This window comes from Acinonyx jubatus, chromosome E1 (assembly GCF_027475565.1).
Source record: "Acinonyx jubatus isolate Ajub_Pintada_27869175 chromosome E1, VMU_Ajub_asm_v1.0, whole genome shotgun sequence".
Lineage (NCBI taxonomy): Eukaryota > Metazoa > Chordata > Mammalia > Carnivora > Felidae > Acinonyx > Acinonyx jubatus.
This window is the reverse complement of record NC_069397.1, coordinates 39662547-39779039: the sequence shown is the minus strand read 5'-3', so window position 1 is coordinate 39779039 and position 116493 is coordinate 39662547. Positions and strand designations below refer to the sequence as shown.

The following is a 116493-nucleotide window of genomic DNA, read 5'->3' as shown; positions in this document are numbered from 1 at the left end:
GGCTCTGAGCTGCCAGCACAGAGCCCGACCTGGGGCTCGAACTCAACGGACCATAAGATCATGACCTGAGCCGAAGTTGGTTGCCCAACCAACTGAGCCATCTAGGTGCCCCTATTGCAATATCCTTTTAACTAGATCTCTCTTTTTTTTTTTTTTTTAACCCTTGCCCCCTTCCTTCTCAGCACAGCAGTTAGGATATTCCTTTAAGAGGCACCTGGCTGGCTCAGTGGGTAGAGTAAATGACTCTTGATGTTGGGGTCATGAGTCCAAGCTCCACGTTAGGCATAAGCCTTACTTTAAAAAAGGGGGGGGGGATGTAAAAAAAATAAAGTTGTCCTATTAAAAAATATATGTATTCCTTTTATTTTTTTAATATTTATTTTATTTTTGAGAGTACAAACAGGGGAGGAGCAGAGAGAGAGAGAGAGAGAGACATAGAATCCAAAGCAGATGCCAGGCTCTGAGCTGCCTAGTGCAGAGCCCAACACGGGGCTTGCACCCATGAACTGTGAGATCATGACCTGAGCAGAAGTTGGATGCTTAACTGACTGAGCCACCCAGGGACACTTATATACAGATATTCCTTGTAAAATACAAGTCAGATCCTGTCACTCTCTGTTCAAACCCTACAATGGTCCCCCATTTCATTCTGAATAAAAGCTACTCTGTCCATCACTCCCTGTGCCACGTGGTCTCTTTACAGTTCCTTGAACAGGAAAATAGCAGACATGCTCCTTCACAGGGCTCTGGGTGTTCTCTCAGCTTCAAATGCCTTGGAATTGATCTGGAATGCTCCCTCCTAGCTACTTAACTGACCCCTTCCCCTCCTTCATGTATTTGTTCAAATTTCTCCTTTGTAATGAGGCTTCCCCCTACCACCCTATTTAAAACTGCAACCTACTTGCCCTGTTCATTGCTGTTTCCCCTGATGAAATGTGAACTACACAAGGCTTAGCATCTTTGCTTATTTCATTCATTGGTGCCCCAGTGTCTAGAATAGTACCCGGTACACTGCAGGCATTCAGTAAATATGTATTGAATAAAAGAACTAGAACACAGTTTTTGGTGATAATCATTTCCTTGCTTTTCTTGGTAGTTTTTCCACCTTTGTGTATCCATTCTAAATAATATAATTTAGGGTTGTCTCTTTTTTTTCTTTAAATGTAAGGAAAGTGCTTTGACTTTATATATGATGCATCGGGTTTTTTTAAACGTTTATTTATTATTGAGAGACAGAGCGTGAACAGGGGAGGGGCAGAGAGAGAGGGAGACACGGAATCGGAAGCAGGCTCCAGGCTCTGAGCTGTCAGCACAGAGCCCAATGCGGGGCTCGAACTCACAAACCACAGGATCGTGACCTGAGCAGAAGTCAGATGCTTAACCCACTGAGCCACCCAGGCGCCCCAAGGTTTGTCTCTTTTTAACTCTATGTAAATTGAAGCATCCTATATACACACCTTTTATGTTCCACTCTTTTGCTCAACATTATGTTTTTGAGATTCATTCGTGTCGTCACGTGTGGCTGCAATTCATTCATTTCCCTCAGCTGTCAAGTTTTTCCTTGTATGAGCATATCACAACCCATCCAACCATTCAGCTGTTGAAGGAAATTTGGACAATCTCCCATGTATCTCCTGACACGTATGAGATTCTCCTGGGTACATACCTAGGAGTGGAGCTGTATGGCCTTCATGTATGTGACTCTTCAGTTTTATGGGATAATGCCAATGGTTTCCAAGGTAATTGAATCCATCTGCCCTCCTATCTACAGTATGGTTATCTCTTTGGGCCTCAGTTTCCCCTGCACCTCCTTTGTAAAATAAGAGGATTGGACTAGGGTATTTCTGAGGCCTCTTTTGGTTCTGATGTTCTGTGGTTCTGTGATCAAGGAGGCCTAAGTAAGCAGCACTCATGGCTTCACAACCTCAAGGCAGGACCTAAGTTATTAGGGAGAGAGGCAGACACAACCTGTGCTCGGGATGAGGCCTTCAAAGCCCCCTAGGGTGAGGCACAGTCTAAACTCTTAAGACTGGCGTCAAGGTAGAGACAGCTTCATGGAGGCTGACAATTCTCATTCATATACCATGACTCCTGTTTCTTTCTTTCTTTCTTTCTTTCTTTCTTTCTTTCTTTCTTTCTTTCTTTCTTTCTTTCTTTCTTTCCTTTCTTCCTTTCTTTTTCAGGCAGGGAGGGGCAGAGAAAGAGGGACAGAGGATCCTAGGACCTGAAGCAGGCTCTGTGCTGACAGCAGGGAGCCTGATGCGGGGTTGGAACTCACAATCCGATCTGTGAGATCACAACCGGAGTTGAAGTCAGACACTTAACTGACTGAGGCACCCAGGCGTCCCCATACCATGACTCCTGCTTCTGCCTGCCCTTGAGAGAATTTCCAAACACAGAGCGTGGCAAAGAGAGACAAGCAACAAAAATAATGAGTTCATTTAGAGAGAAGGCTAAAGACGTCAAGTGAAAGTCAAGGTTAAGTAATGGGGGGGGAGGGGCTGTGTAGGTTCTGTTTTAGGATAAGAAGTGATAAAGTGGAGGAGTGCCTCCTGAAAGAGGAGGCAATTAAAGAGGAACACACCTGGTGAGCACGAGGCAGTGACAGTTTTTAAGACAGGGTGAGGGCAAAGTTGGGGGGGTGACTCTGGAAAGACGCTGGACAGGAGCTGGTTGGGCTGGCTGGAGAATGTTTCCTGAACACAGAAGCTGGCTCTGGCTCTGGCCATACCTCCTTGGGGAGCTTACCCCAGGATACACGGGCTCTTGGCCCTTGGCTCCAATTAGAGACTGCTCAGTGCTGGGCAAAAAGTGAATGCTGCAGGAGTGAGAACTTCCCTGGTTCCTCACAGGGTGGGTCATGATGGGCCTCTGCTGTAAGCCCTTGTCTCTGGTTGTCGCAAGGGGACAGGTGGGTTTAGAAGCGCACACTCAGGTAGACCCCCATCTTGGCTGCATCTTCTCCCTCTTCCCCTGACTTCTACAATTTCCTTCCTTCCTTCACATGTTCTTTCCAGCATTTATTCAGTCATGTATACAGTGAGTGCCTAACGTGTGCCTAGCACCATGCTAGGCCCTGGGGATGCCAAAAGGAACAAGGCATGGTCCTGGGTCTTGAGGAGCTTCTAGCCAAGTTGGGGAGACTCACTGGATACGATTTCCTTTTCTTCCTTCTCACCTGCAGCAGGTGGTAGTGGACAGGGCAAGGGACCTGGCAGCAGAGGGCCAGTTGCCCATCTGCAAAATGATGACACTTAGCTCAAGCGGTTGTTGTGAGGAGTATGCATTAGCACCCATGACTTTGACATAGTAGGTGCTCAATGAATATTAGCTAAAGTGGATTAAAATCCAGGAGGGAGGGAGCCACTGGATAGTCTAAGGCCACTGAAACTGTTGTGGTGTGCCTGAAATCCAGGCACGGAGATGGTGTCCATATCCTATGTCGGGGGGCATGGACTAGTCTTCCAGCTCAATCTAGAAGAGGAGAGAGGTGATTCAAATGGCAAAAACAGAGGCACCTGGGTGGCTTAGTCGGTTAAGGGTCCGACTCTTGATTTCGCCTCGGGTCATGATCTCACCGTTTGTGAATTGACCAATTCAGAGCAGAAGAGCCTCTGTGGGAACATGGTGGAGTAATGAGAGAGTATTTCCTGGGGAGGTTGAAGGCTGTGGGGAAGGACCTAGCACTGAACCACTCAGAGAACTGAAAAATCCCAGTGCTTGGCTGGCTCACGGCCCCTTGGGCCAGCACCTCTCCTCCCCTCACTCCCTGGACAGTTCCTTTCTTGTTGCCCCCACCTGGGGCTAGTCACATTTGGGCCCAGCAATACCTATATGGGGGACTTAATCACTCAGCAAATATTTATTGAGTGTTTATTATGTACCAGGCCCTATTCAATGTGCTGGAGACACAGCAGTGAACAAAGCAAAGAGCCTCATCTTCGTGCACATATCCAGGTATATGTGAAGGATAAATTGTTCGTAATGAAATTGCTGGGGCAAAAGAATGTGCATTTAAAATTTTTATCGATATTGCCAAATTGATGAACATTTCTTACAGTTTATGTTCTACCTGGGTGACTGTTTCTGGATGAGTTGTATCTTTCTAGCCAGAGGGATAATCAGGGCACCTGACTACAATCTTCCTGCTAGCCCCTGAAGACCTGGAATTTCTGTCCCCCAAGGCTAGGAGATGTTTTCTTTCTTTCTTTCCTTTTTTAAAAAATGTTTTAAATGTTTATTTATTTTTGAGAGAGAGACAGAGACAGAGTGTGAGCGGGAGAAGGGCAGAGAGAGAGAGAGAGAGAGAGAGGGAGACACAGAATCTGAAGCAGGCTCCAGGCTCTGAGCTGTCAGCACAGAGCCCATTGTGGGGCTTGAACCCCTGAACCACGGGATCATGACCTGAGCAGAAGCTGGATGCTTAACCGACTAAGCCACCCAGGGGCCCCTCATAAGAGATGTTTTCTTTACCTACTGAGAGGTGACACTTCCCTGAGATTTGTGATCTTTGGGGAGATTCTTGATAGGGTTGGAGCTCAGTCCATAGATTGATTGTTGGTCAGTCTCCAGGACCAACAACCAGAAAGTGACATCTTCAGGGATCACTTAGTTCAGGCATGGGCAGTGAGTGACTTTAGCTGACCCACTCCTGGCTACAGCTGAATTGGAGGAAGGAGGGCTTCCAAAAGTTCTTGTCCACAAGAATGTCGCAACATTGTTGCAGTGTGTCAGTGGGACCGGAGTGCTTGGCAGTGGCTCAGGCATGGTGATTCTCTGCATACTGGGCTGACCCCTTCACCTGAGTTGATCAGTGCTCCATTGATTCTCCTTCCTGGAGCTAGTTAGGCAGCTGTTAGGGTCCTGGAGCAGCTCCCGAGACCTTCAGGACTGGGGTGAAAGCTCTAGAATGTCAGAGCAGTAAATATATGTCCTGGTTTCCAGGACTGCTTGATTTCAAATATTCTGCTCCACCTAATTCACCTGTCAGACCGGGTGTCCCAGTTTTTGGTTTGGAAAATAGCCTGTCTCACAGGTAATGGAGAAGGAGGAGGCAACCGTTCATTCATTCCAGTGTGGAAGCTTGCGATGGTGGGTAAGGGAAAGGAGACCTGCAGAGATGACCCCAGCCTTGTGCTAGAACCTCTCCGTTGAATTCTCAGCTCCGCCTGGAGGTGAGGCGAGTGGGACGCAAAGCGATGTGACTGGCACCCACCTAGCCCCACCCGCTCACCTCATCCCCTGCCCTATCCCACATTGGCAGGTTTACCTGATCTCTCAGTCTAGCCCCACCGGCTCAATAGAGAGAGCCCACGTTCAAATGCAAAAGCAGTCTGCCATCGCTACGTAAAAAGCGGGTTTAAGCAACTGTGTTCAGTGTCACCAATTTTAGGAGGCTGGGATGCGGAGGTTAGTTTCTCCCAGGGGAAGAGAAGGAGACTCCAGGTCTCTAAAACTGTGCAACAGCCTGTTCTGCCAACCCTCCCCCTCACCCCCCCACCACCGCTTCCTTCGGAGTGGCGGTCGGCCCAGCCCCTAAGTGATCAGGCCACGGCCCCCCGCCCCGTCCGTTCTCCTCCCGGCATAGCCCGGCCCATCTCCCCACCCGAGGCCCCGCCTCCGGCCCCGCCCCCGGCCCCGCCCCGGCCCTACCGGATCCGGAGAGGCGGCGCCCACCAGCCCTCCGGACGGACACGCCAGCTGGACTTCAAGTCCCAGCAGCCCCTCAGTCCCGCCTCCGGGGGCAGAGCTATCCCGGGCAGCAAATTCGGAGGAGCCTTGGCGCTCAGGCTAGGGAACGCGTGTGACCAATCGCGGGGCTGCTCGCGCCGTGTGCCGATGGGGGCGGGGAGAAGCCCGCAGGGGCCCGGACAAAAGCCGGCTGCCGGGCGACTGCTGGAGGCTGGAGCGCTCCGGGCACTGGGCGGCGAGGCGGGGCCTGCGGAGGGAGCGCTGCGCACGGGCTTTCGCAGAAAGGTGAGTGGCGGGCGGCTGCTTTCGCGCGGGGTACTCCACCTGCCCGAGGAGCTTCCCGCCTCCCTCCCCCAACCCGGAACCGCTTTCCCCGGCGCCGTCTTAGTGCTCACGCGTCCTCCCTGCTTCTGCTTGGAAGTTGTTGTTTTTTTTTTTTTTTTTTTTTTTTTTTTGGTGGGGGGGACTTCGCTTTAGGTTAGCCTTCGCTCGGAACCCCGACTGGTGGCAGCGTGTCGACCACCCCACCCCCACTCTCCCACATTCCAGTTTCAGGGAGTTTGCATAGGGTGTGCCGCCGCCCTGGCTTCTTTTCCCTCCGCTAAATTGCATTTGCACCAACCAGGCCCCTCTCACCCCAACCGGGGCCAGTCCTTGAGCCTCTTCGGGCTTTAGCGGGCCTCCCTCTTGTCCCCATCGGGGTCACCGGTGGCCACTCGCCCCACTCGTATCCGGGTTCGGGCGCTTCCTCTCTTTTTTTTTGTGAAGAAGCGACTGAGTCCCGCGCCGAAAGTGGAGGGAGCGAGCCCGGCGCGTAGCCTTGGCGGGCCACGCGGCGCCGGGCTGTCCCAGGGTGCCCGAGGCCTGGCCTCGCCCGCAAGGACCGGGCCGTGGAGCACAGGCGCGGGAAGGACCCTCCTCGCTCAGGAGGTGCCGTCGGGCCCAGCCTCTAAGCGACAGATGGCCGGGGTGCCCGTCTCCCTCCCACCCCTGGCGCTGACGCCTGTGCCGAGCCTGGCCAAGGCAAGGTCCCGGAGAGGGCTGAGGATGCTGCCGCCGCCCTCCTGTAGGGCCTGGCAGAGGGCCAGACCCAGCGCCTGCTGCCCTCTCCAACCTTGGCAGATACTGTGCAGTAGCGAGGAGTTCTGCCATTGGGTGGTCCCCAGGGTCGGCCTGGCAGGAGGATTTTGGAGAGGGGAGGAGCAGTGCATGGCACCAGTTTGGCCAACCAGCCCACGCCTTCCACCCACTAACTTTGCTCTGAGGTCTTTCAGCCAGCTCAGATCTTGGATTTCTGAAATACTGCTTGAGGAAAAGCTGGTAGACCCCAGCTACCCAGGGCGGGGGTGGTAATTTTTATCTCTTAGAGAACTTCAGAAGCTTGGGCCAGACGACAGGAAGAGCCCTTGGAAACCAGGCAGCTGGTGTCTCCATCCCATTCTGACATGCTTGCTGCACTAGGGGGACCCTCACAGAATTCTGCCTCTTGCCTTTATTCCAGGAATTGCTTGTCCTCTTAAAAACAACCCCCCTCCCCCCCCCCCCAAAAAAAAGAAAGAAAGAAAAAGAAAAAACAAAACACAAAAACCAGTCCTATGGATACTGACCTATAAAGGAGTGCTCTTTGTCTTTCCCAGGGGGAGACCCTAAGTAGCGTCTCCAGTGGTTCCTCTGCACTGGCTATGTCCCAGGGATACATTCCTGGGAAACAGTCTGCTTTCATTCAGCCTTCCCTGTGGGCTGCTTCAGTTCTCAGTGGCTGCTGTGGATGAACTCAATCCTGGGTCACTCACCCTGTCTGCAGAAAAGACCCCATTCAGCTCATAAAGTCCTTCCCTTGAGGGGAGAGAGAGGATATGTGTGATGTGTGTGTGTGTGTGTGTGTGTGTGTGCGTGTGTGTGTCAGTTTCCTTGGCATGATATCCCCCAAATGGTTTACACTTTACTTGTTATTAGGTGACAGTTCCTAGGGCCCCAGAGCGGACCCCTGGGGTCTTAGCTTTGTCCTAAAATCACCTATCACCAGTTCGAGAGCATATTCAGTTCCTGAGGAGGCAGCCTAGGACTCTGGGGGAGTGGATCCCCAGATCCAGATTGGTATACACTTTCAGCCGCACTGTCTGTCACTACAGTAGATGCTCTTAACTGGTGGTCTGTGGTCATAATCGTAAGCATCTTGAAATGAGGCACACATTTTTCGGGGCTTTTCTTCATGCGCTCAGGAATCTGAGACCTCAAGTAGGTTAAGAGCCACTGCCCTAGAGAGACTTCCAAGACCCTTCTGAATGATTAATTTTGTGAATTTTCTCCACCGAGACCCTTCCCTGGGTTTGTGAGCCTTCTTTCCTGCATTTGATGAACATGCAGAGGCCAGATTCTTTCCCCACTTTTATTCCATCATATAAATCCTATCTTGGCCTTGAAAGGGCCTGCCCAGCCATCTACGCCAAAGTGCTCTGGTGGCATATCTTATTTTGGTAAGCTGGCGAATCTGTATCATCCCCTTCTTGTGTCCACCCCCTGCCCCCCTCCAACCATCCTGTGGAAATGAACTCTTGTCTTGCCTGGGACTCAAGAAAGTTGTGATTTTGCAGCTGCAGAACAGCCCTTTCCTTACCCCTTTGTCTGCTTTGGGAGGTGCCAGCTTTGAGGGGGTTGTTGTTCTGGTAGTGTCAGACTGTTCTCTGCTTGGGGAGGCTTAGCAAACTCCTGGAGTTTGTGATCACAGGTGCTTGATGTTTCTGAACCACGGAGCATGACCAGCAGCTGCCGCCTCCTTTCCCTGCTTCATCTGCCCTAGGTTGCGCTCTGTTTGGGAAGGGGGTGGGGGCAGGTGTACCCATCTGATTTCAGGACCAGTTTTTCTGGTCTGAAGTCAAGAAGGTTGGGAAATGGAGCTGGAGTGGGTGGGGGGTGGGTGGAGGGCTGCAGGACCCAGGGGCTGGTTGAAGCATCACCTTTGGAAACTCTTGCTGAGGAGGAGCCGGAAGTCATCCCAGGGGAAGGCCAGAAAAGGGAACATCTCTTTTGAGCCCCTTCCCAGCTACCCCACTTTGGGCCAGACACCAGACTGAAAGCACCCATTGTGCTGAGTTGGAGACTAGCTGGGAGGCCGAGGGGGCCGGCCAAGCCGGTTGGGAGGGAGGTGGAGAGTAGCCTCTGAAACTTTGGCCTTCCCTGAGCTGGGGATGGAGACCCACCTTCCTGTGTGTATAAACCAGCTAGTCCCCCGGGTCTGCCTTCTTTTATTTGAACTTGACTTTTCTTCTCAGCAAATTCAGCAACTTCAGTTCTGGATCTCTGTGGAAGAGATTGGAGTGACTTTTCCTGATGAGGCCAAGTTCTTAGTCTGAATGACTTGGTTTCCTTTCCCTCCCCCTTCCCCTGATCCTCTCCCCAACTTGCTACCATGGGAGAATGGGTGTGTCAGGACAACGCGGTGGGGACGGAAAATGAAGAAATTGTCATCACAGACCCTTCTGTGAGGTGAAGGGGGGGACATGGCCTGGTCCTGGGAGAAATGGTCTTTTCTCTCGGGCTGATGAGTGTGGGGTTTTCTGGGGAGCAGGAATAAGAGTATTTGGGTTCAAGTCCTGGGTCCCCTGCTTGTTTGTTTGGCTTTTTGGGCAAGGTATGGTAGCTCCTCTGAGCTGCTGTTCCTCATCTAAGAAATAGGATTATGAATCTCCGTGTACCTCACAGGGTTCGTATGAGATGACTTCTATATCCATGTGACCTGGGATGACTGCTGCCTCCTCCCCCAGCTTCGGCTTTGCTAGAAGTGACCAGTACAGGGTGGTCCCCAGAGAGGCCTCTGTTTTGCTCTAAATTAGCAAGCTGAGTGACTCAGTGGGGCGGGTGGGATGTACTGAAGGTCACAGTTTCCCTGCCCAGTGCCTGCTCTGAACTCGGGGGTGGGAGTCTAGTGTCCTGGGAGAAATGGACTCTGAGGTGACTCTCTGCTCCTCGAGGGTTTGATCCTGCCTGGGGTTAAGTAAACTCACCTGCCTGGCCTACAGCCTGATGGTGAGTGTAAGTGCGTGAAATGGGGGAGTCTGGATGTGGGGGAGATGAAACCTGTAGGGGGAGGGGAGTAAGGGCAAGATTGCACAATTCTGGCTGTGCGCCCCGTAGGTCACAGAACCAAAGGGTGTGTTTCAGTGTCTGTGTGGGACCTCGGGTGGGACCAGCACATGGGTTTGGGTCATACTACTGGTATTCCTGTCTCCCCAGCCAGCTGCCTTTTGCTCCAAGATGAATGTGAGCTGGTTTGTTGAGAGGAAGTAGAGACAAGGTTGAGGCCAAGAGACTTGGGGAACATGCCACCTTTGTTTATCTCCACCTTCTCTCTCCCTTCACTTCCTGATCCTCCTTCCCTGATGTCAAAAGTGCTCATTGAGTGGGAATGCAAACTGGTGCAGCCACTCTGGAAAACAGTGTGGAGGCTCCTCAAAAAATTAAAAATAGATCTACCCTATGACCCAGCAATAGCACTGCTAGGAATGTGCCCAAGGGATACAGGAGTGCTGATGCACAGGGGCACTTGTACCCCAATGTTTATAGCAGCACTTTCAACAATAGCCAAATTATGGAAAGAGCCTAAATGTCCATCAACTGATGAGTGGATAAAGAAGATGTGGTTTATATACACAATGGAATACTACTTGGTAATGAGAAAGAATGAAATCTGGCCTTTTGTAGCAACGTGGATGGAACTGGAGAGTGTTATGCTAAGTGAAATAAGTCAGGCAGAGAAAGACAGATACCATATGCTTTCACTCATATGTGGATCGTGAGAAACTCAACAAAAGACCAGGGGGAGGGGAAGAGGGAAAAGTTACAGAGAGGGAAGAAGGCAAGCCATAAGCGACTCTTAAATACTGAGAACAAACCGAAGGTTGATGGGGGGTGGCGGGGAGGGGAAAGTGGGTGATGGGCATTGAGGAGGGCACCTGTTGGGATGAGCACTGGATATTGTTTGGAAACCAATTTGACAATAAATTTCGTATTAAAAAAAAAAAAAGAAATGCTCATTGAGATCTCGCTTCCTTCCCTCCTGCTGGGCCAGTCCTCCTTCCGCCTCCTGAGAAGTGCTGAGATCTGGTCTTACTGTCTGGGGGCAGCTGGACACGGGTCTCTTCCCCTGGCCACCAGCTCCTGTTCCTCCCAACAGGTAGAGCAGGTCCCTTTGCGGCCATGTCGGCCAAGGCGATTTCGGAGCAGACGGGCAAAGAACTCCTTTACAAGTTCATCTGCACCACCTCAGCCATCCAGAACCGGTTCAAGTATGCCCGGGTCACCCCTGACACAGACTGGGCCCGCCTGCTGCAGGACCACCCTTGGCTGCTCAGCCAGGTGAGCCCACCCTCCCCAGGCCTTTCTTCCGGGCCCAGGGTCAGAGGAATACAGACAGTCGGTTTGGTGGAGATGTCCCACCGGGTCACACGATGGCAGACTGCCCACATCAGTGGGCAGTGTGCAGTGGGCTGAGCGAGATTTTGTGTTCGGCTCCGGGCCCCACGTGTTGAGGCGCCCCAGCAGGAAACACAGCGCAAGGGCTTGGAGCTTGACTGACTGGAGTCCAGACCAAAGCTCTCTGTCGATTAACCGTGTGGCCTGGAGCAAGCCGTTTTACCTCTCTTGAGTGGCAGATTCCCCATCTGTCAGATGGGCGGAACACTCACCCTGTGAGCTATAAAGATTAGCAGTAATGTCTGGAAAGCATTTGGTGTGCCACCTGGCACTTGTAGGTGCTCAGTAAAAGTGGGTGTGGGCTCCACTTGCCCCAAGTGCAGCATGTTAGGAATGTGTTTGGGCCGTGAGGAAGCGTGCTGCGGACTTTGTGTGGCAGCCAGCCCAGAGTAGAGGCTCCTTTGTCCGGGTCCCTGTGGGACCATTGTTGGGAGGCAGACACTTCTTGGGCAGGGCCAGGAGAGCGGGTTCTGGGGGTGCATGTTCCCTCCCAGCGCAAGGTAGCCCACCCATGAAAGGAGCTGCCTCGGGAGATGGCGCATTTCCTGGCTGGCAGCATGTGAGCAGTGCTTAGGGGCTGCTTGCTGGGCCTGTAGACGGGGTCAGGCCCAGGAATGGGATTGACCAGACCTCTAAGGTCCTTGGTCACCACAAGGCTCTGTCCACCTGTTCTTCCTTTTGGAACACAGGTGCTGGTCCATATTCTGAGGGCTTCATGGTTTAGTGGAGCTAAGATGTCGCATAGGGAGGGTAGGGAATCACTCATGCGGCAGGTATGTGGTAAGTATCTATACTGTGCCAGGCCCCATTCGGGGCACGGATGGCTCCAGATTCCTGGTTGTCAAAAGAAAGGTATAGGCTTGGATAGGTGAGAAAAGCTTCCAGGAGTTGACACGGAAGAATGGATGGGTAGATAGGAAGCCATGCAGGCTGTCCTGTGCTTCGGGTCCCCAGACTGTAATCTCTTACTCTCCCGTTTCTTTCCTTTTCCTCTTGTTCCAGAACTTGGTGGTCAAGCCAGACCAGCTGATCAAACGGCGTGGAAAGCTGGGCCTCGTTGGGGTCAACCTCACTCTGGAAGGCATTAAGTCCTGGCTGAAACCACGGCTGGGACAGGAGGCCACCGTGAGTACGGCTATAGGTTGGGGTGGAGGTGCTGTGGGAACAGAAGTGGATGTGGTCATCTCCAGATGAGCAGCCCTGTAGGCTCACTGCCTACTCGGCCACACTGCGGCCTGGGGAAGGCCACACTGCAGCCTTGGGTCCCGCAGAGCTGCCTGGTAGCAGGGCCAGTCTTGGTGCTCGCTCCCAGCTCTGCCATCAGCGAATGGCAAGATGGGCTGCAAAAGTAACCCCAGTCCAGTTCATGGCCAGGTAGAAATGGTCTGTTATTGGTTTGTTTGTTTGTTTGTTTATTTAGAGAAGGGAGAGCAGGCGCGCAGGTGGGGGAGGGGCAGAGGAGAATCCCAAGCAGGGTCCACGCTGTTGGTGTGGAGCCCGACGTGGGGCCCCAACCTGAGCTGAGGTTGGACACTTAACTGACTGAGCCACCCAGGCGCCCCGGAAATGGTTTGTTTCTTTAACAGACCCATCACGGAGATGAGACTCTGAGGCTCATTCTGGGAAGTCCTTTCTTTTCCGTTTCCAGAAAGGGCATAGCAGCTTGTCGTGATGTGTATGCCTAAGAGGGCCGGCAAGAAAAAGTTGCAGAAGGCAGGTGCAGAATCTTTTAGGCAGAGACGTTATTAGACCAAGAGCCGAGGATGAGACTGGTAACACTGAAGAGGAAATTCAGTTCTTGGCTTCCCCCAGCTTGGTGATTAATGTCAACTCTGTAGATGAGAGAGCTGAAGTGAAATGTGGTTTAGGGAGGCTAGGAGAGGCTCAGAAATAAAATTACACTTCTTTTCCTTTTTACTCTTGGACGGGGCTGGAGAACAGGCGAGGGGGGGCGGGCTGAGGCAGGCCTGAGGCCGGGAAGGGTGTGCTGTCCATGCACAGCTTTGCCCCATCTTGGGTGACTGTCACCAGGGCTGAGCTGTTCTCTTCTTTGGCCGTTCTGGATGCAGGGTGAGGATGACAACGAAGCTGTCTTCCTCTCTTCCTGGGCTCTCTCCAATCAGCTCTTTGTGGTAATTTCCCAGTTTTTGGCTCTTGAACTAAAGAGGGCCTCTTAAACTCGTATGTGGACCTGGGGCTGGAGGGATCTCTACTGGCCTTTTTGCTTGCAGGCCTTTGGCGAGAGGACGGCAGGACTAGGGGCTGAGTGGTGTCCCCAGAGAGGTCCTTGTGTTCTTTCTCCTCAGCTGCTGTTGGGAGGGGGCTGTCAGCCGTGTCGGGGCCGGCAACAGTGTCCGCCTCGGCAGGAGCGGCTCATTACCTCTGAGGGATCACTGTCTGGTCCCTGACTCAGCAGTGACACATGCGGGTCGGGGGGGGGGGGGGAGGCTTTGAGACACTCTGGGATGAGGGCTGTCTCGCCTCGGCAGCCGCCAGGGACCCACTCAAACTGATTAGCTCTGCAGGCCTGTTGTCCTCAGCCAGGAAAGTGTGCGTGAAGTTTTCCCCGTCAAGCTCTCCCTCCCCCCGCTCCCCCCATCCCTGCTGTTCCCAGGCCCAGACTTCTGTCCTTGGGCTGGGTCTCTCTGCTTGAGCTCAGGGATGGAGAGCCTTGATTTGTCTGTGCTCTTTAACTTGTGCTACTGATGGCAGGAGGGAGAGGAGTCCTGATGTCTGTGCTGTGGGGGCGGGGGCAACATTTGTTAGCCTAGCTCATTTGTCACCCTCCAGAGGAGGCAGAGAAAGAACGTGTGAGGTCAGTACACTGCAGTGTGGCTGGCAGTGGGTGAAAGAGTATCTCGTGAAGACTTCTTCAGCTTAGGGTCTGTGACCCCATTGCCCTGGTTTCTGGAAAATCTCTCTCTGCCAGATGTCGTGGCAGTAGTACCTGAGCCCCGGCTCCGGTGGGACAGCCAAGTAGAGGGAGCAGAGGGCAGTCCTCCTGCCCTGGGGGACAAGACCCGCTGGTCCATCTAAGCTTTATTTTTCTCAATCTCCATAGGTTGGCAAGGCCAAAGGCTTCCTCAAGAACTTTCTGATCGAACCCTTTGTTCCCCACAGTCAGGTATGTGTGACGTGGCTCCAGGCCGGGTCTTCTCCCCCACTTTGTGTTTGTCGACTCTAAAATGATGAAAGGAGAACTCAAGCTGCTGGAGAAAAGTGAAAAGGACCAGACTCTCTGAGGGTCTGAGGGTGCCACGGAGCAGGGAGTCCAGAGATGAAGGGAAAGGCTTAGTTTGTAGCAGGGAGGAATCAGGGCTGGTAACAGGGGACTTCTCGGTGCTGGGATGAGAAAGACTTGAAGGCAGGCACCCTCCCCCAGATCGGGTCACAGTGGCTGAGTCTGGACTGTCAGCTAGGCAATGGCCTCTGCTCTCCTCTTGTCCCTGAGGGGAAGACAGTAACTTTTACATTTATTTATTTTGAGAGAGAAAGGGAGACAGAATCCCAAGCAGGCTTCCCACCGTCAACGCAGAGCCTGCCTCAGGGCTCAAACTCACGAACTGGCTCATGACCTGAGCCGAAACCAAGAGTCAGATGCTTCACTGAGTGAGCCACCCAGGTGCCCCTTTACTAGGGTTTTAGAAACGCACCCAAAGGGGTTGGGCTCGCCAGTTCAGTGCCCCTCCCCCACGTGGTACTGTCTTCCCCTGCAAGGCGGAGGAGTTCTACGTCTGCATCTATGCTACCCGAGAAGGGGACTATGTCCTGTTCCACCATGAAGGTGGGGTGGACGTGGGCGACGTGGACACCAAAGCCCAGAAACTGCTCGTTGGCGTGGACAAGAAACTGAATGCTGAGGACATCAAGAAACACCTCTTAGTCCACGCTCCTGAAGAGAAGAAAGAGTTGAGTGAGAGGGAGGGCAGGCAGGTGGCAGCGGGGGAGCGGGGAAGGTCGAGAGCTCCGGACACAGGGCGGGGAAAGCAAGGTGGTCTTCCCTGTGTGGGCATCCGCTGCCCTGCCCCAGCGTCTGGGTGAGAGGGAAGGCACAGCGCCTCCCTGTCCCAAGGAGGGGAGCAGGGAGCAGACAGGAGGCTGGCTCAGACTGAAATATGCCGTAAGCATCCCTCACCCCACTGGCCCTGTCTGTCTGGTACCAACACCTCCGGCTGCATGCCTGACAGCTCCTTTCCGCCTCAGTGGCTAAAGAGTGATGCCCAGGGAGCAGGGCTTACAGAGGGAAGCATGAGGTTGGCAGGGCAGGCTTTGGGAAGAGGAGCTGTCAGTAAGAGATGGCTGAGGGCAGAGGGAGGTTTGGGACGTGCTGCCGAGCCTGTTCCCCCTCCCTGAAGATTGACCGTCCCTCTCTCCCTCCCCGCTCTAGGATTCTGGCCAGCTTTATCTCTGGTCTCTTCAATTTCTATGAGGATCTGTACTTCACCTACCTCGAGATCAACCCCCTTGGTAACTGGCTCTGCTGGCGTGGGCCTGGGCAAAGGACAGTTATAACAGGGTCTCAGTGCCTGTGGTAACCCTGGCCTTGACGTTCGACACACCAGACCCCCCCCACTCGTAGAGGGCACTACCGGGTGTGTGGTGTGTAGAGGGATGCCTGGGCTCGAGTGCAGTCTCTCATTTCCGAGCTCTCAGAAGACAACGATAATTCCTGTTTAACCACCTCCGGCTTTCTTTGCTCTTATTTTGTTCTGTGATGGGGAAGTCCTGATTTTGATCTGACTCTGCTTAGTGGCTATTCCTGGCAGGGGTTAGGCTGTTCTCCCAGGACCTGGGCTGCGCCTTCACTGGTCTGACCGTTCAGGCCCTTCTTTCCTCTTCAGGCCCTTGGAGCACTCCCCAGGAGTTGGTCAATCATTGATCCCCAAGCTGGGAAGATCTTGGTCCAGGCCCCTCAGGCTGTGAGGAAGGCAGGTGGCGTGAGCTGGCTCTGGCCAGGGCTGCTCAGGGCAAAGTCCAGATTCCAGATTCCAGATTCCAGCTGGGGATGCAGCCCCTCTAATGGACCAGATGGCTGTTTGTTGACTTCATTAGTTAAACGACCCAGGGGTAAAGGGAAGATGGATGTCCAGTTAATGGGCAGTAAATGAATCCTGCTGGCTGGGGGCTCAGTGTACCCAGTGGTTTCCCACTCCCCCAGGCAACTAAGGCTTCTCCTGGCCAACCTCGAGAAACCCAGATATATACACCTAAGGGTTGGGGTGGTGGTGGGGGCCTCCCAACAGCAGCTCGTACCTTAACACTTTATGTTTTAGTGGTAGGGCTGTGGATGGGTGAATGGTTAGATATTTAAGGCATAGAGTGTAGCTTTTCAAAAAATGTTAAAAAACTGCCATGGCAACTAAACACGACATCCCTGTCACATTACCTGTAAGTCAGGGAGGGAGGGGAGTGGTCTTAATTAATTTATTTCTCTTTTAACGGGGGAAAAGCTGTGTGGAAGGGCCGTCCGGTTTCTTGCAGAGCTGGGCAGTTGTTAGGTCTGGGTGGGACCCCGGGAGGTGGTGGTGGGGAATCCTGTGGAGGGGTTTGGAGGTTGGTGGTAGACGCCTTTGCCGGGGGGCTGGCATCTGAGTACCTCTGCTTTTCTCACAGTTGTGACCAAAGATGGCGTCTATGTCCTTGACCTGGCGGCCAAGGTAGATGCCACAGCCGACTACATCTGCAAAGTGAAGTGGGGTGATATAGAGTTCCCTCCTCCCTTCGGGCGGGAAGCTTATCCAGAGGTAAGGCTGGCTGCTCTGGGGAGGAGATGGAACGTGATGGGGACCTGGGGGAAGGTGACTAATCTCAGAGGAGCATCAGGCCCCCCTTGTGCACTGTTTATTTGGCAGGAAGGGAAGGTCGAGAGCCATTTAATTTTCTTAAAACCCCCAAAGGAGGTGGGGGTGGGAGTCAGCCAAGCCTCTGAATCCCGGCCAGAAATCCTTTTAGACTTCTCTCTCAATCAACCTCCCTGGGCTCTTAACTTGATTTGTTGATAATTCCGAGTGGATCTTGCTCATCCTGCCGGGGAAAGGTAGTTCTCTTGGCCACTTGCTGAGAATTTTAATTGCTCTTTCCCACCACATCATCTGAGAGGTCTTCACAGCAGGATTAGGCCTGTGAGTCATAACCCAGGCCAGGGCAAGAGGCTGGGCCGGAAGAAGGGGCGTGTGGTGAACCAGGCAGGCAGACATTGGGATTGGGGACTGTTTAGAAGCAGGGTGACCTAGTGAGACTTGGGACTTGGGCAGAGGGTCAGGGACTTGAGGACAGAGAGAAAGGAGTTGGGAAGTTTGTCCCCAGGCAGCGACTGTGGCTATGGGTGGTTCTGGTCCTTGAGGACATCATCGTGTTTTGTCCCAGGTACTTAGGACCCTGCACAACCCCTCTCCCTGACCCTCTTGAGACAATGGAGGACCTCTTCATGTGTCTTCAGGGAAAGGGACAGGGTCCCAGGTGCTGGGACCTGGTGAAGGGGGTATCCTTAGGACCCACCTGTTGCTGTCTGGTCCCTAGGAAGCTTACATTGCAGACCTGGATGCCAAAAGTGGGGCGAGCCTGAAGCTGACCTTGCTGAACCCCAGGGGGAGGATCTGGACCATGGTCGCCGGAGGTGGTGCCTCTGTCGTGTACAGGTGACTGAGGGGCTACTGAAAGGATGGCAGCTGGGCCTACCCCGAGTCCATGTGTGCACAGCCTGGATCAGATTGCCTTACCTTGAAGTGGGGATGGGGGGGTCTTCATCTTCTCCCCTTGGCGTAAAGCAGGGCTCTGGTAAAAGCCTGCCCTGTACACTGTTCCCTGCAACTTTCTTACTTAAAAAAAATTTTTTTTAATGTTTATTTTTGAGAGAGAGAGGCAGAGCACGAGCGGAGGAGGGGCAGAGAGAGGGAGACATAGAATCCAAAGCAGGCTCCAGGCTCTGAGCTGTCAGCACAGAGCCCGACGTGGGGCTTGAACTCATGGACTGTGAGATTATGACCTGAGCCGAAGTCGGACACTTAACCGACTGAACAACCCAGGTGCCCCTCTTATTTTTTAAGTTTATTTATTTGTTCTGAGAGAGAGAGAGAGGGAGAGAGTGGGGGAAGGGCAGAGAGAGAGAAGGAGAGCTAGAATCCCAAGCAGGCTCTGTGCTGTCAGCAGAGTCCAACGATCCCATGAACCGTGATATTCCGACCTGAGCTGAAGTCAAGAGTCAGACATATAAGCGACTGAGCCACCCAGAAGCCCCTTGTTTATTTTTATTTTTTAAAATCTTTATAGTTAGTGCTATGGGCTTCCTGCAGAGATACAATAAATGCAGAAAAGAACCCAATAGTAAACATCGCTTGGCTGTTTCCCCATCTCTCCTGCTAGTAGGTCACCACAATGAACACGTTGCTGTGTGTCCTTCCAGCTGTTTTAATGCCTGTATAAGTATTCATACTTTAACAGTTTATAAGAATATTGGGATCATATTCCACAGTCTTTGCAGTAATTGGTTTTTCACTTAAACCACAGTAGACATCTGTTCGTCTCTAGGCAGTAATCTGCCACGTTCCCTTCCACGCCTGGCTGAGCTCTCCTCTAGTTGCAACCATTTTACTTCTCCGTTGGGCAGCCAAGCAGGGACTCCTGGAATATGTGATTCTTCTTTGTGTCGGGAGGTGCTCCTTGTTCCTTTTACTTAATGTTGTCAATCCAGGACCCCACTGTGGCTGGGGGCTGGCAGAGAGTGCTGCCCGGGAGAGCCTGATGCGACTTCAAGTGTGACTTCTGTGGACCTTGAGGGTCTGAGGCCCGAGAGGTCGGTTTTATAAGCTGACTATGGGGCTTTCGGGGCATCTGTGTGTCCTCATCGGCACCAGGCTGCCACCTTCAGCCACTAGAGTCAGAATCAGCACTGACTTCCGTGTCTCCCTGACAGTGATACCATCTGCGACCTAGGGGGTGTCAATGAGCTGGCAAACTACGGGGAATACTCAGGCGCCCCCAGCGAGCAGCAGACCTATGACTATGCCAAGACGATCCTCTCCCTCATGACCCGGGAGAAGCACCCAGATGGTGAGACACACACGCTCCTTCCCCAGGATGGCCCATTGTGCCACAGTGGGAATAGCTTTGGGCGAGGAGGCCCTGGGGTTGTGGTCCTGCTCCTTTGCGGCCTGGGGCTATTTAGCTTCTGGACCTCTGTTTCTCCAACTGTACAGTGGGCAATGTGGCCTCTGTCAGTTGGAGGCTGCGGGGAGGCAAGGAAGCGATATGTACATAAAGTCCTGTAGGCAGGTGCAAGGGAGGAGGTAGCAATGTGCTCTTACTGACTTGTAGAAACTCAGTTCTTAGCGGCCCACTTCTACACTTACTGTTTGGGCTGTGGGATTCCCAGCTTCACTTTACCGCCTGTCTAGTGTTTGGGGGCTACACATACCAGTTCCCTTTCCTTTGAGCCAATAGAGATTCCTACCAGGAGTATCCAGAAATTAAACCGGATTTCTCAGTGGCAGCCAGGAATGACGTAGAGGTTCTGTGGGTTTGGATTAACCACCTGCTCAGTGGCATGGGTAATGGAGAGCTGAGTTGGTTAAGACTGAACGGATGTCAAGGGAGGTCAGCCTGCTCCCCACCCCACCCAGCCTCTGCACTGACACCTCCTAACAGTTGAGGGATCCATGCTTAGAGAAGAGAGAACTCCCTCGGTTGGATTTCTGGTAGGATGTTCTACTTTTCTAACCCTTTTTTGACCTCTCTTACTCCCAACACAGGCAAGATCCTCATCATTGGAGGCAGCATTGCAAACTTCACCAATGTGGCTGCCACATTCAAGGTAACCAGCCACCGGGGACCGTGTAGTCTGGGGAATGTGGGTTTGGGAAAAGCCAGGAAGGGAGGTTTTGGCAAGCAAAGTTTGAGGCAGAAGCAGGTTTCCATGACTTACCCAGCTGAGTAGGGGCTCTTGTCCCGGGGGCCCTTGTTGGGGATGCAGAAGACGCTGGGATAGATTTGGGTCTTCTCCAAAAGGTCAGAATGAGGAAAATGGATCGATGATCTGAGCTCTTGCTCATCCAGCTGAGGCCTGTCAGCCCGGTCCCTGTGCACAGGTCAGGGGCGAGGGCACACAGTTCTGAGTGTGACTGCTAGTCAGAAAGGGCGACAAAGCTAACCTGGCTCGAGAGTCCTCAGGAGGCCATTTCTTGTTCTGTACTGTCTGACGCTCAGGGAATGTCCCTTCTGGTAGCGCATATTTGAGAATGATGGATAAATAAATGTCCACCTTGAAAGTCTGAGCTCTCATGAAGTGGGGGACCAGGCCTCGTCAGTCTTGCCAAAAACAGAGTCTCTCTAATGGGTCCTGATTCAACAGACCAATCTGAAACAGGTGAACCTTGGCAGTTTTAACTTTTGAGCAACCCTATGACAAAGGCAGCCCTGTCGATATGGATGGTTACTTCTGGAACAGCAACCAGGTGGCATGCCTTGGGGGACAGAAATTAGACTTCTGACTCAGGAGAGACCGCATTGGTGCACACCTGTTCATTCTCCCAAATTGTGTCCAGAGTTGATACCCATTGCAAGGGCTGTTCTCCAAAATCGCTGGAAGAAGCTTTAGTAGGACTTTGATATTTAAGTGGACTAGATCCTGATACTTCTGAGAACCCTTGCATAGGACCCTGGTCTAGATCCCCGCCACCTGCCCCGGCTGCAATAAGAGATAGCAAGAATGACTGGAGACGGCACCCTGTGCATTGAGGGGTGTGACTCCCAGGGACTCCAAACTGCTGCCCCAGCAACATCACAAGTGACTGCATATCACTTCGGTTGCTTGTGCGTAGTCCAGTCCACACGTGTGAAATTCTTGACTGCCGGGGCCTGCCATGTTTCTTCGTGAGAAGCAGTCCTTGTTAGGTACACCTGGGATGTTCGTTCATCGTGATTATAAATAATTGCCTTATTTTTAGGCACATGTCTGTCGTCCCTTCCTGCTTCCAGGGCATCGTGAGAGCAATTCGAGATTACCAGGGTCCCCTGAAGGAGCACGAGGTCACGATCTTTGTCCGAAGAGGCGGCCCCAACTATCAGGAAGGCTTGCGGGTGATGGGAGAAGTCGGTAAGATGGCGACCTTTTCTGTCCCCAGCGCTCTGTGCCGGGTCTTCGGACACTTGCTTCTGCTTCCAGTGTGTGCGCTCCTCTGATGCAGAGCTCGACCTGAACCTCACAATGGCTCAGAAAACATTTCCATTCAGCTGTTCATTTAACAAATATTTGCGGAACACCTGCTCTGTGTGGGCTGTGTGCCAAGCACTGGGGTTGCAGCTGTACATTTGACCGACAGCAATCCCTCGTGCTGTTAAAAACATTGACAGTAATGTCAGGTGGCGCTAGGTGACATGAAGGCAAACAAAGCTGAGTAAAGGATAGCTTGCGTGGGAGGGGACAGGGCCGGTTTTAATGGGGTGATCGGTGAAAGCCCCACCAAAACGGTGACATTTGAGCAGTGACCTGGAGGAGAGGAGAGAGCACTTAGCAGTGTCTGCAGAGAGAAGGCCAAGTTCCAAGGCCCTGAATGGGAGTGTGCTGCTGTGCAGGACCAGCAGGCAGGGCCGAGGGAGCGAGGGCAGGGTGTTGGCAGGTAAGGGTGGGAGGCAGTGGGAGCTATGTGGGACTGGTACAGGTACGGGGGAGCACTTGGCCGTGACCCTGGGCTGGCAGCCTCTGGAAGACTTTGAGGAGTGGCACAACTTGATTTTGGGTTAGAAGGGTTGTTTTGGCTGCTGGGTGGAGCTCGGGCTCAGGGGCAGGAGGGTGGAGACCACTTGGGCTGTGGGGGGAGAGATGGGGACGATCGGTTAATTGGTAGAACAATAGAGTAGAGTGCAGACCTCATTGCTAGGAGCACTTATGTGGGGAGCAGGGATTCACATGAAGCGTTGGAGGGGTGACAGACGTGTGCCATGCCCTTTGATTGGAGGGGCAAAATCTTGCCATCTTCCCATTTTTGCAAATCTGGTATCCGTGGCAAATAGGAACCTGCCTCAATCACCTGAAGGGGTGCCAGGTCCTCGTTTTCACCTACAGCTGAGTTCCTGCCATGGGCCCAGCCTTCGGGACAGCATGGTGAATGTTAGTCACGGTCTGGCCATTAAACTCACAGAACATTAAATAAGTAAACACTTACTAAGAGGTTGATCCCTCTCAGGGATGTGTACAGCGAAGTGGCAGGGGAGACGGAGGAGGAGGTGGCGAGTGACGAGAGAGCTCCACACAGAGGACCGAGGGGGGCTGGAGCCCCGAGGAAATGAGCCCAAGCCTCAGGCACAGAGGCCAGGCCGGGCGGAAGTTGAGGTCGAGGGATGGGAGGGCCAGGGTCTCGCTGCCCACAGCAGGACGGTGCTTGTGGCTGCACTTCAGGGTGTCGGTAAAGCCAGGTCTTGCTCTTATCAAAGCAGGTGCTCTTTGTGAAGATTTGTTTGGTGGTAAAAATATGACGGTTGGTCTATCCTGGATAATTGGCCTTGTGCAGAAGGCACTAGATGCCAGGCAGGGCCCCTTGCAGAGAAGTGTGGACATGGACACTTATTTGAAGACTTGAATGGTGGATTCTTTTCTTTCCTCACAGGGAAGACTACTGGGATCCCCATCCATGTCTTTGGGACTGAAACTCACATGACAGCCATTGTGGGCATGGCCCTAGGCCACCGGCCCATCCCCAACCAGCCACCCACAGCGGCCCACACTGCAAACTTCCTCCTTAATGCCAGTGGGAGTACCTCGGTAGGTGCCCCCTCTCCTCTGCCTTAAAACCTGCCTTGTCATCTTTGTTACCCTCTCCTACCTCCCTCCCATCCAGGACACAAGTGCCCCTCTTCTGTTCCTAGTTGTCTGTGGGCATTGGAGAAAGATGGGTTGGTTTCTAGATCTTTGCTGGCTTTTTTTCTGCCCAATCAAGGTAGTATAATGGAAAGCCTACCGGGTTTTATTAGTTTAGTTTAGTTTAGTTTCTTAAGTAAGCTCTTTACTCAACGTGGGACTTGAACTCACAACCCCGAGATCAAGAGTCTCATGCTCCACAGACTAAGCCAGCCAGATGCCCCAAGACCAGGGGTTTTTAAATCAGACTGGAGTTCAAATCCTGTTGAGAGAGAGACCTTGGCAGGTGTCTTACCCTCCAGAGCCTCAGTTTGCTTATCTGTGACATAGAACAATACTAATTCCTATCTCAAGAGGGTTGTTGTAGTAGTACTTTTGCAAGCACTTAGTAGAAGATAGTGCTGTACAGGATTCTTATTACCTGATTTCTTTGGGGCCTTAAGGCTCCAAAGCTCAAGGACTAATAGTTCTTTTTCCCAGTTGCTACCTGTGACTCTTATCTTGTCTCCTTGTCCCACCCCAGACTCCAGCCCCCAGTAGGACGGCATCTTTTTCTGAGTCCAGGGCTGATGAGGTGGCACCCGCAAAGAAGGCCAAGCCTGCCATGCCACAAGGTAAGTGGCAGCCAGCAGATTCAGGCACTGCCTGTCTGCCTGTCCTTTCTGGGCCCAGCTGGGGTGGGCCCTGCTGGGGTGCCGGAACATGGTTTGGGCTGTGCTGTAAGAGTGTGCATGGCACACGGGCCAAATGGACACAAGGACATGAAGAGTTGAACCTTCCTGAGCCTTTCTGTGGGCTCCCTATGCTGCACCTGGGTCACCTCGCTCCCCACTGTCTTCCCCTCTGTCCCCTTACTTCCGTGGGGGTGTGTGAGGTGGCGAAGGAGACAGGGTGACAGAAATACCTGGGGGTGGCAAGGCCTCCCAGACTCCACTTCTTTTTTTTCTTTCCTTTTTTTTTTTTTTTAATGTTTATTTATTTTTGAGAGAGAGAGAGAGAGACAGAACATGAGTGGGGTAGGAGAAGAGAGAGAGAGAGGGAGACACAGAATCCAAGGCAGGCTCCAGGCTCTGAGCTGTCAGCACAGAGCCTGACTCAGGGCTCAAACTCATGAACCGGGAGATCATGACCTGAGCCGAAGTTGGTCATTTAACTGACTAAGCCACCCAGGCGCCCCTCCCAGACTCCACTTCTAAGTGGAGAGCAGGAGCCTAGAGCTGGTCCAGCAGAGCAAGGGCCCTCACAGTGGTTCCTGCCCGCCCAACCTCTTGGGGCTCCTACAAAGACCCCCCTTCCTGTGAGCCCACCGTAAGAGCACACATCATTTACCAGCCCATCCGCAGTTTGCCTTCTGTGTCTGTCCGTCCTCTGGTTATCAGATGCGACCCCTGCCACCACCCAGCTCTTACAGCCAGTGTTAATTAATGCAGCCCCTTCCTGGTACAGGAAGTCTGCACTTGAGGCATTTTGGGAAATAGTTACACTGGCTCCAGGCACTCAAGATTGTACACTGTTTCCCCGCAGTCCCCAAACCAGCAGCTTTGTCCACAGAATGACAAGTCCAACCCTACGATAACCTGATCCTCTTACTGGGCTTCATGGGGACAAAACGGGATTGGCATTATAAGGGTGTGATGGGGCCAGCTGTCCCTCCACCAGGCCTGGGGGCTCTGGTGTTCAGCACACCTTCCAAGCCTTCTAGCTCCTCCTGCCCCCTCTCTGCCCCTTTGGCCCTTTGCTCTCTCTTGCTTCTGCTGTGCTGATCAGCACTCTCTCCTCTTCGGTCGGCTTCACTCCTGTCTATTGTGGAATAGACAAGACTTGGTGAGGGCGTCAGCCCTATGAGGCTTGTCCTTGGGATCCTTCCCTTTTCCCACCCTCTCCCTCTAAAGCCTCCAGCTACCAGCAGGTGACTCAGTTGCCTTGGTCATTTTCTTTGACAGATTCAGTCCCAAGTCCAAGATCCCTGCAAGGTAGGATGCCCCTGCCCCGCCCCAGCTCTGTGTGTGGCTTTGTTAGTGGGTTATAGTCTTAACTGTGTGCTTTGTTTCCCCCCCAAGTCCTAGTCCTTGCTCTCCCTCCCCTTCCCACCCCTGCTTAGTCACTCCCACCCCCACTCAGCACTCTCCTGGCCGGCTGTCTCTGGCTCTACACTCAGGACAGGACATGGCGTGGAGCGCAGGAGCAACAGCTGGGCCCAACGCCTTGGAGAGTAGGGGTGGCGCCTGCTGAGGAAGGAGGGGAGTCCTGGGAAGGAGGGAGCCATGGACACTGAAGTGGGGTGGAGGGTGGTGGCAGCACAGGCGCACGGAGGGCAGCCTCAGCTCTCCCGATTCCCATCTGGGTCTCATGGTCTCTTTTCCTGCCAAGCCTCACCCCTGCCCACTGCATCCCTGAGCTCTCAGTGCCAGCCATGGGTTTAAATTTCTCTGGGTTTTTGGGGAAGACAGGCTGGACAAGGGGAGATGTAGAAGCCTGGATGGATGTGCAGTAAATCTGTGGAGGGGATCTGGGTTTGGTCTGGTGAATGAGGTCACTGCTTACGAGGGACATTTTCAGTGCTCACTCACACGTTCACGCAAAGACACATTCACCTGTTGCCTAAAGTGAATGGATTCATTGCTTCAAAGTGTCAGGGCTTCTGCTTCTGCTTGACTTTTTGACTTCCACAGCTATGAGAGATTTTGCTCCAGGGGAGGGGGAAAAATTTCTGATGATGACCTTTGATACCTTGCTAAGGGGAGGGGAAGGGGCACCTAGGCTAGGGTCAGGTATCCCCCTGGAAAGGCCAGGAATGCAAACCTCTGACCATCTGCCTTTAATCCCTCTGGTTCCTGTCTCTGGCGAGATCCTTTATTACCTGAATGACCCAAGCACTGTGCCGAGAGAACAGGGGTCTACTCCAGTTCTGAGAGCTCTTCCACCCAAGGGGTGGGCTTATCTTATTGTTAGTTCCTGAGCCAGACTTCGGAGGGAGAGGAGGACAAATAGTGCAGCCAGCAGGGGCGTCTGGTGGGGGTGTTAGGCCTGCAGCAGGGGTTCTCTGAGGCCCTTGCTGCTGGTTAGCTGAGGATGACAGCCTTCTCTGTGCTCTAATTCTGCGCCTTTCACTCTGGAGGTACAGTTGGGCCTGTAGAGATTCCAGGCTTTGTCCCCTTTCTGTAGTCTTTTGGGTAGACAGATGTGTGTATATGTGCTTGCTGGCACTCTGACTTGGGTCTGTCTGGGCCCCCCTCCTGCGAGGGTGGGGAGGGGCCGGGCCACCCTGGTTTGTATCTCCCCTCCTCCTTTGCACAATTGAGCTGCACCTTAAATTAGTATATAATCTGGCTCTGATGCTAGATGACAGGATCTCTGTCACTTGGCATCTCCAAGCTTCCGGTTCCTGGGACTGGGAAGTGAGGGTACCGGATTAGGTGGCTTCCTTTGTTCTGTGATCCCGTGTCTTGTGAGAACCCAGATGGGTCTGGTGACAGTAAGTCCCACATATTTGGAACAGCAGGAGCCTTGTGCTATGGGAAGCTTACAGCTGGAAGGGAAGAAGCAAGCCTGTGTAGGGATGAGTACCCCACATGCCTTGGGAGAGTGATCTTAAATTTATTAAATCACATCTTGAGCCTGATTAGCAAAGCCCACACTAGACTAGTACACTAGGTTAATTAATACCAGATGGCCATGGAGCTCAGTGCATTGATTTCCCTGGGGGAGCTGAGAACCTCCCTGGGGGGCTACTTTCCTCCAGCAGGACTTGCAGAGAAGGGAGAGTCCGGTCACCTGCCTGCAGGGTGGTGAAGGAGCGTTTCCCTTCAAGGCATGGAAGCATTTCTGAGCCCTTCCCCCCCCCCCCTTCTTTTGCCTCTCCTTTATGCCCTGTGGGACCAGCCAGAGCATTGTTCTGATCAGGAAAGGGCCAGAGGGAGGAGGGCAGGAGGAACAGCACAGAGAATGTGGGGAGGTGCTGAGAGCCAGTGTGCTTAGGCCAGAACCTCAGGTAGAAATAGTAAGGCCATGGCCAGCCTCTACTTTGGACCTACACTGACCTAGAATCATGAGGATTCGGATCCTGACCCAAGCTGATTTATGTCCAGCTTTAGAGGTGGTGATTGTTGGGTTGTTTAAAATCCTGCAGGTACTAGAATTAGGAGAGCTTAGTTTTTTCTTGGTGGCTTTAAAAATAATTTATCAAGCCTTTGTTGGCATATAAGCAAAATGCTGATTATACTCTTTTCCTGTGAAGGTGAGCAGGTCCTGTAGGGATTCTCTGCCTGTGGACCTGTTCTCTGCATGGGAGTCCTTTCTGTGTTCGTTGCTAGCTCTTTACCAGCCAGGCAGGTCCTCTTAGCTCTCTTTGCTCTCTCTGCCCCCTCTTTCCAGAAAAAACAAGGCACCTCTTCCCCAAGTTCTCAGAACCCCATCCTCTTGACGTTGCTCTGCGGTGGTGATGAGCCCCCCTCCCTGGACTGGGCATGGAGGGGTGTGGCAGCCCCTGAGGGCCCCCCCGGGGGTGTGTGTTCTGGGTGCACTCGCTGTGTCTTTGCCCACCAGGAAAGAGTGCCACCCTCTTCAGCCGCCACACAAAGGCCATCGTGTGGGGCATGCAGACCCGGGCTGTACAGGGCATGCTGGACTTTGACTACGTCTGCTCCCGAGATGAGCCCTCCGTGGCCGCCATGGTGTACCCTTTCACGTGAGTCCCACCAGAGCGGGAAACTAGAGATGGCTGCCAAGTGGGATTTCCTCATCTCATCCCCCTCACTAAGAGCTGGGGGGAGCCAGCAAGATTATCCGCTTGGCTGGGGAAGCACCTGCCATCCCAGACTGGGGCGATCCATATTCCTGGGGGATCTTTTCCCCAGAGTTTGGAACTCTTTGAGGACAGAGTCCCTGTCTTTCCACCTTCTAGATGAAGCTCCTCCCTTGGCTCCGCCCTCCCCAGCCCCGACAGTTTTGGGCTGTCCTGACCCCTCCTCCTTCTCTCTCACAGCGGGGACCACAAGCAGAAGTTTTACTGGGGTCACAAGGAGATCCTGATCCCTGTCTTCAAGAACATGGCTGATGCCATGAAGAAGCACCCAGAAGTAGACGTGCTGATCAACTTTGCCTCTCTCCGCTCAGCCTATGACAGTACCATCGAGACCATGAACTACTCACAGGTAGATCACTGGGTCCTGGGGTGGGGAAGCAGGGAAAGCCCTTGAGTGGTGTCAGCCAGCACCGCCACCTGGGCTAAAGGGCTTGGCACTCGGGACTGGCTGGCGATCGAAAGTGGTTGGATACTCTTGATCTTCGGAAGGTAGGGTTAGGGAGGTAGGGTGGTAACTGAGGGCGGGCAAGCCAGACAGGGCTGCTTACCTGGGCTAACAAAGAGTCCGTTCAGGATCATCTACCTCTGCCAGAACCTCCTTGTGCTGCTAGGACTGGCTCTAAGAATAGAATCAAAAGCAATTTCTTATGAAGTCATTACATATTTATTACAAAGAAAACTTAAATACTGTTAAATAAAAAGAAGAACATAAATGCTTCAGTTAAGTAAGTCCTATTTCTCAGAAACACGGTTGCCAGCGTTTGAGTGTATCCTTATCCTTATCGGTACCTTTTTCTGGATTTGAACAGGTGGAATAATACTGCATGTAACTATTTTGTAATCCATTGTTTTCAGTTACTTTTTCTACATCAATGAATATTTATTGGCAACATCGGTTTTGCTTTTTCAGGTCTTATGGTGAGCATCTTAGATGAACATTTGCATATATCCTTAATTATTTCCCCAGCATAAATGTCTAAACCAGTCAGACTGTTGCATCAGAATGTACAGATTTGAAAGCCTTTGTTTGATCCATCCTGCCCAGGTGCCCTCCGGAAAAATTGTATGGACATAATCTCCATCACTAGTCCAAGAATGCCTGCTTCCCTGTACCCTTGGCCAACACTTGAATGTTTGCGTTATAAAAACACATATTTGACGAGTGATAGGCATTCTACTTAACTTGTGTATCTTTGATCATTAACTAAGATGAACTTTCAAAAACATTTATTGACCATTTATATTTTACAAGTTGCTCTCCCTTCCTTTTTTTCTGTTGAGGTATTTGTCATTTTTGTTACTGATGTGTACGAGCCTTTATATTTTTTTTAACATTTTTTTTAACGTTTATTTTTGAGAGAGAGAGACAGAGCACAAGCGGGGAGGGGCAGAGAGAGAGGGAGACACAGAATCTGAAGCAGACTCCAAGTTCTGAGCTGTCAGCACAGAGCCCGATGCAGGGCTTGAACTCACGAACTGTGAGATGGTGACCTGCCAAAGTCAGATGTTCAACTTACTGAGCCACCCAGGTCCCTCTGTACGAGCCTTTATAGATTAAGATATTGATTCTTCTGTTCAAAATTATTGTCTGATCCCAGACTGGCCTAGTTCAGCTTGTGATTGGAGAATGTAAACTTTTGTTCCCATCTCAGTGAAACAAAAACAAAAACTCACCTGCTGAAAATGAATTTTTTTATTCTTGAGCAAAGGTTAACAGACTATAGCCTAAGGGTCAAACTTAGCTCTCTGTTTTTATAAATAAACTTTTATTGGAACACAGCCATATTCATTCATATACATGTTGTCCATGAGTGCCTTCATGCTACACAGGCAAAGTTTAGTAGTTACTGCAGAGACCATATGACCGACAAAGCCAGAAAAAGTTTGCTGGCTCTGAGAGCCAGATAGAGATGGTTCCTGATCTTTCCTGCCCAACCCTCCTCCCCACCCCCTCACCCCTACCCATTCTGGCTTTCTCCCCCAGCCCAGTCTCTGGTCTGTGTGTGGAAGCAGCTCGTGTCCCGTGCTGGCCCTGGGACATAGAGTCGGAGACTCAGAGGGTACAGCGGAGAAAGCCGTAGATACTTGCTTTATGAGCAGGCATCAGGACAGGTGGGGGGGACAGGTGGGTCTGAGTCTTGAGGGTTTTTGGATGGGAGAGAATGTAGCCACTTTGATGGTCATGGGTTTTCAGAAACATTTGTTCCTGCTCGGGTTACTGAATTACTGTGGTGTTAACCAATGGAGATTGGTTTCGGGTATCTATGCCCCTCGCCTCTCCTTTTGGAAGAGGATTGGAGTGATGAGGCTAGGAACAGAGGTCTGTGGGAGGAAGGGGTGCATACTGTTAACATTACTTTGTTCTTAGAGCCTGGAAGGGGGCATGGAAGGTTGGTCCTGTATAGGTTGCTGCCTCGTCGCTTCATCTGAGGCACAGAGTTAACAGGAAGGGACTGTTCTTTAGATCCGGACCATTGCCATCATAGCTGAAGGCATCCCTGAGGCCCTCACAAGGAAGCTGATCAAGAAGGCAGACCAGAAGGGAGTGACCATCATTGGACCTGCCACTGTGAGTGTCCTTTTCCAGAAACCCTTTTCTTTCTTTCTTTCTTTTTTTTTTTAATGTTTATTTATTTTTGAGAGAGAGACAGCGTGTGCGTGGGGGAGGAGCAGGGAGAGAGGGAGACCCGGAATCTGAAGCAGGCTCCAGGCTCCCAGCTGTCAGCACAGAGCCCGACTCGGGGCTCGAACTCAGGAACTGTGAGAGCATGACCTGAGCCGAAGTCAGATACTTAACTGACTAAGCCACCCAGTTGCCCCAAGCCTTTTAAGTTCAAGGCTATCTTATAAAGTTCTGGGCCCACAGAAAACTAAGTTGTTGACTCTTCTGTTTCCCTGTTAGGTTGAAAAGATTCAGAGAGTACCTATTGAAAGTGCATATCTACTTTAACGGGCCATATCTACTCTCTGCAGGCCATGTCACTTTTATAGTTTTAAGGGGCTAACTGGGAGATTTTCTCTGTCCACCTCCATACAACCATAGCATAATCTTTATTACTTTAATTATAAACCAAAGGAAAATCTACCTAGTGGTTTTATTTGCCCAAAGGTCTTCAACATAGAAAGAAACTGCTCTGTGATTATTTTGTTGTTGTTTTTACTTAGTGGTTGAGTTAAAATTTTGTCCGAAGCTAAGATCTTTTAGTTAAGCAAGGGGCCTTTCATCTCAGAGGCAAGGGTGATTTTGAGCAGAGGCATACACCTGTGTTTCACACTTTAATGGGTGCTGTCACCCTTTTAGAGCCAAGGTGACTTAACCCTGAGTATACATATCTGAACGTGCAGTAGTAGTGAGCCGTGTTTTACAAGTAAGGTTCTCTTTTTTTCCGCATAATGTCTCTCACGGGAGAGATGAGATTCTTAAGCCAGAAACTCAGTGTGTAGGTGTTAACTCTCTTGGAACATTTTCTCCCCGTCCTGACCAGAGGGGGTTGAGCAGGTAGTATTGGGCTTTGGGATTCTCCTGAGCTCTGTGGGGAGCTTACCTTTCCTCCCTGACTGCTGTTTCTGCCCTTGCAGGTTGGAGGCATCAAGCCTGGGTGCTTTAAGATTGGGAATACAGGTGGGATGCTGGACAACATCCTGGCCTCCAAGCTGTACCGCCCTGGCAGTGTGGCCTACGTCTCACGTTCTGGGGGCATGTCCAACGAGCTCAACAATATCATCTCTCGGACCACTGATGGCGTCTATGAGGGTGTGGCCATTGGCGGGGACAGGTGATCAGCTGGGCCAAGGCGGGCCTCTTACACTTGGGAGGGGCAGGCTGGGAGAGGGGAGCGGGATCCTCCAATCTCTGCTTGCTACCACTGAGTTAAGTCCATAAAACGGGCCATCTCTACCCTGTCTCAGGTCTGACATGGGCATAATATCAGAAGAAAACAGGAAAAGGTGTTTTTCAAAGGTATTTGGGCTTTGGGGGTAATTCTGTACGCTGTCTCTGTGTTGTGGCCATAGGGAGGCAGCAGAGTGCAGGGGTTGGCAGGACCAATTCTGAAATCAGACCATGGGGTTCGAGTCCCAGTTGCTCTGTTTACCAGGGAGGCGTTCGGGACAGGTCCCTTACCTTCCCTGGAGCTCTAGCATCCTTACAGATCACATGGGTAAAACAATAGCACCCACCTCATGGAGTCGTTGGGAGGATTTAGTGAGGTGTTTCTAGAAGGTAGCCTGGCACTTAGCAAGTACTCAGCAGGTGTTAACTGTAGTTGGTAATACTGAAAGGAAGAACTGTTTCTTTACTGTCTACCATGACCACACTCACACTTCTGGCTACCAAATGTCGGGATTTTTTTCCCCCATACCAAGCAGTTCTCCAGTTCTCTGCAGATACCAGCTGGGTGTTCTACAGTTCATTTCAGTTTTGACAGTATCTACTTGGAGTCAGCACCAGATCCCACAGGTGAAGGGCCCAGTCCCACAAGACTGCCCCCACTTCAGATGCCAATCATTAGTCTGGGCTTCCGGTACTCCTGAGCAACCGGCTATACACTGGGGGTCCCTGCGCCCCACTTCTTGGGTTGGTAATTTGCTAGAATGGATTGTAGAACCCAGGAACAATCAGATAAAAGAAATGCATAGGGCAAATTATAGGGGGCAGTACATGGAGCCTCTATGTCCTTTCTGGGCATGCCACCCTCCCAGCACCTTGGTGTATTCCCCAACCCACAAGCTTTCCAAACCCCTTTCTTTTTTTTTTTTTTTTTTAATTTTTTTTTTCAATGTTTATTTATTTTTGGGACAGAGAGAGACAGAGCATGAACGGGGGAGGGGCAGAGAGAGAGGGAGACACAGAATCGGAAACAGGCTCCAGGCTCTGAGCCATCAGCCCAGAGCCTGATGCGGGGCTCGAACTCCCGGACCGCGAGATCATGACCTGGCTGAAGTCGGACGCTTAACCGACTGCGCCACCCAGGCGCCCCTCAAATCCCTTTCTTTAGGGATTTTTATGGAGACTTCATCATGTAGGTATGATTGTGATTATTAATTCAATCTCTAGCCCTTCTCCCTTCCCCATGGAGTGGTGAGTAGGGCTGAAAATTCCAGGACTCTGATCATGTCTTGGTCTTCTAAAAAAATTTTTTTAATGTTTATTCATTTTTGAGAGAGAGATAGAATGGGCAAGGAGCAGAGAGAGAGAGAGGGAGAGAGAGAATCTGAAGCAGGCTGCAGGCTCTAAGCTGTCAGCATGGAGCCTGATGCGGGGCTCAAACCCACGAACCATGAGATCATGACCTGAGCCAAAATTAGACGCTTAAGCGACTAAGCCATCCAGGTGCCCCATGACTTCAAGGTCTTCTAGAGACCAGCCCCCATCCAGGAACTATGCAGGCATCCACCAAGTTGCCTTGTGAGAACAAGACACTCCTGTCACCCGGGAAATTCCAACAGACTCAGGAGCTCTCTGTAGCACCCCTGTCACTCAGAAGATTACAAGGGTTTTAGGAGCTCTGCATCAAGAGCTGGGGCCAGAGACCCAGTAGATATTTCTTATTTCACAAATAGCATACTCATTGTATTTGCCGGTGGGAACAGTAATAGTAATTAGTAGGTCATCAATAGGGTACTATTTTGGAGTAATGCCTAGTACTTAATACCATAACATGCATTAGCCATTGCTTTTTTTTTTTTTTTTTTAATGTTTATTTTATTTTTGAGAGAGTATGAGTGAGGGAGGGACAGAGAGAGAGGGAGACAGAGAATCCCAAGCAGGCTTCACGCTGTCAATGCAGAACCCGACTTGGGGCTTGAACTCAATGAACCTGTGAGATCATGATTTGAGCCAAGATACAGAGTCAGACACGTAACCACCTGAGCCACCCAAGTGCCCCAGCCATTGCTATTCATTATTACTGCTGCTGCTGTTTGCCTCAACCAGACGCTGTTGGGAGAGCCTGTTACCTTGTTCATCTCCTGGCTCTCCCCTGTCATGTCAGATGGACTTCCCGAGTGAGGAAGGTCTCTTGCCCAAGTCTTGGGGGCTATGGCCTGTGGGACTCTCATCGCTGGTGCTCCCTGACAACGGGCTCCGGCTCAAATAAGTCTGGGCAGTTTCACTGTCCTCTTGGGATTTAAAATGCTCTTGAAGATCTGTAGAGAAGCATCCTTTGCCTTAAACAGTCCTTTTGTAAACTCCTAAGACAGGAGAAAAAAAAATACAGGTGACCCTCGAACAACATGGGTTTGAACTGCACGGGTCCACTTATAATATACAGATTTTTGAAAATATAGTACAGCACTCCACATGTATTTTCTCATGGTTTTGTTAATAACATTCTCTTTTCTCTAGCTTACTTTAGTGTAAGAATACAGTATATAATGCATAAACATACAAGATGTGTGTTAATTGACTGTTTTTGTTATCAGTAAGGCTTCTGGTTAAGAATAGGCTATTAGGGAGGTGCCTGGAGGGCTTGGTCGGTTAAACGCCCGACTCTCAGTTTCAGCTCAGGTCATGACTCACAGTTTGGTGAGTTCGAACCCTGCATTGGGCTCTGTGCTGACAGTGCGGAGGCTGCTTGAGATTCTCTCTCTCTCTCTCTCTCTCTCTCTCTCTCTCTTTCTCTTTCTCTCTCTCTCTCTCCCCCTGTCTCTTTCTCTGCCCCTCCCTTACTCATGCTGTCTCTGCCTCTCTTAAATAAAGAAACTTAAAAAAAAAATCTTTAAGAACAGGCTATTAGGGGGCTCCTGGGTGGCTCAGTCAGTTAAGCATCTGACTTTGGCTCAGGTCATGATCTCATAGTTCATGGGTTCGGGCCTGGTGTTGGGCTCTGTGCTGACAGCTCAGAGCCTGGAGCCTGCTTCAGATTCCGTGTCTCTCTCTCTTTCTGCCCCTCCCCTGCTCGCTCTCTGTCTCTCTCTCAAAAATAAATATTAAAAAAAAAAAAAAAAGAATAGGCTATTAGTAGTTAAGTTTTTGGGGAGTCAGAAGTTATAGTTTGATTTTCAACTGCATGTGGTGGAGGGTTAGCGTTCCTAACGCCCACATTGCTCAAGGGTCAACTATGTATATGGACCTATATATAGACCTAGCAATAGCCTGCCTATCCTGGGACATCAGGTGGCACACTGTATTATCTATTACTGTGTTCGAAGAAAATCATGCAAACCAAGTGACTTCAAACTATAGTAAAACACTCGTGGGACACCTGGGAGGCTCAATCAGTCGAGTGTCCGACTCTTGGTCTCAGCTCAGGTCATGATTCCAGGGTCATGGGATCAAGCCCCTCTCTCTCTCTAGAATAAAGGTTTGAAACAACAAGAAAACCCCACATTTGTCCTTATAGTTTCCGTGGGTCAGGATTCAGGGCAGCTCAAGTGGGCATTTCTGGCTTGGGGGAGGGGTGGGTTGCAGTGACGTGTGAGGTGTCAGCGATGCTGACAGCGGGCCCGAGGTGGACGTCGCTCATCCACAGGGCTGGCAAGGTGGTTCTTCTCTGTGGGTTTCTCCACAGGCTGCTTAATGTCCTCAGGACATAATGGCCAGCATCCCCCAGAGTGAGCAATTCAAGACAGAGTGCCAGACAAGCTAGTCTTTATAACCGTGCCATGGAAGTCACTGTCCTAGAATCGCTTCTGCCACATTTTGTTTATTAGAAGCTAATCATTAAGTCTGACCTGTATTCAAGAGAAGCATGAGGTACTACCTTCTTAAAAGAATTTGCAGCCATATTTTATTTAGTTATTATTTTAGAGAGAACATGCGAGCAGGAGGGAGGAGCAGAGAGGGAGAGGGAAAGAAAGAGAATCTGAAGCAGTCTTCACGCTTAGCTCGGATCCTGACGTGGGGCTCGATCCCATGACCCTGGGATCATGACCTGAGCTGAAATCAAGAGTCAGACGCTCAACTGACTGAGCCACCCAGGCGCCCTGCAGCCATATTTTAAAACCCCCAAACATGTGCTCTCCAATCATCTCTTACTGCCAAGCGAACTTCCCCTCCCTGCCTTCTCTTCCCTTGTGCCTCATTTACTTACCACCCTCCCCACCCCCGCCATTATTCTTGAGGCATCTGTGGGCCTTCACCGGACACCCACACTCACAAAGAACCTCAGAGCATTCCTGGTACCAGCATGCTTCCCACACATGTACACACACCTCCCCGAGCCTCCTGACCCTGTGTGTTCTCTCTGCTGTCACCAGGTACCCTGGCTCAACATTCATGGATCACGTGCTACGTTACCAGGACACGCCAGGTGTCAAAATGATTGTGGTTCTTGGAGAGGTGAGTTTTGGGTTTCTTTAGAGAGAGTGGTCGTGATCAGGGGAGAGGGGCAGAGGGAAAGAGATACCTAAGCAGGCTCCACGTTCAGCATGGAGCCCAACATGGAGTTCAGTCCCGTGACCCTGGGATCATGACCTGAGCCCCTGTTTTTTGTTTGTTTGATTGATTTTAATTTTTTTTTTTAACATTTATTTATATCTGAGAGAGAGAGTACATGTGCACGCAGGGGAGGGACAGAGAGAGAGAGAGAGAGAAGATCTGAAGCAGGCTCCATGCTGTGAGCACAACTTGATGTGTGGCCCAAACTCATGACTGTGAGATCACTAACTGAGCCGAAACCAAGAGTCGGATGCTTAACTGACTGAGCCACCCAGGCGCCCCTGATTATATATAACGTAAAATGACGGTCCCTGGTAATTCCGCTCCCTGCCTACACTCTGGGACTTAGAGGTTGTCACTGTCAACACTGAAAAAGTTCTTGCTTCTTGGTGTCACAAGACATTTTAGTGCCAATAGGGGGCGCCTGGGTGGCTCAGTCGGTTGGGCGTCCGACTCATGTCTCATGATCCGACTCAGGTCATGATCTCACGGTTTGTGGGTTTGTGGGTTCGAGCCCCGCATCAGGCTCTGTGCTGTCAATGCAGAGCCTGCTTCAGATCCTCAGTGTCTCCCTCACTCTACTCCTCCTCCAGCCTCTCTCTCTTTCTCAAAAATAAACATAAAAAAATTTTTTTTAAATAAATAAAAACAAAAAGAAGAAACTTTTGGCTGGCCTTGGTCTCTTGGGAAGTGCATAGCTGGAGTAAGAAGTGTACTTTTTTTTGTTTGCTTTTTTATGTTTATTTTTGAATGAGAGAGAGAGAGAGAGAGATGGAGCACCATGGTGGGGGGGTGCAGGAGAGGGAGACATAATCTAAAGCAGGCTGTAGGCTCTGAGCTGTCAGTACAGAGTCGACATGGGGCTCGAACTCACTCATGTGAGATCATGACCTGAACCACCTGAGTCGGATGCTGAACCGACTGAGCCACTCAGGTGTCCCAGAAGTGTACTTTTTTAGTTTGAGAGAGTCCTAGGACCTCTGTCCTTGCCTGTGCCTCTGAGCAGGTCAGATCCAATCAGATTAGATTCTGGTTAGATCAGGGACTTCAGAGGGTACCCACTGCCCTTTCACAACTCTTCCTTGCACCCCATCTCAATTTTCCAGGCTATTATTTGACCAAAGCCAGCGTCTCTTCATTTTCTAGCCAAGTTGTCAGTTAGGACTCTTGGTGCCTCTGAGCCCTGCCTGATTTGGAACAGATTTTCCTGCTGCGGTGCTGCCCACAGCAACTCTGGATGGGTTCCACTAACTAATGGGCTTTTTTTTGTTCCTTGGCAGATCGGGGGCACTGAGGAATATAAGATCTGCCGGGGCATCAAGGAGGGCCGCATCACCAAGCCCGTGGTCTGCTGGTGCATTGGGACCTGTGCCACCATGTTCTCCTCTGAGGTACGGCCGGGACAGGTCACTCCTGGACAGGAAGCCCGAAGAGGGGCATTCGAGGTGAACCGTGTGGTCCTCTCATTAAGCAGCTGGTTCCTGCAATGAACATATTTACTTGCTTGGTTACTGCAAGGTCTGGTCAGGGTCCTGCTCTCTAGGAGGTTAAATCCAGTTGGGGGAGGCAGTCGTCAACAGATTAAGGCCAGAACAAGGCTCTGAGTCCCTGCTTGGCGTGGGGCACACTTCTGTCTGGAGGAGTTGAGATGGCTTCACAGGGAAGGTAACGCTTGCACTGCGAAGGAGTTTGCTGAGCGAAAGGGACACAGAGGAGGGAGAGCACGCACCCCAGACGCATTGCTGGGGCAGGGCGTGGGGAGAGGCTGTACGTGAAAGTGCCCGGAGGCATAAAGTGAGTGCAGCTCGTCACCGGCATCCAACAGAAATGCTCCCGGGTCGCCTGGCTCCTGCTGAGTATGGCAAGCCAGGCTGCGGCCCCAGTACTCCAGCTCACAGGACCCTCTGTCGTGAAGATGGTCGATCCAGTGATGACAAAACCAAGGAAACAAACACTTGTCCTTGATGAGTGATCAATAGTTGGGCAGGCTCTGAGCATGAGGCCATAAGTGCTGTGTGCAGATGAAGGTAACAGTTGGCCAGAAGGCTTCCTGCAACAGTGATAATCCCTACGCTGAAGCCCTCCACCCTTCCTGCCAGTAAGCCTGTCACCCTGTTCTTTCTCCCTGGAATGCCTGCCTTCCCCTCTGATATTCCATACCCACGTCACAGGGGCAGTATTTGTGTAGTTGCAAAATGCTCCTCTCCTTCAAACCAGCGGTTCCGTTCCTACAGATTTACCATTGGGGTCTGCATGCAAAAATATTTCAGCATGTGTGCAAGGATACTCGCAATGTTGTAAGGGCAGAAAGCGGAATGGCCTGAATGCTGCTTGCTGGCCAGGAGAGGGTATGTCATCCTGGCGCCAGCCATGTGATAGAAACCCGGGCAGGCAGGAGAAGAATGAGGTAGATCTTGATGTGTTGGCATAGAAAGAATATGTTACATCAAGTATTAACGGTGCGAGTTTTTTTTTTTTTTTTTCTTCCCAAGTAAATAAGAGGAAAGGGGTAGGTCATAGAATCATGCCTGTCTTTCAGACGTGACCTCTACTCTCACAGGCTAGAATCAGCTCTAGGTGGATCTGTGTGACCAGGGCAGGTCATTTGGCCTCTCCGTGCCTCAGTTTCTTGAGGTGTAAAATGGGGCTGATTCTGGGTTGTTGTGTGGCTTACGTAAGAAAGTAATTGAGGGGCGCCTGGGTGGCTCAGTCGGTTAAGCAACTGACTTCGGCTCAGGTCATGATCTCACGGTTCATGGGTTCAAGCCCCGCATCGGGCTCTGTGCTGACAGCTCAGAGCCTGGAGCCTGCTTCAGATTCTGTGTCTCCTTCTCTCTGTCCCTCCCCCACTTGTTCTCTCTCTCTCTCTCTCTCAAAAATAAATAAAATGTAAAAGAAAAAAATTTTTTTTTAAAAGAAAGTAATTGGAAAGGTCTGGCACATACAGGTTTTAGCAGATACTTGTTTCCATTCTTTAATTCACCTATTCCATGAAGCTCTTCATGATCCTTCTACACTGTTTTCCTCTCCACCTCAGCAGCCAAAAATAATTCCTCCCTCCCCCTGCATTGTTTCTCTAAACCAGCTCTCCATTACCAGCCCTTCACCTCCCAACCCCTACTATGCTGAGGACACCCCCAAGAGGTCAAGGACCTAACTCTTCTGTTTCTGGCTGGGCACTGCTCATCACCCCAGGGATAGGACAGGTCCTCAAGGTGTTTTATTTTTGTTTTTCCATTAATTTTTTTTAATTGTTTTTATTTATTTTTGAGACAGAGAGAGACAGCATGAGAAGGGGAGGGGCAGAGAGAGAGGGAGATGCGGAATCCGAAGCAGGCTCCAGGCTCTGAGCTGTCAGCACAGAGCCTGACATGGGGCTCGAACTCACAAACCGCAAGATCATGACCTAAGCGAAAGTCGGACGCTTAACCGACTGAGCCACCCAGGCGCCCCTTTCCATTAATTTTTTAAAAGTTAATTTTAAGAGAGAGAGAGCACATGTGAGTAAAAGCTGGGGAGGTGCAGAGAGAGAATGCCCAAGCAGGCTCTGCACTGCCAGTGCAGGGCCCTCTGTGGGGCTCAAACTCACAAATTGTGAGATTGTGACCTGAGCCGAAACCAAGAGTCAGATGCTTAATGGACTAAGCCATCCAGGCATCCCTCAATTAATTTTTTAAAACATTACAAAATTTCAGGTGTATACAAATGGAGTATAGTACAGTGACTACCCAGCTAATGAGTGATTTTTGATTTCTTAAACAGGCCACATGACCTTGCAGAACTTTCTGCCCTGTAGAGGAGGTAAGATAGGTATACAACAAAATCTCCACATGTTGGCAAGCAGAGTCTGCTCCTCAGGAAGACAGAATTCAGAACTGGGCAATGGGAGTAGAGACCAGGGGTATTGGCGAGGTGGCACTTTTCAGAACTGTGTTCCATAGAACACGGTCCAGTAGCAGTGGTCCTCAAAACAAAAAACAATCAGAAAGGGGAGCTTCTATAAATTATGAATATGTAGTGTAATCTCCCTTTTTAAAACTTTGATTTTAGCTTTGAGGAATCTCAGAATTAAACTTATTGAACTTCCTTGAACTCAGCATTTTCTATTTGTTTGCATATAGAATCTCTTTTCCTTCCCACCCCTTCCACCATGCAGGTCAGTCCTATAAAGAATGCATTGGGAGCCTGCAATTTAAAGCATAAGTTTTTGGGTTGGGTGTTGCTAACCAGAGCTGTAGTTCAGACCTGATTTTCAACACTTAAGGCCCCTTTTGTTATGCCTAGCGGATAAGAGCACTGGGAGAGGCCATATTGCCTGACTTCAGATGCTACCGTATCCTACCTGTGTGGCCTTGGGCAGGTTACTTTACCTCTTTTATTTACCACTTTTATTTCTTTTCTTATTGGAAGTAGCCGTAGCTACCGAAAGATGAAGCGAGTAAAGCACATAGGAGAGTGAGTGGATGTAGTTATTCAAACAGATTAAGTATTTTTATGATTACCTGCCTCACCCCACCCTGACTGGGGCTTTGTAGTACATCTCATGTCATTACCTCATTTTCCCCATTGCGTGGTCAAAGACACAATTACTTAGCTCTTCGCGTTGGTTTTCTCTTCCCTGTTGCTCCCTTCCCGTAGCCAGTCACCCCCTGTGCCCTTGGGCTTAGAGTTTACCTCACTGTGCGCCCAGGCAGAAGGGGGCATTGCTTATCGGCTCCAGGTGATTGTTGCCCTGTGGGAATATAGACCTGGTGGTGCACGATCTGACTTTTTATTTATTTATTTATTTTTATTTTTTGAAACCATTTTATTTTTTAAGTACTCTGCCCCCATCATGGGCCTTGAACTCATGACCCCAAGATCAAGAGTGGCATGGTCCATGGATTAAGCCAGCTAGGCGCCCCACAATCTGACTTAGAAAAAAAACTTTTTAATAATTTTTTTTAAATGTTTGTTTATTTTTGAGAGAGAGACAGAGCTCTAGCAGGGGAGGGGCAGAGAGAGAGGGAGACACAGAATCTGAAGCAGGCTCCAAGCTCCAAGCTGGCACAGAGCCCAATACGGGGCTTGAACTCATGAACCGCGAGATCATGACCTGAGCTGAAGCCGGATGCTTAACTGACTGAGCCACCCAGGTGCCCCTCCACAATGTGACTTTTTAAAAAGAAGCTAGGGGGCGCCTGGGTGGCTCAGTCGGTTAAGCGTCCGACTTCAGCTCAGGTCACGATCTCGCGGTCTGTGAGTTCAAGCCCTGGGTCGGGCTCTGGGCTGATGGCTCAGAGCCTGGATCCTGCTTCGGATTCTGTGTCTCCCTCTCTCTCTGCCCCTCCCCCGTTCATGCTCTGTCTCTCTCTGTCCCAAAAATAAATAAACGTAAAAAAAAAAAATTAACTTTAAAAAAAAAAAAAAGAAGCTAGGAATTTGTACTTTTACGTGAGAATTTTTTTTTTTTATTGGACTTATTTTATACAAAGTATGTGCAGGACAATCAGATCCTGTTTGTGAAGATCAGCTCAACCTGTGGTTGCCAGCCTGCGCCTTCACTTCTCACAGTGGTTCACAACTACCAGCCGTTCTCCATCCTCCCCCTCAACCGCTGCCAGGGGGGCAGGGGGAGCTGAGTGCAGGTGTTTGTGGAGTTGGGCCGCCAGGCTTTATGTCCTGGCTCCCATACGCACCAGCGGTGTGACCCTCAGTAAGCTCCTGAACTTCTTGGTGCCTCAGTTTCCTCTTCTGTAAATTGAGCGTTATTTGGCGTCCCTGTTGAGTGAGCCTGTGTGAGGCTTGAATGAGGTGATTCACCATAGAGTGTTTAACAGGGTCCGGCCTGTAATCGGTACCGACATTCCGGAGCCTTTGTGGCCTTTCCCCGGAGGGATTCACAAACTGGGTAAAAGCTGCTCCCCGTTGCCTTCCAGGTACAGTTTGGCCATGCCGGAGCTTGTGCCAACCAGGCTTCTGAAACTGCAGTAGCCAAGAACCAGGCTTTGAAGGAGGCAGGGGTGTTTGTGCCCCCAAGCTTCGATGAACTGGGAGAAATCATCCAGTGAGTGGACCGTGGGGAGGACACCAGCCTCCGGTTCCCTTTCCGGAACACCCCCTTCCCCCCCCCCCCCCCCCCCCCCCCGCCGAGGATAGCAGCTGCTGTGACACAGAGGTGACACAGTGTGTCAGCGTGCTGGAGTGTTAGAGGTGTTAGGTGTGGAGTGTAACTGTTGAGATAGTCTGAAATCTTTATCCTCTTTTCGGTTTTTGTTTTGTTTGTAGGCACAGCAGTTACAGGCCATTCAGACTGCTATTAAAACATGTTCACTTTCTGAGCCTACCTACTTGGCTGTCCCTTAAATAAGAGATGAGCATAGAAACATTTAGAAGGTGTCAGCCCTAATTGATTGATAAACAATGGCTACCCATTGTGTCTTCTCCTTCCTCCCCTCTGTCCTTCCTTGGCCTCCAGATTCAGCTTTCTATAAAGCCCCATGGGGTTGGGTGGGGGGTGAGGGAGAGTCTTGGCCAGAACCTGTTTTCATTTAGGAATCCACCTGGTGTAGGGCATTGCCAGGAGGGGCTACAAAGCTAGGAAACCTGGAGTTTTGGGGTTAGATGGAGCAACGTTCCGAGGGTGGCTTAGAAGAGCCCAGAAGCATAAAATGCACATGGATGTCTTCTCTCCTTCCCTTCCCCCGCCTCTCAGGTCTGTGTACGAAGATCTTGTGGCCAGAGGAGTCATCGTACCTGCTCAGGAGGTGCCGCCTCCAACGGTGCCAATGGACTACTCCTGGGCCAGGGTAGGTGACGCTGAGGGGTGTGTTTCCTGTTGATTTGGCTACAGTCCCGGGAAACCAGGCCCTGCCCTACTAGCTGGGGGCAACCCTGTAATCACTGCTCTGGCCTCCAAACCATGCCCCCGACGGCAGCTCTACTCCAAGGGCATAGATTAGAAAAAACCCACTGCGAGTATTCTTTGATTCCAGCCCCTCCTTGTGTGCTGGAGCTTGTGAGCTGGCCCCTTCTGACCAACGGGTAAAACAGATACAGGGCCCAAGAGGGCGAAGGGCAGCATGTATGTCCCACAGCCTTGTGGCCTGGTTGGAAATGGGGGCTGAGGACAGACAACGCCCCCTAGAGTTGTTTGCACTTGCTGAGGGGTTTCCGGGTGAAGTAGAGTGTCTACTCTGCCTGCTTGTCTAAGCGGCAGAGATGAAGAGCTAATGTTCGAAGTACACGAGAACTCTCTGAGATCAGATCAGTTTTTATTTATTTATTTTCAATGTTTTATTTATTTATTTTTAAAAAATGTTTTATTTATTTTTAAGACAGACAGACCATGAGTGGGGAGGGGCAGAGAGAGAGGGAGACACAGAATCCAAAGCAGGCTCCAGGCTTTGAGCTGTCAGCACAGAGCCCGACGCGGGGCTCGAACTCACAAACTGTGAGATCATGACCTGAGCCGAAGTTGGACGCTTAACCAACTGAGCCACCCAGGCACCCCAATGTTTTATTTATTTTTGAAAGAGAGCAGGAGTGGGGAGGGACAGAAGGGAGCAGAAGATCCAAAGCGGGCCCTGTGCTGACGGCAGCAAGCCCAATGTGGGGCTCGAACTCACAAACGGAGATCGTGACCTGAGCTGATGTTTAGACGCTTAACCAACTTAGCCACCCAAGTGCCCCTGAAACCAGTTTTTAAGAGACCACTACAAAAATGGGTAGGAAATGGCCTTTCAACTTGAAAAAATGCTCAGTCTCACTCATTATAAGAAGGTGCCAAAGTAAAAGCCGTGATACCAGTTTTCCCCTTTTGAGGTCAACAAAGAAAACAGTTCTTTGATAATATGTTGTGTTTGTATGGGTGTGAGGAACTTTGTGCGTTTGTTCCTTCAAGGTGGGTGTGGAACTTGGCACCACCCTTTCTGAAAGGCCATTGGGTAATATCAGATTTCAGAGCGCTGGCACTTGGGGTGCCTGGCTGTGTCTGTTGGTGGAGTGTGCGACTCTTGATCTGATACTTGTGAGTTCAAGCCCCGGGTTAGGTGTAGAGATTACTAAAAAAAGAAAAGAGAAAAGAAAAGAAAAGAAGTGCTCACACCTGATGGCGTAATTCCTGTCTAGAAAGCTATTTCAGGGAAGTGCTCGCGCATTCACACAAATGTGTTCAAGATTTTTCCACCTGATGGTTATCAGTGGAAGAACGGCTAACTTGTGGTTTTGCCATAGGATAGGATATCATACAGCAGTTAAAAGGAATAGACCAGATCTATGTATGTGCCTACATTTATGGAGCTCAAATTCATTGAGTAAATGGAGTATTATGAGATAGTATATCACGATTATGAAAAACCTATGTACACAAAAACACTTTATGTATTCTCCATGTGTCTATATATAGATAAAAGTGGAGAAAGGCCAGACAGATGGCCCTTAAACTGACAAACACTAAGGCAGAAAGGCATTTAACAATGAAAATTGGTCAGGGATAATTGGAGAAATGGGCTTATGCAGAGTTGGCAACAATGTCCCCATTGTACCCCAACTCTGGAAGCTGGAAGTTCAGCTCAGTCCCTTCCCCTGGGTGAAGGACATCTTGAGGGAATCCCCTATTTGCACAGCCCCCTGCTCATTATGTTTTGGTGGGGGCTTGGCAATTGAACCTGGAGTGCTAGAAAAATTTCCCTTCAGATTCATTCTTGCATTTCTAAGCCGGGTGAGTTTGGGTTGGCTTCTGCTGGGACATCTTTGTGAGGCAAAAATGAACCTGTGGGTGGAAATCGCGCATGGCACTCCTATTTTCTATGACTGAAATGATACAACGAAAGGGTTTTTGTGCTTCTTTCTTGGGAGGAGTTTGAGCGTCGGTACCTGGAACACTTTGGTTCTGGCAGTGCAGACAGTGAGGCAGTCCTGGAAGAATCTCTGTGGTCATATCGTGCTGCTTCCCCCTGCCCCCATCTTTGCTCAGGAGCTGGGCTTGATCCGCAAACCTGCCTCATTCATGACCAGCATCTGTGACGAGCGAGGACAGGAGCTCATCTACGCGGGCATGCCCATCACCGAGGTCTTCAAGGAAGAGATGGGCATTGGCGGGGTCCTCGGCCTCCTCTGGTTCCAGAGAAGGTGAGGCATGGAGGTCAGAAGATGGCTGGACACTGCCATCTTTGACTCAGAGTTAAGGATTTTCCCCTGAAAAGGGAGTGGGGGCTGGGTAGCCTTGGGGAATACGTCCAGGACTAATCTTTATGGCCACAGATCAATTGCAAGGCCAGAAGAGATACTGGCTGTTCCTGGGTCTTCCAAGGACAGAAAGGCCAGTCTCAACTAAGTAGAAAGCAGTGACCTCATCAGGGATCTTGGATCAGCCCCTGTCCTTGGCGCTCTTAAAGAAATAAGAGTAAATGTAGGCCTCTTGAGAGAGGTCTGGATGGGTCTGGTAGCTCAGAGTGCAGGCCTGATAGAGTTGCTAAATAGGCGTGAAGTACCTTATATATTAGGTTGTCTCTCTTATCAGCCTGAGTGTTAGAATAAATTGGTTTCTCTGCAACTCCCAAACATAGCCCTCCCCTGGGACTGACAGCTGGGCAAGGGGGCCAGTGAATAATACTTAATTCACAGAGCCCTGGCTTGGGGTGGCCTTGGGCTCTGCCCAATGTCTTGGTTTGTGTCATGCCCTCAGCTGCAGAGATAGTTCTTGGCCCAGTTTTGGGCCCTTCCTGGGAGAAGTTCATGGTGTTGTAACACCTCTGCAGATTTCCCTGTCTGTTCTTGCATCCCTATATCTCCAGACTTCATTTTTTTTTTTTTAATTTTTAAGTGTTTCTTCATTGGGGGGGGGGAGGGGCAGAGACAGAGACACAGAAAGCAGGCTTCAGGCTCTGAGCTGTCAGTGCAGAGCCCGATGTGGGGCTCGAACCCACGAATTGTAAGATCATGACTTGAGCCAAAGTCGGACACTTAACCAACTGAGCCACCTAGGCGCCCCCAGACTTCATTCCTAATCATCAGTTGAGAGGTTGAACACTGCAGGAGACCTGGGGCTTACTACACTGGGAAAGGGACAGGAGTCTCACTTCTCCATATGGCACGTAGAAGGAAGTCACAAGTACAGGTTAAATTCTGTTGCAACGACTCATGCTGGAAGCCATTGTCTAAAGAAGAGATTGTCAACCCCCAGTGGCTAACTCTGTATTAAAAGCAGTGTTTGCTATCAGTGAGTTAGGAGCTGCTCAAGAATTGGAGGTTTTTGCCTCTAGAGTTGCTTGATATAGTAGTAGACATGGGAGCCAGCAGGTGCTTGGCTTTGTGGGTCAGCGTAGCTCCTGTTCAGCGGCTCGCCTCTGTTCCAACCCTCGTCTTAGTGCCCCTTTCCTCCCCCTCTAGGTTGCCCAAGTATGCCTGCCAGTTCATTGAGATGTGCCTGATGGTGACAGCGGATCACGGGCCAGCCGTGTCTGGGGCTCACAACACCATCATCTGTGCTCGGGCTGGGAAGGACCTGGTTTCCAGCCTCACCTCGGGGCTGCTCACTATTGTGAGTACTGGCCTCCCGGGAGGTGAGATCCGTAGGGGACACATGGTTATGCTGACATGCACTTGGCTGTCACAGGGTCCTAGAAGGAGCCTCAGAGTGTAAAACCCCGTGCTGGGGCGGTTCAGGGCATGCTGGATTGGTCTGCGAAGCTGAGGGAGTCTCTTCCAGCTCAGGGCATGTGGGCTTGCTTGTCCTACAGGGGGACCGGTTTGGGGGTGCCCTGGATGCAGCCGCCAAGATGTTCAGCAAAGCCTTTGACAGCGGCATTATCCCCATGGAGTTTGTGAACAAGATGAAGAAGGAAGGAAAGCTGATTATGGGCATTGGTCACCGAGTGAAATCAGTAAGTCGTGGCTCTCCTTAAGGACTGACCTGCATGCAGGTGGAGGCATTATTTTAGTGGGGAACACCCAGGCCCTTGACTCTCAATGTGCAAAGCTTTGGCTGTGTGGACAGATGTCAAAGATCAGGCAGCTGTTTTTCCGTTATAATGCAGAATGCCTTTAAACAGCTTTCCATTAGAACCACGTCAGTATGGACTCCAGAAAGGAAGGAACGTAGAAGCCTGAGCGTGGCAGTATAAGTGTGATGTTCTGTCTGAAAGAGGCCCTGTGCCGTGGACTGGAGCAGTGCTATCTGCTTGGGAACTGGGTGTTGGGAGTTGCCTGGCATCTGAACCACTTCCCTGCCCCACTGACCGATTATGGTTTAGTGTGGGTCTCTTAGCAGATGGTGCAGGCGCAGAGCTTTTCTTGAGATTTCAGGGGTGCTTTGCTGCCCCACGCCAACAAGTGCTTGCCAGTCTAAAAACTAAGAACTCTGTAGAACTTTGTTACAGCTGGAGGACGCCGGGGCCACAGAACTCTTGGGCGGCATGGTTCGTGGCTAGAACCTAAGACTTTTGGTTGGAGAGTAGGTGAGCCCCGAGCCCCCTGCTGCTTAAACCGAGGCCTGTTGTTGAACTCAGTTAACATCTCCAGGTCTCAGTTCCTTGTCTGTAACATAAAAGGGCGAACCTACAGTTTGTTTTGAGGCTCAAGTGAGATTCAAGAGGACTTTAGAAACCTTAAGCCCTACAGCAGGGTCATAATCTGTGCTGCATGGAATCAAGACACATGGATCAGGTCCCTAAAACACACCTCCTGGATAAAATATAACCATTTGTGTCCATCTGTGGCAGGAGCACAAACATGTCTTTTTTTTTTTTTTTAAGTTTATTTATTTATTTTGAGAGAGTATGTGGGAGGAACAGAGAGAGAGAGAGCGCGAGAATCTGAAGCAGGCTCTGCACTGTCAGTGCGGAGCCCAGTGCAGGCCTTGAACCCATGATCCGTGAGATCACGACCTGAGCGAGATCACGACCTGAAACCAAGAGTGGGACGCTTAACTGACTGAGCCACCCAGGCGCCCCCAACAGGTCTCTTAATGGCAGTGTCAGGGTGGGTTCCTCTGTAACTTTGGGTCACTTTCTAGATAAACAACCCAGACATGCGAGTGCAGATCCTCAAAGATTATGTCAAACAGCACTTCCCTGCCACCCCCCTGCTTGACTATGCGCTGGAAGTCGAGAAGATTACCACCTCGAAGGTAAAAGAGAAAATATCCCTAATTTCCAACTCATTGTTGTGGGTGAATTTCTTGGGGAAAACAAGAGCCAGCCTAGCTTCTGATTGTGCAGCCAAAATCAAATCTGGTGTTCTGGGAAATTTTATTTCTGTTGTACTACTAAGTTCAACAAATACATACTGTCAACTAGGTGTTGGGTCCTTTGCTAGACATTGGGAATTGAACTGACTCTTTCTTTTCTAACCAGCTATGATGTTTTGGTGGGAGGTTTTTAAATTGTGGTCAGAATTTGTAGTTCTATTACTAGTAGTAATTGTGGAAAATTACAAAGAAAAAATGAGAAATGATGAGAAGTGCTTTGAATTTTTTGCCTTCCCAGAAACCAAATCTTATCCTGAACGTAGACGGTTTCATCGGAGTTGCCTTTGTAGACATGCTTAGAAACTGTGGGTCCTTCACTCGGTGAGCTCTGTGGTCATTTTCTTCTACTTTATCTATCTATCTATCTATCTATCTATCTATCTATCTATTTATTTATTTAAGAGACGGACAGACATTGAGCGTGTTGGACAGAGGCAGAGAGAGGGAGAGGGGGAGAGAGAGAGAGAGAGAGAGAGAGAGGGAAGGAGACAACACTCCAAGCAGAGCCTGATGTGTGACTCAAACTCACAAACTGTGAGATCACGACATGAGCTGAAGTTGGACACTTCGATTAAGCCACCCATTTTCTTCTTCTTTACATTTATTGATGCTTGCTTGCGGTTTCCTTCCAGTTCTGAAAGCAATACATGCTCATTACAGAGGATTTAGAAAGTATGGAGAGGTATAAAGAAGAAAACAAAAATTGTCTGTAGTCCTACCACCCAGAGCACCCTTTTTCTCCTTTGATACCAAAGAGATCTACTTTCTCGTTCCTGGGCAGAAGTCATACTGTCTGTGGGGAGGAGGGTGGGTCATGTGAGCCGTTTTAAAACCACAGGTTGATTGTGTGTTTGCAGGGAGGAAGCTGATGAATATATTGACATTGGAGCCCTCAATGGCATCTTTGTGCTGGGAAGGAGTATGGGCTTCATTGGTGAGTTGGTAGTTGTTGTTATTAAGTGTTATTAAGAGTTCGGTTTGGTACCCCCCCCTCCCCCCATGGTTCAGCTGTAACACCTGGGAGGCAAGTTTCTACTAGGAAGATGTCACATGATCTTCATCGTTTCTAATCCTTCCTTTCTTACTTTAACTTCCCCCTTTATATTCATTCCATGGTTCCTTTGTTCTTGGAAATGGCTGATTGCTAGTCCAGGAAAACAGAATGAAATCCCACAGTTGCCTTTTAGCCAGGCTGGTATCCGCTTGTGTGGTGGATCTGGATTTACTTCCTCATTTTTTTTGTATTAGATTTTCTGTCCTCATCTTCTCCCCCTCGCCAAACTTTTAGCAGATCTCTCACCAACTCTCTTTTTGTTTGTTTGTTTGTTTATTTTGAAAGAGAGAGAGAGAAAGAGAGACAGAGTGCGGGTGGGGGAGGGGCAGAGAGAGAGAGGGAGACACAGAATCTGAAGCAGGCTCCAGGCTCCAGGCTCCGAGCGGTCAGCACAGAGCCTGACGTGGGGCTCGAACTCAGGAACTGCGAGATCATGACCTGAGCCGAAGTTGGAGGCCTAAGCCTCCTAAGTTCCTAAGGCTCCTAAGTTGGAGCCACCCTGGCGCCCCCGACTACTCACCAACTCTTAACAAAAAGATGCCTTTGCCCCATTTCAGGACACTATCTCGATCAGAAGAGGCTGAAGCAGGGGCTGTATCGTCACCCTTGGGATGATATTTCATATGTTCTTCCGGAACACATGAGCATGTAACTGAGCCCGGAACCATATGTCAGTGAAGTGGAGACAAGAGCTCATCCCCTGGGAAGTAGCGTGCACACGGCTGGCACTGGAGCTTGCTAGAAAATGGGCCTGGAATGTAAACAGCTGCTGGTGTATAGGCACTGATGACACCCACAGGCTAACACTGTTCATTCCACACCAGGAAGTTTAGTACTTTTTTTATAAGCATAGAAATAAAAACCAAGCCAATACTTGTGACCTTTGCTCTGCTACCTGCTGTATTTATTATATGGAAGCATCTAAGCACTGTAAGGATAGTGTTCCTCATTGTAGGGTGTTATGACGTTGCTTTCTTTTTTCCTTTAGTTAAAATTTTTTTCCCTTGGAGGAAGAGAATGAAACTTTTAAGACCTCAAGTTACTATCAGTTTAAAGCATCCCTAATGTCTTATTTTCCCACTTTCCTTTCCTCCTCATATAACCTGAAGAACATTGTGTTAATCTGATTTTTAAAGATCTTTTTGTATGTTATGTGTTAAGGGTTTGTTTGGTATCTCACTGTAATGTTCTATGTTGCAGACCAAACTCTGTTTACGTCAGGGGGATGGGACGTTGCATCCTTAGCCATTGTCACAAAACATGTGGAGTAGTAATTTAAAATGTAAAGTTGTAACATACATATGTTTAAAATGGAAACGCAAAGCAAAAAAAAAAAAAAAACTGTGAAATGTTTCGTGTTCTATGTCCTCTGTATTTATGCAACTGATTTATCAGTTTGTTAATGAAGTCTGGGTTCAAGGACTCATCTCCAGCCAGTTTGCATCTATAATCCAGCAAGATTCTGGCAGCTGCCAGCTCAGTCTCTTCTCTGTATTATCAGTTTGGTTTCAATAAACTATATAGTAACAATAAAGACACACTACTGTCTCATGCCATCCATATCCTTTCCTCTCCATTCCTTTGAACGGTGCTAATTGTTTCACTACATGTCATTTTAAAAATGTTCATCCATCTCTACACACACACACACACACACACACACACACACACACGCACACACAGAACTCATCAAAACGCTAACTTCAACCCCCCTGCTCAGGGGGGCCCTGGCTGGCTCAGTAGGTGGAGCATGCAACTGGATCTTGGGTTCGTGGGTTCGAGCCCCATGTTGGGTGTAGAGATTACTAAAAAAATAAACTTATTAACAATGTTGGGAAAAAAACAAAAAAACAACCCTGTCTTCTCCCTTGAATCGGTACCTCTCCATTTTCAGTGAATAGGAACAAAGCTGTAACCCAGATGCTTAAGCCAAAAGCTCAAGAGTCTTCCTCTCTTCCACTTCTCTGGTTGTCCCATCTTACGGATTCAGCCTTTCATTATCCCTCTGATCTATCTATATGCTAACTAATGCTCCTACTTCCACTTTTTCATTATTTCTTCAGCCACCAGTGATATTTTAAAGCATGCATCTAATGGAGCCACTCCCTTGCTTAATAAAACCCCAAAGTGACTTTTATTCATCTTTTAAACAAGTATGTTTGCAACAGTAACTACGGACCAAACATTACGTAAAACACAAGCATCCCTAAGCGTTCTCCTAACAGATACTATCCTATTTGTAGAAGATGAATTGGTTCCGAGATACTGAGTAACTTGCTCGCCCTCGTCCACTGAGCGGGGGCTCGGTCTCAAGTTTTTTCATGTTTACTCCAAAGCCATTTTAAATCTTTAAAAATACACTGTCGCCACCCGAGACACTAACAATGGGTGACGGGCCTGGGTGGTTTTTGTCCTACAAAATGACCACGAAGAGCGTGCCACTCTGACGGGAAGGAGACCCGACACGTGGGAGGGAGGTCGTCGGGGAAGGGGGTGGGTGGCAGCCCTACGCAGCCCTACCCAGCCCTCTCCAGCTCTCTCCTAGGTGGCGCGGCTCCGGGCGGGAGCGGCCGCGCGTGCGCACACTAGCGGCGCCCAGCTCCGCCCTGCGCCCACTATTTATTCCCAGAATTCCTCTGTGTCGCACCAGAACGGCTGAATCGTTCCGAGACTGCGGAGGTCGGGCGCGGCGGCGTCAAGATGGCGGCGGCGGCGGTGGCGGCGGCAGCGGCGGCGGCAGCGGCCGCATCTCTTCAGGTGCTGGAGATGGAGAGCATGGAGACGGCCGCCGCCGGATCGGCAGGGCTGGCCGCCGAAGTCCGAGGCAGCGGCACGGTGGACTTCGGGTCTGGGCCCGGCGTATCTGCAATGGAAGCGAGCGGGGGCGATCCGGGCCCGGAGGCCGAGGATTTCGAGTGCAGCTCTCACTGCTCGGAGCTGTCGTGGAGGCAGAACGAGCAGCGGCGCCAAGGCCTCTTCTGCGACATTACCTTGTGCTTCGGCGGCGCGGGCGGCCGAGAATTCCGGGCCCACCGCTCGGTGCTGGCCGCCGCCACCGAATACTTCACGCCCCTGCTCTCGGGCCAGTTCTCGGAGTCCCGCTCGGGCAGGGTGGAGATGCGCAAGTGGAGCTCGGAGCCCGGGCCCGAGCCCGACACGGTGGAAGCCGTTATCGAATACATGTACACCGGGCGCATCCGCGTCAGCACGGGCAGCGTGCACGAGGTGCTGGAGTTGGCCGACAGGTAGGCGAATTGCTGGGGGCCGCGCGCCGGGCGGCGGAGAGGCTCGCCCACCGAGGGCCGCATCCCGGGAGGGGGCGGGAGAGGCGGGGAGGCAGGGCCTGCGGGTGGGACTCGAGGGAGCCCGTACGAGATGCGTTTGTTTGCGGCTTGTTGAGCGTCTACTGTGTGCTGTGGGGCGGCCACTGCGCTGGGCACCGAGGATGCGGCCGGTCTGACGAGAGCGCCCTGCGCTTAGGGAGCTCAGATTCCAGGTGGAGGGACAAAGGCAGTGAAAAAGAAAGTCTGCCTATAATCAGCGCTGTGTTGACATTTAAAAAGGATGAAAGGACAGTGATTGGTAGAGGAGAGACCTTTCTGAGGAGGTGACGTTTAGACCGATCTCTAAACGGCAAGAAAGAACTGGCCATGCAGAGATGGGGGATGAACATTCCAGGCAGAGAGCGCCAAGGCCCGCAGTCAGGATCCAGTTCGGCTTAAAGAACTAAAGGAAATACCCAATGGAGCTGGGTCTAATGGGTGAAGGGTTTGCGAAATGCACTGGAATAAGGAATTTGGTTTTTACTGTGAGGTGGGAAGCTGAGTAAAGAAACTTCCTGATTTCATTATTTTTTTTATTTTTTTAACGTTTATTTATTATTGAGAGACAGAGAGACACAAGAGTGTGAGCAGGGGAGGGGTAGAGAGAGGAGGAGACACAGAATCCGAAGCAGGCTCCAGGCTCTGAGCTGTCAGCACAGAGCCCGCCACCGGGCTCGAACTCACAAACTGCTAGATCATGACCTGAGCCGAAGTCGGTCACCCAACCAACTGAGCCACCCAGGTGCCCCTATTTTATTTTATTTTTGATATTTATTTATTTTTGAGACAGAGCATGAGTGGGGGAGGGGCAGAGAAAGAGGGAGACACAGAATCTGAAGCAAGTTCCAGGCTTTGAGCTGTCTGCACAGAGCCTGACACAGGGCTTGAGCTCGTCAACCGCGAGATCATGACCTGAGCCGAAGTCAGATGCTGAACGGACCCAGCCACCCAGGCGCCCCTGATTTCATTATTTTAAAAGAGGATTCTGCTACAGTGGAAAATGGATTGTACGGAGCAGGAACGGATGCTTCAGAGACTGGTTAGGAGGCAGGTGAATGCCATTTTTAGAGATGTGGAGGACTCCCTTTTGGCAGTATTATATTACCAGGAACATGATTTTAACAAATACCTATTGAGTGCCTGTTAATGCATCAGATCAGACACTGGGTTCTAAGGTGCTGGGACTTCCTGGTGAACAAAACAGACAAAAGTCCCTTTCCTTGTTGCGCTCACACTGGTAGATGGGCAATAAATAATTAAAATAGATGGCGTGTTGGATGATTGTTACAGCTTTGATGAGAAATTCAGCATAGAAAGTGCTCGTAGAGAGAAGCTGTGTTTTTTAATTGGGTAGATAGAGAATGCCTCATGAAGAAGACATTTTGCAAAGAACTGAAGGGGGTGAGGTAAAGAGTGTTTCAGGAGGCGCCTGGGTGGCTCACGGTTAAGTGTCCGACTTCGGTTCAGGTCATGATCTCATGGTTCGTGAGTTCAAGCCCCGCGTCGGGCTCTGTGCTGACAGCTCAGAGCCTGGAGCCCGTTTCAGATTCTGTGTCTCCCTCTCTCTCTCACCCTCCCCTGTTCATGCTCTGTCTCTCTCTGTCTCAAAAATAAATAAACGTTAAAAAAAAAAAAAGTGTTTCAGGTTGAGGACACAGGTGGAAAGGCCTGAGGCGGGGCTTATCTGGATGTTTGAGAATAGCGGGAGGCCAGCATGGCTAGATCAAATGGGTGCAGGTTGAGAGGGGTGGGAGAGGCCCCAGGGTGGTGATGGGGGATGGATCCAGATTCCATAGGGCTTGTTGGCCTGGTGAAGGACTTGAGCTCTTATTTTGAATGAAATAGGAAGGTTTGGGGCAGAGGAACAATGAAATGTGATTTGAAGAATTCTGCTGTGATGAATAAAGGATGGGGCAGTGAGGAAGGGGCTGCAAAGGCAGAAGCAAAAAGATTAGGGGGTTGTTGGAATGGAATGGTGACAGAGGCTTGGATTGAAGAAGGAGAAGTAAAGATGATAAGTGCTTCAGTTCTAGATATGTTTGGAAGGTAGAGGGGACAAATTTGCTGATGGATTTGATACAGAGTGTAAGGGAAAGGACTGCTGGTTTTTGATACAAGCAATTGGAAAGATGGAGTTATTTATTTATTTAAGATGTGGGAGAGTGTAGGAAAGCAAGTTTGGGAAGACCAGGAGTTTGGTTTGGGTCCAGGAAATGTCTGAATAGGCAGTTGGATGTAAGAACATTGGGAGGAATATGGCATATAAGATGGTAATTAAAGCCATGGGACTGGATGAAAAATTACTTAGGAAGAGAGTGTAGACAGAGAAGGGGCAGGATTGAGCCCTGGGGTTCCAAAATGTTAAAGAGGAACCAGTAGAGGAGATGGGTTTCACAGGAAGCCTTAAAAAAAAAAAAAAAGGTATAGAGGAGGGAGTAGCCTATCCTGTCAACTGTCAACCGTAAGTGATCCCTGCATTTGGCAATATAGAGACCCTTGATGGCATTAGCAGGAGCCATTTAAGTTAAGTCTTCGTATAAAGAGGGTCAGAATAATGGTACACATGGACATGTTTGGAGAAGAGTCCAGGGAGGTCTTTTTCCCCCATCTAAGATAGGAGATACTAGAGCTTGTTTGTGTGCTGAAGAAAAATGAATCAGTGGAAGAGGAGAACTTCATGTTACAGGAGTGGGGGAATTCTTGCAGGAGCAAAGTCCTTGAAATCAAGAAGGGGATAGAATCAGTATTAATAATGGAAAAGCTGGACTGGGAAGGCAGAATATAGGGTAAAGCTACAGGCACATTGGGTGGTGGTAAGATGAAGTTTCTGATTGCTTGTTTTCTCATAGCCCAAGTTTGGATCGTTCATGAGAGGGTGGGGTAGGGTGGGGCAGGTATAGATTTGAGAGAGAGGTTTGTTGAATGAAAATGAGTAGAGAAAGGTCATTGCACCCACTCAAGCTATGTTTGTGTCTCACGTGGGCTCCTTTTTCAGATTTGCTCCTGCTTTATAGGGGAGTTGGGGGTTAGGAGAGAACATCTCAGGCAGTTGAACTTCTGTCCATCTGTCAGCTGCTTGAGCAGCTGCCTTGTGATGGGCACTAAGTGCCTGGCAACCGTCATATCTAACCTTACCCATGAGCTCTGAGGCAAGAGCTCTCTCCCTACCGCCCGAGTACTCTGTCGATCATACCTACCTTCAAGGGCACTTACAAGGAAATAATAGGAAGTGCCTAGCACATGGAACATGCCTAGTATACGTTAGCTATTATTGTCATCGAGCAATGTTTCTAAACACCCTATCCAAGGGAATATGTCAGAATTATCTGGAGCGCCATGCCAAAGATAGGAGCTCCAGGTAGGGGGTGCGAGCAGCCTGGGAATCTAGTGACCCTGGCACCCAGACATCTTTGAGAGTCACTAGAGCTCTTACCACTCTACCTTGTCTTTGTCTTCTAAGATGGTATGTTCCCTGAAGATGGTGAAGGAAGCCTGTCGTACTCATCTTTATATCCTAGTTAGATGGGTACTAAGCGCGATAACTGTAATAACAAATGGTTGAATTGAGAGCCCTGAATTGAGAGGCCTGGACTGATAAAGTCCATATTTTGTTTAAAGTTCTCAGTTCTGGGGACTTACTCTTGTTAAAGCAGTGGTCTCAACGTGGCCATCCTTGGGACTGAGTTCTGCTAGATTTATGGATTTAGCTGAAACTTGTGGTATGTAATTTAACTTCAAATGAATTTAGGAGGGCAGACAGCTTCTAGTCAGCAACATGCCAGACCCCTTCCATATGTTCGTTACTGTTGTTTGAGTTTGCCTTGCCATCCCCTCCCCCCATCATCTGCTGCCCAAGGAGAAAGCTCTAGTGAAGAGGAGATTGAAACCTTCAACACAAGGCCTCCACTGCTGTTCCTTCTGATATTGAACAGACAGAGCCTCCCAGGAACCACAGTTCCTATACCATCTAGTCAAGGCTTAATAAAGTATCTTGCTGAGACCCTGCCTCAAAGAAAAGGCTGGTGACTGACAAGGGATTAGGACAGCAATAGCATAGACAGGTTTGGATTTGGATTGGGAATTGCCTTTGCCAATAAAAATAAAGTATGGAACTATTGTACTTTATTTTTTATTTTTATTTTTTTTAAGTTTATTAATTGATTTTGAGAGAGACAGAGACAGCACAAGTGGGGAAGGGGCAGAGAGACAGGGAAAAAGAATCTCAAGCAGGCTCCGCACAGAGCCTGATGCAGGGCTCGAACTTGAGAAACTATGAGATCATGACCTGAGCTGAAACCAAGATTCCGACGCTTAACTGCCTGAGCCACCCAGGTGCCCTTATTAAGTTAATTTTAATTCCAGTATAGTTAACATACAGTGTTATATTAGCTTCAAGTGTATAACATGGTGATTCAACAAGTCTGTACATTACCCAGTGCTTACCATAATAAGTGTACACTCCCCAATCTCCATCACCCATTTCACCACCCCCCCACCATCCAGTTTGTTCTCTGTAGTTGAGTCCGTTTCTCGGTTTGTCTCTCTCTCTTTTTTTCCCCTTTGCATGTTTGTTTTGTTTCTTAAATTCCACATAGGTGTGAAATCCTATGGTATTTCTTTCTCTGACTGTTGTACTTTTTATTAAAGGATATGTTCCAGAAAAACTTACATAATGAAAAGCACCACTGTGTGTATGTTACATGTATCATGTATAGTTGTATATATATTATATAATATGCATAATTAAAAAAATATATATATATAAAGATGACTTTATATATGCTTTTAAATATACTTTTCAGCATAATGGGGCGCCTGGGTGGCTCAGTCAATTGGGCATCCGACTTCGGCTCAGGTCATGATCTTGTGGTTCATGAGTTTGAGGCCCGCGTTCAGCTGTCTGCTATCAGCACAGAGCCTGCTTCAGATCCTCTGTCCCCCTGTGTCTCTGCCCCTCTCCTGCTTGTTCTCTCTCTCCTCTCTCTCAAAATAAATAAACTTTAAAAAATTATTAAAAAATAAATACGCTTTTCAGCATCATCCTTTTTAATTTGGGGGGATTTACCCTTTTTCAGATGTTGGGCATAAAATGAGATGAAGCTTACCATTTCAGTTTGTATAAACATGTTAACATGTATAACATGTTCTCAAAATGCAGCCACATAAAATGTGCACATTTGAAAATTCTTTTTTCTTGATTTTAGGTTCCTGTTAATTCGTTTAAAAGAATTCTGTGGCGAATTTCTCAAGAAGAAACTTCATCTCTCTAATTGTGTGGCCATTCATAGCTTAGCTCACATGTATACTCTGAGCCAACTTGCTCTGAAAGCTGCCGATATGATACGGAGAAATTTCCACAAAGTAATTCAGGATGAAGAATTTTATACTCTACCTTTCCATCTCATTCGAGACTGGCTGTCGGACTTGGAAATCACGGTTGATTCTGAAGAGGTTCTCTTTGAAACAGTGTTGAAGTGGGTTCAGAGAAACGCTGAAGAGAGAGAGAGATACTTTGAAGAACTTTTTAAATTGCTCAGATTGTCCCAGATGAAACCTACTTACCTTACTCGGCATGTCAAACCAGAGAGGCTGGTGGCCAATAATGAAGTTTGCGTCAAGTTAGTGGCCGATGCAGTGGAGAGGCATGCTCTGAGAGCTGAAAACATACAGTCTGGCACCTTCCAGCATCCTGCCTCTCATGTCTCATTATTACCTCGCTATGGGCAAAACATGGACGTGATCATGGTTATTGGAGGCGTGTCAGAAGGAGGGGATTATTTAAGTGAATGTGTGGGGTATTTTGTTGATGAGGACAGATGGGTAAACCTGCCCCATATTCATAATCACCTTGATGGACATGCCGTTGCAGTAACAGAATCCTACGTGTATGTTGCTGGATCGATGGAACCAGGGTTTGCTAAAACTGTGGAAAGATACAACCCAAATTTGAATACGTGGGAACATGTTTGTAGTCTGATGACAAGAAAGCATTCTTTTGGGTTAACAGAAGTCAAAGGGAAGCTCTACAGCATTGGAGGGCATGGCAACTTCAGCCCTGGCTTCAAAGACGTGACTGTTTATAATCCTGAGCTTGATAAATGGCACAACTTGGAATCAGCACCAAAGATCCTCCGGGATGTCAAAGCACTAGCCATCGAAGACCGGTTTGTGTACATCGCTGCCCGCACTCCCGTGGACCGGGACACCGAAGATGGGTTAAAGGCTGTAATTACCTGCTATGATACGGAGACTCGACAGTGGCAAGATGTGGAATCTTTGCCGCTTATTGACAATTACTGTTTTTTCCAAATGTCTGTGGTCAATTCAAACTTTTACCAGACGGCATCATGCTGTCCCAAGAGTTATTCTTTAGAAAATGAAGAGGCAGTAAGAAAAATTGCCAGCCAAGTGTCCGATGAGATCCTTGAGAGCTTACCTCCTGAAGTCCTAAGCATCGAAGGAGCGGCTATCTGCTATTACAGAGATGACGTTTTCATTATTGGAGGCTGGAAAAACAGCGATGATATCGACAAACAGTACCGGAAAGAAGCCTACCGATATTGTGCTGAAAGAAAGCGGTGGATGCTTCTTCCTCCCATGCCACAGCCTCGTTGTAGAGCCACCGCTTGCCACGTGAGGATCCCGTACCGGTACTTGCATGGCACACAGAGATATCCTATGCCTCAAAACTTAATGTGGCAGAAGGACCGCATCAGACAGATGCAAGAAATACATCGGCACGCCCTGAACATGCGAAGAGTGCCAAGCTCTCAGATTGAATGCTAGGTGCTCTAATAGGTGCAGCTTAAAACAGTTGTATCTGTCTTGTGAGGCTGAAGATCCCCAGACTGTTACTTGAAAACGTATGTCGATAACTTATTTTCTACCTACCTGATTATTGCCCCATATAAAGGAAACACAGTTAAAAACTGAAGAATGGGAAACACGATTTAATATGTGGTAATTTTTGTTGGTGTGCAGTCTTTGTCTGTCTTCGGTTTGTGTGGATATGCTAGCCAAGTTAGATCTTATTAATGACAAGTGGAAGAACTAGGTATAGTTACTTGGCTGTTTTTCTGCCAACAAGTGAAAACTCCTTTGTCTTAGGGACTTGATGTTTTGAACATGCTTTAAGCAACAGTTTTATTTGCACGTTTACTTTGATACTCCTTTTAATTTTTTCCTGAATGGTTGGTGGTTTTGAAAAGAGCAGAACTTACACATTGAGCCTGAGCCCTCATCTGCAGGAGGTATGTGCAATAGTGAGACTGAGATTTGAAGGGAAAAGCACAATGTTTCGGCAGGATGGTTTCTGAATATTTGCATTGATGTTTTGTTGTATGTGTTTATCTAGAAATGCTGTTTTGTTTATTTTTAGAAGAGATGACTAGTGAGAAATTTGTGATTGGCCCCATTATTTCTTGAATATTTTCCATTTCTTCAGCAACCATTCTAGACTGGGAGCCATCACTCTGAGATGATGGTAGTTGGCAAGAGTGTTGATCTTTAGCTCATTGATTTAATACAGAGGACATTATGTATATGAAATTTGTTTTTCTAAGAAGAAAAGTAGTAGTATTAGGTAGACTGAGCAAAGGCATTAAAACATGTAAACACTTTTTTCAGAAGTTGCAGGCGTATTTGAGGATAAGTTAATGAGTGTAAATAGTGCCTATGACAATCGATACAACAATGCCTTCAGTTTTAAATTGTCCTCTAAAGTATATTGTATAGAGTCCTCCTCATTCTTTCTAAAAGAAACTTTTCTCAAAATGGGAAGGAAGTGACAATTGAGAGAAATGTTGCGTAAGAGAAGCCTTACTGTTTCTCAGCCCTGACTGTTCTGGTAGTTTATCCAGTTTCCCTAGACTTTTATTCAGACTTTACCTGAGCCTTGAATACCAAATTTAGGTGCATAATTAAGGCTCTTAAAAATTTATTGCTTTAGTTATCTTTTATTTATTCCTATGCATTCTTCTGATTCTCTAACACACTCCCAAGTTTTATACAAATGAGAACTCAGTTAACATAAAGGACTCCTGCTCTAATGGTTTGCAAAATGGCTCCATTGTATATGTTTCTTATTTCTTTCAGAATATCATCTTCTTAGACATTCCAGGATACTGTTTTAGGAGTTGAACTGCAAGTGCAGTGATTATTTTTTTCCCTAGACCATTATACTTAACCTTACTGTATCAAACATCAAAAGGAAAAAAGCACAACCAGAAATTTTGGCTCTCAATTTGCTGCAAGACTATTAATATCTAGTCCCTGGACTCTATACTAAGAGCTTTCCTGAAATGTTTAAGTTGGTATCCTTGCCTAGGACAAAGTTTTTCAATAAATGTGTCGGAAATCTGCTTTAAAACCATTTAATTTAGATTGGAGTGGGGGTCGTAAACTTCAAGTCCTATTTCTGTATGAGGATATATTATCCTACACCACCTCTACCATTTTATCAATTTCCATTTGTAGTTATTTTAATAAAAGCCATTTCAATTCTGAGAAGTGCTCATTCTTAGTTGTGAGAGGTCTATGCACCTGAGGCAGAAAAGCTCGTTGAGTGATGTTCTCGTCTCTGATAGACTATGCTGCCTAGCAAACTTCCTCTTCTTAGTGGTGAAGTAACTCAGCAGCTCACTAAAATGGCAGTTTCTGTCCAGGAGGTGTGATGTAAGGTTTTTGGATCTTATCTCTGAGTTGTCTTCTGAGACTGCCACTACCAAGTTTTTGGAGGGTGGCCTTTTTTCACATGATGCGACAAATTATAACTCATAAGATTTAGGTATAATCTGGTTCTGAAAACTTGATTGAAACTGTTGTTTTTTAACTCAGCAGGCAGCGTAGGCCATGGCTGAAAAGAAGGGGTAAGTCCTTCCTTGCATGATGATGTGTGCAGGTTTTCCTGATTACTGAATTTCTAATTTTCATATTTGAATTCACACGTGTGACTTCACATCAATAACTTGTGTCTCTGAAATATCCTAACTAACTTGTTAATAGGAAAGGAAACCAGATTTGCTTAAATCTGTTCAAGGCTGACATTCTGAAATTCTAAACTGGAAATAACTTCCAGAGTATTTGGAAAGGTTTTGATAATGACAACCAGCCTAAAGTGGCTCTTTCGGAAAGAAATTTCCTTTCTGATGAAAAATTTAAAGAATGTGTTTGGTCATTTAAACTTCTAAAAAGACAGCTTCACATGTATTCAAGTGAACCTTTTGTTGTTGTTGCTTTTGTTTTTGTTTTGTGGAAGGATAAAAGAGGACCAAAAAGTAATACCTTTACCTAACCCCTAGCATGACTTGTATCTTGGAATGGAGGTCCTCCACCTCCACCTACCCCACCGTGGTTTTTAAAAAAACAAACCCGTGGTGTATATTGAGAATGTCAGTCATGAGCTTAGTGTGTAAGTAGTACATCTCACTTGCAGACGTTTGCATGATGTCTTGTAGATCTTGTATATCCAACTTTGCTTTTGCTGTGCCAACTCAAATATATTTTGCTGAAAAAAAATCTCAAAATTGATTGACATCAGTTTTGTTTTTATCACTTAGTTTTATATAGTATTGCTGGGACCAAAAACTTTTAAAATACATAGAACAGAAGTTTGAAGCTGGAAAGATAGTGTTTATCGAAGACTTGTGTGCTTTTGCTCTTTAAACTCTTCAGGCTACTGGTAAGGCAGTTTCTAGGGCACTCTTTTTTCTCTGTTTCTTGACTAGTGTAGCATGTCATATGTTTAAATACTTCATTCTCTGCTTCATAATTCTAATGAGACACTGTACTGTAGGTAGACAAGTAAACTAAACATATATTTTAGTTGCTTGGCCTAATCAAACATAGATAAAGGGACTTTTTTGTACTTTCCTCAAATTAAGCTTAAATTAAAAGGGTGTGTTGGCCACATTTCCTGTCTTTTGAAAGTCTACAGAATTGTGAAGTAGGTTCCCTGCCTCCATTAGCAAAATAGGGTATTTCTAGGTTGCCATTTAACTGTAGAATATTTGAGAAACGCTTTGGTCTCTCCTTTAATTATCAAACATTTTGGCACAGTCCATCACTCCAGTTTGTTGCTTTCTTGAGAATAGTCCATTTTTGTTGTTATAATGCCTACATTATAACGTGCTCTGGTCATTGGAAACCAAACAGCTCATAGTTGAGTGACATAATACAATAACAATAACATAATATAGTAGCCATCTCGCTTCAAGGAATTTAATTAGATAGCCAAATAACTGCTCTTTGTTGATTACCTTCGTAGGGCTTTTGTCTTACTCTCTGAGCATCACTACGAATGTCTGACACTGAAGCACATACAGTAGAGCACTTGTTCACTTAATCCTCCTGCATAATGCACTTGTGAAAAATTAAGCTTGCTAGATGTTTGAAGACTATGGTCCATGTGCTAGGGCTCACTGAGTTATTTGTAAAATACATATTTAGTTCAAGCTGATACACAGTGACTTTTGGGGGCTATCAGTATCCAAGCCCTTACTCTACTCAAAGTATAATCTTGGCTATCTCCCTTTAAGTCAGAGGAGATGTAGAATTTAGGACGCTTTTGAGACATCACATTGTAAAATAGCCTGTTTTATGTTCCTAAAACTATCTTGTTCTGTGTTGAAGCTATCAGTTGTCTCAATGTAAGTTTTAAATAAACATATTTCTTTAGAGCTGGTTTGTACCGTGTGACTTTTCCCTTTTAATGATACACTGTTGGATACAAATGCTTACTTCCTTCCCTCTTACTCCCTCATTCATCCAACCTTTGGCTCCCTTAAGTTGAACATTTTCCAGTACTCTTACAAGTTTAAACACTGCATTGATTAAAAAAAAAAAAAAAAAAGAGGTAATTCTTATTGCTTAGACTCTTTATTAGCTAAATGAAGAGGCTCATACAGGTAGGGTACTTGTCGAAGCGGAGTATTTTACTTCATCTCGCAGTGCTAATCCTGTGAAGTTGTCCCGTCTAGCCGCATATTCCCCAACGTTGGCCAGCCCCGGCACCACACAGCAGCTCAGGGCGCTGCGGTAGATGCTCATGTCATGGGCGTCATACCACTCGTCTGTCTTTTCATCATAGCATTCCACGTTAAAGGTGGTGGTAAAGCCGTTAAAGCCGCCCACCACAAACAAGAGGTCGTCTACCACCTCGATGCCAAAATTGCTACGAGGATTAAACATAGTGGGTATCGTGCGCCAAGTGTTAGCTACTGGGCTGTAGGCTTCCGCACTCCTAAGTCGATTTGCTCCGTCAAAGCCACCTACCTATGGACGGCAAGGGAAACATGGTTGACTGTGAGCCATTGCTTCTGTTCACCAAGGAAGAGGCCTTTAGGCCTTCTTGGGGGGGGGGGGGGGACGACCAGTGATTTCATACCTCCCGCTTTCCATTATTTTCCATGGAAAATAATGCTTTCCAAATGCTGGCCGATAATAGCGTAAACCAATTTGCGAACAAAAAATCCAGAGCTATCGTTTCTGTGTGGTACAAGATAAACTCACCGCATATACGTGTTCTCCGTAGGCAATTACGCCTATTCCACTCCTCCTGCTTCTCATGGGTGCTATGACTGTCCACTGATTGCTCTCAGTGTTGTACACTTCTGCTGTGAACAGGCACTCATTTCCATTAAAACCACCACATATGTAGACCTGTGTGACGAGGGGCCCATGGTTATTAAAATCGTTACCTCTGGGGAGCAGAAAGAAAGGGTGTACGCATGGTGGTGGCAAAGGGACCCCTCTGATACCAGTCCGTACACTCTGAGTATCTTTTTCCCACGTGTGCACGCATCGCTTTTCTCGTTGAATGTTTATTTTGAGAGCGTGTGAGAGGGGAAGGGGCGGGGCGGGGGGGGGAGAGCAGTGGACAGAGGATCTGAAGCGGGCTCTGCACTGACAAGAGAGACCAATGTGGGGCCGGAACCCGTGAACCGTGAGATCATGACCATCGTGACCTGAGCCGAAGTTGGACGCTTAACCGACTGAGCCACCCAGGTGTCCCGCCCCACATGTATTGCTTTTTAGTGAGTAAAACTTAAAAGGACAGTTACAAAGGGGCACTAGTTGCGGAGTCAGTACTGCAGCGTGGGTGCTGCCACGTCTATTTTCCATCCACCCCCAAACAAGTACTTCTGGGCCTGGTCTGCCCCCTCCCAATTCTTACCTTCCCATAGAGCGTGGTGGCACTGGCGTCACTCCTCTGCTCATGCATGGGGGCGATGAGCGTCCACTGGTTGGTCTCTGGTTCATAGCGCTCAGCAGTGTTGAGACGCACGTAGCCGTCAAATCCTCCCATGGCATAAATAAAATTGCTGAGGACTGTCACGCTGACGTAACAACGACGGGAGTGCATCGGGGCCACCTGGTGCCACGTTTTCTTGACTGGGTCAAAACGCTTAACACTATTGAAATAGTCTACACTGTCAAATCCCCCAATGATATAAACGTAACCTTTCAAATAGGCTGCCCCATGGTAGGCACGGGGACTCTCTTCCTCACAAGTGACATTCACCCATCTGTCTGCCCGAGCATCATATGCCTCAATGGCATTGGTGGGGCTCCCACCACTCCAGCCACCGATTGCAAATAGGATGGCGTAGGGCAGGCGGGGCCTGGTGAGTGGGTTGGTGAAGTCAGAATTGGAGGGTCCATTCATGTTTAGATCATACATGGCCTTTAGGGCATTAATGATGACTGGCTTGCATTCCTCACTGTCTTTGACGTAGTCGTTCATCTTAACATTGTTCATGAAGTACTCAGCATGCATTAGGGCCAGGCGAACCTGAGAAGGAAACACAGAAAGTCAGATGAGGTGAAGGTACCTGGAAAACCCATGTCCTTAACTCCCTGTTTACAGTCTGCCTTTGAATTGCAGCAGGGTCCTATTTTACTTTGTGTTTGTTTACTTGTGTTTACTTTGTGTTTACAGCTCACAGTTTTAAATATTTGTTTTTCAGATGTGGTATACATTTGGATGCTGACAATGAGCTAGATAGAAGGTCACAGAGCTAGCCCCTTCCTTGGCCACTGGGCAGTACTATTAGACCATAAAAGGCTGTGGCAATTGTTCAGTCATTGAATATTTACGTTTCTCTGTATAAATAACACAAATTAGCCCCGGATGGCTACAATTGTGTATAACACTCGTGGTTTGGTGTCTAGTCCCACTTCTGCCTGGGGTTTGGGGAAACTCACAAGAAAAAAGGGTGAAAAGAAGGCCCTTTAGAATTCTTTTGAAGGCCTTGCCGTCTCTTTCACCCACTACCAGGGAGAATTTTGGTCAAAGAATATAACAGAAGGAACTAGCAATGCCAAGAGCAAAGAAAATTGCACAATTCCACAGAATAGTAGGAGATGGCCTTCTATGTAAGTGTGTGTAAATACGGCCCCGGAATCTGCCAAACATCTGAACGTGGCTCTTTGCACAGTCCCTCTGGGATAAATGAACCAAACATGAGCAAGTAAGCATCCCACAAAAAAATAACTAAACTTGACCTTGGGAAGCAAAACTGAAATATGCTGCTTCCTGTTTTGGGGGTCATGAGAAATCCATTTTAAAATGGCCTCAAATACAGCATCTTCTTGTTTGACGTTGAGCTCGTCTTTCTCAATGATATCCTTCAGTTCACTGACTGAGAGCTCTAAAAACTCGGCCGAGACTTTCACCATCTCCTCAAAGTTGTGCAGTATGAACATGTAGGCCTTCTGCCTCAGCTCGGGGCAGTAGTAGTAGTCTGTGAACTTGCAGATGCCGATACAGTTATCCAAACACAGCTCCGACTTGAGGAACTCACAGCAACCCCTAACAATACCCATGATGTTGAATTGGTCTGCAGCAGCCAGCAGTTTCTCCACATTGTCCGGCGTGATAGGGATGGTCCGGGTGTATGCATATTCAATAATTAGCTTCATCATGTCCGGGGAAATGCCAGGAATGTTGTATACCTTCTTTTCGGTGTTGTTCCAGCCACTTGTAAACAAAGCTCTGGAAAGAAGAAAGAAACTAGTAGCCACTGAAACATTTCTCTCCAGTTTCTCCCCCACCTTTGTTTGTTGAGAGTTTGGAAATTTCCCAGCTAGTGCACAAGTGAGTATGCCGGAAACAAATTGGTGCGAAGAAGGGGAAGGGGAGGGTAGAGTGCGTGCTTTATACAGTGGGCAAGAGAACCTTGCCAAGAACTTTGACTTTGGTCACTCTTCTTCTCCTCATGGTAACTAAAACTTTCCCCCATTTTGTGGATGGAAAAATTGGGCTCTAGACCTGGAAGTAAGACCTAGGTCTCTTCTATCCCAACTGAAGTCTACCTTCCTTCAGGAAATTAAACTTGAGCAGTAACACTTTTTTAATGAGCACTGTTAAATTGACACATAACCCAGAATCTGATCACACCTCTTACTGCTATCTCCTGGGTCCAAGCCACCACCATCTCTCACCTAGATGATTGGGAGTAACCTCCTAACTGATCCCCCTGCTTCTGCCGTTGATGCCTCTGGAGTTTACAGTTCTACCCCAACCTCCTTACGAGTTTATGTTCCTCTTCCACTCAGAACCTTCCACTGAGATCCCTTCTGGCTCAGAGTATTATTATACAAAGCGCTTCTCAGGGAGCATAGAAGTCCTCTGAGGTCGGGGCCAGTAATACCTCTGGCCACTTCCTCCCACCTTCCCCCTTATTCCATTCCAGTCCTACTCGCCTTGCTTTCCTTGAATGCACCCAGAGGTGCTTCATTTTTGGTCCTTTGTATATGCTGTTGCCTCTTCCTGGAAGGCTCCCCCTCTGCAGACCTCATTTCTCACTCCCACATCCCCTTAAAGTCTTTGCTCTAATGTCATTTTGTCCGCAAAGAGATCATCCTGTTTAAAATCACCACCCTCCTCTCCATACCTTCCTTTTCTCCCCCAGCACTTAATCTGCTTTGTGTTTTATTTACTGAACGCCTGTTCCTCCTACTAGAAGGTAAGCTTCATGAGAACAGAAATATTTCTCTCTTTATTCATCATTTCCAGTACCCAGAATAGTGCCCGTCACAAAATAAGCACTCAATAAATAATTATCAAATGAACAAATGACTACGATCCCAAAACTATGTATTGGGCTCCTACTGTATAGCTAGGTACTTTTTAAGTTGTTGAACAGGACAGAAGTCCCTATCCTAATAAATTTTTGCTTCCTTTTTCTAGGTGGTTTAAAGAAATATGGATCAGATTCTTCTCTAGAGCAGGGGTCTACAAACCTATAGCCTCTGGGCCAGATTCGACCCGCCTCTTTTTTTTGTACCGCCCATAAGCTAAGAATGTTTTTCACATTTTTAAATGGGGGGAACAGAATACAAAGATTCTGTGACACCTGGAAATTGTAATAAATTCAAATTTCTGTGTCCGTAAATAATTTTATTGGAACACAGCCATGCCCTTTCATTTAGTATTGTCTATGGCTGCCCTCCCACTATAAAGGCAAAGTATAGTCATTGTGACAGAGGCCGTATGGCCTGCAAGCCTTAAAATATTCACTCTCCGGTCTTTTTGTAGACCCTGTTGTAGGTCTAGATGAATGAGCATTTTTAGCAACAGATGGGACACATTTATCATATGTTCATCGGAATTGATTACTCAAACATTTTCGGCTCATGAACAAAATAGCTCTGCCATTTCCTGGGTGACAGTGGTTGTGGCCTAAACTCCCTTTATCTTCTGGTAAATACTTCCTTGATGCTTTCCCGAATCCTCCTTCCCATCTCCTCAATCCTTGTTAATTTATCACCCTGTTTGAGATGGTCTCTACTGGGATAGGGGCACACGGGGCAGCTGAAGGGGCACTGTCCTCTAGGTTTAAATAGGAAATCCACTATGGTTGCCTTCCCAAAGGTATGCTAGGGTGAGAATCAAAGGGAAAAAAGCACCTGGCCCACCAATAGTTGGTTGGAATCCAGTTGAAAACCAGAGAGAAGAGGCCCCAGCCCTAGTTGTGTCTCTTCAGAAGAGACACAGGAAGACAAAGGAACCAGGCTACAGGAGCCCAGGGTTTTGACAGTGTCCCTCATGTAAGGTGACAGGTTGGGAAACATGAAATGAACCAAAATGTCTCAGAATAAGCCCAAGTACCCCTTCGGCTTAGTTTGGCAACCCTGTTATACCTAAAGTAGGAACTGCAGCTACAGAGGATGTTCTTGTGGGCATTGAACTCAAAGCCATTGACCTTGATGACCACGTCGCAGAGCTTGCCCTCCAGTCTAAGCTCGTTAAAGATCTCACAGGTCATCGCGCTCATCTTCCTCTCCATGTGAGGCTGGTGGAAACGTGTGGAGGCCGCCGCGCTCTCCATCTCCATGGCACCCTGGGACCAGTGGAGAGAGACTGCTCTCCTAGGGTGTCGGGAGGGTTGTGGGGGGCCCCTTTAGCCTGCTGTCGCTCCTTTTCCCTACTACATCTTCATATAGGGCCCATCAGGCAGCCCAAGTTCCAGGATCCTGGGCTCGCAGTGAGCTCACTCTCAGGATTGTGCTCTCAGATTCTGGAACTCTCTCCTGTCCCTGTCTTCCTTCCTTCTCCCCTCCCCCACCATTCAGGCTGAAGGCCACCCCACACCTTCCGAGCCCTTGAATCCAGAACAGGACTGTGATCACCCACACCATATAAGAGTTTTTATTTATTCTAGTTCCTGTTGCCCACTTCAGTTGTCCAGTTCTGGATGAGTGTAGCATCAAGCTGCCCTCTTCCACTGCTGAGCACTTGTCTCCCCAGACCCTCAATTCCAGGAAACCGAGTCAGAGGAGGCAGAAGGGAGTAAAGCTGATTAGAGTTCACGCTGGCCCAGCTGTCCAGGGCCTTCCTGCCCTGCAGACTTGTGTCAGCCGCGCGTTTTCTTCTGTGATGAGGAGTGGGGCCGGTTAAGGACCTTCTGGATGTTTTCCAGAAATCACTCTATGGCTCCTTCAGATCCGCTCCTTTCCTGCGGCTTTTTTGTCATGCAAACTTTAAGTCGGGAAACGACCTTTCCGGCCAGGGGTTTTGCTCTAGGCAGTGGTACCCGGTAACCCCAGCTCTTGGGACCCTCACCCGCTTCAACACAGAGCTCTCAGCCGGGGTGATCCCCGGCGCGGGCGCCTCCCGCCCCCGGCCCCGCCTGCCGCCCGGCCCTCGGCCCGCGGTCCCTCGGCCACCAGCGGCCGGCGACGCCTGCGCAGTGCGGCGGCGGGGCGGTCGTTGTCCCGGCGCCGTCGTCCCGGCAGCGAGCGCCATGGCAGAGGAGGTGAGGCGGGAGGAAGCGTCCGGCGTGGGGCGTGGGGCGGGCCCCGACCCCCGGGGCGCTCCGAGGCCCCCAGCGGGCCGCCTGGGCCGCGCCGCGCCACCCCGGCCAGTAGGCGCCGCGGGCCAGGCCGAGCCCCTCCTCCGCTCCCCGCACCCCGCCCGGCCTCGCAGGCCTGTCGAGCCGGCCCCGGGCTCCCCCTGGGCCCAGCGCGGTGCGGGGGTCAGCGCTTCTCTCGGGTCTCGGGACAGGTGAGCACCCTGATGAAGGCCACGGTCCTGATGCGGCAGCCCGGGCGGGTGCAGGAGATCGTGGGCGCCCTCCGCAGGGGCGGGGGAGACCGCTTACAGGTACGGCCCGGGGGGCGAGGTGGGGCGGCTGGGGAGGTGACCTGCCCAGGGGGCCTGCCGGCGCTGCGGCGGACACTGCATGCCCTCAGCCCCTAGAAATGGCCAGCGGCCTGGGGGGCAAGCAGGCTGCCCCGCCCGATTTGCCCTGGGTTAGAGCCCACCTGCCCGAAAACCTAGATTTCAAATTTGTCAGTCATGCCCTGCGGCTGCTTCCTCTAATTAGGTCGAAAGCACCCAGCACCAGGCCCTGAGGCCTTAGGAAGCTGCAGATATGGAGATGGGTCACCTTGGGAAGGACCCAGGGCATAGAGATGGCAAGGCAAGTGTCAGAGTCCTGTCAGCCTCCACCAAGAGGCTGGGCCTCCTCAGGCTTAGCAGGCTACTACCTAGGATTAGTTCTCCCTTCCCCCCTCTGGCCTTTCCTAGCTCCTGCAGGGCTTTGCCCACTGGCTGGGCCCTGAGCTGTTTTGCCTTGCATAATCTTCCCCCACCAGACAGTGGAAGGAGCCTGTGTAGACAGCATCTCTCTTTTGCATTTTAGGTTATTTCTGATTTTGACATGACCTTGAGCAGGTTTGCATATAACGGAAAGCGATGCCCTTCTTCTTACAGTAAGTCACATACTAGCTTGCTTTGTGGGGCTTAACAAGATGGTGGCTCCTAAGTGGCAAATAAAAGGAGTTCTGTGTTTTTACAGACATTCTGGATAACAGCAAGATCATCAGTGAGGAGTGCCGGAATGAGGTACGTCACCCCCCTTTGTTCAGAGACTGCTATCAGGTGCTACTGCAGATGGTTCTTGGTGGCGCAGGTGGACCTTGTGTCATACACTGGGGTAGTGTTTCCTTTATGTCCAACACATGTGATGATTGGTGGTTAGAATATGGATGTGATGCCTGTTGCTAGCTGTGGAGTTTACAAGGGACTTCAACATTTTCTATTTAATCCTCCCACAACTCCGAGGGGTGGATAGAACCATTATTACCTCCATTTAACAGATGAGAAAACAGGGGCGCCTGGGTGGCTCAGTCGGTTAAGCGGCCGACTTCGGCTCAGGTCATGATCTCGCGGTCCGTGGGTTCGAACCCCGCGTCGGGCTCTGTGCTGACAGCTCAGAGCCTGGAGCCCGTTTCAGATTCTGTGTCTCCCTCTCTCTGACCCTCCCCCGTTCATGCTCTGTCTCTCTCTGTCTCAAAATGAATAAACGTTAAAAAAAATTTTTTTGAAAACAGAGGCTTGGAAAGGAGAAGCATGTCATTCAAGGGTCATATGGCAAGACATGGAGAGCCTGGTTTTCCCATAGATCCGATTCTGTCCCAAACTCACTTGACTGCATTGTGCTATTTCTTTGATGATATAAAGAATAGAGCCGGGCCCGCTGTGCATTTCTCTGCTGAGCTCTTGCTGCCGAGTACCTCTGTCATTTAGCTTCATTTCATTAGGAAATTCACTAAGTTATATACTAAGTGGTCTTTCGGTCTGTCATATTGGTCAGCTTTTCCAATACTCCGTCATGATTGCTTGCTGTTAAGATAGGCAACAAATTCTAGATAACTCTTCCTTTTCTAAAACCTGTCTCTCTGAGATACACTTTTAGCTTTACATAAGTTCTCACACTGATTACCTTTAGCAAGTCACTTTTTGTGGCTCCTCATGTGTCTGATCTTATCAGCTTCCAGAAAGCTGTATCCACAAATATAACAGCAGGTTTGGGTCCCCTCTCTAGGATAATGAGGCTAGGGAAAACTAAGATTCTGGGTGTTGATGAGCTCCTGAAAAAAGTCATAAAGCAAAGCTTATGGATGAAATCTTTTTTCTTTTTTAAAAATGCTATTCTTCTGTTGAATTCTCTTATGCTTTTAGAAGACTGTTCTCACACCCCCCAAAGACGCACACATTGAGAACCTCAATACATTTCGGGAGCTTTCTCCCCTTGTCTGTGATCTTTGTACTTAACTCTCTTTTGGAACTGTGGTCAGGGACTCCACATTAGCTCTCATAATATTCTGAGATTGTGCCTGTATTAAAATTAAAATCCTTTACCCAATTGGTTCCCGTTTTTATTGGGTGCTGTTATTGACGGACTCTGTGTGACACATGGCTCCCGACGTGGCCTCCCTAGCCAAAGTGCCTGGCCTGTGGAAGGAAATCTTAGTAAGAAGAAGTACATGTACCTACTCGCGAGGTGGTTCACCCGATGTTGGTGTTGTGTTGGTTATCCACTAACACGCTGGGTCCCAAACTTGACTTCTATGATTTTTCTACTTCCATTTCCATGATTTTTGCCATATCTTGGTGATTTTTACTACATATTTTACTTTAAATTGGCCTATGATTAAAAATCTGAATGCAGTTCACTTAGAAAAGAAACAACCTTTGTGAAAGCATGAGTTTGATGTGCTAGGGTGTTTTTTTTTTTCTTTTTTCCTTAATATGCACTAGAATGAATCTAAAACTACTAAAATGAAAACTGTTTATCCACGTACCCCCTAAAGTCACCTCGCCTCCCCCCTGAGAAAGTGTATCCCATTTGGGGAAATATAGTTAATCCCTTCTTACTGGTTAAACCCTGCTGACTGAGCTAGTGAGAACAACAAAATCCTAGTAACTTCTCACCTGATGGCAAAAGGTCTTCGTTGATTCTTAGACCTCATGGGATGACCAGCTGTGCAGATCGGTCACTCCTCACACAGAGTTGCGTCTTCTAGGTGATTCTTTTTCTCAGGCTAATCGGTGGGACTTTGCTGGGGAAAACTTGATGCAGACTAATGGCTTTTGTCTTCATTGGGATGTTCCAGCTCAAAGCGCTCCTTCACCACTATTACCCAATTGAGATTGACCCACACCGGACCGTCAAAGAGAAGTTACCTCATATGGTAGAATGGTAAGTGACGGTGGTGTTGAGCCGCTCTTGGCCGTCATGGTGGACTGGTCCACCTATTAGAACAAACTGTCCAGCCACAGTAGGGCGACCTGTGGCCACTGCTAGAGTGGGGCCCCACTGAGAGTCTTTGGAATGAGGTAGAAGCCCCTTGGTTTGGGGGGGGATAAGTGCTTTGGGAGATAACTCTCCTATTGGAACCAGTATTGCTGGATGGAGCCCCAGTTCCCCAGAACGCGGGGGTCACCGAGGGAAGGATTCAGAAGAGTTCTGACTTCAGCAGTTAGCTCACTCAACCCTTGTTCCTGTGGCTGTGGTGTGGCTTTCTTACCCTCTTCCTTTTAAGGACAGCCAGAGTCTTCAGGAAGTGGTGTGGTGGATGAGGCCTCCCTTAATCCTTCCAGAAGGGAACTTGGCCCTGAAAAGAGAAAGGACACTTTACTTACTTAGTGATTTGAATTTGGTCTTTGGTGGGGTGTCCGTTTCTAGGTGGACCAAAGCTCACGATCTCCTGTGCCAGCAGAAGATTCAGAAGTTTCAGATCGCCCAGGTGGTTAGAGAGTCCAATGCAATGCTGAGGTGAGCTTCTTGCTCTGGAAACCGTTTGAAACTGGTTTGCTCACCAAAAAAAGAGTCTAGGAAGGAGTAGAGGGGAGTTAGTTGCTGGGGGAGCCAGAAGAGACATAGCACCATGAGTGGCTGTTGCAAAGAAGGTCTTGCTTTTCCTCTCGGGATACAGCTGAAGGATTTCCCGCCTTGGGTGCATCCTAGGAAGCTGTCTATTGCCAGTGGATATATTATGAATATGACCAAGCCTTGCTCTCCTAGAACAAACAGCATCTAGCTCATTTTCTCCAATGGTAAAAAGACACTGGGGTCACCATGGTGGCTGGCGTTCTTAATCTAGACATGGGAGTTGGCTGGCCTGGGACGCTTGATCATTAGTGGCCTTCCCAGTGCAGCTCTCTCTGCTGGCATGTTTACTGGAGGAGGGGTGAGGGCACAGAGAGGGAAGAGCCTGCTCTCGAGGATTGGGTGTCCTAACTGGGGAGAGCCATGAAAAGCCAAGAGAGTAGAGACACATGCAGATCCAGTAAGTGCCTGGGTGGGGTTGGGGTGTTACCTCAATGAAGCTGCCCCAGAGAGCTGCCTGATTGTATTTTGCTGGAACAAAATAAGGCAGAAACCAACCAACCAACCAAAAGCCCATTTATATGAAGTTCAAGGATAGGCACAGCTAATCAGTGGTGATATGAAGGGAGAATGAGAGGGGATGGCGTTGGTTGGGAAGGGACAGAAGGGAACCTTGATCTGGTTAGTAAGTACACAGGTGTATACATATGTAAATATTAGTTGAGTCGAACACTTAAGATTAGTGCACGTTAACCATTTACTATATGTATTTTATGCCGCAATCTAAAATGTTTTTAAAAAGAAAAAACTTAAAAATATATCACCCAAGGAGAAAAGAAAGACTGGTGGAAGAGGCGGAATCCATTCATCTCTTTTCAGGGAGGGATACAAGACATTCTTCAACACCCTCTACCAGAACAACATTCCCCTGTTCATCTTTTCTGCGGGCATTGGTGATATCCTGGAGGAGATTATCCGACAGATGAAAGTGTTCCACCCCAACATCCACATTGTGTCTAACTACATGGACTTTGATGAAGACGTGAGCCAGATCTTCTTTAGGCTGGGGATGGAGAGGGATGGGGACCGCCAGCCCTGGGGGCAGCACCCGCAACGTTAGCCCTGACCTGGGGAGGGAAGGGAGGGAAGGCATGCTGGCTTCTTGCTTCAGGCAGTTATTTCTTTCTTTATGCCAGCTAGAGACCGTTATTTCCTCTTTATTTTTGTTTTTGTTTATTTTTTAGAAAGAGAGCACGCGCATGCGCGTGCACAAGTCAGGAAGGGGCAGAGAGAGAGGGGTGGGGGCCCGAAGCGGGCTCCAGGCTCTGAGCTGTCAGCACAGAGCCGGATGCAGGGCCCAAACCCACGAACCCGTGAGATCATGACCTGAGCTGAAGTTGGATGCTTAAGCCACTGAGCCATCCTGGCGCCCCCTAGAGACAGTTACTTCTGAAGGACCTACCTTTTGGTGTTTGGCTGACAGCTCTCTGCCCCGGGGTTCAGCCAGGCACCATGTCACTGCCCTAGGTCCTATGCCATCCTAGGTACTCAAGGGCTTAGACTTTGACTTGTTTTCCTAGAGCCAGAGGTCAGCTGCTCCAACTCACCCTTGCTCTGACTTCTTCCCCTTAAAACCAATGGCTGGAATTTTCGTCCCTTAAACCTGTGGCGAGGACGTGGCCCGCAGCTGGGGTTAGCACACATGTAGCCTGAACAGCGCCTGTGTCATGGGTTTCATGCTTCCACCAGAGTAGGTGATCAGTACTATTTGGTGGTCCTTGTTTGTTGGAATCAGGGGTAACAACTTCTTTTTTTGTAAAAGGCCAGGTAGTAAATATCTTGGGCTTTGTGGGGTGGACTTTATGATCTGTCACAACTACACAATGTAAATTTACGCAATGTAAATTCACTCTGCTGTGAAAGAATGAGCAGCCACAGACAAGATGGAAACAAATGAGCCTGGCTGTATTCCAGTAAAATGTAATTTAGAAAAACAGGCCCAGTCTGGCCTATAGGACCCAGTTTGCCGACCCCTGGTTTAGACTACAGCGAGGTTTTGGCATTTCTGTGGCTCGCAGGATTCCCCTTTCTCTGCGACAGAGACGGTGGAACACTGGCTCTAACTGGGTCCCTGTAGCCCTTCTGTCTGTCTCCTGATTATTTAGGGTTTCCTACAGGGATTCAAGGGCCAGCTCATACACACATACAACAAGAACAGCTCCGTTTGTGAGAACTCCGGGTACTTCCAGCAGCTTCAGGGAAAAACCAACATCCTCCTGCTGGGGGACTCCATGGGGGACCTCACTATGGCCGATGGGGTTCCTGGCGTGGAGAACATTCTCAAGATTGGCTTCTTAAATGACAAGGTGGGTATGGGACCAGACCCTATCTTAGTGGCTTGCTTCTTTTTCTTTTTTGATTTTCTTTTAAAGTTTATTTTGGGAGAGAGAGAGAGAGAGAGACAGTGCACACATGTGAGCCCCTGAGTGTGAGCAGGGGAGGGGCAGGGAGAGAATCCCAAGCAGGCTCCGCCATGTCAGCACAGAGCCCAGTGCAGGTCGATCTCAACCCAACCATGAGATCATGACCTGAGCCGAAATCAAGAATCAGATGCTAAACCAGCTGAGCCACACAGGCGCCCTGGCTTGTTCCTTTTTCAATCCCTGTTAACTAATGCCTAGCGAACACCTTCTGTGTGCTAGTCACTGTTAAGTATTAGAGGTACTAAGGTGAGCTACGAGCCATGTCCGCAGGAAAATAAAAGAGATACCCCGTGATGACAGCTGGGTTCGGCACATGGCATGACAGTGGGACTCAGAGACAGGGTCACTGGAGCCTGCACTTACTATTTGGTGCCACCATGTTCCAGGTGTTTTAGCCCATTTAATCCCTACAGCAACTTTTTGAGGTAGAGACTAATATGCCTTGTTTTACAGATGGGGAAACTGAGGCAAGGAGGTTCATCTGCCCACGGTGACATAGTTTAGGAACTGGTAGAGCTGATTAAAGTCCTCCTAAGTCATACCTGTAAGATATGATTGAAATAGGAGATGTCAGTATTCAGGAGGTGGGCTTGCAGTTCAGAGAGCAAAAATACAAGGACAGACCAGAGGCTGACAGGGGGTGAAATGGTCAAAAGGGGGCACAGTATGGTGTCAGGGTCGAAGGCCACCAGTCCTCCCCTCAGCCAGCAGGGGCTGAAGACCTCCAGAGTGCTTGAGCCTTGGGAAAACTCAATCCAGATGGGTTAGAAGTACATCTGGTTTTTAAATTTCAATCCTTGTGCTGTCCTTTGGACATTGACCCAAGGGTCAATTGTGGCACCCTGTACCCACTGCCATCCAAAGGGCAGGTCCCTGTAACGTCGAGCTGCAGCTCGGATGCCCTCCCTCCCCTGCCCCGGGTGCCAGGGAGGCAGAGGCAGAAGTCAGGGCATTCTGGGGCCTCTCGATCTTCCCTTCCCCGGGGCAGGTGGCAGAGCGGCGGGAACGCTACATGGACTCCTATGACATCGTGCTGGAGAAGGATGAGACGCTGGACGTGGTCAACGGGCTCCTGCAGCACATCCTGCACCGCGGGGACTGGATAGAGATGCAGGGCTCCTGAGTGCAGGCCGGGGTCAGGCGCGGGGGGCTGTGGAGAAGTGGGAGCCTCGCCAAGAGGCCGTCCTGCCGAGGGCGCTGCTTCTCCCAGGGCGGGCAGTGAACAGTCCAGGGCGGTGCGGCTGGGGAGCCTGTGCCCCTCCCTCCCCTCCCAGCGCCCAGGCTCCAGGCTCCGGGAAGCCCTGCCCGGCAGTGGGAGGGCCCACCAGGTGAACACGGGACCTGCAGGGTGTTACCACTCTTACTAGGGACCATCTAGCCCAGGGGTTCTTTTTTCCCCAAATTTTTAAACACGGAAAGCTGTTCTTTAAACAAATCTAATGTGTGAAACAGATCTAAATAAAAAAAAGGGGACAAAAAACCCAGCTGTTCTGATTCAGGGGGTGCAGGGCAGAGCCCGTACCTCTTGGTTTTGGAGGAGCAGGAATCTCCAAGAAGCCACTAGGGCTCTATGGCACAGAATTTCAAAACCACCGAATTCACAGGCACCTGGCTGGCTCAGGCAGTGGAGCGTGTGCCTCTTGATCTCGGGGTTATGAGTCCGAATCCCACGCTGGCTGTAGAGATCACTTAAAAAAATAAAGTATTAAAACAACAACAACAACAACACTGCATTCACCCACAAGACCCTCTGAGCATGAAACGTGCTTGGGGGTCAGGGTGGGCAGGCGGGGTTGGAAGGGTGTGTTTCTGACCTGGAATGGTTTGACTTTAGGCTGAGGTAGCCATTAAACTTGAAATCCCACTGGGATTGGTGGGATCTGGCCAATCCTATCTGCTGAGTTCCCTTTTTATGGATCCTCAGAGGGATCCAGGACCACCAAGATGGGTGACTTAATTAAGGGGAGTCAAGACCGGGACCTGAAGGGAGAAGATGCTCTGTGACAGGTGGGAGTGATTTCTGCTCTGACATCTTCCATCATTAGGCTTCCTTCAGAGCTCCTGTCCTGTGTCCCTTCCCTGTTGACTTGGATGGTCAAGGACTAACTGAATTCTCTAGGGTACCTTTTGAAGAGAAAATGTAAAGCAGCCGGTTTCACCCGGCATTTTTTTTTAGCCTGTCCTCCGAGAGATTCACCCGCTCATCCTGCTGCAGAGGATGCTGGCTGTGGGACACTTTCATTTACCTGCAGGTCCGAAGGGACAGGTAGTGCTTGCTGTAGGTGCGTGCCATTTAATCCTCTACAAGGTCCCTGAAAGCAGGCATACTTCTCATTTCCGGGTGGCTTCAAGAAGACCAGAAACTTGCCCAAACTCCATAGCTAGGAGCTAGAGCCAGGATTTGAGTGTTCCTGACCCAAGCCATACTGTTTCTTCTGCATCGTGCCTTCAAACGGGCTTCAGTTCAGGGCTGGCCTGTTAGCTTCTGGGAAGGGGGCGGTTACCATGCGAGGCCAGGTCTGTAGCCACCGTCAGATCCGGAGGCGCCTTCTGGATGCTTTGGGTCCGGGAGTGTCTATTACTGGCCATGGGAAAAGTCATGTGTCTCAGGGTGCTGGATAAGAAACAGGTGCTTGTGGGGACAGGTCGGTCCAGGGAGTCCAGCACCAACTTTTTCTCTCCCAAGCTTCCCCTGCTCCCCCGTTCTTTCTTGGCTCAGGTCATTTTTGTTGCACTGGCCAGAGTCCAGCCAGGCAGGTGAGGGGCAGATGGCCTGCAGACTGCAACTCTGTTACCTTTCCTTTAGGCAGGAGGGTGGATCCGGCAGGTGGGAAAGGCTGGCCGCCAGGAGCAAGGAGAGGTGGGGATAGCTGAGTACTGGAACCAGTTTACATGGAAGAGAGGATTCTGACCTGTGCGGTTTGATCTAACCCCTGAGTCATGTTTGAGGTCAGGGACCGCCTCTTTGTTCAGCTGGGATGGTTAGGAGACCCGGATCATCTCTCCACACCTTCCTGGCAGGCCCCTTTGTAGATGCCCACTCTGCACCCTCCCTCCGGCAGGCTGGGGGTCCCTTTCCTTGGGGAGGGCCCCGGTTAGGCCTCAGGAGGCAGGAGGCTGAGACTGAGGGACACAGTATCTTGAGCTGATGAGGTATGAAGAGACGGCCCGCTTTGTTCCCCTTTCTTCCCCAATCTTTGGGTCTGAGGGCCTCCCCGCCATACACACAAGGAAAGAGCGCAGCCTGAGGTGTTTGGTTTAGTCTTTTATTTGGCACAAAGGAGAAAGGGATCTGACACCAATTTAGCCTTTTGAGTGTACAGAGCTCTGTCCACTCCCCTCTCACCCCAAACGAGCCCCTCTTCCAAGTTTAACTCTGCCCTGAAACCAGGATTTCCCAAGGATTTCATAGCCCTAAGACCCATCCCAGTAGTTACCCTTCGTACTCTTCCGGTTCTCTGTCCCTTTCGAGAAAGCAGCCTTCCTTAGGGATGAAAGGCAACGCAAACCCAGCCCTGACTGCAGCACCGCAGGGGCCTTCAGCCGCTACTGGATGTAGTGAGGGGGGATGGGATAGGTGTGGGGGAACAGGTAAGCGGGGAGGCCCTTCCTAGAAGCCAGCCAGAGCTGAGAGAGGAAGGCTGAGGGTCTGGACAGTCCTGGTTCATGCTCCTGGGAGCTGCTTCGACACAGAAATGGGGGCTGTAGCGGGGTGCTTGGGGACGGCAAGGAAAAGTACAGATAAAAGGGAAGCTTGGGGAAATGAAATGGTGAGCTCGGCTGGCCGTGTTCATTGTATGGTGATGGTGATGCGGAGGGGAGGTATGGGTGAGGGGCCAGCAGTGGCCGCATCCAGACCCTAGACTCCACCAATCACCGGATTGGCTTTGTGACTTTAAAACTTGTAAGTGAGGGGTGTGGGGTGGGAAGAGAAAACCTGAATAGAGGTCTGTGCTGTGGATTTTACTCTCGGGCTGGTGGCAAGACCAGAGTCATCTCTGACCACTTTTTAGATGCTCCCAGCCAACATGCCAGCACAGGGGAGGGTGACCCTTGGAAGGTCAGCCCCACCGCCCACTGTCCCCCCAACCCCCCGAGAAGTGGGCCTTTGCATTTGGGCCCAGGCCCCTGCCCTTCAGAGCTCCTCATGGACTCGCTCCTGGTCTTCGTCTGACTTCAGTTTGAGCTCCTCGACAGTGATCTTGCCATCCTGGTTGCGGTCCTGGTTCTGGAACATGTCTGCTATGGTCTTCTCTGGGTCCTGCCCAGGCATGAGGCGTCCTTTGCCCTCACTGACTTGAGCTTTGATGAAGGCGGAGAACTAGGAGCCAAGACAGCCGAGGGGAGAGGGGAGTGAGGGTCTCGCCTGAGTGGCGGTGGGTGGCCTTGGGAAAGGCCCTGGGGCACAGGGAGGCACAGAGGAGAGAAGAGCAGGTGCTGGGGGCCAGGCAGAGGGTGGGTGTGGAGGACAGGCAGCATTGGGGGGGTGGGGTGGGTTGCATGAAGAAGAGGCAGGGACAGGGGACCTAAGGTGCAATGACCCAGCGCAAGGGCAGAAACAGGCACAGACAGGACAACAGACGTAGACTGTGTTTGCTTCATGCCACCACACGGGGTGGTGGTTTCTGTTGGGGTGACCGCACGGAGTGAGCTCCTCACCCACCTCCTCCGGGGGGACCTCGCCATCCTTGTTGAGGTCCAGGCCTTCAAACAGGTTGACAGGAGGGTCCTCGTGCCACACAAACAGGTAGCCGGTGGGCAGCCCCTCCTCCCGAGACACCAGCTCCACCTCAAACAGCAGCACTGCGCTGCCCGGGACACCCCGGGCTGGAGGGAGGGAGGACAGAAGGAAAGCGTCCCGATCAGGCCAGGGTCTGAGCCCAGTGTGCTCCCTAGCCCACATGCCTCAGTTTCCCCTACTGGGCACACGGGATGTTTACAGAACCATTGGGAAGGCTTCCCTCACTCCTCCCACCAACCGCCCAGGCCCAAGGCGGGCGGGGGCAAAGGACCAGTCTGCCCCTCACCTCCGCTCTCTCCGTGCGCCAGGTGCGGGGGCACCACGAGCTGCCGCCTCTCTCCCACACACATGCCCTGCAGGCCCGTGTCCAGGCCTTCGATCACCTTATTGGCCCCCAGAGTAGCCTCCTGGGGGTCCCCGTAGTCGTGGCTGGGGCGGGGGGAGAGCAGATTCCCAGTTCAGCACCCATCCTCGTCCCAGGCAGGTTCACACCCCAGCGAGCCCGGCCCTCCCCGTTTCCCAGTCACTTCTGGTGCCCGCCCCACACAGCAGAGCGTGGGACCGATAGTTCAGAGATGGGGCGCCCTCCCCGTCTTGCCGCTGCCCCTGAAGTGTAGCCTGGAGGGCTCCCCTCTCCCTGCTTTGGTTTCCCCTCCACAAACAGACCTCCAGACTGCCAGCCTCACCCTTCCAGTCCCGCCAGTAAAGAGTCTCAGCTCCTCGTGCCCCACCCCACGCTCGCTGGATGGGAACTTATGGGGGAAGCACGAGTGGAGGTGCTGGGGGACTCCCCACGCCTGGGCCCACCCACCTGCCCAGCCCTGGCCCCGCCCCGGACCCACGAGGAGAAGAGCTTGGTGCCATCCAGCAGGGAGCAGTTGTAGTGGTAGCGAACATAGTCCCCAGACTTGGCGGTCTCGTTGCAGGTCTCAGGGGGCCGGGACAGTATCTTGATTTCCACTGGATCCTCAGGGTTGTGGAAGTCAATGACGTGGACGTCAAAGATCAGCACCGCGGAGCCAGGGATCTTGTCTCCTGGGGCCAGAACGGGGAGTGGATCGGCTCAGAATCCAGGAGGGGCTGCTCAGGCCTCCACGGAGGCCCCTAGACCTTCCCCGCCCTGTGTTTTCCAAAGAGGATGGGATGGGGTGTTCGTCCCCAGGGTCAATTCTTCTTCAGTACCTCTTGTGGGGGCGAGGGGCAGGGGAGGGGAGGGGAGGGCCATGCCAGTTAGAAAGCCCTTTACACACATCATCTCGCAACCTCCCAGTAACTTACCCTGTTGGTCAATGTCCTTAGTCCCATTTTACAGGTGAGGACACTGAGGCTTCCAGCAGAGCTGGGTCTCAAGTCCAGGTGCTTTCTTTCTTTTCTTTTTTTTTTTTTCTTTGCCTTTTTCAATCATCTTTTTCTTTCTTTTCTCTTTTTTATTAATAACTTATTTATTTTTCAATTTACATCCAAGTTAGTTAGCATAAGTCAAGCCCAGGTTTCTTTGCTTCCTAGGGCTACACTGTTTCTGTCCTCCCCTAGCCACCCCCGCCTCCCCAGCTCAGGAGTCGGCTGCCCTTCTCCAGTATAGAAGGGAGAAGTGAGGGGAGGGCCCCTGGAGAAAAGGATGGAGTCTGTGTGGCAGAAGGTGGGTGGGTGATGGGTTTCGCGGCGAGAGGGGCAGAGCAGTGGCTGGACCGGCCCTGTGCTGGGGAGGTGGGGGAGCAGTCTGTGGAGCTGCCGAGGCGGTGACCGCGAGCACAGGGACATGCCTACCAGTCCCGTTCTCCCCATAGGCGAGGTGGGGGGGTATGGTGATCCTCCGGCGCTCCCCTATGCAGGCGCCCTGCAGCCCCTGGTCCATCCCTGGGATGATGTAGCCCCGCCCCACATAGGTGTTGTAGGTGTGGTTGCGGGAGTAGCTGCAATACAGGGCAGGGAGGGCGGGCCAGGGGGTCAAAGGGGCCCCTGCCCTTCCAGGCAGGATGGAGCCACCTCCAGCTGCGGCCCGGGTGACCCCAGATCCTGCCTCAGCTTCTTCGGCCTTCCTCCCGCCTCCCCGCCACCAACCACACACCTGGAATCAAAGAGGGTGCCGTCCATCAGTGAGCCATTGTAGTGGTAACGCATGAAGTCTCCAGCCACAGCTCTCCGGACGCAGCCAGGAGGTAGCTCCAGTGTCTCCAGCTGGACGGTGTCCTTCGGATTGTGGACATCAATCAGTAGCACGTGGAAGACCAGGGAGGCCTGTGGGGGGATCACAGTCCCTGGGGAAGGGATAGACTTGAACCATACAAGTGGTACAACTGGAGAGCAAACCAGGGCTCCTTCTTGACTCAGGAAGGCCCATGTGGGCACCCTGTAAAAAGGTGCTAATTCTGCTCTCCAGAGACCTTTCCATACCCTCAGCAGCCCTGTTTCTTGCTCTCCCTGTAAGGCGTGAGCTGGATTTTCCCCCGGGCCACCACCAGCCCATCCTAAATGATTGTGTGAATCAGAATAAAGCACCCCTTCTTAGTGAGATCACCACCAAGAGCTAGATTTCACCCCTACCCTACTTGCCTCCTTGGCTGAGTGCCCTTGTGCAGTACACAACCTGAACAACTGTATACGGCAGCCCTCTTCTGAGGAATCCCCGAGTCCCTGCCTGCCCTCACCATAGCCTTTCTCGCCATAGGCCAGGAACGGAGGGATGATGATCTTTCTTCTCTCTCCAGGACACATGCCCAGCAGCCCCTGATCCATGCCCTTGATCAGCCAGCCAGAGCCGATGTAGGTGTCATAAGTGCCGCCCCTACTGTAGCTGCAGAGAATGAGGTAGAAGTGATGCTGCTGGAGATGGGAGAGGCCGGATGGGACCCGGACACCCTCCACATCATGCCACACAGTCCCCGGCCCCCCAGGACTCCCTCCAGCCCTCACCTGGTGTCAAAGGCAGTGCCATCCAGCAGCGTGCCATTGTAGTGGTAGCGGACAAAGTCGCTGTCCTGGACCGTGCGGGGACAGTGGGCTGGGTGCAGCAAGGTGCTCACCTGCACAGTGTCTGCCTTGTTCCACACATCCAGCAGGACCACATCGAAGTACAGGGTGGCATCCGGGGGAATGAGCCCCGCTGTGAGGGTCCAGCAGCCACAGCTCACGTTCGGTGCAGCTCCCCCAGACCCCTCGCCATGCCACGGTCCCTGGGGCCCCAGGACTCCCTCCGGCCCTTACCTTGTATCAGAGGCGGTACCACATTTGCTGCAGCCCCAGGGTGGTGGGTGGGATGGACATTTGAATGTCCAGCTTGGCCCCTCCCTCTACCACTCCTAGTGCCCCTTCTCCCTAGTCAAGCTTGGATCCCACCCAGGGCCCTGTCATCGCCCTTCCCCCGACTCCAGGGCCGGGGGACTGAAATTCTAGTCCCAGACCTGCCACTATCCACACTGCGTATTCAGTGTGACCTTGGGCAAGTCGCTCTCCTGCTCTGCGCTTCAGTTTTCTGGCCCTGGGGTCCTCGATTCTGACTCCTGTCTCCTCCATCCCCGTGCGGGTGCCCCGACCCCTCTCACCCACACCGATGCTGCCGTAGCCCAGGTGGGGAGGCACAATGAGGCGTCGCCGCTCGTTGACACACATGCCCATGAGGCCTCGGTCCATGCCGGTGATGAGGCGCCCCACGCCCACCACGATGGCCACTAAGGTGCTTCGGTCATAGCTGGGGGAGAGCGGAAACAGATGGGAGACACTGGCCTCGGGCCTTGAGCGCATACATGCACACACACACTCAAGCCCCCTCCCTATCACAGGTGTAGGTCCACATGCTCCTGTCTCGTCTTCACGCCTCCCCCTAGGTCAGCCATGACTCCCACCTTAACAGGATGGGCTGTTACACAAGAGGAGTCCCCCAGGAGGCCAGGAGCTTTTATTTGCCCGGGATAAGGGAGGGCTGTGCAGGCCTGGGAGCTACCACCATCTGCCGACAGCAAAGGGGTGCTAAGTATGGCACAAAGGGGAAGGGAGCATTTATTGAGCATTTACGATGTGCCAGATAAATGCTTAGCCTGTTTTACAATCACCTACTTAATCCTTTTCCCTGTGAAATGGGCATTATTGTTTTCATTGTTCTGAAAAAAAATTTTACATTTACTTTTGAGAGAGAGCGTGTGCAGGGGAGGGCAGAGAGGGGGAGACAGAGGATCGGAAGTGGGCTCCAGGCTGACAGACGAGTCATGACCTGAGCTGAAGTTGAACGCTTAACCAGCTGAGCCACCCGGGTGTCCCTGTTTTCATTTTTCTTATGACAAAAATTGAGACAAGAGACTGAATGACTTGCCCAAGGTCACACAGCTAATATGCAGTCTGCTCAACTCCGTGTTTGTGCCACTGCATCAATGGCTTTTCCAGGGAAAGGAGGGGGAAGCAGAGCTGAGTGAGGGTAGGGATTGGTTTCCAATTTTGGAAAGGCCTGTTCTAAAATTGCCATGGCTTTCATTTTTATTTTATTTTACTTCTATTTATTACTTTTTGTTGCAGTATAATCGACATACAAGATTTAGTTTCAGGTGTACAACAAAGTGATTTGACATTTACATACGAGATCATACTTATTGTGTAATAAGTGTAGTTAACATCTGTCACTGTCCAAAGTTAATACAGTACTATTTTCTATACATTATATCCCCATGACTTATTTATTTTATAATTGGAAGTTTGTATCTCTTGACTTTTATTGGCTTTTTTTTTTTTTTAATTTTAGAGAGAGAGAGCTGGGGAGAGGGGCAGAGGGAGAGACAGAGAGAGAGAGAGAGAAAGAGAGAGACTCTCAAGCAGGTTCCATGCTCAGTGCAGAACCTGATGTGGGGCTTGATCCCACAACCCTGGAATCATGACCTGAGCCCAAATCAAGAGTCAGAGGCTCAACTAACTGAGCCACCCAGGCACACCAGGCTTTTATTTGCTTTTAGCTACAGTTTTAAGTTTTCAGAAGTTAAGGGAGGATGGGAGATTTGTATTTAAAACAATTTTTTTTAATGTTTATTTATTTTTGAGAAAGTGCGCACAGATGGGGGAGGGGCAGAGAGATCAAGGGAGACAGAATCTAAAGCAGGTTCCAGACTCCGAGCTGTCAACATAGAGCCCAACGTGGGGCTTGAACTCACGAACCGCGAGATCATGACCTGAACCCAAGTCGGATGCTCAACGAACTGAGCCACCCAGGTGCCCCTAAAATTTGTTTCTATTATTTTATTTTTTACTGTTTTAATTGTTTATTTTCGAGAGAACATGCACACGTGAGAGTGGGGGAGTGGAGAAGAGGAGGGGCAGAGAGAGAGGGAGACAGAAGATCCGAAGAGGGCTCTGCAAGAACTGAACCAAGAGGGGCGCCTGGGTGGCTCAGTCGGTTAAGCCTCTGACTTCGGCTCAGGTCATGATCTCATGATTCGTGAGTTGGAGCCCAGCCACAGCGACAGGCTCTCAGCACAGAGCCTGCTTCAAATCCTGTCTCCCTCTCTGTCTGCCCCTCCCCCGTTTGCGCTCTCTCTCTTTCTCAAAAATGAAAAAAAAAAAAAAAAAAGAAACATTAAAAAAAAGAACTGAGGGGCGCCTGGGTGGCTCGGTCGGTTAAGCGTCCGACTTTGACTCAGGTCATGATCTCACGGTCCGTGAGTTCGAGCCCCGCGTCGGGCTCTGTGCTGACAGCTCGGAGCCTGGAGCCTGTTTCGGATTCTGTGTCTCCCTCTCTCTCTGCCCCTCCCCTGTTCATGCTCTGTCTCTCTCTGTCTCAAAAATCAATAAACGTTAAAAAAAAAAAAAAAAGAACCAAACCATGAGATTATGACCTGAGCCGAAGTTGGATGTTTAACTGACCCAGGCACCCCTAAATTATTTTATTTTTTTTCAAGTTTATTTATTTATTTATTTATTTATTTATTTATTTAGTAATCTTTACCTCCAACATGGGGCTCGAACTCATGACTCCAAGATCAAGAGATGCATGTTCTTTTGACTGAGCTAGCCAGGTGCCCTGAGAGATTTTCATTTTGATCAAAGGGGTTAAGGGGTTAGGAAAGTCTTCCAAGCTCAGCACTGCACAAACTGGGGCCAGTCTGGCTCCTAGAGTCCCACCAAGGAAGTCATCCCCTGCTCCCAACCCCTCCCTGGCTTGGGCGGTGCTTCTGGCCACTGTCCACGCCTCATTCTGCCCACTGAGCTGCTTCCTTCACGGTGCTCTTGTGAGGGCCCAAGCACTGCACAATGTTCCTACCAGTTAAACATGATAAGGGCACCCAGTCCTCCCCAGAGTCAAGGCTAATGTTCCCTGAACTTGCCTTGGTATTTGCAGGCACTATGTGAAGTTCTTTCATTCATCATCTTGCTTAAGCCCTATTATCTGCCTTAGGAAGGGAGGACTTAATTTTCCAGATTGTTTTTCATCTCCATTTTTTCAGATAAGGAACATGAGGCTTAAAGAGGCCTAATTCCTTGTCCACGGTCATTGGCTGGATTTGAACCCAAGGTCTTGGATTCTGGAGTTCATGTTCTTAATACACTGCCTGCCTTCCAAAGCCATGGAAGCTAATTTCCCGCGGGCTGAGTTGTGTGCTTTGGGAAAGGGTCTAAGAGGGACTGACTTCTAAGGATGCGGTGTGACTGGGACCTGAGGTTTAACCGAACAGCCCTGCCCTGCCCCCACCAACAAAAGTGACTTGCCAGAGCAGACTAAAAGGCCTGATCGGATCAGAACCCCATCCTTCAAACCCCAAGCCTGGCAAGATGGGTGGCAGCACTGGCCTGATAGAGCTAAGATGGAGGGAGGTGGGGGGGCGGTGGTGCAAGGAGACCCAGAGAGGGAGGTACCAGAACCCTCCGGGAGCCCAGGGGGGCAATGCCCAGCCATGTGACACGTAGACAGATAGGGTCCCTATCTGTCCCACACGGAGCTATGCCCTACACTCCTAGATCCATTCTGCTGTCTTACAATGTTCACCCTTCTTTAACATGCTGGTTGCTTATAACCCCCACCACCTCCAAAAAAGTTCTATTGACTCTTCTCTGGTTACAAAGGCACTGAAACCTGGGGCTGGAACCAGAAGGGATTCAGCCCGGGTGGAAAGGGAGGGGGTCCCCGGCTGAGACCACTGGAGGATTCACATGCATCAGGGACCATGCCCTTCCCCCCAACGCTGGGGACCAGAACCTCCTCCCTGCCATGTCTTTAAATAAAGCACTGTTGAGTAAATAGAGCAGTTCACCTTGATCATCAAACACTTTGGGGAATGTGGGGAGTTTGTTGTGAAAGAAACTGGGGTCCTTTAAGAGGTGAGGGTTTGAAATTAAGGGCAGGGAAATCTTTGGGAAGATGGATGTCTGGGAGCCCCCAGCCTCAGGGTGCTGTGTTAGGGTTTAGGAGATCATGGAGTAAGTAGGGGATGCAGACACATCCTCAAAGGGCAATTAGGGATCCCCAGGATAGAGACAGCCTGGCCCCAAGGGGAGGGGCGAGTCTGAGGGCACCCAACCCGTTACCTGGAGTCAAACTTCTTGCCATCCTCGAAAGTGCCGTTGTAGTGGTAGCGAACAAAGTCCCCCATCTGCACTTCCCGGGGACAGGTCCTGGGGATGTGGTACCTTTCGATGACTACATCTTCCAGGGGGCCCCCGGCCGGGCTAGCACGGCCCAGCCCCCTCCCCACTGCCTGTACCAGCAGCAGCAACTGCAGCAGGGGGAGCCGGAGGAAGGTGCGGCTGGGGGGCACCGTGCGGAACATAGTGCCTGGAGCTGGGACCGCCGGCAGTGAGGGCGAGCGAGGGAGTCGCCGCCGACAACCTCCTTTCCCCCTCCTCCCGGAGCTGGCTCCCCCCCTTCCTGTCCTTGGTCCCCACCCCCGCCCTGGCTAGTCCACGTGGAATGGGGGCAGGGGAGAAAGAGCTGGCGGGGCGGAGGACGGAGGGTGGAATGGGAGGAGGGGGCAAGGCTGAGTGTAGGAGTCCAGGAATGCACCACAAAGAACTCCAGATCCAGATCCCCCCTCCCTATCTCCCGGGGCTCAGCGTCCTGGGGCCTCAGCCTGGAAGGGAGGTTCGGGAAAGCGGAGAAGTTGGAGCTGACCCCCATTAAAAGAAAAAAAAAAAAGAAAGAAAGAAAAAAGTTCAGTGTCTTTTTTTTCCCGAACCCCTGGGTCCTAAAGCCGGACTGAAGTATCCCTTGTTTCTTTCGTTGGCCTCCCCCCCAAATCTAGGCCTCTCCAGGTGGCTGGTGAGGCTCCAGAATCTGAGGGGGTGTCTCGGTACTCCCCCCGCCCCACATCCCCACTGTCTCAGCGATGGCCTCTCCAGGATCGAGCTGCGTGGTCCCGCAAAAGCTGGACAGTCAGGACGATCCCGCGCGGGGATGGACATAGGTGGGCGGCAGAGAGAGTGAAGCGTGCGGGGCGAAACCAGGAGTGCGCCTCCGAGTCGCGGCCTGGAGCGGAGGGACACTAGAAGTGACTGCTTCGGGGCTAGGGGCGGAGAAGGAGCAGGAGGGCCTCTGTAATGGAAAGAAGACCAGATGCCAAGGTTTGGGCAGAGTGGTGGAGGCGGCGCTCCCTCAATGTCTTGATCTTAAGGTGGGGGACTGTCTTTGCGTGGGGAGGGGCTTTGCGGGTCCCCTTCCCTGCGGGAAGCGTTCCTCCACCCACTTACCATCTGTCAAGGGGAAGACCCCCCCCCCCCCCAAAGGGCAGGAGGTCGGCCAACGTAGGGGCCTCAGGGCCCCGGTGGGCCCTGCGCCCCTCGGGAGAGCTGACCCAGACCTCGACTCCGCCCTCCTGCCGTCGCTGCCCGGCGCTAAGACCCAGCGGGAGCCCCCGCCCGGCCCCCTCGGCGCCCCCGCCCGCCCGCGCGGCCTGGACGCCTCCTCGGCCCCGGAGAGCCGGCCGGCGCGGCGCGGCCATGGGGCGGGCGGCGTGGGGGCTGTTGTGGCTGCTGCTGGGCAGCGCCGCGGGGCAGTACGAGAAGTACAGCTTCCGGGGCTTCCCGCCCGAGGACCTGATGCCCCTGGCCGCGGCCTACGGGCACGCGCTCGAGCAGTACGAGGGCGAGAGCTGGCGCGAGAGCGCGCGCTACCTCGAGGCGGCGCTGCGGCTGCACCGGCTGCTGCGGGACAGCGAGGCCTTCTGCCACGCCAACTGCAGCGGCCCTGCGCCGCCCGCGGCCTCCTTCCCGGGGCCCGAGCCCGGCCCCGACGGCGGCCGCGGCGACGAGTGGGCCCGCGAGCTGCGGCTCTTCGGCCACGTCCTGGAACGCGCCGCCTGTCTGCGGCGCTGCAAGCGGACGCTGCCCGCCTTCCAGGTGCCCTACCCGCCGCGGCAGCTGCTGCGCGACTTCCAGAGCCGCCTGCCCTACCAGTACCTGCACTACGCGCTGTTCAAGGTGGGTGCCTTCCCCTGCGCCCCCACCCCCCCACCCCCGCGATCCACCGGCCCCACCCGGGCTCCCCCAGTCCCGGATCCTCCCGCCCTGCCTCGCCCTCCTCCAGCCCCGCCGCGCCCCCGGTCCTGGAGCCACCGTCCCACCTCGCCCCCCTAGGCCGGGTGCCCCCCGCCCCTGGCGCCCCCTGTCCCGCCTCGTCTCCTGGGCGCAGCTGGGGCGCGTCGTTCGGAGCCGGCATCTGGTTCCGTCCGGTCTCGGAGCAGCATCGATCGCGCAACCAAGGACAGCCAAGCCCTCTTGTGCACTCAGGGCTTCGATCTCTGGCCCTTCCGACCCTCTCTGTCCCTGTCCCGCAGGCTAACCGGCTGGAGAAGGCGGCGGCCGCGGCCTACACCTTCCTCCAGAGGAACCCGAAGCACGAGCTAACCGCCAAGTATCTCAGCTACTACCGGGGGCTGCTGGACGCCGCCGAGGAGCCCTTCACAGACTTGGAGGCGCAGCCCTATGAGGTGGGCTGGAGGGGTAGGGCTGGCCCTGACGCTTCTTCCTGACCACCGTCCCCCCCACCCCCCGCGGGGCTTGTACCGGAGGGGAGGTGTTGGGGGTCTCCCTGACCCCTCTGACACACCCCTCTAGGCAGTGTTCCTCAGGGCTGTGAAGCTCTACAACAGTGGAGATTTCCGCAGCAGCACCGAGGACATGGAGCGGGCCCTGGCTGAGTACCTGGCCGTCTTTGCCCGGTGTCTGGCTGGCTGTGAGGGGGCCCACGAGCAGGTGGACTTCAAGGACTTCTACCCGGCCATAGCAGGTATTCCCCTCCCCCTCCAGATCCCTGTGGGTGACCCTCTCACCCACAGGGCCCTGCTTCCCAGCGCTCCTAAGGCCTCTTAACGTGTAAGTATTCATCCCATACGCGTGTATGGAGCACCCAGGAGGTTCTTGGGAGGTGCACAGAAATGAGGTGTTATCCCTGCCCTGGGAGCCTTCAGTCAGTGAGAAAGGCTACAGTCCTGAGTGTCCAAGGTGCTAGGCGTTGGTGCAGAGAGGTGGTGACATCCCAAAAAGGCCTGAGGACGTTGGTTTCACAGGCCTCAGGCGGAGGGCAGTACAGGTGCAAAGGTGCCATGGTCATGTGTACAGAAACAGCCCAGCAGGTGTGTGCAGAAGGCAGTTTGTGGCCAGAAATCGCACCTGGTTAGGGATCCCTGACCACGGGGTGCCTCAGCGGGGACAGAAAGAACTCTCCTGAGCTTCTCTACCTAGGCTTCCCACCTCCAAACCTCATCTGCCTCAGAATGCCCCAACTCCCTCCGGTTTTGGGGTGGGGGTTGAGCTGTGGGGGTGGTAAGGCGGCCCAGGCCACAGTAGTTGCCCTCAGCACTGCCCTTTGTATCCTGAGCCAAGTCTTTACTGGCATTATCTCCTGTGGTGGCATCGGCTGGGCAGGCACCGGCTCCTCACCACTGCCTCCCACCCCCTAGATCTCTTTGCAGAGTCCCTGCAGTGCAAGGTGGACTGTGAGGCCAACTTGACCCCCAACGTGGGCGGCTATTTCGTGGAGAAGTTCGTGGCCACCATGTATCATTACCTGCAGTTTGCCTACTACAAGTGTGAGCATCCCTTGGGATGGGGGGTGGGGGGCAGGGGAAGAGAAAGCATTGCCCTGAGAGTGTTATAGGGTCGTGGGGAGCCGTCCCTCATATGTGAGGACCCTGCGTGACGGCGGGGAAGGCTGGGGGTGGCAAACAGGTGAGAGGAGGGGAAGGAACAAAGAGCAACCTTAGGAGAATTCAGAAACCTCTTGGGTAAATGGGTAGCCAACGACTCCACCACAGTCAACAGTTTACAAAGGCCTACCACATCTGTTGATCTCACTTGGTGCTTTCACCCATCCCCTGCAGCTGACATTACGGGACCCATTTTTCAGATGAGGAAACTGAGGCTCATAGAGCTCAAGGGGCCATTAGTCACATGGCCAATGAAAAGTGGCACCAGGATTTATGGCTCTCCTCGTCTGGGGGAGAGCCTGGCATCCACGGGGGCCGGGATTGACGAACTCCAGAGTTCTTGCCATGCAGAGCTGCCAAAATTCAGATGGAGGCTGGAGTTGGAGTGGAGGAGCTAAGGACCAAGGGGCCAGGAGACCATTCATGGGTCCGTTGGTGAAGAGGTTGAGGGCAAGGCTGCTGGGCTCTCATTCTCAGGTGCCATTATTCTCCAGCTGTGTGAGCTTGAGCAGTTTACCTAACCTCTCTGTGCCTCAGATTTCTTGTCTGTATATTGGGGATGATGATAATGGTGAGGCTTAAATGAGTTACACGGGCTTGGCACGTGGTAAGTGCCCAGTACATTCTAGCTTGCATTATCATTTGGGTGGGGTGAAGGGGCCAAAAGATACTGTGGGGGGGGGACAGCTGGGGAGCCAGGAGCACTGGACTGAATTGGGAAAGGGGGACGGTCTAGGAAGGGCTTGTCCCTGAAGGCGGGGAAGTGCGGGGGCTACTCCTCACTCCTGTCCTGCCCGCAGTGAATGACGTGCGCCAGGCCGCCCGCAGTGCCGCCAGCTACATGCTCTTCGACCCTGATGACAGTGTCATGCAGCAGAACCTGGTGTATTACCGCTTCCACCGGGCTCGCTGGGGCCTGGAGGAGGAGGACTTCCAGCCCCGGGAGGTGGGCACTGCCTTTGGAGGCACTCTTGGGACAGGTGGTTTAAAAAAAAAAATCCTGGCTTCTTTGGAAGGCAGGGTGGGAAGTGAAAAGAAAGACTATGGGTGGTGATTGGAGTCCTGGGTTCAAAGCCAGCCCCACCCGCTGAACGGGCCTGGGAACATTACTGATCCTTGCTGAATACGTTGCCTCACCTACAGAATGGTAGCACTGCGCCCAGGCTGTGGGAGGTGCAAAAATACCCGTCCATTACCACCTGCTCCCCTCCCCACCCTCACCACTCTCACTGCTGGCTTTTGCCCTCCTTCCCAGGGACTCCCTAGCTTGGACCCACTAAGGAAACCCCCGGGAATCTAGGGCAAGACTGGCAGCCATGGGGCACATGGTGCCACCCTCGATTTCCTTACTAGTGGCAGACATTGCTAATCGATTAAGGAGCTCTTTCTAACAGAGCCCTCCCAATCCTCCCTAACCTCTCCAAACAGCTATGATTTTTCAGTCAACATGTGACTGATACCTGTTCCTTGCTCCTTGAGCTGAAAAAGCGTGGGGGGGTGGGGGGGGTGGGACCCAGATCCCAACTTGGCTCCTCTACCATCTGGCGGCAGGCTCTGGCTTACCTCACTTTCCCCCCCTTCCTCTCAGGAGGCCACGCTCTACCACAATCAGACAGCGGAGCTTCGGGAACTGCTGGAGTTCGCACATATGTACCTGCAGCCAGATGATGAGGTAAGTGGCCACCTGCTCTCTAGGCTGGGCCATGGCGGGGACCCTTGATCTCTTCCTGGAGGGCCTCTGTGCCAAAGCTCGGCCCTACCCCCGGGGGCAGTCAGCTGCTCCTTATCTATACCTGCTCTTTGCTCCCCACTCAGTGTTCTCATGCTCTCCTTCTCTGCGTGTCTGAATGTTGCCACATAACTCCCCCAGCCCAGCCCAAGTGGCGCTCCTCCGGGAAGCCCTCCCTGCATGTTCTGGCTGTGCCTCCTGGGCTTGCAACACCAACTGTGACCCTCTGTGCCTCCCTGGCCCTGGAGTTACTTGCAGCCCTGATCCATCCCTTCTCCAGCCAGTCTCTCAGAGGCTCGTGCTTTGGGATGGGGGACCAGGTTATTCCCAGCTTTTCCACAGCGCCTGCCCCAGAGCTGGCACCGGGAAACTGAGTTTGAATGAACCAGTGAATGAATGAATGCCGGTGCCAGGAAGGAAGGACTGAAGTGTGATCCCTTGATCCTGAATGAGGGGGTTTGGGAGTCCAAATTTCTGTGAGGTGTGGCTGCTTGGCGCTTATTTATTTATCCATCCCCCACTTTGTTCACTCACCCGTGCCCCCACTCATCACGCATGGGGGAGGGGCTACGCTGTTTGCACCCCGGCTTTGGTGACAGCCAGACTTGGCCCCTCTGCTTACCAGCTGGGCAGCCTCCAGGCAAGTCTCAGGTAGCTCTTGAACTTCGGTTCCTGCATCTCGAATGGGGAGGGTGATGCCGGTGTCACAGCATTGTGGTGACCGTGAAATGAGATCAAGTATGGAAAGCATCTTCCCCAGAGCTGGCCCAGAGCAGGTGCTCGGTGAATGGTGGCCATTTTGATTACACTTATTTGTGGCCTGCTGTTTGCCAGACAGTGTGTGGGGCTGGGGTAAGTTGATGAAAAGGTACAGTCCCCTTCTCAAGCAGCTCACAGTCTAGTTGGGGAGGCACAAACAGTGCTCGGGAGAGGTCAGCACGGGGCACCAGAGGAGGGCTCCAGATCCAGCCAGGGTCATCGGCCAGGGCTGAATCCTGGAGCTGATGCCTGGCATTGGTGAGTCAACGAGAGCGATCCAGGCACAGGGTGGGGGTGGGGGGGCAACCGTGTTTCTGGCCAAGAAATTGCATGAGCAGACAGCATGCAGGGAGTAGCAGCATCCGCTATGGCTATGGAATTTATGCTTAAAAGGATGGCCTTGGAGAAAGCAGTGCTCACGCTAACATTGACTCTCTGTCGGGGGAGCCCCATACATCGGCGCGGGGAGTGGCAGTTTGGGAATGGGACCTTGTGGGAGAAACCCTCAGATCAGTCCTGTGTGGGATCTTGAGACTGGGGAAGGAGGGGCTTTGGGGGCTGAGCTGGGATGGGGGGCCCCTCGGCCAGGAAGGGAGCTGGTCTGGGTTTGTGCCTGCTGTGACCTCCTTTCTTTCCCTACCCTGGGGCTGCTGTAGATGGAGCTGGAAGAGGCAGTGCCGCCTGTGGAGCCCAAGGACCCTCCATCCGATGCCGAGTTTGAGGGGGAGGGGGACTACGAGGAGGGCATCTATGCTGACTGGTGGCAGGAACCGGATGCCAAGGGTGATGAGGCGGAGGCCGGTCAGTGACTCGAGTCGGGGTGGAGGGTGGGGATGCGACCTGGGATGGAGGTTGGCCACAGAAGGATCCACATACTGGGCTGCAGAGGCAGTCGGAGCGCCAGGACCTCCCGCCTCGGGGGGCTTCTAGCCTGTTAGCCAACCCTGTCCCGCTTTGTGTGTGAGGGGGTGGCATCCTTCTCAGAGCCGGGACCAGCTGAGACCTGTCCTAGGGAGCCTCATTCCTGCCTGCCCCCTTGCCCCCAGGACAGCCCCCAGATGCTCTTTGGGAGTGGGTGGGGGGGACTAACCTGGTGCCCCCTCCTTTCCTTTTCAGAGCTGGAGCCTGAACTAGCATGAGAAGAGAGCTACCCTTGCACCCCTGAATTGCTGGGGAAGCCTGGGCCCAATGGGACCACCCTCACCAGCCTGGGCAGCAGCAAGAACTATTTATTAAAAACGTAAAATGGACATAGCTGACCAGGCCCCATCCGATCCCACCTGTGAGCGCTGCTCCCCGGGTCCCTCCTGTCTCCTCTCTGGGTCTCTGGACCCCAAGTTGGTGGTGCTACAGCTGCTGATGGCCCTTCCTCCTCCCCAGGGCTCTCCTCACCCGGACAGTCTCCTGAAGAAGGTTCCTGCTCCTCCAAGTTGGGGTCTCAGCCTGAATTTCAGAGACAGCAGAGGGGCAGCCAGTGTCACGAAGAGCACTGGACCAGGAGTCCAGCGGTTTCTGGCACGCTGGCAGTGGGTGCTCAATAAAAGTTTCTTGTTGAATGAATTGCAGCACCTGGGTTCCAGGCTCCCCTGGGCTGAGGGTGCAGATCCTTCCTTGCCTCCCTCTGCGTCCATCTCCCCTCATCTGTAAATAAGTGGTGGGCGAGGGGGCCAAAGGCACAGTTTTGGCCTCGGGGGACCCTGGGTGGTTGTGAGAGCAGAGTGCAATTGCAGATCTGCCACCAGGGGGCGTGAGCACACAGTTCCTTTCCTGGTCCCTGGAGGATGGTTTCAGATTTCTAACATGGGTTGTGCTGTATTTTCCTAGTCCAGCATTACTTCCCCTCAGGGAGTGTGGTGAGCGTTGGGAGGGGGCTAAGGACATTTACTTCCGGTTTTTACTTTCAGGCATTTACTGACCCAGGTTCTCTAGGGTCTGAGCGAGCAAGCCCTGCCTTGCTGTGTGCCCATTCTCCCATTCCTCAGCAGAGGTTGGGGCTCCATCGGAACAGCCAGAGGGGCCCTAAGGACACAGTCTGATAACATGAGACCTAACAGTGGCATTGGGACTGCCAGATCCTCTTGCCCAGTCTTGCTTCAGCTCCAGGGGGGCAGAGAGTCCTGAGGTGCAGAGGTAAGGATGATTTCAGGTGGCTGTTCGGCGCTGTGACTCACCAGCGTCCTCCCCATGTTCCACAGTGGGAAGGTGGGGGCAAAAAGGGCCTCTCTGGAGAGGGACCCTGGGCCAGGACACGGCAAGTAACAGTTCTGCCCGATTCCCCATGTTTCAGGCCGCCCCGGGGGACAAGGTGCTGTAGGAGGCTTCTTTTGCTACTGGAGGGTGGAGCTGATGCTGGGAAGGCCCAGTTCTCACTGCCCACACCCCTGCCTTCCCTACTGATGGGCCAGGGGACCTGTTCTGGGCCCTGCCCATCTCTGTGCCCGGGAGGACTCTCTGCCTCACCCCAAACCCCTCCCCTGGGTCTTTGGTGGAGACAAAGACAGGAAGGCTGCAGCAGGGCTGGGTCAAGGCTGAGGGCACCAGTGACCTCACTCCCTTCTCTCCACGTAGGTGGGTCTAAAGTGGCAGCGTCTCCTCAGAGCTCCCGGGTGCCAGGGTGGCCCTGCCCCGCCCCACCCCTTTCTAGCTGCTGTGCTGTCAGCTTCCACCGAGGCCCCGCCCCCTGGTTCTGGGAGGGGCTGCCCTTGGGGCTGGCACTGCGGAGGAGGGGAGCTGGGATGCGCTGGAGCGTGCCTGCTGTGAGTAGGAGCTTTGGAATCTGGACAGCTGGGTGTGAGTCTGAAAGGGTGTGTGTTCGGGAGCGAGAAGGTCTGTGTCTTGTGTGCTGCGTGGACGTGTGGGTCTGGGTGTGAGCCTGTGAGCCTGTGTACCTGTGTCTGAGAATGTCTGTGGCAGTTTGGGGGGGTGACTGTATTTCTGCACATGAGCGTGCGCATTCATGAATGTGTTTCTAGAGGGGTTTGCTCACTCAGCACACGTTTATTTGCTTTAAGTTTATTTATTTTGAGAGAGAGAGCACGCACAAGTGGGGTAGGGGCGGAGAGAGGGAGAGAGAATTCCAAGCAGACTCCACACTGTCAGCACAGAGCCCAACACGGGGCTCGATCTCATAAACCATGAGATCATGACCTGAACCGAAATCAGGAATTGGACGCTCAACCGGACTGAGCCACCCAGGCGCCCCTCAGCACATATTTATTGAGCACCTAGTATGTGCTAAGCCCACTGTAGGTTGCTGGGCATACAAGAGTGGGCCAAGCAGGCCAAGCACCCTGCCTTCATGGAGCTTGTGTTCCAGCAGGGAGCTATGCAATAAGCAATAGGTGTTATAATAAATAAGTTACATGATTAGTCTGATAAATCAAGACAGGAAAATAGAGCTGGGTAGGAGGGAAGGGGAGACCTGAGGGGTGGCCATTTAAGACATGTGTTGTGTGTGTCTAAGTGTGCGTCTGCGAGTGGCTTCTCTGAGCATGTGGTGGCGAGACAGAGTGCGGGTGTGACGGGGATGTCCCCAGCTCCTGCCTAGGTGCTCCCCCCACGTCCAGGCTGTTGCCCAGGCCCTGTAGCCCCGTGTCCCTTACTCAGCTCTCCTTTCCTAGGCAGCCACCAGCCCCTCCCGCCTCTCCCTGATGCCAGCGTCTCCCCATTGCCAGGCCAGCTCCCCAAACCGGTGAGACCGAGTCCCAGCGTGGGCCCTCCAGCCCATTCTCCCAACCCCACCCCGTGGGGATGCCCTCGCCTCCTCCACATCTGTCTCACCTGTTCCCTCCTTACCCTACCCGCCACCACCCCACCCAGCACCTCATCAGTCATAGCATCTGTAGTATAATGGGTAGAAGGTTAGGGAAGGCCAAAAAGGCACGGGGGATGATGACCTCACACAGTAGGGCCAGACAGATGCCACAGAGGTGCCCAGACCCGGAAAGACCCCATCCTAAGGCGAGCATCACTGCTACGATGTAGCAAGTGCCTACCACGTGCCGGGCACTCGGCAGGTACTCAAAACAGTCTTGTGACATAGATAGCAATTCCCTTGTGCTACAGGTGAGGCTGAGGAATGAGAAGCAACTTGTCCAAGGTTCCTTAAGTTGAGTGGTGGCTGAGCTGGGTTTGAAACTGTTCTCCCCCAAATCAGTGCTGCTCAGAGAAAGAGAAAGGTGTCAGCTTTGGGGCAAGATGTGTGGACAAAGCCCCCACATTGCCGCAGCCCGAGGAGGGAGGCGAGGGCTTCCGGGAGGGAGGGGGAAGGAAGAGCAGGCGGTCAGGTTCTGCGTCCCAGCCTGGATTCCTGAGCCTGCCCCCTCCCCCACCATTGTCAGCTCCTGGTAATAGGGCCCATGTTAGGGAGCCCGGGTACAGACTCTTGGGGGTCTTGAATGCTGAGAAGTCACGGCCAATGCAGGGGGAACGTCCCAAGGCTCTTCCAAAATTCCAATGAATTCCAATGGAAAAAATTCCCCCCTTAGGTTTGAGAAACAGTTCTTTTTTTTTTTTTTTTAATTAAAAAAAAAATGCTTTTATTTGTTTTTGAAAGGCAGAGAGACAGAGCGTGAGCAGGGGAGGGGCAGAGAGAGGGAGACAGAATCCAAAGCAGGCTCCAGGCTCTGAGCTGTCCGCACAGAGACCGACATGGGGCTTGAACCCATGAACCAGGAGATCATGACCTGAGCCGAAGTCGGATGCTTAACTGACCGAGCCCTCCAGGTGCCCCGAGAATCAGCTCTTAAAGTCTCACCCTGGTGTTCCCCTTTCTCTGGGAGAGTAGGGTCCCCCTGGGGACAGAGAGTGACTCCCTGTGGCGGAAGGCCGTGTCCAGTTGGCCCTGGTACCAACAGCGTAACCTGACAGAAGTCCCGGCAGCCGCGGGGCCCGAGCGCCCCCACCTCCCTGCAGCTTCCCTATTCTGGGCTCTTCATCCAGGTCTTGCAGCTCCTCTCCAAGGACAGCCCTGGCAGATGGCCCTACCTTCATGGATGGGGAAACCGAGGCCCACTGAGGCTAGAAGGCTGGCTTGGCCCCAAGATGGCTCGAGGATGAGGTGGGAATATGTTGGGGCCCCAGGCTACCCACCAGAGCCAGCCCCGGCCCAAACCCCGGGCCGACCTGCGGACACGTCACCTGTAACCACCACCTGCCTGGGTCCCACTTGGCGCCAGGGCACCTGGATAGCATCTCTTCTGTCCCCTAAACAGCCCTTGGGGTGGGAGCGCCTCTCATACCCATGACTCAGGTGGGGAAACTGAGGTAAGGGGGAGGACATACCTGCTTTTTCATACACACCCCACCTTAATCCTCTGAATCTGGGAAGAACTCACTAAGGTAAGTCACTCCCAAAGTCCAAGAGAACTTAACATTTTCTATTTGGGGTCACCTTTTTCATCTTTCCTATTATTTATTTATATATCTATTTTTATTTTTATTTTTTGAGAGTGTGTGCACTAGCAAGGGAGGGGCAGAGGGGGAGGGAAAGGGAGACTCTTAAGCAGGCTCCAGCACAGGGTTTGATACCAGGACCGGGAAATCATGACCTGAAAGGAAATCAAGAGTCAGAGGCTTTACCACTGAGCTACCCAGGCGCCCCTTATCTTTTCTTTTAGAAGAATGGGATGCTATGTTCCTGGAGCAAAGTAAGGAGTGGCCACGTGAGATGCCCTCCTTTTCTCTTGACCACTTGGTCAAATCCTGGTGGCCTTCCTGGAGGAAGCCGGGAAGGAGCAAGGTTCAGCCAGTCTTAGTGGTGAGTCTGGTCTCTCTCCCTGGCCGTGGTGGTGTGGAGAGCAGGGGGCCTTTTAGAGGCCTCGTGGCCATGAAGGACATCCCATTAAAAGCTTTTGAGGTGCACCTGTCTGGCTCAGTCGGTAGAGCATGTGACTCTTTATCTTGGGGTTGTAAGTTTGAGCCCCCACATTGGGTGTAGAGACTACTTAAAAATAAAATCTTTAAAAAAAAAAAAAAAGGTTTTGTTATCTCCAAATGAGGTTATGCTCATAGTTACAGAGACACAGGGATACGAATGAAGTCAGAAAATGCTTGTCGTATGACTTTAACCTTTAGCACAATTATTTTGACAAACCTGGTTGGTGATGGTGGTTGGTTTTGTTTTGTTTTGTTTTTGTAATATATTAGAATCCTCAAAAATGGAAATGTCCCTGGCCTCGGAGCAGCCCGCCCGCCCCCCCCCACAAACACACACACACTTTGGATGGATCTGGCTTCTGTCCGGCACCCTCCGCACAATGCAGTCCAGGCCTCACCCGCCCCCACGCTCCCGCCCCTCCCTCCCACCACTTCCAGACTCTCTTCTGGGGCCATAAATTATCCATGGGCTGTAAGTTGGCTGCGTCTTCAACGGGAGGCTGAAGTGCTAATGAAATATTCAGAGATCTCAACTCTCAAATTCCCTGGTGGCCACAGGATGGGGCTGGGGAAGACAGCATTACGGTACAGGGTCAGGGGCCTCCAAGCCCTGGCCCCAGTTCCCACCCTGCCGGAGTCTGGGGCAGGGAGACTAGGGAGGTGGGGGAAAGGTCTCAGCACCGCCCTCAGCTGTGCCTCTGGGTGGCACCCTCCCCCTCAGAGGAGAGCAGAGGTTACTGATTTTGATCCCTGGGGTCAGCAAGTCCCCACTAACCGCACCCCACCCCCCAGCCCTGGCTCTTGAATCTGCAAGTTTTTCCCCTCAAGTCCCACTTTGAGCTGACTTCCCACAAAATTGGTCTTCATCTCCTCCCAACACACACACACACACTGCACCCCACCTTGTTTGGGATGGAAAAGACCTAAATTGGTGGGCTGGTGGGCAGGAAACCAGGTTTGTTCGAGTCCCAGGCCTGCCAGGAATTTGCTTGTGTGACTTGGGGAAGTTCCTCTCCTGGCTCTAGCCTCAGTTTCCCCATATGTACAAAGAAGGGGGCTCTGATTGTTTCTCCTTCCTCTTCCCAAGGACTCTCTACAGGTGTGGGAGAAATTCCTGCCATCAGGGTGTGTGTGTGTGTATGTGTGTGGTGTGTGTGTGTGTGTGTGTGTGTGTGTGTGTGTGCTTGTACACGTGTGTGCCAGGGGAGGGGTGGCCTGTCCATGGGAAGGGCGCCTGTCAGGGCAAGCATCTCTCCTGGCTTGTTGGGAGAGGGAGGGACAGGCAGGCTGGCAGGCGGGTGGGGCCTCAGCTGTGTCAGCCTGTTCCAGGAGTCGCCCAGACAAGGCACAGCAAAGGGGTGACTCAGGTGGCAAGGTGCCCCCCCCCCGCCCCGAACCAAACTCTCAGAAGGGGGAGGGGTTACTCAGAAAGCCAGGGAGACACAACTCTAGAATACAATCCCAATGCTTGGAGCCCACCCTGTTGAGTCCCTGAAATACTGGAATTGTACATTGTTGAAGGGTGGGGGGTTAGTGTAGGTGAGGGGGTACCTGCCCGGATATAGTCATTCCCTGGAGAGGTCCTGACCCTCTCTCTTCCACCTCCTCTCCCTCCACCGCCACCTCCAGCCCCTGGTATCTCACCCTGGCCTGGGCTATTTCTAGCCACCCTATCTCTGTTTTCTTGTCTCCCTGTTTTCCCTTTGACATTCCATCCCCGCCCACACGCCTTCCAGTGAAGTGTCTTGGGAGCTACCTCTATAATTAAGAGCCCTCCCCTGGGCTGGCTGGGCACACACCCTCAGGACCAGGAGGTAGGCAGTCTCTGGCCTCCAGGCTCCTCCCCTGGACAAAGGGCAGCACAAAAAAACCTGCGATCACCATCACTTCCCCCACCCCAGGCGCCATGCACCATTCTCTGTGCTCTTGCTTTCAGGATGCCTGGGCCCCCTCCAGCCAGAAGAGCTTGGGAGCTAGAGGCTCTTTTGCCACCAGTGTCCTCTGCCCAGCCCTGAAGCGATCACAGTGAGCAAGTCCCCCCACCCCAACACCAGCAGGCAGGGGCCGGAGGGCAAATGGAGGCCCACATACAGAGATCTCAATTAGTTACGGACCAAGCTGCCACACTGTTAAGTAAGATGTACCTTGACAAGTACAGCCCCACAATGATCTGAAAGGCCGGGATGGAATTGAGAGTTCTGACTCCTTCTCAGAATGGGAATGCAGCGGCCTGGGGAGAAGGTCCCCTGGCCCTGAGCCCCTGGGTCATCTGCCCTTCTGTCCCGCACCCAGCAGGCTACAAAGGGCTTCCAGCACATGTGTGTTGATACCCCAGCTGCATGTCCGTGCTGTGTCCATCCCTCCCCCATAACTGCCCCGTCACCCCTTTGCCTAAGTGTGCACATAACACGCATGCTCCTGCTGCCCATTGTCGGTAGAAGGAGCCAGAATGAGAGAAGTGCAGGCTCCCAAAGCAGGGTCAGCTGTGGGTAGGGAATTCCTTTCTGGTCCGGAGTGTGGTCTCAGAGGGGAGAGGGACGAATGCCGTGTAGGCTCCAACCCCTCTGTGGCGGAGGCGGGGGGCATCCCTGGGAGGACCAGAGCAGAGGCAGGACCCAGGGCAGGGGTGCCTTCCCTGTGGTTGTGGATGGCTCTGCCCCAAGGCTGAGAGAAGGCCCAGGCTCAAGATACCGCTGGCTCTTTGCATTGCCTTTGGTTCCAGTCTGGCCCACCAGGAGTAACTTCCAGCAGCTTCTTTCCTGCCGTGGGAAGGCAACATCATCAACCTGAAGCTTAGCTACCCATCTGTTCACCCCATCCTCATTTAGAGAGGTGGCCATCCCTGAGACCACCGTAAGCGGAAGAGGAGGGAAGAAGGATGTGTGTGAGTGCATGTGTGTGCACGCTGAGGAGACAGCACTGACATGCCTGGTGTTTGTGTGTCTGAATCTGTGTCCATCGATGCATACCCCTGATGTGTGAGGACAGAAGATTGTCTGTCCAGATCTAAGCCCCTGCCTGCCTCCGTGTGGGGAAGGAGCCCCCGCAGAGACAGGGCTAAGAAGACAACGGCATCCCTTCTACCTCCTTCTGTAGCCCCGGAGGTCTGTGGAGGACGAGCTGAGGAGGGTGGCCTTGCTGTTGTCCTTTACCTTCCCCCAGGGAAGCACCTCCCATCCCCCACCAGCTCCCTTGCTCCAACACTGGACCCTCATCAGACCCCTCTTTGCCAGTAACTTCCGTCTCTGGGGAAACTTGGGATGAGTCACTGGGTGCCCCTTCCTTCTTTACTTGGAGAACCCAGGGAGCTGCAAGGTTGAATTAACCATTTGTGTTCTTAGCGGCTCAAGAAGTCTGCTTCCACTGAGCTCTGGGCAAGAGAAATGAGTTTAAAATTCAGGAATAAGTCGGGGCGCCTGGGTGGCTCAGTCGGTTAGGCGTCCAACTTCAGCTCAGGTCATGATCTGGACGTCTGTGGGTTCCAGCCCCGCGTCAGGCTCTGCGCTGACAGCTCAGAGCCTGGAGCCTGCTTGGGATTCTGTGTCTCTCTCTCTCTACCCCTCCCCCACTCGTGCTCTGCCTCTCTCTCTCAAAAATAAATAAACATTAAAAAAAATTAAAAGAGGGGCGCCTGGGTGGCTCGGTCAGTTAAGCGTCCGACTTTGGCTCAGGTCATGATCTCACGGCTCGTGAGTTCGAGCCCCGCATCGGGCTCTGTGCTGACAGCTCAGAGCCTGGAGCCTGTTTCGGATTCTGTGTCTCCCTCTCTCTCTCTGACCCTCCCCCGTTCATCCTCTGTCTCTCTCTGTCTCAAAAGTAAATAAACGTTAAAAAAAAATTAAAAGAAAAACACAAAATTCAGGAATACAAAGTGAAGCTAGCCATAAGAAGGAGCTTAGAATAAGGAGACAAGGGTATTCATGTAAGGGAGGCTGGAGAATCTCCCTTCCTGGAGATGTGTCAGAGAAATCCCTGCCTTTAAAGGCTTGGAGGCAGGGGACTGGCTAGGATGTTCTTGTGGCCTTTCCTTCAAGTTCAAGCTACTGAGGAGACAGTGGTTGCAGTGATTCTCATCCCTGTCCCTTGGCTCCTCCTCCCCCCTTGAGACCAAATCCCCTAGACAGACAGCTCATTGGAATAAACATCATTTTCGGATTCTTTTCTGTATCCTACAAATGATTCCTCAGTGCCTGGTGGGCACACAGTAGGTGCTTAATAAAGGTGCAGAAAATCCCTTGATCTGGGAGGAGACACAGCTCTTATTCCAGTCTTTCCTGCTGCTATGGGTGTTACCTCCACCTGGTCCCACCCTGAGTGCTTAGCTTTGGGGCCAGCGTGTTGCAGCATGTTCCAGGCTGACATTAGGGAACATTCTGGGAATACACACACACACACAGAGGCTTTATTCTGAAGCCCTATTTGTGGCCCTCTATTCCACCAGGCTCTTCCACCCCTCTGTAGTCAACCAGTCCTCCCAGCCTGTATGCTGAAGAGGAAAGAAAGGACTTAAGCCAGGCTTGGGTCTGGGGAGTGTGTGTGTGTGTCTGTGTGCAGGGGTGGGTGTGGGGAGGTGGGTAGGGGATGGGGAGAGGTGGGAGAGGAAGGAAGTGAATCCCTAAGGTTGGGAGCTCTATTCTGAGCTGAGGGCTGGCCACTACTGCCTGGCTGGAGCAGGGGAGGGCGAGAGCAGGTGGGGCAGGGGTAAGGTAGGGAGGAAGACACTTAGAAAAGCAAGAGGAGGGGGAGTCAAGGAAACTAAGCAAAGGGGAGTGACCCTGGCATGTGGGATGGTATCTGGTTAAGGATGTTGATGGTCTCCCTGGCCTCCTCCAGGAAGGCTTCTTGGATGGCACAGCCTCAGAAGTGAGACCGTTTTGGCCTTCATTCCTTTCTTTGGTGGGAAAGTGGTCAAGGATACTGCTGGGGTGCCTTGACCCAGACCACCCTGGGTGCTGACTTTGGGGCTATAGAACTTGTCTGAAGGAGGACCTTTTCCTGAACACCCCCACCCCCACCCCCGCCCCGGCCTGCAAATTCCCACACACTCCATGTGGCTAAGGGGACCTGTTTCCACTTAGCTCTCTGGGAGCCCTTTGAGGTTTGGGATCGTTTTGGTTTTCTGTGTTACCAGGGTCTAATTCGGTGCCTGGCATACGGTTGGTGCTCAAGACTTCAGTGTTGATGAATGAATGTCTATGGTACACTCAGCATGCTGTACATCCACCGGCAGGCATTCATCTCATTAACCACAGAAAGGAAAGACCCTCATCTTCCTAACTTCCTGTGGGGAAGTTCTTTCTGATACCCAGCCCACAATCTTCTACCACGGAGGGGGCTGTGAGATCTACTGCCTGAGTTTTTCCAAATCCACCATACTTTCTCTATCTTTGTTTCAAATCATTGTTCTCTGTCTCTGCCCAGATTATTTGTTTTTGCCTTTCCCCCCACCCCTCCCTGCTGCTTTCGCATTTTATGTCTATGCTATTATTTCACCAGGAGACCATGTGTTTGGTGGGCCTTGAAATGAGAAGAATGGGGTTCTTGGCCACTTTCTTGTTTCCTGAGTTCTCTGAACCTCACTTTCCTTATCTTTGAAATGGGGTTCATTTAGATGTCCTAAATTTTTTTTTTTTCAGAATTGTCATGAAAATTTAAAAACACCCAACTCTTGGTTTTGGCTCAGGTCATGATCTTACGGTTCAGGTTCATGGATTCGAGCCCCGAGTCCAGCTCCTTGCTGTCAGGGTGAAGCCTGCTTGGGATTCTCTCTCCCTCTCTCTCTCTCTCTGCCTCCCCCCCCCCCCCCACTCACTCTTTCTCTAAAAATAAATAAACAAACTTAAAAAATTAAAAAAAAAAACCATATCATTAGGGGCGCCTGGGTGGGTCAGTCAGTTGATCATAGACTTCGGCTCAGGTAATGGTCTCACAGTTCCTGAGTTCGAGCCCCGCATCCAGCTCTCTGCTGTTAGCGAAGAGCCTGCTTCAGATCCTCTGTCGCCCTCTCTCTCTGCCCCTTCCCCGCTGGTTCTCTCTCTCTCTCTCAAAAATAAACTTAAAAAACCCACAACAACCCATATCATTAAATTCTAACGTTTAGCAGCCGTCCAAGTGATTTCACAAACCTTAATTTTATTCCCACCCCCCCATGAGAGAGATCCAGATAATGTACCCATTTTACAGATGAGGAGAAACAGGATGAGAGATGAAGGTAACTCGCTTGCGATCATATAGCTACTAAGTGGCAGAACCCAAACCCAGGCCTCCTAATGCTAAATCTCATGAGCGCTCCATATTTGGGGGGAAAAAATCCCAACCCAGAAAAAAAAAGCCTATGAAATGCCATACAAATATGTTATTACCACTCTGTGGCAAGGGTGAATAAGCCCAAAGAAGCATCATGCCTGACGCTGAGTTGGCTGCCCTGTGAAGGCGTCTGTCCTTTCCCATGGCGCCTCCTGACTCACCTGTTGGACAGGTAGGGGGAAGGGGAGAGTAATGAGTCTCACCTGCTCAGAGCTAGGGTGGGGCAAGACACACCCCATCCTCCCCATTTGTTCTTTCCTTAGTCTTACTGACAATTCCTTGTCCAATCAGGAGGAAGTAACGTTCTGTCTGCCAATAGGTGCGGAGTGAGGATGGAACCTCAAGTTGGAGGCCGTCCCCAGAGCCGACTAGCAGTCCCTGGGGCCAATGGCCAGCGGATAAACAGAGGCGGCGGTGGAAGAGAACTGGGCGTGAGGCTCCGCCCCTCGATGGGACAGTCAGGGGAGGCAGCCAGTGAACCCTCATCAGCGGGTGGGCGTTTTCCTTAGGGGCGGAGCTTCGAGGGGGCGAGAGGCGTGGCTTGGCTGTCAGGTCCCTTCGCCTTTTGTTCGGTTACTGAGTTGCTGCCTTGGCCAGAGTCCGGAGCAGCCGCCGCCCGAGCGCGCCGAGCTCAGTTCGCTGCCCGCGCCGGCTCCCAGCCCGGCCCGACCCCTACCCAGCCCGGCCAGGCTCCACACGCAGGTGCGGACGATCGGGGCAGGGATCGCTGGGGCGAGGGAAGGGCGGCAAGCGGCCGAGAGGCCGATCCCCGCCGTCACGGGGCAGGTGAGGGCGCGAGCCGGGGAGCGCCACCCTGCACCGGCGGCAGGGGGCGCGCTGGGACCCTTGGGCGCGGCCACTTAGGGGGCGCGAGGTTCGGGCCGATTGCGCTGGGGGCTGCGTGAGCTGGAGATCTGAGAAGGGCGGGGAGGGATGAGCGCAGGTGGCTGTGGGGTCGCGCCTGACCTGGGGCCCGTGGAGCTCGCCCGACGCCGCGTCCCCGACTCTCGCCCCGACGCTGGCGAGGGAGACTTTGCCCTGCTCATCTGCGTCCCAGGGCTCACTCTGTAGTCAGGAATGCACAGTTCGGGAAACTTGCTGCCGCTTGTGTCTTTGGGGCCACTCTCACCCCACCTCACGCGTCATCCTCGCTTTCCCTCCCTCTCTACTCCCCCAGGCCTGGGTGGGGCCCTATTGTCTGCGCCCGGCTTGCCCAACTGTGGGGGCCGAGCGCACATTTTCCCAGCGACGCGGGCCCCACCTGCGGAGCAGGTGAGCACACGGAGTCCAGAGGCCCTGCCCTCCAGCTCCCGGGCCTCGTCGGTACTGTACCTGCGGCGACTCCCTCCGCCCCGGTGGGTGCCGTGTTAGGGCTGCGCCGGCGGAGGTGGGATGCGATGACAGCGGGACTGGCGCGGGGCCCGGCTCCGCGCCCAGCTGGTGTCTGGCACCCGTGGCTCGGACTGGGGTCTGGGCGGAGGGGTCGTGCATGGCTGGAAAATTCACTGGCCCAGTTTCCAGTAGCTGCTGCTTCCAGAGTGTCGATAGGGGAACGGGACTACTCTTCTTCTCTAACCTCTTATTGTCGAAACAAATCACCCCAAACAAACTTTCCAGGAGGAAGTGTTCACGGCGGCTTTCACTGCGGGGTTTCCTGCCTCCTTGTTCCAGGGCTTTCCCCAGGCTTAGGGGGTCCGTCTTGGGGCAAGGCCTCCTCTCCCAGCTGGCCAAGCTGAACCGGGGCTGGTGTCTGACCCTGTCTTCCCTGCCCCCACATCCATCCTGTTTGCTGGGCCCCTGGGGCCCGAGGGGGCAGTGGGGGGAGGGGGGCAAAGGGGAAGCAGCTTCTTCCTTCTCTTCCTGTCTCCGGGGACCACCACACCCCCTCGCTTGAGGCCGGCGCCAGTGGCTTTCTCCCCAGCTTTGCCCCCCTCCCCAGGAATGGGGGTGGGGCAGGGCAGGGCCAAATTGACGAGGGTGGGGGGAGCGATTGTTCTAGCTTTTTTTTCCTCTACCCCATCCCCCCACGTTATATAGCTGGCTGGGTTTTGAGGCGGAAGAGTGTGGAGCTTGGGGCTTGGTTTCCATTTGATTTCTGGATTTTGAAGGTGCATTCCTTCTGGAGGCTTTTGCAGTCCGTTCCCCAGCCATTCCTTCCTGAGAGAGCTGCGTGGGGAAAGTGGGACAGGAGGAAGGTATGGGGGCAGGGGGAGGTTTCAGGAGAGCAACATGAGCACAGGCCCTCACCCTGGTTTCCTGAGAACCCCTTCCCTGGGCAGAGCTGGAGATCACCAGGCTTTCAGCACTGGTTTTTAAAAATCTAAAGTGTGGTCTTTTTGTAGGGATTTGGATGCCAGCCTCCTGGGGAACAGAGGGGAAATACAAAAAGCCAGACTCTCCCTTGGTCCTGGGGTGAAGGGAGTATTGGGGGGAATCAGGGCTGCTTCGCCTAACTCCTTTGGGAAGACCTACCACCTCTCTGGTGGTTGTAGTTGGGGCAGTGGGAAGGGGTCAGACCAGCCCCCATAGAATGCCCTAGGTTAGGGGGAGGCGGAGGAGGGAACCCATTCTTTTGCTCTAGTGGGTAGTGTACCTCTGGGGAACCACAAGGAGATGGAATTTGGGCAAAAATAACCTGTTTTCCCTCTTCTGTGGGCCAAAGTGGAGGAGGGGCAGGCATTATAATTACATCGGTTAAATGATTAGTTTAGCTAATCTGGTTTGTGGCTGTGATGAAAAGATAATACTGAGGAGGTATCTCTAGGGGTACCTGGTGGAAACTGGTGATTCACTGGATGGGAGGTAGAGGGGGGAAAAGGTAGGACCCAATTAGTCATTTTTTTTTAATGTTTATTTATTTTTGAGAGAGAGAGAAAGGATGAGTGAGAAAGGAGCAGAGAGAGAGAGGGAGACAGAATCCAAAGCAGGCTCCAGGCTCTGAGCTGTCAGCACAGAGCCCGACGTTGGGGCTTGAACTCACCAACTGTGAGATCATGACCTGAGACGAAGTCCAAGGCTTAACCCCCTGAGCCACCCAGGCGCCCGCCCCTCCCCAGTTAGTAATTTCTTGCTAGATCAAGCCCTAGCTTGGGTGACAGGAGCCTTCTCTACCCAGCCCCAGCCCCGCCCCCATCTCCAGCCCTCTGTAACCTCTGTTTGGGTTTCGGGGCTGTGTGTAGGAAGGATTCCCTCCCGGGGCAGGTACTGATGAGGGGTTGCGGAGAGGATCCACCTGAGAATGAGACAGAGTGATTGTCCATGGACAATTGGGAAGATGTCACAGTAGGGCGTTTCTGAGCGCAGTGATTTGGGCGTGGACTGAGCTGGGTTTGAATCCCAGCTCTGTCACTCATTAACCTGGTGGTGTTGGTCAAGTCACTTCATCTCTCTGAGCCTCAGTGATCTCTACAAAATGGGAATAATCAACCCAATAAGTACTTGATAAATGGTGGCTAAAAAAGTAAGGGAGGACTTTACAGATACCAAGCACTTTCATCAACTGTTCTCACTTCATGACTATCCCTAGAGGCAGGTATCATTATCCTATTCAGCAGATGAGGAAATTGAAACTCAGGGAAGTTAAGTAACTTGCTCAAGGTTGCATAGCGAGACCCAAGCAGGGCCAAGACTAGCCTTTGGATCCTCTGGTTCCAAGCCCAGATCTCATCCTGCTGTATCGCCCCACTACAACCCTGGGATGAATCTGTGATCTCTCTTTGAGAGCCTCTGCTTGGGAGTTTGGGGAGAGGAGAATTCTGAATGACCCAGGAAGGTATGTGTGGGTGGTGAAGGTGGGGGCAGGTTGGTCAGGAGGGGGTGACTCATGTCCTAGCCTCCAGACCTCTGAAACCTCCCTGGCTTGGGTTTTAGTTCCTGGGGGAGGGGGCTATCTCCCCAAGGCCAGGGGCAGTGGCCATGTCTGGAAGAGGCTGGTGGGGGAGAGAGGAGGCAGGGGTCAAAATTGCTGCTGCCTCCGGGCTTGTGCTGGGCCAGACCCTGGGCTGTCCTGGGTTTGTCCCTGTAGAGGAAGTGGGGCTTCCTGCTTTGCTGGGGGCTGGGCCTGTGCCAAGATAAGGGGGGGGAGGGCTGGTCCCTGGAGAGTAGACAGAAATGAGAGTCAGATTTAGGACTGGGCCACGTCCTGCAGGATTGTACCAGTCCGTGCTGCCAGGCTGCTCTGGGGCCAGGCGACTGAGGGGCCAGGCGGGCCTTTCTGATGATGGGAGTGGGGTCAGCCAGAGCCTTTGTCCCTGAGGGAGGCACTGGTGTCACGGTCCTCTCAGAGCTACCTGGTTCCTGGCACCTCTGCCCACTGGGCACCTGACACCAGGATGGTCCTGGGAAATGGGGCCTCCATCTGTGTGGGTGCAGCCTGGGCTCCAATGTCATCAGCACTGGGCTTCTGGATCCCTTGAGGTCCAGAGGGGACCCAAGACATGGTGATTATTGATCCTGGAGAATGGAAGGCTGAGGGCACTTGATGTGACTGAGAAGGAAAGAAAATGATCTCAGCCCCGGCTGATGCTATAAAGGGGGTGCCAGGCTTGCAGTTTTCCATCACCCCTGGGGACACGAGCAATTGGGACTGATGCTCTTAGGGATGGAGTGGAGGCTAGACAAGAGGAAGGACTTCCTGTCTGTTAGAGATGAGATCTTGCATTGCTGAGTGACAGAGAGCAATGAAAGATCAGAATAGACTCTTCTCTGAGGAGGATGAAGCAGGGCTCTGTCTATGGGAGCTGGAGGGGGGCCATCCTGCCCAGGAGAGAGGGCAGGCAGGAGTCAGTACCTCTGGTGACAGTCTGAGGTCTGCAGGGGTCCCTGGGGAAACTCCTAGTCTAGTGTCTTTGGGGAGAAGATGTCCTGGCAGAGGGACAGGTATCCATGAGCTGGCCGGCCCCGTGACTCCTGTGAAGAGAAAGAGAAGTGTGGCTGGGCCAGGTCACCCGGGTTTGCGTCCCTGCAAGTGACATTTTGAGGCCTCTCTCTTGGGACACGGTTGAATCTGGTGGAGGTCTGGGGGCATGGACTGCCTCAATTTCTAGCAACTTCCTTGGCCAGGCCTGAAGAGAAAGCTCTTTGCTCAGCCTCCTGGCACCTCAGCCTTTGGGGGACCTCAGGGCAGGAAGCTCAGCTTTCTGTGACCCGCAGAGTATGGGTTTAACAGGTCTGCGTCCCTTCCCCACTGTGGGGACACTGGACTGAGTGGCAGGCCTGGACAGGGACAGGGAGAGTTGGGATGACACTGGGCAATCAGTCTGCTTCTTATTTGGGGGTGAGGAGGGATTTGGTCCATGTGAATCCTCCTCCCTCTTGATTGAAAAAGTAGTATCTGATCATTGTGAAAAACAATTGGAAAGTTTAGAAAAGTTTACAAAAGAAGAAAAAGAAAATCACCCATGATCCCACCAACATTTCTTTCCTTTCTCTTTTTCTTAGCATCCTCTCCTTTCTTAGCCTTGATCTTGATGATCTCATGCTCTGACTACAATAACAAATTTTTAACCAAACCTTCTTCCGAATCCTAGTTTTCTCCAGCAAATGCAGAACAGGGAACTAATAGTGGGTTTTTTCCTGTACTTCCTGGAGAAGGTTGGGGGCGGGGGCAGCGGGGGGGGGGGGGGGGCGCAGATCCTCACAGAATGAAACCCTGGGGACCCACCCCCTAAGGAGAGGATACCAGCTGGGGTCAGGGCTGCCTGAGTCCCCCCATGGGGGCACTTGTGTGCCATATGGTCCCTGGCGCAGGTCCACCCTTGGCTATTTTCTGAGGCTGGGTGAAGTATTTTTCCATTCCCAGGAGCCCCGGTTTGGGGCCATCTGCTGGTTTAGGTTTTTGTCCTCAGAGGGTCACCAGCAGAGACCGGAGCCCCAGCTGGAGCCCTCTCCAGGGGGGGAGCCCGGAGGTTCCCAGGGCCAAGCCACCTGGCCCCGCATTTCCCTCTCCTCCAAGTTCCCTTCATTTCCCCACCCTGGTTTGTTTGCTTTGGGAAGGAGCCCAGAAGGAAGAAAACAAACAGCGGCCGGGACGGTCTGACCTGAGCCTCCCCCACCCCCAGCCAGTCCTGGGCAGCAGCTTGGGCTGTCCTCCAGACTGGAAGTGAGGGTTTTCCTCTGGAAGCATCCGGGAGGATGGTCTCCTCTGTCTTGTCCTGTCCCCAGGGCCCTGGCCCTAGGTGGCACCCATTTCGGTCTCTGCCAGCTTGGGACGACCATTCTGAAAGGAGAGACCGCAGTCTCTGTTAAGGAACCTCTAGTCTGGTGGGGTGTTTCCTCCTGGAGCCCCTAGTCTGAGGGGAGAGGCCTAGTTGAGAAGTCCCAGCCCGATGAGGCAGACAGGGCTCACAAGGGAAGCAGTCATGTCTGTCTCTAGCCTTTTCTGGGGTCTGCTTCTGTCTGCTTGGGACGGCTGGTCAAATCTCTGCTGGAGTCAGAGACAGTGGGGAAGGGTGGGGGCTGTGACCCTGCTCAGCCCAGCCTCTCCTGGGGCTGCTATGTGGGGAATGTCCAGGCCTCACTGGCTTCACCGCCCCTGGCTGCAGGAAGCAGCACATGTGACCGGGGAGAGGGGAGAGGGCAGAGCAGTGTCTCCACCTGGCCTCCTCTCCCAGACCGGATATAACTCCTCCTACCCAGCCCCCCAACCCCACCCCGGGGCTCTGGCTTAGGGTTGGGAGGCAGATCTCCCTGGGTCCTGGCTCCCAGGTCCCCAAAAGCAGGCCCGACTCTGCTGGCCTCCTCCTCTGCCATTTCTTTGCTTTGCTAATAGAAGAAGTCTTCCCTGGGTCTTGACCGCCAACAGAGGGCTTCCATGGTCACGGCTGTGTTAGATCCACGATCCACATACGGTCTGAAGAAAGGGGCGGCTTGATCATCTCTACTTTGCAGATGAGGAATATGAGGCTTAAGGAAATCGGGCATCTTGCCCATGGGCACACAGCCAGATGGATGGATCCCCTTCCCTGACTCACATGCTCTCCTGCCCTACCCATAGCCCCCTTCCTCTGTCACTGTCTGAGCCCGTGATCGGAGTTTGCATAGGATGCTGGCCCCTGGCCCAAGGAGCTTCTGGAGGGCTCTGCCTGCACTTCTAGCTCCCTCGTGCAGTGTGTCTAAGCCTGCTTCCAGCACGCTTCTTGGGCGGCCCATTCCTATCCTCGTTCCCAGGTCTTTTAGTGACACTTGGCATCCTGCAGCCCAGCCCAGCCCAACCCCGATGGCGGTGCTGGTGGTGGCAAGGGCCTGAGGTAGCTCTGGTGGCAGTTTTTTGTTTTCAAATTTTCTTTAAAGATTTTTTAAAAGAGGTTTCTTTCTTTTTTGTTTTTTTTAATGATTATTTTTGAGAGAGAGAGTGCAAGCAGGGGAGGGGCAGAGAGAAAGGGGGACCGAGGATCCAAAGAGGGCTCTGCACTGTCAGCATAGAGCCCAATGCAGGGCCTGAAGTCACGAACTGTGAGATCATGACCTGAGCCAGAGTCAGATGCTCAACTAACTGAGCCCCCCTGGCACCCCTAAAAGATTTTATTTGTAAGCAATCTCTACACCCTAAGTGGGGCTCGAACCCTCAACCCTGAAATCAAGAGTCACATGCTCCACTGAAAGCCAGCCAGGCGTCCCGGTGGCAGTTATTTATTTTTATTTTTATTTGTATTTTTACTTTTTAACATTTATTTATTTTGGGGGAGACAGTGTGAGTGGGGGAGGGGCAGAGAGAGAAGGAGTCACAGCTTCCTGCCTTGGCAGGAATCAGGCTCTGAGCTGTTAGCACAGAGCCCAACAGGGAGCTCCAACTCTCGAACTGTGAGATCATGCCGCTGGCAGTTGTTTTTAATGCCCGGACTGGACCACACTCTGCCGGGACTGGGACCGTGTTGGACTTAGAGTGCCTACTGCTGGCCTGCTGGGTTGGCCATGCTGGGGAGGAAGCAGGAATGAAGGGCAGGGTGTGTCCAAAGCTTGCTTGCAGATTCCTACCCAACGTAGACCATTGGAGGGAGGCTCCTTTGCACTCCCCATCCAGGGCCCAGGCTTCTCTTCCTGCCCCTTGTACTGTCCCCCACCCCACCCTGTGACCTCTGAGCCGGCTTCTCGGCCTCCTGTGTGGCCAACAATAGATCGTGCTGCTCAACAAAGGCCCCCCATGCAACTCAGAAAACCGCCCTGTGTCTGGCGCTGCCCATCTCTGGCCTGAGTGCGTGGGCAGGGCCATGTCTGTCTCACCCACTTCCACCCTGGCTCTGTCCAGGGGCATTGTGGCGGGTCTCACTCCAGGTCCAGGGCGGAGAGGGGCGACACCAGGCTGGGTGCGGCCCCCTCCGCCCTGGGAACTGCCAAAGCGGCACTTTTGCTTCTTGTGGGAGAATTCCTCCGCTTCTCCTGGGAGTCGGTGAGGAGAAAGGTGGGGCGGGTTGACTGTCCTGCCCGGAGTAGCTCTCTCTCCCCGGATCCTTTCCTCCAGAAGAGTTCTGGAGTGTGTCCACTCTGAACTGTGTTCCGACTCTCACCTTGCCCACCCTCTCGGCCTTCTCGTTGGTTGTGGGAAGCGGGGTCCCTTATGCCCAGAATCTTAGGGATCATCGTTCCTCCCAGATCAGCTGGGCCGCCTTCTCTTCTACACCTGGGCCTGGCTGCCCCCCCTTGACTGCAGGGTGTCCCTCTTTCCCCAGGTCCCTTGTTAGGAATGAGGGGAGCTGCCCTGTTTAGTGGGCTGGCTGGTGTGCAGTGAGGCAGGCCTGGATTTGAGCGGAACACTGCCATTTTCTCAGTGTGGTGCCTTAGTCTTCTCAGCTGGAAATTGGGAATAATAAAATGCCTGCCCAGTAGCCTTGAGGCAAGCATGAGACTCATTTGATAGTAAAAGCAACTGAGTGTCCCCTCCCCAATGAATCCTTTGACCTCCGTGTGGCCCCTCTCTGGCCCTGGGCAGCTGCCCAGCCCTCAGCTTCTCTTGGCTCCAAGCCTGAGCTGGGAGGGGTGGTGAGAGGCCTGCTGGCAAAACGCCCCACCTATGGCCAGCCTTGACTTTGGTGGTCCCGGTGGATATGGGGGTGGCGAGGGAAGGGTGTTTGATTCCTGAGGTTCAGGGTGAGGCCCGCGACCCCCTGCCTGGGCCCAGAAGCTGCAGGGGTAGGCTGCGATCTCTGCTGGGGAGGGGCTCTTTCTGGCTCAGATGGGGTATTCTTCCTGATCAGGACTGGAGATTTCCAGTTTGTCCGGAGCAGATCCGACGGAGGTTCAGTGCCCAGATGTCCGCTCAGCCCTCTGCCCCCGCGTGGTGGCATTTATAGGGTTAACACAACTGCATATCCTGATACAGTTTCACCTTCTTTCTGCAGAGCTTGGATGTCCCCTGCCCCCTCCCTGGAGGTTTCTCCTCCCCATGGCGGCTCAGTGACAAGCTTGCTCCTCCAAACTTCTCTCTTCTTTCTGTCTCCCACCCCGGAAGGCAGGAGTGCTGGGCCGTGTGTGGTTAGGGTGGGGGCGGGGGAGGGGGCTCCTCCTGAAATAGCCACACTTGGCCGAGGCCTGGGAAGCAGCTGGGTGCATCTGGTGGCACGGAGC

At 51.6% G+C, this 116493-nt stretch overlaps 7 protein-coding genes across 13 annotated transcripts in view; 5 read left to right on the top strand and 2 right to left on the bottom strand.

The window, feature by feature from the left end:
• Positions 1 to 2468: 2468 nt before the first annotated feature.
• On the top strand, positions 2469 to 51041 carry ACLY (ATP citrate lyase). Of its 3 annotated transcripts, none has more exons than XM_027048907.2 (29): positions 2469 to 2478; positions 10865 to 11046; positions 12166 to 12288; positions 14225 to 14287; positions 14881 to 15071; positions 15551 to 15630; positions 16777 to 16907; positions 17683 to 17801; positions 19076 to 19212; positions 19911 to 19972; positions 21136 to 21253; positions 22764 to 22918; positions 23538 to 23628; positions 24958 to 24987; positions 27560 to 27701; positions 27999 to 28167; positions 30283 to 30387; positions 31398 to 31594; positions 36018 to 36099; positions 37479 to 37589; positions 42117 to 42244; positions 42893 to 42986; positions 45155 to 45309; positions 46570 to 46720; positions 46920 to 47063; positions 48194 to 48307; positions 48666 to 48748; positions 49285 to 49361; positions 50039 to 51041. In XM_027048907.2, the coding sequence occupies exons 2-29, from the start codon at positions 10888 to 10890 to the stop codon at positions 50131 to 50133; spliced, it is 3306 nt and encodes a 1101-aa protein (XP_026904708.1). In that variant the 5' UTR covers positions 2469 to 2478; positions 10865 to 10887; the 3' UTR covers positions 50134 to 51041. The 3 variants fall into 3 exon arrangements, with proteins under 3 accessions (XP_026904708.1, XP_026904706.1, XP_026904707.1); XM_027048905.2 differs by lacking the exon at positions 2469 to 2478 and adding an exon at positions 5820 to 5976; XM_027048906.2 differs by lacking the exons at positions 2469 to 2478; positions 24958 to 24987 and adding an exon at positions 5820 to 5976.
• Positions 51042 to 52108: 1067 nt separating this feature from the next.
• On the top strand, positions 52109 to 63480 carry KLHL11 (kelch like family member 11). Its single transcript, XM_027048908.2, has 2 exons — positions 52109 to 52726; positions 58009 to 63480. The coding sequence occupies exons 1-2, from the start codon at positions 52182 to 52184 to the stop codon at positions 59588 to 59590; spliced, it is 2127 nt and encodes a 708-aa protein (XP_026904709.1). The 5' UTR covers positions 52109 to 52181; the 3' UTR covers positions 59591 to 63480.
• Positions 63481 to 63660: 180 nt separating this feature from the next.
• On the bottom strand, positions 63661 to 69309 carry KLHL10 (kelch like family member 10). The gene is made up of 5 exons (XM_015069593.3): positions 68948 to 69309; positions 66308 to 66797; positions 64977 to 65594; positions 64313 to 64462; positions 63661 to 64075 (listed from the first exon to the last, which is right to left on the bottom strand). Exons 1-5 carry the CDS (start codon positions 69139 to 69141, stop codon positions 63701 to 63703), a joined length of 1827 nt encoding a protein of 608 aa, XP_014925079.1. The 5' UTR covers positions 69142 to 69309; the 3' UTR covers positions 63661 to 63700.
• A 622-nt stretch (positions 69310 to 69931) lies between these two features.
• On the top strand, positions 69932 to 77859 carry NT5C3B (5'-nucleotidase, cytosolic IIIB). Of its 2 annotated transcripts, none has more exons than XM_027048909.2 (9): positions 69932 to 70062; positions 70311 to 70409; positions 70951 to 71020; positions 71107 to 71153; positions 73208 to 73293; positions 73780 to 73869; positions 74803 to 74965; positions 76089 to 76289; positions 77395 to 77859. In XM_027048909.2, exons 1-9 carry the CDS (start codon positions 70051 to 70053, stop codon positions 77527 to 77529), a joined length of 903 nt encoding a protein of 300 aa, XP_026904710.1. In that variant the 5' UTR covers positions 69932 to 70050; the 3' UTR covers positions 77530 to 77859. The 2 variants fall into 2 exon arrangements, with proteins under 2 accessions (XP_026904710.1, XP_053068270.1); XM_053212295.1 differs by having other exon boundaries at positions 69942 to 70062; positions 76101 to 76289.
• Positions 77860 to 79658: 1799 nt separating this feature from the next.
• On the bottom strand, positions 79659 to 88987 carry FKBP10 (FKBP prolyl isomerase 10). Its single transcript, XM_015069555.3, has 10 exons — positions 88648 to 88987; positions 84690 to 84835; positions 84061 to 84250; positions 83796 to 83941; positions 83216 to 83405; positions 82915 to 83060; positions 81990 to 82182; positions 81434 to 81576; positions 81070 to 81233; positions 79659 to 80727 (listed from the first exon to the last, which is right to left on the bottom strand). The coding sequence occupies exons 1-10, from the start codon at positions 88887 to 88889 to the stop codon at positions 80542 to 80544; spliced, it is 1746 nt and encodes a 581-aa protein (XP_014925041.2). The 5' UTR covers positions 88890 to 88987; the 3' UTR covers positions 79659 to 80541.
• Positions 88988 to 89998: 1011 nt separating this feature from the next.
• P3H4 (prolyl 3-hydroxylase family member 4 (inactive)) lies at positions 89999 to 96309 on the top strand. 2 transcript variants are annotated; one of them, XR_003417029.2, is made up of 9 exons: positions 89999 to 90534; positions 90891 to 91043; positions 91171 to 91342; positions 92016 to 92144; positions 93062 to 93207; positions 93850 to 93933; positions 95406 to 95550; positions 95866 to 96031; positions 96130 to 96309. XR_003417029.2 is itself a non-coding variant. In XM_027048815.2 (8 exons), exons 1-8 carry the CDS (start codon positions 90055 to 90057, stop codon positions 95886 to 95888), a joined length of 1332 nt encoding a protein of 443 aa, XP_026904616.1. In that variant the 5' UTR covers positions 89999 to 90054; the 3' UTR covers positions 95889 to 96309. The 2 variants fall into 2 exon arrangements, 1 of the variants encoding a protein (XP_026904616.1); XM_027048815.2 differs by having other exon boundaries at positions 95866 to 96309.
• An 11167-nt stretch (positions 96310 to 107476) lies between these two features.
• Positions 107477 to 116493, top strand: part of JUP (junction plakoglobin) — a 23949-nt gene continuing 14932 nt past the window's right edge. Inside the window, exon 1 of one of the 3 annotated variants that reach the window (XM_027048811.2) lies at positions 107477 to 107634. The gene's annotated coding sequence lies outside the window, so the exon portion shown is untranslated. Of the gene's footprint in view, positions 107719 to 116493 lie in introns of all 3 variants that reach the window. The other 2 variants (XM_027048812.2, XM_027048813.2) reach the window with 2 other exon arrangements.

Coding starts and splice junctions, on each gene's coding strand:
- NT5C3B (XM_027048909.2), top strand. Junction 71,021..71,106: donor GCGATGCCCTTCTTCTTACA/GTAAGTCACATA, acceptor GTGTTTTTACAG/ACATTCTGGATAACAGCAAG. Junction 73,294..73,779: donor TTACCTCATATGGTAGAATG/GTAAGTGACGGT, acceptor GTCCGTTTCTAG/GTGGACCAAAGCTCACGATC.
- ACLY (XM_027048907.2), top strand. CDS start 10,888: ATGTCGGCCAAGGCGATTTCGGAGCAGACGGGCAAAGAACTCCTTTAC. Junction 19,973..21,135: donor ATGTGGCTGCCACATTCAAG/GTAACCAGCCAC, acceptor TCCTGCTTCCAG/GGCATCGTGAGAGCAATTCG. Junction 22,919..23,537: donor ATGCCAGTGGGAGTACCTCG/GTAGGTGCCCCC, acceptor GTCCCACCCCAG/ACTCCAGCCCCCAGTAGGAC.
- KLHL10 (XM_015069593.3), bottom strand. CDS start 69,141: ATGGAGATGGAGAGCGCGGCGGCCTCCACACGTTTCCACCAGCCTCAC. Junction 65,595..66,307: donor TTTCAGTTTTGCTTCCCAAG/GTCAAGTTTAGT, acceptor TTTCCTTCTCAG/GTTCGCCTGGCCCTAATGCA. Junction 64,076..64,312: donor ACGGAGAACACGTATATGCG/GTGAGTTTATCT, acceptor TGCCGTCCATAG/GTAGGTGGCTTTGACGGAGC.
- P3H4 (XM_027048815.2), top strand. CDS start 90,055: ATGGGGCGGGCGGCGTGGGGGCTGTTGTGGCTGCTGCTGGGCAGCGCC. Junction 93,934..95,405: donor ACCTGCAGCCAGATGATGAG/GTAAGTGGCCAC, acceptor GGGCTGCTGTAG/ATGGAGCTGGAAGAGGCAGT. Junction 95,551..95,865: donor GGGTGATGAGGCGGAGGCCG/GTCAGTGACTCG, acceptor TTTCCTTTTCAG/AGCTGGAGCCTGAACTAGCA.
- KLHL11 (XM_027048908.2), top strand. CDS start 52,182: ATGGCGGCGGCGGCGGTGGCGGCGGCAGCGGCGGCGGCAGCGGCCGCA. Junction 52,727..58,008: donor GTGCTGGAGTTGGCCGACAG/GTAGGCGAATTG, acceptor TCTTGATTTTAG/GTTCCTGTTAATTCGTTTAA.
- FKBP10 (XM_015069555.3), bottom strand. CDS start 88,889: ATGTTCCGCACGGTGCCCCCCAGCCGCACCTTCCTCCGGCTCCCCCTG. Junction 84,836..88,647: donor GGCAAGAAGTTTGACTCCAG/GTAACGGGTTGG, acceptor GCTCTCCCCCAG/CTATGACCGAAGCACCTTAG. Junction 83,061..83,215: donor GGCACCCTCTTTGATTCCAG/GTGTGTGGTTGG, acceptor CCTGTATTGCAG/CTACTCCCGCAACCACACCT.